The sequence below is a fragment of the Triticum aestivum genome, chromosome 4B, assembly GCF_018294505.1.
Source record: "Triticum aestivum cultivar Chinese Spring chromosome 4B, IWGSC CS RefSeq v2.1, whole genome shotgun sequence".
Classification (NCBI taxonomy): domain Eukaryota; kingdom Viridiplantae; phylum Streptophyta; class Magnoliopsida; order Poales; family Poaceae; genus Triticum; species Triticum aestivum.
In genome coordinates, this window is record NC_057804.1 from 365,195,669 (window position 1) to 365,339,847 (window position 144,179).

Genomic DNA, 144,179 nt, shown 5'->3' on the forward strand with positions numbered 1-144,179 from the left:
TACATCAATGGGCACTCGTAGAAAATTAGGGATCTATGTGAGGAATAACAATTTATCCGTCAATCAAAATTATTCATAGCCCGTATGCTGATTGCATCAGCAATAAGGATATTTTCCGGCATTAGGGGGAGATAAATACCACAAATAATACCGACAAATAAATTAGAAATGTTATTGACATTCAATCCTTATATCCACGTACTCAAAGAATTTGAACTAGAAGTTTAGAGAATCATATATTTGCAACACATTGCAAATTTGCCACATACATTTACTGATGACAAGGTGACACTAAATTCTATATTCCTGCAGTAAGTGTCAGAAAGAGTGGAGGTACCTGATAAACCATCCCCAAATGAGAGCAAGGGGGGAGAGAAAATCTGACAAAATGAGATATAACTTCTCATATGCTTCCGCGGAAATAGAGGAAATCAAATCCTCAACTAGTAAATGTAATTCAACATCAAGTTGAGAGACACCTCACTGGATGCTCATCATCCAAAGCCCGGCATAAATGTGCACAAATGTTTTGGTGCCGAGACATCAAGACACCTTGACTCCATTTGTTGTAGGAAATCACAAGGAGTTAAAAAGGAATGAATATATTATCCGCAAACTTCAGTGATTCTATTAGAATCATATAAACTAAAGACTACATTTTTCGACATATATTTCTTCTCAAATTGCTAAAACCTTTTGGGCCCTGAACCAAAATCCATGGTAGAGTGCCTCTTGCACTCATATTGGTTCACATAAAAGGAAGCAAGTAACGAAGAATAGCACTCGCTCTGCAAACAAGTGGTATTTACCGCAGTAATACCTACTCCTCATAAGTATCTTCCCTATGAAATACTAAAAACTTCTCATTCATGAACAAAGTCAATGAGGTGGTGAGAAAGCGAGGCTTGTAGCAAAAGGGTTCACGCAGAGACCAGACATCGAATATGAACATAGCTGCTTGGTATGAGTGGAATTATGTTTCGATACTAAATATCATTGGCAATAAAAATAATAATATTATCCATGCAGTTGATGGATGAAGTGGTTACATACTCATATGAGTCACTCATTTCAGAAATCTCTATTCAAGTCACTGAAGGGCTTATACTTCCGAATCCAAAAGAAAATCGCAACAAGTTTTGTGTAAAACTTCATAAGTCACTCTATGACATGAAATTGTCGGAAATCATATGGTACTACTGACTAAAGGATTTCCTTATTCAAAAGGATTAATCGATTAAAGATGATTCTACATGTTTAATAAAGGAATCCCAAATTTGATTCCCTTACATCACCTAGTGTATAATGATGATTTCGTCATCAATGTCTATACAATACATAAACATACACAAAATCATCTCAAAACGGAAAATTTGGATTCAACCAAATTTAGCTTAAGATTACAACTTGAGCATTCTCTCAAGAATACATATCAGTCTACATATATCCAAAACATATACAAGAAGTTCAATGTGGATATATCATGCCAATAAAAGACATGTAATATGGTCATACTACCCCTGATAGATTACAAATCCATTCTTACCTAGGGGTGATAATTAAGTGATATTAGGACCTAAAGTTCTACATCTCACTAACACTAAAGCACTCATATAATTGCAAGCTATGCCAGGCCTGATACTATGCTTGCTATCTTTGTTTAGAGTGCAACCCCCCAACAAAGGTATATGGTCGATATAAGAAATATCAACTTATATCTCAAGCTCACAATAAATCTTGGACAATTCCATTAGGAAAATCAAGATATGACCATGATATATGAAATGATATTGGCTCTTTATTTGATCCCAACAATGCCATATCAATGACTGAATTCACTGGAATAGCCTTCTTATGGAAGTCATCTAAATAGAATTTAACGGCTACTTCCACTTATCATTCTGATATAATTGCTTTATCTAAAGGCATTGAAAATATGCTTGACTTAGCAGAATGATTAACCACACTCAAAACCATATGCTTGAGATTCATCAGAATAACATAACTTGATTTATCAAGATGTTACCACTTGTATTACTCAATACATACAGGTTATATGAAGAGCAATATCACAAAGCACATTGCTCGAGATCACTTATCCTCATGGATTATACAAAAGTACGGAAACAATTTGCAAATAAAATATTGGAAAAACGAACATATTATTCATAATGTCATGATCATTGATACGAGACATTCTCTAGATTTGCAAAGTTCAGGGGGAGTAACCTCCCAAAGTATAACCTATTAACAATCATCAGGTTACATATATTGTACTCTTTTTCCCTTCATGAGTTTTCCCCTAATGGTTTCTCATAAAAGGTTTTTAACGAGACAATATAGATACAATTGTTCACATATGTCATATCATTTTCTCCTTATATTTTTCCCATTGGGCTTTAAAGAAGTTTTCAATGGCATATATAATCGCACTCTTTTCCCTTATGAGTTTTCTCTCAAAGTTTGTCATAACGGTTTTTAATGAGGCAATATCTTCTCAAAGATCACATGTCATACTTTCTATTTTCCCTATCGTTTTTTAAAAGGAAGTACTCACGACATATTTGTTGTTCTCTAAACTCTCTAATGAGTTTTATCCTTCTTCAAAGGTTTTTCTCATATAGGCTATCAAGAGATAATAATCATTATATGTTGCATCATTTTCTCCTTTTTTCCCACTAGGTTTAAAGGATTTTTAGCAACATATCAAATACCATTCTCCTCATATTTTTTTCCACAGGGTTTTTGGATGAGTCTTTCTCAAAATGAAGACGATGAACATTCTCAAGGAAAATACATATTCAGAGGAGTCTTTATCAAGATGATGCGTATTAGACTAGCATAGATTAGGGGGAGTGTTAAGGATTAATTTAATCCTAATAATAAATGCTTAGGTCGGTTGTTAAGTCGGTTTAGTTACCGACATTGTAATCCTAACTGCCTTGTAAAGTGGATATAAATACCCAGTCTTCAATCAATGAGAAACACTGTTCATTCCATTCCTTTCTCTCTCTCTCTCTTTTTCTCTTTATAGACGCCAAGTACCTCTACCATGACCCTGGATGTCTATGAGTCGTGTACCTCTACAGCCGGTGTGCATTTCGGCAAGTCCGACTACGACATAAACGACTACGCGGATTCGCCAAGTACACCTTCGTCAAGACCGATGCCCGAACAAACACCGTTTGCGTGGATTGCGTCAAGTACCTCTATCAATGACCCCAAACATCTATGGATTGTGTATGATTGTGAAACGTGAACCACTACTTCCACTACTGTCGCCTTGTACCACTATGACCGTCCCGAGAACGTCTACTTCTCCTACACCGCTTCGAACCCGATCTGCTTTGAAAACGCACGCTTCGAAGGTATAACCCCGAGACAACCGCCCGTGAACGAATGCATGAGTGATGTATGAGATGCCCGTGTTTGCACCATGTCCGAGTTGTCGCTTGCACGTTCCTCCTTGTTTGCCATGCCGTCGACCCGTGGGAACCCGGTAACCAGGATCACCCACCATCTCTAGCATGTTTCGCACCTCTGCACACTTGCTCTTTTGCACCGGTATCTCAATGAGTTGTCGGATCATTGGAATGTTTCCGTGGCACCATTTCGTTGTCGTTGCTGTGGCACCCCTTTCGTTTCCGCCATGATGACAAATGCTTCATAACATGCTCATGTCGACATTTTCTTAAAAATTGCATATAACTTGCATATGTCATCCGCATCATGATAACAACATTTAAAATGTTTAAAATTGTTGTTGGCTTTAAATTTCTAAATAACGTATGGGGATTTTCCAGAATTGTTGTTTGTTGTTCCACCTCTTTTAAACTTGCCTAAATAGTTAGTTTACTTATGTTTTACCTCTTGCCATGTTTAACAACATTTAATATTGTTGTGTACCTAAACGAGAGCGAACTAAATAACTCGAATGTGGTGTTTCGTCAATATGCAACTCATTGCATATTGAGCTCCACTTAACTTGTAGTATTGTTTGTGCACTTTGCCATGCCATGCCTCATTAAATGGACATGCATCATACTTGATTGTGCATCATGCCATGTTTATGCTTGTTGGTTTACCATGTCGTTTGTTTCTTTCCAGTGTTGCTTCTTCTTGATAGTTCCGGTAACATTGCGATTGTGAGGATTCGTTCGACTATGTTGGTTCGTCTACTTTATGGACTCGTTCTTCTTCCTATCAGGATTTCAGGCAAGATGACCATTACCCTCGATATCACTGCTATCTTTGCTTGCTAGTTGTTCGTTCTATCGCTATGTTGCGCTTCCTACCACATGTTTATGATGCCTGCCATATTGCAATGTCAAGCCTCTAACCCACCTTCCTAGCAAACCATTGTTTGGCTATGTTACCGCTTTTGCTCAGCCCCCTCTTATAGCGTTGTTAGTTGCAGGTGAAGTTGAAGATTGCTCCATGTTGGAACATGAACATGTTTGGATTATGCCTGGTGTTTTGTTCCACTCTTGCATTGTTTTTGCGTTATGTTCCACTCTTGCCTTGATCTTCCTAAAAATAAGAGATATTGTTATGTCCCTTGATTTTGTGTTCCTTACGCGGTTGGGGTTATGGGACCCCCTTGACAGTTCGCCTTGAATAAAACTCCTCCAGCAAGGCCCAACCTTGGTTTTACATTTGCCTAACAACCTATAACTTTTCCCTTGGGTTCTGCGGACTCAAGGGTCATCTTTATTTTAACCCCCCCCCCCGAGCCAGTGCTCCTCTGAGTGTTGGTCCGAACCGAGTAGACTGCGGGGCCACCTCGGTGAATCTTGAGGGTTGGTTTTACTCGTAGGATGTATCATCCGGTGTGCCCTGAGAACGAGATATGTGCAGCTCCTATTGGGATTTGTTGGCACAGTCGGGCGGTCTTGCTGGTCTTGTTTTACCATTGCCAAAATGTCTTGTAACCGGGATTCCGAGTCTGATCGGGTGATTCTGGGAGAAGGAATATCCTTCGTTGATCATGAGAGCTTGTAATGGGCTAAGTTGGGACACCTCTGCAGGGTATAAACTTTCGAGAGCTGTGCCCGCGGTTATTTGGCAGATGGGAATTTGTTAATATCCGGTTGTAGAGAACTCGACACTTGACTTAATTAAAATGCATCAACCGCGTGTGTAGCCGTGATGGTCTCTTTTCGGCGGAGTCCGGGAAGTGAACACGGTTTGGGTTATGTTTGAACGTAAGTAGTTTCAGGATCACTTCTTGATCACTTCTAGCTTCACGACCGTTGCGTAGCTTCTTATCTTACTCTTATTTGCATATGTTAGTGACCATATTTGCTTAGCGCTTGCTGCAACTCCACCTCATCACCTTATCCTACCCATAAGATTATATAGTCTTGATCTCGCGGGTTTTGAGATTGCTGAGTCCTCGTGACTCACTGATACTACCAAAATAGTTGCAGGTGCCGATGATAGCAGTGCAGATGATGCTAGCGAACTCAAGTGGGAGTTCAACGAGGACCTTGGTTGTTACTATGTTTCGTTTCTGGATGATCAGTAGTGGAGCCCAGTTGGGATGATCGGGGATCTAGGGCACTTTTGAGGAAGCCCATCATTGGAATATACAAGCCAAGTTCTATAATGAAAAATTCCCACTAGTATATGAAAGTGACAACATAGGAGACTCCCTATCATGAAGATCATGGTGCTACTTTGAAGCACAAGTGTGGAAAAAGGATAGTAGCATTGCCCCTTCTCTCTTTTTCTCTCATCATTATTTATTTATTTATTTTTTATTTGGGACTTTTCTCTTTTTTTATCGCCTCTTTTTTCTCTTTTTTTTCGTCCGGAGTCTCATCCCGACTTGTGGGGGAATCATAGTCTCCATCATCCTTTCCTCACTTGGACAAAGCTCTAATAATGAAGATCATCACACTTTTATTTACTTACAACTCAAGAATTACAACTCGATACTTAGAACAAAATATGACTCTATGTGAATGCCTCCGGCGGTGTACCAGGATGTGCAATGATTCAAAAGTGACATGTATGAAAAATTATAAACGGTGGCTTTGCCACAAAGACGGTGTCAACTACATGATCATGCAAAGCAATATGACAATGATGGAGTGTGCCATAACAAACAGAACGGTGGAAAGTTGCATGGCAATATATCTCAGAATGGCTATGGAAATTCCATAATAGGTAGGTATGGTGGCGGTTTTGAGGAAGGTATATGGTGGGGTACCAATGAAAGTTGCGTGGTACTAGAGAGGCTAGCAATGGTGGAAGGGTGAGAGTGTGTATAATCCATGGACTCAACATTAGTCAGAAAGAACTCACATACTTATTGCAAAAATCTATTAGTTATCAAAACAAAGTACTACGCACATGCTCCTAGGGGGATAGATTGGTAGGAAAAAACCATCGCTCGTCGCCGACCGCCACTCATAAGGAAGACAATCAATAAATAAATCATGCTCCAACTTCATCACATAACGGTTCACCATACGTGCATGCTACGGGAATCACAAACTTTAACACAAGTATCTCTCAAATTCACAAATACTCTATTAGCATGACTCTAATATCACCATCTTCATATTTCAAAACAATCATAAAGAATCAAACTTCTCATAATATTCAATGCACTTTATATGAAAGTTTTTATTATACCCATCTTGGATGCCCATCATATTAGGACTAGTTTTATAACCAAAGAAAATGACCATGGTGTTCTAAAGGACTCTCAAAATAATATAAGTGAAGCATGAGAGATCAACAATTTCTATAAAATAAAACCACCGCTGTGCTCTAAAAAGATATAAGTGAAGCACTAGAGCAATATTGTCTAGCTCAAAAGATATAAGTGAAGCACATAAAGTATTCTAATAAATCACGATTCATGCGTGTCTCTCCCAAAAGGTGTGTACAGAAAGGATGATTGTTGTAAACTTAAAAGCAAAGACTCAAATCATACAAGATGCTCCAAGCAAAACACATATCATGTGGTGAATAAAAATATAGCCTCAAGTAAAGTTACCGATAGACGAAAACGAAAGAGGGGATGCCTTCTGGGGCATCCCCAAGCTTAGGCTATTGTTTGTCCATTAATTTTACCTTGGGGTGCCTTGGGCATCCCCAAGGTTAGGCTCTTGCCACTCCTTATTCCAAAATCCATCAAATCTTTACCCAAAACTTGAAAACTTCACAACACAAAACTTCAACAGAAAATCTCATGAGCTCCGTTAGTATAAGAAAATAAACCACCACTTTAAGGTACTGTAATGAACTCATTCTTTATTTATATGGTTAAACCTACTGTATTCCAACTTCTCTATGGTTCATACCCCCCGATACTACTCATAGATTCATCAAAATAAACAAACAACACACGAAAAACAGAATAGTCTGTAGCAATCTGTAACTTTCGAATACTTCTGTAACTCCAAAAAATCTGAAATAAATTTCTGGACGTGAGGAATTTGTCTATTAATCTTCTGCAAAAAGAATCAACCTAAAAGCACTCTTCTGTAAAATACTGACAGCTATTCTCGTGAGCGCAAAATTCCTGTTTTTTACAGCAAGATCGCAAAGACTTCAGCCAAGTCTTCCCAAAGGTTCTACTTGGCACACACACTAATTAAAACATAACCACATCTAACCAGAGGCTAGGTGAATTATTTATTACTAAAAAGGAGCAAAAAGCAAAGAACAAAGATAAAATTGGGTTGCCTCCCAACAAGCAAATCGTTTAACGCCCCTAGCTAGGCATTGAGATTTTGATGATGTTCACAAGAAAGACAAGAATTGAAGTGCAAAGAGAGCATCATGAAACAAGTGAAAAACACATCTAAGTTTAACATAATTCCTTTGCATAGTCATCTTATAGGCAAACAAATTATCATAGCAAGCAAAAACTAGCATGCAAGGAAGCGGAAAGAAACAATAGTAATCTCAACATAACGAGACGTAATTTAGTAACATGAAAATTTCTACTACCATATTTTCCTGTCTCATAATAATTACATGTGGGATCATAAGCAAATTCAACAAAATAGCTATCATATAAAATATTTTCAACACTATCCACATGCATGCGAAGTTGATAGTCTTCCAAAATAGTGGGATTAACATTAACTAAAGTCATGACCTCTCCAAACCCACTTTTATCAAAAATTTCATAAGATTGAACATTCTCCAAATACGTGGGATCTAACTTTGACACTCTTCCAAACCCACTTTAAATAATATTGCAAACACTATTATTAATCTCATATTCATCATGGAGCTTAAATAAATTTTCAAGATCAAAAGAAGAATCACCCCAATCATGATCATTGCAACAAATAGTAGTCATAGAAAAACTAGCATCCCCAAGCTTGAGGTTTTGCATATCATTAACACAATTCACATTAAGAGAATTTATAATAACATCATTGCAATCATGCTTTTCATCGGAGGAACTATCAAGTATGGGTGCAATAGCAATGATCTCATGTTTAACATAAGGAACTATAGTAAATTCATCTTTATAAATATTGGCATCATGGCCACAAGAATAGCAAGCATCATGTTCATCAAGGGATATTTCAATAAAATCATCAGAATCATCATTATCTATAGATTCATGCATATTATTATTTTCTTCCAAAGCAACGGTCATTCTCTCAATAAATTCTTTGGCATAGACATTATGAGTATAGTTTTCATAGCAATATTTAAGTATGTCAAAATTTTAAGATTCATAGAGAGTAATATCATACTTTTCAATCAAAGAAGCAACTTCATAAGCACCCTTAAAAGCAACAAATTCTTCAATTTGTTCGGTATCATAGTAACTATAAACACCCTTTACATAGGTAGGGAAGGTGTTTTTTAGGGTTCTTAGAGCAACAAGTAAAATCATAAATTTCACAAAGATTCCAAGGATAACACATCAATCTGTTTATTTGATCCCATAAGAGTCTCCCTTTTTCAGACAAACGGTGACGCACAAAATGAGCATGCACATCTAAAGATTTCCCATCAACTAGGCTAGTTGGGGTTTCAGCACGAGTGCCTAAGGATCGAAGATGATCCAAGTGGATCCATATCAATAGATTTTTAGCAAGCAAAGATGCAAGCAAATAGAAGGCACGTGAAACACAAACAAAAAGACATACGGGAAGATGGCGAAGAAAAGGCAAAGGTTTTAGAAAATCGTATTTGAAGTGGGGGAGAGGAAAACGAGAGGTGAATAGAGAATAATGTAATGCAAGGGAGAAGAGTTTATGATGGGTACTTGGTATGGCTTGACTTGATGAAGATCTCCCCGGCAACGGTGCCAGAAATCCTTCTTGCTACCTCTTGAGCTTGCATTGGTTTTCCCTTGAAAAGGAAAGGTTGATGCAGCAAAGTAGCGTAAGTATTTCCCTCAGTTTTGAGAACCAAGGTATCAGTCCAGTAGGAGACGACGCACAAGTCACCGAATACCTGCACAAACAATCAAGAACTTACAAACAACGCGATAAAGGGGTTGCCAATCCCTTCATGGTCACTCGCAAAAGTGAAATCTAATAGAGATAATAAAGTAAATATTTTTGGTATTTTTGATATATAGATTGGAAAGTAAAGATTGCAAAATAGTAAACGAGATTCAATAATATGGAAAATAGATGCAATATAATGGAAAAGAGACCCAGGGGCCATAGGTTTTGCTAGTGGCTTCTCTCGAGATAGCATGTATTATGGTGGGTGAACAAATTACTACCGAGCAATTGATAGAAATGCGCATAATTATGATGACATCTAAGGCAATGATAATGAACATAGGCATCACGTCCGTGTCAAGTAGACCGACTCCTGCCTGCATCTACTACTAGTACTCCACACATCGACCACTATCCAGCATGCATCTAGAGTATTAAGTTCATAAGAACGGAGTAACACATTAATCAAGATGACATGATGTAGAGGGATAAACTCAAGCAATGTGATATAGACCCCATCTTTTTATCCTCGATGGCAACAATACAATACGTGCCTTGCTGCCCCTACTGTCACTGGGAAAGGACACTGCAAGATTGAACCCAAAGCTAAGCACTTCTCCTATGGCAAGAAAGATCAATCTAGTAGGCCAAACTAAACCGATAATTCGAAGAGACTTGCAAAGATATCAAATCATGCATATAAGAATTCAGAGAAGAACTAAATAATATTCAAAGATAATCTTGATCATAAATCCACAATTCATCGGATCTCAGCAAACACACCGCAAAAGAGTATTACATCGAATAGATCTCCAAGAACATCGGGGAGAACTTTGTATGGAGAATCAAAGAGAGAGAAGAAGCCATCTAGCTAATAACTATGGACCCGAAGGTCTGTGGTAAACTACTCACGCTTCAGCGGAGAGGTAATGGTGTTGATGTAGCAGCCCTCCGTGATTTATTCCCCCTCCGGTAGATCGCCGGAAAAGGCCCCAAGATGGGATCTCACGGGTATAGAAGGTTGCGGCGGTGGAAAAGTGGTTTCGTGGCTCCCCCAGATGTTTTTAGGGTATAAGAGTATATATAGGTGAAAGAACTACGTCGGTGGAGCTATGAGGGGGCCATGAGGGTGAGGGGCGCGCCCTCCTTCCTCGTGGCCTCCTTGTTACGTCTCCGGCTTCATCTCCAAGTCTTCTAGTTTGCTTTTGGTCCAAGAAACATGATCGCGAAGGTTTCATTCTGTTTGGACTCCGTTTGGTATTCCTTTTCTGCAAAACTCTAAAATAGGCAAAAAAACAGAAACTGGCACTAGGCCTTCGGTTAATAGGTTAGTCCCAAGTATAATATAAAAGAGCATATTAAAGCCCATTAAACATCCAAAATAGATAATATAATAGCTTGGAACAATAAATAATTATAGATACGTTGGAGATGTATCATTAACCCACGTACTCCCCTCCGCATGGGCATCCACTGCTGTATCTTCCTCGACTCCGCGTCGTTCCCTACCTAGGCCTCGCCGTCGTCCACCGCCTTGGTGTTCTCTGTGCGGCATGGTCTATATGGTCAACGAAGGACAACCATCGAAAGAGGACATTAGGCGGTGAGGCTGACAGCTGGACCCACCAGCTACATCTTCGAACACAAGGAAATGTCTCCTTATTACTAGCAAAATAAAAACGATTCCTCCCCCTGATAGCTGGGACCGACCAGCTATATCTTCGCACGCAAGGAAGTGCGTCCTTATCCTCTATCACCATTGGGACCCACCCGGTCAAAGCGTATGTAGCGTTGTCTGTCTGGTCGCGAACGTGTACATACATACTGGTCGATTGCTCTCTCTGCAAGTATTAACCATGGCCGAGTAAGTAGCGGCAGATGTCATTGTAGAGCACCCGACATAGCAGTTCACGCAGTCACGTCTAAGTCATGTACACGCACGTACAACCACATGGCAAAAAATACAGCCACGTACGTATATAGATGGGGTCTCGAGCGCGTACTCGCGCATATATACGGACGGCCAGGGCTTGTGTACATGGATAGGCAACGGACGGCAGCAACGACGTACTATTCATCGGGTAGCGAACTGGCTGGGTCGGAATGGAGAAACAACGTCCTGTAAATCGGGAGGCAACCGACTGGGTCGGAATGCGTCCTGTTCTACAAGAGCTAACCGTCTTGTATGGAACAGCCAAAACGGGGTCTGGGTACCACAGAATGGAGGAAATGACGTTCTGTTCGACCAGCCACAGTCGAAACGGGATCCTATTCATCGGGAGGGGTCTGGCGTACCACAAAACAGAGGAAACGGACTTGTGTTCGAGTGCCTACGACCGAAAGGGGATCCTGTTGACCGGGAGGGGTGTGGCGTACCGCAAACGAAGGAAATGGACTTGTGTTGGAGCGCCTACAATCGAAACGGGGTCTTTTTCATCCATCGTCTACTGCCTCGCTCCAGCCTCCACGGGCTACTGTTCATCCACCATCGACCTCCTCGAGCCTCCACGAGCTACTGTTCATCCACGTATACTGTTCATCCAGCCTCCACCGGCTACTGTTCATCCAGCCCTCCACGGGGTCCTATTCATCCACCCCCAATCGGCTGGGGTGCGACGGCCTCCTCGGGGTCCTGTTCATCCAGCGGCAACGGCCTACTACCACGGGGTCCTGTTCATCCAACCCCCACCGGGAACTATTATTCCACAGCCAACCAACCGACTGGACTCATCACGTCTTGAATCGTTCTACATACCACACACACATTAGCAATGGTCACTGTTCATTGAGCGGCAACCCAACACCGGCTAGCCATGTCTTGCACGGGGGCTCAATCGGCTTAAGTAAGCAGCAGCAGTGATCGATCGCTCGGGTTCAGTTAGCAGTAGCAGCGAAGGAATTGCTCGGGTTCAGTCAGCCGCGAGTGAATCGCTCGGGTTCAGTTAATAGCCAAGGGATCGATCGCTTAGGTTTAGTAACATGCGATCGCTCTGGGTTCAGTTAGCCAACGCCTCGCACACATGCGCGTACACGAGAGAAACGCGCAAACCACAGTGCATCGCTCGGCCCTGACCACCCACCGTAACCGGGAACTCCGCGATATTTCCTCTCCCTGGTTTCTACCATGATTTTTTTCATCATGGACGGCCAAAAGAACACCAGGTAGCTACGTCTCTGGCCCGCCAGGACGAAAAGCCCATTTTCTGTCATGATTTTTTGTCATAGAAGTAGGAGCCCACCACATCTATGATGATACCAGGTTTTCTCACAATTGTCTTCATAGAAGTGTCATAAGCATGACAAAAACAATCGTTCGGCCCAAAATGTCACGGAAGTGTCTTTTTTAGTGTGACCCCCTGACAGCTGGGACCCACCAGGTTGAAGCAAAGCTAGCGTTATCTGTCCGACCGCGAACGTGTACGTACATAGTGGTCGATCCGTGTCTCTGCAGCGACGTATCGTGGCCGAGTAAGGAGCGACACGTCTTGAAGTAGAGGCCCCGACATAGCATGTCACGCAGTCACGTCTTATATCGTGTACATGTACGTAAGACCACACTACAAGATAGTAAATACGACTACGTACGTACATATGGGCGGGGTCTCTAACGAGTACATCCATTAATCATGTTCATCAGAAGCCAACCGGCTAGGTTGGAATGGAGAAACTACATCGTGTTCACGGGGAGGCAACGGAATACGTCATGTTCATCGGGAGGCAACGGAATATGTCGTGTTCATCGGGAGCCAACCGGCTTGGACGGAACAGCCAAAACGAGGTCTGGCGTACCGCAGAATGGAGGAAACGGGCCTTCTGTTTGACCGCGTATGGTCAAAACAAGGAAGCGGACTTGTGTTCGACCACGTATGGTCGAAACGGGGTCCTGTTGATCGGGAGGGGTGTGGCGTACGCAAAACGGAGGAAACAGACTTGTGTTGGAGTGCCTACGGTCGAAACGAGGTCTTGTTCATCAGGAGGGGCGTGGCGTACCGCAAAACGGGACTCCACGGACTACTATTCATCCACCGTCGACTTCCTACAGCCTCCACCAGCTACTGTTCATCCACGGGGTCCTGTTCATCTAGCCTCCACCGGCTACTGTTCATCCAACCCTCCACGGGGTCCTGTTCATCCATCCTTCATCGGCTCTTGTTCAACCAGCCCTCTACAGGGTCCCTCCACCGGCTACTATTCATCCACCCCCACCTCCTCGATCGGGGTCCTGTTCATCGAGCGGCAACAGCCTCTACTACCATGGGATCTTGTTCATCCAGCCCCCACCAAGAACTGTTCATCAAGAGGCAGCTTCGATCGACTTTAGTTAGCAGCAGTAGCGAAGGAATCACTCGGGTTCAGTTAACAGAAAGGGATTGATCGGGTTTTAGTACTGTAGCTAGTGCAATCCCTCAGGTTTAGTTAGATCCCAATGTCTCGCTCGGGTTTAGTAAGAGCGCAACGCCTCGCATACACGCACGTACATGTACGATAGAAACGCGCAAACCTCCATGCATCACTTGGCCCTGACCACCCACCTCAACCGAGAAGTCTCCGATATTTTCCTCGCCCTCGCTTCTACCATGATTTTTTGCGTCATGGACGGCCCAAAGAATGTCATGTAGGTGCATCTTCGACCCGCCCAGGACGAAAAGCCTATTTTCTGTCATGATTTTTTGTCATAGAAGTAGGAGCCCACCACATCTATGATGATACCGGGTTTTGTCACAATTATCATCATAGAAGTGTCATAAGCATGACAGGAAAAAAAATACGTTCGGCCCAAAATGTCACGGATGTGTTTTTTTGTAGTGGGGCTCTCCACTCATCCATCTGATCGGCTGCCGGCAGAAATCTCAACAGCAACTGGGCCCGCGCCAGGGCCTCCGAAGCGGTGCTTGGCATAGATGACGATGTAGATCGTAATGTCGCCCAACTCCTGGTGGTGCCAGCAGTGGCTGTGCCATGTTCTCATCGTTGTGAGCCAGCCGCCAGGACGGCATGGTGACTAGGTGGTGGCGCTTGGGGACTAGTGGCTCCGTCTGGTGCATTGGCTGGGTCGGCTTGCTCCAGGGGTGCTGCATGCCCTACGGTCGCACCCGTGGTGGGAGCGGCCAGAGAGTTGCCATTCTCCCCAGAACAAGTGCCGCCACTGTGTCTGTGCCCTTCGGTCGAGCGAGAAGGTGCAGACAGAATGATATCTCCACCCGTACCTCATGGAGCATGGTCGCTGGGATGTTGTCGGTGCCGTCCTTCTCCGATGCCTCCTCCTCCTACTCCAGCCGCAGGGGGAGGTGGTGACGACGCTGCTAGTGCGGACCACATCCCCCATAGCATCCACATCCCGGCGAGTCCTAATAGCACCTGTGGCGTTGGTGGCCATGTGCAATGCGGCCTTCGAGGTAGACGGGTGAGCTGCTCACTGATACATCTCCAACGTATCTATAATTTTTGATTGTTCCATGCTATTATATTACCCGTTTTGGATGTTTATGGGCTTTACTAAGCCCTTTTATATTATTTTTGGGACTAACCTATTAACTGGAGGCCCTCCCAAATTGTTGTTTTTTTGCCTATTTCAGTGTTTCACAGAAAAGGAATATCAAACGGAGTCCAAACGGAATGAAACCTTTGGGAGAGTTATTTTTGGAACGAACGTAATCCAGGAGACTTGGAGTGGACGTCAAGAAGCAAAAGAGGAAGCCACAAGGCAGGGAGGCGTGCCCCAGGGGGGTGGACACACCCCCACCCTCGTGGGCCCCTCGTGGCTCCCCTGACCGACTTCCTTCGCCTATATACATCATACATCTACATACCCTAAAAACATCCAGGAGCACCATGAAACCCTATTTCTACCGCCGCAACCTTCTGTACCCATGAGATCCCATCTTGGGTCCTTTTCCGGTGCTCCTCCGAAGGGGGAATAGATCACGGAGGGCTTCTACATCAACACCATAGCCTCTCCGATGAAGTGTGAGTAGTTTACAACAGACCTTCGAGTCCATAGTTATTAGCTAGATGGCTTCTGCTCTCTCTTTGATTCTCAATACAAAGTTCTCCTTGATCTTCTTGGAGATCTATTCGATGTAACTATTTTTGTGGTGTGTTTGTCGAGATTCGATGAATTGTGGGTTTATGATCAAGATTATCTATGAACAATATATGAATCTCCTCTGAATTATTTTATGTATGATTTGTTATCTTTGCAAGTCTCTTCGAATTATCATTTTGGTTTGGTCTACTAGATTGATCTTTCTTGCAATGGGAGAAGTGCTTAGCTTTGGGTTCAATCTTGCGGTGTCCTTTCCCAGTGACAGCAGGGGCAGCAAGGCACGTACTGTATTGTTGCCATCGAGGATAAAAAGATGAGGTTTATATGATATTGCTTGAGTTTATCCCCCTACAGCGAGTCATCTTGCTTAATGCGTTACTCTGTTCTTATGAACCTAATACTCTAGATGCATGCTGGATAGCGGTCAATGTGTGGAGTAATAGTAGTAGATGCAGAATCGTTTCGATCTACTTGTCGCGGACGTGATGCCTATATACTGATCATGCCTAGATATTCTCATAACTATGCACTTTTTTATCAATTTCTCAACAGTAATTTGTCACCCACCGTAATACTTATGTTATCTTGAGAGAAGCCACTAGTGAAACTTATGGCCCCCGGGTCTATTTTCCATCATATAAGTTTCCGATCTATTTTATTTTGAAATCTTTACTTTCCAATCTACATCATAAAAATACCAAAAATATTTATCTTATTATTATCTCTATCAGATCTCACTTTTGCAAGTGGCCGTGAAGGGATTGACAACCCCTTTATCGTCTTGGTTGCGAGGTTCTTGTTTGTGTAGGTGCGAGGGATTTGCGTGTAGCCTCCTACTGGATTGATACCTTGGTTCTCAAAAACTGAGGGAAATACTTACGCTACTTTGCTGCAACACCCTTTCCTCTTCAAGGAAAAACCAACGCAGTGCTTAAGAGGTAGCAAGAAGGATTTTTGGCGCCGTTGCCGGTGAGGTCTACGCACAATTCTAGACATACCAAGTACCCATCACAAACTCTTCTCCCTCACATTACATTATTTGCCATTTTCCTCTCGTTTTCCTCTCCCCCAGCTCACCCTTGTTGTTTTATTCGCCCTCTCTTTCCTGTTCGCCTCTTTCTCACTTGCTTCTTGTGTCGTCGTTCGTCGTCATGGCTAGCCCTTCTATCATTGTTAGTACTCCCGATCATGAAGTTCTTAATTTTAAACAAAGGGAGGGAGAAAATCTAAAAGATGCTTGGCATAGAATTTGCAATGCTAAAAATAGATCTACTAGGAAGCAATCTACTTCTATTCTTCTTTGCAATTTTTATGCAGGCATTACTCGGAATAGATTTATACTTGATACCATTACCGAAGGGAATTTCATGGGTAGCCATACTTTTGATTCTTATAATGCTATGATAGATTTGTTTGGTCCACCACCCCTCTTGGTTAATGGAACTGTTTTAACTTTGGAACATGTGATGCAAAGGCTTGAAATTATTGAAAATAAAGTTGCCACTATAGAGTTAATTAAAAATTTGGATAAAAAGATCCGCAACCAAATTACCCAATATGGATCTAAGGTTGGAGTTACTCTGATTTTATTTTAAAGAAAAGGAACCTATAGTTAATGGAAGAATAGATCAAGATTCTACAAGAATCGGTAAACTTGAGGATATTATTACCAACTTAGGGTTTGCCTTTTCATCCCTGAAAAATACTCCAACTCCTCCTTCTACCAAAGTTGCCAAATTAATGTATGTTCCTAAAAATAAGGGTGAATCTTCTAGTAAGGAAAATGCGGATCTCAAATCAATTAGTGTTCACCCCAATTTCTTCGCTATCATTAAGGAACCTTTTGCTACAAATGAATTTCTTGATTTCTTTCCTAGGAGTTTAATCATTAATATTAAGGAAACTCCTAAGGGTTATAAGTGTTCTATTGAAGAATTGAATACCAAAGATGGCAATACTTAGATCTATTCTCGCTTTTATGCCTAGCTAGGGGCGTTAAACGATAGCGCTTGTTGGGAGGCAACCCGATTTTATTTTTGTTCTTAGTGTTTGTGCCAAGTAGAACCTATAGGATAACCTTTGGTGAAAGTTCATTTGATCTTGCTGAAAAATAGAAACTTTTGCACGCACGAGAATAATTTTAATAAATCACAGAAACGTGATTTTTAGTTGATTCGTTTCGAAGAATATTAATAGAAAAATTTTCGAGGAGTTCCTATTTTGGTAGGATTTTGGGGGTTCCAGAAGTATTCGAAAGTTACAGATTACTATAGACTGTTCTGTTTTTTGACAGATTCTGTTTTTCGTGTGTTGTTTGCTTATTTTGATGAATCAATGGCTAGTATCGGGGGGTATGAGCCATAGAGAAGTTGGAATACAGTAGGTTTAACACCAATATAAATAAATAATGAGTTAATTATAGTACCTTAAAGTGGTGGTTTGCTTTCTTGCACTAACGGAGCTTACGAGTTTTCTGTTGAGTTTTGTGTTGTGAAGTTTTGAAATTTTTGGTAAAGATTTGACGAATTATGGAATAAGGAGTGGCAAGAGCCTAAGATTGGTGATGCCCAAGGCACCCAAGGTAAATTTCAAGGACAACCAAAAGCCTAAGCTTGGGGATGCCCCGGAAGGCATCCCCTCTTTCGTCTTCGTCTATCGGTAACTTTACTTTAGGCTATATTTTTATTCACCACATGATATGTCTTTTGCTTGGAGAGTCTTGTATGACATGAGTCTTTGCTTTTTAGTTTACCAAAATCATCCTTTCCGTACACACCTTTTGGGAGAGACACACATGAATCGGAATTTATTAGAATACTCTATGTGCTTCACTTATATCTTTTGAGCAAGACAGTTTTGCTCTAGTGCTTCCCTTATATCTTTTTAGAGCATGGAGGTGGTTTTATTTTGTAGAAATTATTAATCTCTCATAATTCACTTATATTATTTTGAGAGTCTTTTAGAACAGCATGGTATTTGCTTTGGTTATAAAATTAGTCCTAATAATGATGGGCATCCAAGTTGGGTATAATAAAAACTATCATATAGAGTGCATTGAATACCGTGAGAAGTCTGATACTTCATAATTGTTTTGAGATATAAAGGTGGTAATGTTAGAGTCATGCTAGTTGGGTAATTATGAAATTTATAAATACTTGTGTTAAAGTTGGCAAGTCCCGTAGCATGCATGCATGGTAAACGTTGTGTGACAAATTTGTTGCATGGGGTGTTCTTTGATTGACTTCCTTATGAGTGGAGGTCGGGATCGCGCGATGGTTAACTCCTACCAACCCTTCCCCTTGGAGCATGTGTAGTAGTACTTTGCTTTGAGGGCTAATAAACTTTTGCAAGAAGTATATGAGTTCTTTATGACTAATGTGAGTCCATGGATTATACGCACTCTTATCCTTCCATCACTTCTAGCCTCTATGGTACCGTGCATTGCCCTTTCTCACCTTGAGAGTTGGTGCAAAATTCGCCGGTGCATCCAAACCCCGGGATACAATACGCTCTATCACACATAAACCTCCTTATATCTTCCTCAAAACAGCCACCATACCTACCTATTATGGCATTTCCATAGTCATTCCGAGATATACTTCCATGCAACTTTCCACCATTCCATTTATTATGACACGCTCCATCATTGTCATATTGATTTTTCATGATCATGTAGTTGACATTGTATTTGTGGCCAAGCCACCTTTATAATTATTTCATACATGTCTCTCTTGATTCATTGCATATCCTGGTACACCGCCGGAGGCATTCACATAGAGTCGTATTCTGTTCTAAGTATTGAGTTGTAATTCTTGAGTTGTAAGTAAATAAAAGTGTGATGATCTTAATTATTAGAGCATTGTCCCATGTGAGGAAAGGATGATGGAGACTATGATTCCCCCACAAGTCGGGATGAGACTCCAAACTTTATGAAAAATAAAAGAGGCCAAAGAAGCTCAAATAATAAAAAAAAAGGCCAAAGAAGCCCACCAAAATAAAAAAATAAAAAAAAGAAGAAAAAAGAAAAAAAATGAGAGAAAAACAGAGAAGGGACAATGTTACTATCCTTTTTCCACACTTCTGCTTCAAAGTAGCACCATGATCTTCATGATAGAGAGCCTTCTATGTTTTTTTTGAAGTTAAAGACAGTAGGAAAGGCTCGTACTGCATATATATTTAGAGGAACTATAGAACTATTACATGGTGATAATTACAAAAGGAGGGGGTGGGTGGTTAGAGCTATCAATGTACAACTACGAAGAGTCATGTTGTAAATTTTGCAACATAGAAGAGAGCACATGTCTCTTATGTTCAAGCAATCAATATTGGATGTTACTAAAGGTAGATCTGAACCGATCCCACCATGAGGCAACCGAAGGCGCAATATGTCTAAAGTGGTTATTGTTACGCTCCTTCCATAGACTCGAAGCAGCAACAAGGAAGATTTCCATGACCATTTTGCGAGTATGTCGTGCCTTTAGTTGCCCCACAAGATCTAGCCTGTTGGCAACATCGGCCCAGGTGATGTCCAAGCGTCGCCAGCACACCTTGCTAAAGGAGCAGTGGAAGAACAGATGTTCCACCATTTCTTCTATGTGTAGACCACAGAGCAAGCAGTCGAGGTTGGAACCAATGTTGTAATGCCTCCTTTTTAGCATGTTTCGTGTATTGAGGCGATCCGATAACAAGAACCAACCAAAGACCTTGATTTTTGGGGTGCACTTGGTGCGCCAAAGCGATCGGAAGGCCATATGAGCGACCACATCTCGAAAGAAGAATTTATAGTATGTTGTAGTTTTGAACACGGTCGCAGCCCAGCAGTACGACCAAACATCATCATGGTCGTCAAAATTCACAGTCGTGACATCCAGTTGCAGCAGTTTGAGCTCCTCATGGGCTTGCATGGAAAGCGGAAGTTGGAAGGTTTCATGCAGTGTGGTGGTAGTCAAAAAGTCACGGACAGGCAAATCTTCATTAGTGGCGTACGAGAACGCTCTCGGGTATTTATCAGCGTAGATAGCATTATTTCAGTTATCCTTCCAAAAAAGGGCAGATGTACCCTACTTTATTTGGACATGAGTGATCCCGCGGTATATTGGCATTAAAAGAACAAGATCGCACCACCAAAAGGAACCACGTGTATCAGTAGCATGGGGGATCGAATCAACATAGTATGTATCACAAACCAACTGCACCCAAGGGATGTCCATTCTGTTGTAAAACTTATGAAGGAACTTTAGAAGCAAACCGTCATTTTGAACTTTTAAATCAAGAATCTCGAGGCCACCACTAGATTTAGGTCGACATACCATGGGCCAGGTAGCTAATGAGTTATGCTTGACTCCATCCGCGGTTTTTTTGTTCCAGAGGCAATGTCTTCAGATTTTGTCCAGTTGCGCAAGGATTTTTGGCGGTAGTCTCATGGCGCCCATCGGATAGATAGCGAGCAATGTAATGAGCGAGTTGAGTAAGTCCAACCTTCCAGCATGCGACATAAGTGACATGGCCGCAGTGATTTTTCTTTCAGCTTTGCACACAAAAGGTGTCATATCAAGGACCGAAGGGCGAGTGGTTCCTAAGGGCAAACCCAGGTAAGTAAATGACATGTTTGCTTGAGCGCAACCAAAAAGAGTGGCCAGATCATTGCATGTGCCCACCCGTGTGTTAATAGGCACGAGAGTGGATTTATGAAAGTTGATCTTAAGTCCGATGGAGGTGGCGTAGTCTTCAAGAATTTGTTTCATCTTAGCCGCTTGGAGAAGACATGCGGGCAATACAATGATAGTATCGTCCACATATTGGATCACAGTGTACTTGGCATTGCCCTTGGGAGGGATGGGGTGGCTTAGTAGACCTTGATCCAGCGCATCATTAATGGCAGATTGCAAGAGATCGGCTGCAATTACAAAAATGAGGGGAGACATGGGATCCCCTTGGCGCACTCCACACTTGGAGTGAAATTGCTGACTAGGTACACCATTCAAGAGCACAAAAGACTTGCCGGAAGAGAAGATACTTTCCATCCAAGTGAGCCATTTAGGTGGGAAGCCCATTTTTCTCATGATTAGGAGCATAGCAGAATGTTCAATTGTATCGAAGGCTTTGGCAAAGTCTAATTTCAGGAGGACAATTTCCTTCTTTGAAGCTTGACATTGATGTATGTATTTGAAGGCCTAGGCCAAGCAGTCGTGAATGGATCGTCCACGAAGGAAGCCATATTGATTTTGATGCACCGGTTTGAGGATAATGTTCTGGAGGCGATGGCCAGGATTTTAGTGATCAGCTTCAGGCAGCAGTTCAGGAGAGTGATGGGCTAAAAATCATTGACAGTGCCAGGTGAGTTGGTCTTTGGGATCAGTGTGATATAGCCAGCATTGATGCTTTCCAAATTTAGGCCACCCCGAGGAACTCCTCACATAAAACATAGAAATCCTCTTTGAGGATGGGCCAACCAGCTTTCAAGAACTCCCCATTGAAACCGTCAGGGCCGGGGGCACGGTCAGGTGGCATAGCTGCCACCATGTCATCAATCTCTTTATATGTGAAAGGAACCACAAGGTTGGCGAAGATCTCATCATCTTTGAGCAGATTGTCTAAGTTGAATTTCATGGACAATGGGTTAGCTTGTCCCATCCTAGCCTTAAAGGCCTCAAAAAGTACAGATTCCTTACCAACATGATCCTCCACAATCCCTCCGTCGGTAGTTTTAAGAGAACTAATGCAATTCCTCCGGTAATGTTCAGTAGCGATAGTCTGAATTTTTTTTGAGTTCTCATCTCCAAACTGAATCCATCGGATGGTGCATCATTTTCTCCAGTAATCTTTTTGGTACTGAAGGAGTCTCAGAAGGTGTTTTTTGAGAATATGGCGGAAGTTTCTTTCTGGAGTAGTCAGATGTCGGCGGTCTTCGAAGTTATCCAGTTCCAGGAGGGCTTTGTTAGTGTTTTCAATGGCAACAGTGAGGCGGGAGATCTTCTTACTCCAGTGTTTGAGTGCATATATCTCACAGCCTTGAGTTTTTGCCCAATTTGCACAGCATGGTTGGAACGTTTGTTGTGTTTAATGGGTTTGTTCCAAGCCTGTTCCACCACCTCCATGAAACCAGGGTGAGCGATCCAATATGTTTCAAACCTAAAAAGTTTACTTTTGGGGATCGTTGTTTGAATGATCAGAGAGCAAGGAGTATGATCAGAGACGGGTTTTGCTAGCGGGTTTACCATTGTATTAGGAAAAGAAAGAGTCCAGTGGAGCGTGGTGAAAAACCAATTGAGCTGTTCAAGTAGTGGTTGATGTTGCATATTGGACCAAGTATACGCTCTCCACTTGATTGGCAATTCAGTAAGATTTGGCTCACGAATGAATTCATTAAAGGTGAACATATCCTGAACACTGCCACCCGGCTTGTTGCGTTTGTCAGGCGATTGGATGTAGTTAAAGTCGCCAAGAATAAGCCAGTCTTCGGAACTAGGGATATTCAAATCAAATAACCAGTTGGTAAAATAAACTCGAGGCTCACCTTGGCAAGGGCCATATACATTGACGAGCTTCCAACAGTGATTGGATTGCGTGGAAGTGAACTCTACTCCTAACACAGAATTCTCAGACAAAAAGACCCTGCCCATGAAAATGCTGCTATTCCAACTCGTAATGATGCCGCCGGAAGTGCCATGTGAAGGAACAAACGCAAACTGATCAAAACGTCGGGGACATAAAGATTTTAAGGTAGCAGAATCAAAGTAGGGCATTTTGGACTACTGTAAGCAAATCACAAAACATCCACTAGTCCGGATCGCATTACCAAGCACCAAATGTTTCTCAGGCGCATTAAGACCGCGAACATTCTAGCAAAGTACATTCCAGTCGTGCAAAATCATCAAGGAAATGAAGGTTCAGATAACTGTAGAAACGCTAGTAAATAAAAACCCGCCCACTCTTCGCACAGAGCCGAAGTAGTAAGCTCTTCAGCAGGCACAGCACATAGATCAATACCAATGGCCTACAGAGTGGCAATGGGTGTTGGAGGAGGCAAAGCTGTAGTTGCATCATCATTGCTTGAGGCCGCAGGTGTAGGTGCAGTAGGGTTGGCATCTTCAAAGATCTCTAGAGCAGCAGGTATAACACGCGGTTTGACCTTGGACTTGACAGGGCGCGCTTCAGAAGTAGCAGATACCCGGAAGCCATCACATCTGTTGGTTTTGTTGCTATGACGCAGGGTAGCAGTATCAATCGGGGCAAGCACCTTACCTTTGCGCTGTTTCAGAGCTTGTGCAGTGGTAGGCAAAGAGCTTGATCCGTCCTTAGTTAGAAGAAGAGGAGCTTCAACAGATAGGGGCAGGGAAGCCTCAACAGGCAGTGTCAGAGAAGTCTCAACAGGCAGCGACATAGCTGGCCTCATGGATTCAGACACAGTAGTCTCCAGTGGGGCAGCAGTCTCCAGAGGGGCAGAAAGTGGGAGTGCAACAGTAAGGTTCCCATCATTTGAGCTAGTGAATTCCTCCAAGTGTGCAGATGATTCTGTAGGGAGTGAAGTAGCCGCAGACTGCAAAATCATTGGCAGGGGAGTTTGTGCAGCACTCAGACTTGCCTGAGCAGTAGAGGTCACCACTTGAGCCTGAGAAAACTGAATGTTTCCACCTGAAAGGGCCACTTGTATTTCCACCTGAACAGATTCCTGTCTGAAGCCAAGACCCGAGGCCCATGGTCAAAAGCAGCCACTAGCGGGCGCAGAGCAGAGAACAGAGCCATATTAAGTTGTTGCCGAGGGACTAGGTTATTCAGCAAAAGAGACATGAGCATATCCCCTTGCGTAGACAGACCAAAGCGCAGACCCTAATTGTGGACTTCAACAGAAACGGTGATCACATCATCATGAGGCTGAGGAACATCCAGTGCGTTGATCAAAATCATATCCACCGAATGCACTGAGTCAGAATCATCAGAGCTCGTGATCGAGTCATGTTAAGCTTGCATCGCATTATCTGTGACATTGTTGTCAGGTACAATGCCATCCTGCACTTGCAGGCCCTGAGTCACAAGCCAAGCTTGAAAGTTCATGAGAAAAGGCGGCAGTTGAGGCAATGGTGGTGCTGGAGGCGCTGGCCATTCTCCCCATCCTCCATTATCTTGATTGTTCTGAGCTACAGGTCCATTCGGTGCGCCATTGGGAGGGGCTGCGTTCTGCATGAACCAGGTATGCACCTATTGCTGATACAGTTGCCCCGCTGTCAGATGGGGACCAAAGTGAGGATGTGGGTTTCCGTCAGGTGGCGGCGGTTCCTCGCCGGCCGACAGCACCTCAGGAAGGAGCCCATTCCAGTCGTTGCTCCTGAGGATCATAATCCAGACGGTCTAGCAATCTCTCACACCGCCAAGCTGCCAAACAACAAAAATTTTGGGCACAAGACGCAGATTCAGAACTCTGGCCTTAATCAGCATGAAACGACAATCTTGACGGGGATTGTACCAGGAGACCAGAGCACCAAAACTGCCAAGAGACTTTTTGATGTAATAATCAGTTTGGTAATCATAAGGAAATCCAAAATACATCAACCAAATCTCCGGTCCTATAGTGGTAGTATGGCGATTGAGTGCTTCATGGTGAGGTATGAAAGCGATAAGCAGATCATCACCCTCAAGTTCTAACGACATGGCAACAGCAGTATCACGGATGAAGGAGTCCACAAATCCAAAAATTCTGATTCCAAAGGGGTGGTCACTTACTTCAATGGTTAATAGCTAAGCCTCGTGGAGCAGACCTTGGATTGCCTGACAGATAGCAGCACGGTGATGGAGAGGGATGTACTCACTGGTCTCCGCAATGGCCAAAAAGTCATGGTTGAGCGGCGGGATGGGGCCAACCACCATCCCGCTGCGGTCGACATGATCGGCCGGCCCCGGTTCGACGGCGAAGCCCGGCGGCAGGAATGGCACATGGTTGAGGGGATAGTTTTCCATGGTGGAGGAGTAGAGGGAGAGCATCTTGGGTGGCGGGTGTGACAGAGGTGGCGAATGGCAGGCGCGGAGCGGTGACGATTGAGGAAACCGAGCAGAAGCGGAAGCGTGAGGGGTATATTTGGTATTAGGTTGATTTTGGGGGATCCATTTCCATCTCTCGAGCCACCGCTTCCATCTACAGGGTTGCGCCACGTGGCCATAGTGCCCACAAGCCTCACACCGAACATTAGATTTATTTTTGTGTTTCCTTTGGGACAACACAGCGGCTGAAGGAAAGTTGCAGGAATTGATAATGGGAGGGTTCGCTGCCTTATTTGGTCCAAGATGTGCTATAGGAATCCGGGCCGGGCAATTTCTTGCCTTGTGATCAGGAGTGGAGCAGTGAATACAAATCACCCGAGCGGGAAATGGATATTCTTATGCCCCCACTGAAGGCAACGTGAACATAAAACTGCCCAATTTGTGTCAATCAGATCAATATCTTCCTCGGTATATCTAGCCTGGGCCCAATCCATCTTATAATGGGCCGATAGGCAAGGCGGGCAATGAGAATGGGCTAGGGCATACTTTTTTTGATAGAAAGACTGTAAGGAACCCCCTACAGTATAATTGGTGCAACAAACCCAAATTGCAAGTACCGTGCCCTGAACCTGGGTGGGTGGCAAGGCATCAACCCCTTCCCACCACTAGGCTATGCCTTAGTCTGCGGCTAGGGCATAATTGAAGGCCAATTTTAGAAAACACTATGGCGGGTGAGGATAGGACCCATTAATGGGGCAATTAAAGCTGCCCAAACAGAGAAACTCTGTATCTCTCACATCCTCCAATTGCGCTTGACGGGCATATTTCTCCATTAAGGATAATGAAGATGATTCCTCAATAAACGGGGCAATTTGTCCGTTGCCAAAAAAGAACCGAATTGAATTTGAATTCCATGATTTTGTTCTGGAGCAGAGGATGATGAAGCCTCATGAGCATGAGAATTGGAAAAAACCATATGATCAATTGGCTTCAAAGAAAATTTGCTTAGCTCGATCATAGAAGAGGCAGATACCGAAGAACCCGATTTCAGAAAACCCAAATTTGATTTAATAGCCAAAGGACGTCGGGCAGTTAACTCCGGTAAGACTTCATCCGCATGCCAACTTAAAGAAGACGAGGGAACACGGTTGAAATGGCCATTGAACATATGAAAGTGGCAAATGAAATCTGGCCAAATGCGGTCCTTGAGGCCGTAGATAAAATGTCCCACCTTATTGTTGGCCACCGAGAAATGAAAAGCTCGGGAATTAATCTTATGCACTTTGAAGCCCATGCTAAAACCCCCAATGCAACATTGGAGAGCAAGACCCACAGATTCTTCTGTGAGTGGGAAGGAGGCCGACGAGAATGTAACCACAAGAAAGAACTCCTTGGGGTCTCGAGAGGGGGAGAAATGCACCATGGAACCGAATTTTCTTCTCACCTGTTCCGCCAGGGCTAAGCTAGGGGTAAAGTCCCAATGCAAGAGGTCTTCCATCATGAATCAGATTAGAGATCGCCATGATTGTTGGTGGAGCGGGTGGAGGGTGGGAGGGAGAGGAGAGGAGAGGTGGGAGACGCCATCTCCACCCACAAGATTTTAGAGCCTCTTATGTTGTCACTTTCATATAATAGTGGGATTTTTCATTATAGAACTTGGCTTGTTGGGTGGTAGGTGCGACATATGCCAACGGGTGGCTTATCATTGTGGGAGCCAGTAAGACATCACTAGTGCCTGGAAGTGAGATAAGGCGAAGACATGCACGCCAACAAATCTTACCCAGGTTCGGGGCTCTCCTAGGAGATAACACCCCTAGTCCTGCTCTGCGGGGTCTCTGCATGATCACTAGATCAAAACAAGTAGCTACAAGAGGCTCCTTGAGCTGTTTAGCTAGAGGAAGAAGAAGGGCCAGGCTAGGTCTCCTCTTCTCTCTATGTGGTGTCTAAAACTCCAAGAGATCAACCCTTTGCATGGGTGTCCTCGGGGGTTTATATAGGCCTACCCCCAGGGGTACAATGGTAATCTGGCTGGATGTGGGTCCAGGCTGTCAATGTCTGTAGTCGCCGGCTTCTCCGCCGGCCGCCGAGGCCCGGCGACTAGTGGGTCCCACTGGCTGCCGGCCTCTTGGCCAACAGGCTGGGCCCACCGCCTAGGGGTCTTGTCGGCTACTGGTTACTGTAGCCCTGCTCTTGGTGACGATGGCTTTGCTGGGGTAAGCATGGCTATAGTGCCGCCGCCTGGCGGGCTTTCACTGTAGCCTTACCCCATCTTATCTGCTTAATGGTGCACAAACTTCCTGGGTGGGGGCGGGCCGACTGCTAGGAGCCGGCCTCCCCTCAGGCCGACTGGTCAAGCTCGGCCGCCTTCTGGTATCTCTCTGGCAGGAGGGGCCCGCCTCCTGCGGGCCCTACTGACGGCCTATCATGGGCGATGTCATGGTCAATGTGGCAACAGTGCCACGTCGGATGAGGAGTGGCCGCCCCGTATGGCGCACTGTGGCCACGCTTGCTCCGGGATTCGGGGGTGGCAAGCTTCACTGTAGCCACGCCCCGTCTTATCGCTGTTATGTGGGTGCAAACTTTGAGGGTGTGAGTCAGGCCGCCTGCTAGGAGCCGGCCCTCTGGTGGCCGGCTGCTAGGAGTCGGCCCTCTTCGAGAGAGCTCTTAGAGCCTTGCCGCCTTCCAGCAGCCGACTGGTGGGACAGCCGTCCTGGAGAAGGCGACCCTGCTTCTTGGATGTTTAAGGGCTCAGTCGGCCCGATATTATTTTGAAGAGCCAGGGGGAGCCGGATGGGGTACCCGTGGTCATTTACTCCGACAGTTGTCCCCGAAGCTGGTCAGGCTTTGTGGCTGTAAGGGGGACAAGAAGCCCGAGTAGCTTCCTATCTTGAAGAGCCGACAGCTAGGAGCTGGCCTCGATCAGTCGTGCCATCCAGAAAGATTTGGAGTCCGAAGGCGGGAACCAGCTGGCACGCGCGCCGGGCGTCGGGCCGGCCACCCGTCGTCCACGCGCCACGTGACCCCTTTTGGCTGGACCAGCCTACCAACCCACATGCGTGACGGGACGTCGCTAGAGGCTGGGGCCCGCCACCACCACGCCTCGGCCCACGCGTGGATCCTCTGCGGCCGAGGCGGACGGTTTGCATTCCAGCAGCAGTTACCACACCCCTTTAAGGCGTAATAATCGTGGGTCATGGGGGAGTGGGTGCAGTTAATCCCACGTCCCCCACGTCCCGACCCCTCGGCTTCGTCGCATCACGGCTATAAGTAGGGGGAGGAGGGGGAGTGGCAGACGCACGCGCGCTCGCCTCCCACTCCACCATTTTCTTCTTCGTCTTCTTCTCTATCGCCGCTGCTGTTCGCCGCCACGCCGCTCCTCTGGCCACCTTGCTACGCTGCAGCTTTACCACTGCGGGGTTGCGCTCTCGCTATCGCCGTGCCTTCTCTGTCGACCTTTCGCCATCATGGCGCGCGCCGGAGCCTGGGACGACTACAACGTCCACGAAGATCACATCGATTTCCTCCGCAAGACGCGGAGGCTGCCCGACGAGGACTACGAGGGTCCGCCTCTCGCTGGAGCGGGAGATCTCGCCGGCGCCGGAGGAGGGTGAGCGGGTCATCTTCCGCTCGCACTGCCTACGCGGCCTTGGCCTGCCGGCGAGCGGCTTCTTCCGGGCCTTCCTCGAGTTCTACAACCTCCAGCCGCACCACCTCACCCCGAATACGGTGGTGCTGTTGTCCACCTTCGTCACTCTATGTGAAGGCTTCCTCGGCGTCCTCCCCACCATTGAGCTTTGGTGGGAGTTCTTCTACTCCAAGCTCGGCACCATCGTCAAGAGCATGCCGGCTGAATGCGGCGCCTTCGTTGCGGTGCGGAGGTTGGCGGCCGACAACCCATTTCCTCCCATCGTGCTGATCCAGTCGGTGAAGATGTGGCAACAGTCATACTTCTACATTCAGAGCATCTTCGCGGGGGGTGACTAGGTCAACCTGCCGGCTTACGTAGCCGGCCCGCCGATTGGGAAGTGGCCCAGCTGGTCCTATCGGGCCAGGTCGCTGTCGCCTTCTAGAGCCGCCGCCATCGCGCGGATCCGGGTGTTGATCAGGTCGGAGGGCCTAACCGGTCCCGACTTGCTGACCGCCTTCGTGGCGCGCCGGGTGCTCCCACTCCAGGGCCACCCTCACATGATCTGTCAGATGAGCGGGCATCGAGACCCAAGCCGGCTGTGCACCAAGGAGATGCCTCATGCAGAGGTAACTCACATGGTGAACTACCTTGCGAACTCCAAGCTCATGGAGGAATGGCGGTTCGGCAAGGAGGCGTATTCACATGCCGACACCCCGCCTATGGTAAGTTTCCTTTTCTTCTCTTTTTTCTTCTGTTACTGAGTTCTTCTTGGCCGACTTGACCAATCGGCTTATGGAACAGAGCCCCCTCCTCCAGCCGGTAGCTGGCGCCGCGGGGCTGGAGCAACAATTTCTCCCCGACCGGGTGGAGAGCGATGTGGACGACCCTGACTTGGGGATGGCCGCCCTGGACGACGACGTCGTGGGAGGAGGCGGCGAGGCAGGTGGCTCAGGACTTGGAGCCGCCCTCGAGGACTGGCCAGACGACGATGAGGGAGAAGTCTCCCCATGCCGCCAGCCAACGTACGACCAGCAGGGTGCGAGCTCGTCTGCCGCGCCGGCTGCCCGAGGCGGCGCGTAGAAGCGCCGGGCCGCGCCGATCCTGTTCGGCAGCTGGCCAAAGAAGCCCAACGGCTTGGTTGCAGCGACCAATCGGGACGAAGCGGCCGCGAAGGCCACCCGCTTCCGCAAGGTGGTGACGGAGCCGCAGATGGTTTCTGCGTAAGTGCCGACTCCCTCACGTATTCTTTCTTCCTTCTTGTCAATATTCTTCTGATATTTCTTTGTCTTGTATTACACAGAGCTCCGCTCTCTCTTGAGCGATCCGTCGCTGCCTCCGTGGTTGGGGTGGCGGGAGGCTCCACCAGCGCCCACCACATGGACCCTCGCGCCGAGCTTCAGTCGGTGACGGAGCGGAACGCGCGGGAGGCGCGTGAGGAGCGGGAGGCGAAGTAGTAGAGGGCGGCTGCCGCCAAGGCAGCACAGGAGGCGGTGGAGGAGACGGCAAGGGCGCAGGCCGATGCGGTGGCCAAGGCCCAGGCGGATGATGCAACCGTAGTCCAAGCGAAGGAAGCCTTGCGCAACCAGCCTCCGCAGCTCACCATCCCACTTTGCTCTATGGTGCCTGAGATCCCGATGGTGCCGCCGGAGGGAGCCGGTGGCGACCGGCCGGTGATGGAGAGGGAGGAGTGCGACATCATCGCCCCGGAGAAGGAGGCGGCTCCGCCAGCACCGACTGCGGAGGACCAAGGCGGCCAACCCGGCGCACCGCCCGTGCCACCGGCTAGAGGCGAGCCGGCTGCAGGGGCGGACCTTGTGGTCTGATCTCCGGCACTCCAGCACGCAGGGAAGGCGACCTCGGCACCGAACCCGCAGAAAGCCGCGGGCTCAAGCTCGTTGGCCCAGGAGATGGAGACGGCGAGCATCAGCTCGCCGGGGTGGACGTCGGGTGGTGGGACGGCTGTGCTGAACACGGCAGTGCAAGACGTCCGGACCCGGCTTCAGTCTCAGGCCGCTGCCCTCAAGAACTACAACCAAGAGTTCCTAGCGACGCGGTCATCCATTCGGTAAGCTTCTCGCTCTTTGCTTCTTGCTCTTGAATTCATTCGTGGGGGCACATCAGCGCACCCACTGGGTGTAGTCCCTGAGTTCCGAGTCGGCTGCTGAGCAGGCGGCTTGGAACTTCTTAGTAAACTCGGGTGCTAACTTGTTTTTATTTGTTCGTCTGTCCCTTTCGCAGGACTATCATAACCTCCATGCGGCTGCCTTCAACTCCCATGCCCGGGAGCTGACTCAAAAGACCGCCGACTTGTCTGAGAGCCGGAGTAAGTGTTCCATCTTCTATCTCTCGTGGGGACGCGTCAGCGCACCCACTGGGTGTAGTCCCCGAGATTCGGGCCGACTGCTGAGTAGTCGGGCCGGATCTTTGCTGGCGACTTCTTTCTCATTGTTTTTTCTTCTTTGTCATCTCTGTGGAGGCCAATGTCGACCTGCAACAGCAACTGGGTGAGGCCCAGACCGCCCTGCGCGTCAAGGAGGCCGAGTGCAGCACCATGTCTCAGGAGCTCGACCGCCTGGCCAAGAAGTTGGCCGACCAGGAGGAGAGCTACTAGGCGGCCCTGAAGGCGGTGAAGGACAGCGAGGCCGCCCTCCAAGATGAGTACGAGACCGAAGCGGCAAACTGGGCTGAGTCGAGGTAGGCACTGAATGATGGCTACGACCATATTGAAGACATGGTTGACGGTAAGCCTTCTTCCTCTTTGTCCCTTTGTTTGCCGCCTGTTTCTTGGTCCGACTTCTAACTTTGCATTTTTTATTTTCTTCTTCATGCAGAGTACTTCCCCGGCTACTTTGTTGCCGCCAGCCAAGTCATCGAGGCCCACCGCAACATGCAGAGGCAGGCTGGTGCTGAGATTGCGCCGGACGCTCGAGGAGCAACTCTTGGCCATCCAAGCCCGTCTCTAGCCGGCTCACCGCATGCTCCGCCGCCTTCAGTGCGCTGGAGCCCAGGTGCTGTCTGCCGTCTGGCCTGGCGAAGTGATTCCCCGCACCCCTAGTCAGACTGTCGACTGGCTGGAGGTGGCGGCTGGCCGCTTCGAGGCTTGGAAGGCTTCTGCAGCTCGGGCAGGCGCCAGGCGAGTGCTGGAGTTCGTCTGAGCGTGGTATCCCGGGCTGGCCTTGACCGAGCTGGCCACGTTTCAGCAGGAGGCCAATGAGGAGCTGGAGGCGGTGCCGCCGGCTATCATCCAACGCGCTTCGGCGATCGCTGAGTACACCGACACCAGCGCCTTCGTCCCCGAGCTGAACGACGACAGTGTTGCTTTGCTGGAGGAATGGTTTGGGCTGAACCCGACAGATGGAGAAGACTCGTCGGAGGAGATCGACTCCAGCGACGAGGGTGAAGAGGAGGAGGAAGAGGACGGTGAAGACGCCACACCGGATGGTGGAGCTGCCGACCAGCCTCAGCTTGACCGTGCCTCCAGCAACGAGGCACACGCGAGCACGCTGCCTGCCGCTGGTGATGACCAAGCCGAGACTCACCAGCCGGCCACTCCTCCAGCCAGCACTGCCTTCTCCATACATCTACCCAGCTCGCCCGTTGCGCCCTTGGCATGAGCAGCCATGTTTATCTTTGTCTTCCTGACTGTTAGTCTTTGAACAATATTTGTTAAATTCGCGCAGTTCCACCCACTTGGGGTGTATTCAGACTAAGTTGAATGCTAGCCCTTCAAAGGCCTTTTGTGTAAATATAATCTTGCATGTGTTTGACTTCCGACTGTGCTTGCTTTTCATCCTTTTCAGTTGTTTCCTTTGCCGCTCTCCCTTGGTCGCCGCCTTCCCAGCCGGACAGCTGCTCTGCAGTCTGTGGCTGGGAAACTACTTGGCCGTGTGGGAGGGCAAGTACTTTAGCTTTGTTAGATTGTAGCAAGGTGAGTGGGAAGCCGGCCAGCCGGCTGCTTAGCAGCCGGTTGGTAGGGTGGGGAGTCGGCTTGTGTTATGTAAGCCCATTGGTCCTTAGCCGTTTTTCGTGTGGGCATCTTTTCCTGCCTTTAGCTCTTGCCAGTCGAACATTCGATTCTGCGAGCTGCGACTTCTGGCAAGAGAGGGCTTAGGTGCCGGCACACTACTTGTCTGACTGCAGGTGGTACTTAACATAATTCAAGGCGGCAAGTCCCCCGGGCCGACTGGTCGAACACGGTGCCGGACAGAAGAGCAAATGTAGTGACACATTCATAGGCATGATACTCATCATATAGATAAAAGAAGGTAGTCCCCGAGTGCTCCTCGGGGGGCCCGATGTCTTGTACTTAATACAAAAGATAGCATGGTACATACTGCATTTAATTGTAAAAGCTTCGAAGGAGATTGGCGTTCCATGGTCGTTCCGACTCCTTGCCGGAATCATCTCTCTTGCACGCCTTGGGCTTCTGCGCATCGATCAGGTAGTAGGAGTCGTTGCCCAAGGCCATGCTGATGACGAAGGGGCCTTCCCAAGGGGCCGAGAGCTTGTGCTGGCCGGCTGTTCGCTGGATCAGCCAGAGATCGCCCTCTTGGAAGGATCTCGGCTTGACCTTCCGGTTGTGGTAACGGCACAAACCCTGCTGGTAGATGGCGGACCGGCTGAGTGCTAACAGTCGGCCCTCTTCCAGTAGGTCAACACCATCTTCTCGCGCTTCCTTGGCCTCCGCTTCCATGTACATGGTGACCCGAGGTGAGTCGAACTCGATGTCAGTTGGGATGAAAGCCTCGGCACCATATACAAGGAAGAAAGGAGTGAAGCCTGTTAACTTGTTCGGGGTGGTACGCAAGCTCCAGAGGACGTCCGACAACTCCTCGAGCCAGCAGCCGGCTGAGCGCTCTAGTGGTTCGACCAGTCGGGGCTTAATGCCGGACAGGATGAGGCCGTTTGCTCGCTTGACTTGCCCATTTGACTGCAGATCGGCAACGGACGCTAAGTCCAGTCTTATGCCCTATGTCGCACAGAAACATGCCAATGCTCCTTTGGCAAAATTCGTGCCGTTGTCAATGATGATGCTGTGTGGTATGCCATACCGGGTGGTGATGTCTGCGATGAATGTCACACCAGTCGACCCATTCAACTTCTTTATTGGCTTCGCTTCAATCCACTTGGTGAACTTGTCTACGGGGACAAGCAGGAGTGTCATGCCGCCGCGTGCTGTCTTGAATGGCCCCACCATATCCAGCCCCTAGTCGGCAAAAGGCCAGGTGAGGGGGATTGTCTTGAGTGCGGAAGCCGGCAAGTGTTGCTTGGAGCTGAAAACTTGGCACCCTTTGCAGTGTTTGACCAGTTCTTTGGCGTCTTCCAAAGCAGTCGGCCAGAAGGACCCATGGCGGAAAGCTTTGGCGATGAGTGATCCTGAGGCCGAGTGGTCGCCGCACTCGCCTTGGTGGATGTCCTTGAGGATCGCAATGCCCTTCTCTGGCTCGACGCAGCCCTGGAAGACTCCAGTGACACTGCGCTTAACGAGTTCTCTGTTCACTATTGTGTATGCTCCGACTTGGTGTTGAACTTATCTTGCCGAGATCTAGTCAGCCGGCAGCTCTCTGTTCACCAGAAAGTTGAGGATGGCCTGGGCCCATGATGGAGCTGCGACTTCTTCTATTGCCAATACGGCTACTCCGACCAGGGCGGGTGGGTTGGGTGGTGAAGAGTTGGAGTCGGCCACCGCCTGCTGCGTCGTCGTAGTCCCCGGGCTAACTGATGCAGTCCCCGGGCCGACTGATGCAGTCCCCGAGCTGACTGCTGCAGTCCCCGGGCCGGGTTCTGAAGTCCCTGAGCCTGGTGCGACTACAGCAGTCCCCGAGCCGCCTGCCGAAGCCCCCGAGCCGCCTGCTGGGTTCCCTATGTTGGATTCGACTGCATCAGGGTCAGGCGGCACCAAGATGGAGTCTGATTCTAGAGACGTCTTGACAGACGGCTTGAGGAGGCGTTGGAGGGAGACGCCGGTTGGTATAGCTTATCGGGTGGAGCCGATTCGTGCCAGGGCATTTGCTTGCTCGTTGTCGGCCCGTGGCACATGGAGAAACACGCACCCTTCAAAGCATCCACTGAGTTGCTGAACGAGGAAGCGGTAGCTCGCCATGTTTGCGTCCTTGGCGTCCCAATCGCCAGATGATTGTTGGGTCACCAAGTCCGAGTCGCCATAGCATAGGATCCGGTGGATGCCGAGTTCTTTGGCCAGCCGAAGCCCATGTATGAGTGCCTCGTACTCGGCCCCGTTGTTGGAGGCGGCAAAATGAATTTGCAACGCGTATCTGAGCGTGTCACCCTTGGGAGAGGTGAGGATGATGCCGGCTCCCAAACCAGTGTGCATCTTGGATCCATCAAAGTGCATCCGCCAATGAGGGGAGTCGGGTGCTGGTGGCAGGTACTGGGTTTCGACCCAGTCGACAAGGAAGTTGGCCAGCACTTGGGACTTCATGGCGGTGCAAGGCTGGTAGAAGATGGTGTAAGGAGACAGCGCAATGGCCCACTTGGCCACCTGGCCAGATGCATCCCGACTGCCTATGATCTCGGCAAGCGGGGCAGTGCAAACGACCGTGATGGGGTGCTCTTGAAAGTAGGGCTTGAGCTTCTTGGCGGCAAAGTACACGCCATAGCTCATCTTCTGGTAGTGGGGGTAATTCTACTTTGAGGTTGACAGTACTTCGCTCAAGTAATACACCAGCCTCTGGACCAGTTGAGCTCTGCCTTCTTCTCAGCGCTGAACCACGATGACAGTGCTGACCACCCGGCTAGTTGCGGCAATGTAAAGGAGCATGGGCTCTTTCTCAATTGGTGCCGCCAGGACAGGCGGCGTGGTCAACATCTTCTTCAACTTGTGAAAAGCTTCGTTCGCCTGGTCGTTCCACTCCAAATAAGTGGATTTCCTCATGAGCTGGTACATGGGGAGAGCCTTCTCCCCTAGCCGACTAATGAAGAGGTTAAGGGAGGCCAGGCACCTGGTGAACTTTTGGACATCTCGAAGCCGGGTGGGAATCTCCATCCTCTCTATGGCCTTGATTTTCACTGGGTTGCACTCGATGCCGCGTTCAGAGACCAGGAAGCCTAGAAGCTGGTCGGCTGGTACTTCGAACACGCACTTCTCAGGGTTGAGCTTGATCTGAAATTGGCGCAAGTTGTCAAATGTTTCCTTGAGATCTTCCAGCAGGGTGCTGCGCTTCTCCGTCTTCACCACAATATCGTCTACGTAGACGTGGGCATTTCTACCGAGTTGCTTGAGGAGGCATTTCTGCATGCAATGCTAAAAAGTGGCACTGGCATTTCTCAAGCCAAATGTCATAGTCAGGTAGCAGAAAGCTCTGAATGGTGTGATGAAGGCAGTCTTCAGGCAGTCGGCTGGATCCAATTTGATCTGATGGTAACCTGAGTAGGCATCCAAGAAACTCAATAGCTCGCATCCGGCTTGTGGAGTCTATCACTTGATCAATCTGGGGCAAAGCAAACGGATCTTTGGGGCAAGCTTTGTTGAGGATAGTATAATCTATACACATGCGCCATTTCTTGTACTTCTTCAGTACAAGGACCGGGTTGGCAAGCCATTCTGGAAAGAACACCTCCATAATGAAGCCGTATGCCAGAAACCGGGCTATCTCTTCACTAACAATTCTTCTTTTCTCCTCTGACAGTCGGCGGAGGGGCTGCCTGACTGGTTTTGCATCTTCTCGGACATGTAGCTTGTTCTCGGCGAAATCCATTGGAACACCCGACATGTCCTTGGGGGACCATGCAAAGATATCCCAATTCGCACGGAGGAAATCGACGAGCTCGCTTTCCTATTTGATGTCCAGGTTTGCTCCTAGAACAGCAAACCTCTCCGGGTGCTCTAGGTCCAGAGGTATCTTCTTTGTTTCCTTCGCCGGCTGGAAGGAGCCCTGGGCTTCCGACTCCTTGGGGCCAGGCAATAGGTCCGGCTGCTTGCCGGCCATGGCCACAACCCGGTCAAGGATCTTCTTCTTAGCAGCAATCACGAGGGACTTGGCCAGCCGGCTGCTGGCTGCAGCACATGCAGAGTATTTCTTGTAGTCTCCGACTATGGTGATGATGCCCTTAGAACTTGGCATCTTCATTTTGAAGTAAGCATAGTGGGGTACAACCATGAACTTGGCCAAGGCAGGTCGGCCAAGTAAAGCGTGGTAAGGGCTCTCTAGATCCACCACTTCCACTACAATAAAAATACACTTCCGTGATGATATGTGATTGTCACAGTAGGTCGTGTTTTTTGTCATGCATGTACATCCATGATGATTTTATGACAGAATCAAGATAGTCATACCCGTGTTGTCGTAGAAGTGTTCCATGACATTACCAAAATTATCATCACAGAAGTGTCCACTTCCATGACGATAAATCTCACGTCACAGAAGTGCTTTTGTCAAGGGTGACCATCATGTGGAATCCACTATAACGGAACGCCGTTAGGCTATCGGGTCAGGTTTTGGATCCAATAACCCGTTAACAGCCCTAACCAATGGGAATTTTCCACATGTAAAATTCTTATTGGCAGGACGAAACACGTGTCAGCTCGTCAGTGGGTTAGATAGGCGCATATGATATGTCGACATGTGCCACAGCCCACCACTGGCCCATTTAGCTTACAAAGCCGGCCCATTTGACTTGGTCAAAAGTTAACGGGCTGGCCCATGAAAAGCCTATTAACAGACTCTTGACAAATAGCCCATTTTACGGCCCGGTAACTCACGACTCATTAGGCCATAAAGGAAATCGGCCCAACAACGTCATGTGGGCCGTCGAATATAACACCAGCCCATTTCACTTTTGGCCCATGTATGGCCCACGACGTCTTTCGGCCCATATGAGGCCTTCGTATCTTTCGGCCCTTTACAGGCCCACGGGGACTCTAGCCCATAATGAACAGTAATTTTCTTTGTACCCGTCAACGGCCCGTGATTTAACTGGGCCGTTTCCAGCCCGTGTTAGCTTTCGGCCTATTGACCGCCCATACGTTCTTGGGCTCCTTTTCGGCCCTCGATTACTTCCGACCCGTTACTAGCCTGTTCCCCTAATGGGCCAAATTCAGCCCATGGCAAGAGTCGGCCCGTTACTGGCCTGTTCCCCTAATGGGCCAAATTCGGCCCATGGCAAGAGTCGGCCCGTTTCTATCCTGTTAACCTTTTGTGCCGTTTCCCGCACGTCCTATATTCTGGCCAATTAACGACTCGTTATGCCTATGATAGAAGTAAGCCTTTGCAATCTTACGGCCTGTTAACGACCCGTTACCGTGCTGGGCCGATACCAATTACGCCCGTTTACGATCCATGTAGACCCATTTATCCGATGGCCTGAGGCCCACCGACTCTATGACCTTGTTGGAGGCCCATTTATCGACGGCCCGTAGGAGACCCATGGTTGTTGCGGCCACGAGCAAACCGGGGAAAAAGAAGACTAGGAAATAAATAAGGCTGAAACTAACGCTAGGCTATTAAGGCGATTGCACAGATTACATCCACTCGACATCAAAGATCACCACCAGTGCAAATATAGGGAACACCCTACACTATACAAAAATGGCTTGCTGTTTTCTTCAGCCGGTGGCTGCACGTTAAGAATAAATTTTGTATTGCACCAAAACAAATTACAACTATATAACAAAATGAAGGTTGGCATAAAACTTAACAGTCTAGCAGATAAATGCACCACCAGAAGTTCAGAAGCTCAGTTCATTTGACCTGACTGTTATGTTTTCATGTTGTATTGTCCGATGGAGCACCATAACCCTCGCCTTCATTTCCCCTAGGCTCCTGAACAACATAGCAAATGTCTGATAGTCTGGTTTTAAAACCATGCATACCTTGACGACATCGAACAATGTCTCTGCTTGTTTCACAAAGGGTCTCTGTTAGGGATTGTACTTGTGTCTGGAGCGCAGATACAACATTGCTTTGAGCTTGCATATCTTGATCATGAGTCAGTTTGGATGATATTGGCTTAACAACCAACCCAGTATTACGCAGGAACGTGCTTTTGGCACTGTTAGTGGACAGGTACTCACCCACTGTAGCAAGAGCTGACATTGCGGTTATAGTTGCCTCGCCACCTTTAGAAGGTGGCGGTTCCACCATTTTTTCCATAGCTCACTGAAAAGTTGTTTTACATTAGTAGTACCAGAATAGAAGATATTAAGGAAGCAGCAAAACCAAACAAAATAGCTTTGGTTTATATACAGAACTTATTCTGGTGAACCCATGTAAAATATTAGTTGTATTTTATTGCAAAGTACATAATAAAACCATGTTCCAAACATATGACCATGTACCATCGCTACTGTATTGTCTATTTCTTCACATTGTATTGAGGGCTAAGGATAAAGAGACGAAGTTTATAATACAGTAAGCACATTATGACATCATTCATATCACCAAACAACTGAGAACAGATAAACAGGCAATTGTAACATTGTGTGGGCAAGTCCAGCACGGAACTAGATTACGGGTAAAGATCAAAGGAACATCACTCCTCTCTTTTAAACCTTGTAAGGTGCAATGATACACTAAGACAATTGTGTATAAAATTGAAAAGAGTAATAGACATTCGCTGCAAACCATGCAGTTCATAGCACAAGTCAGAGTAAGTAGTAGTAAAAAGGCATGAGGATTAATGACTTACAACAGCGGCTTTGACTGGTGTAGTCATGCCCTTCTTCTTGTTGGTGTGACAGTCCTTGAAGATTTCCACATCATTTGGTTCAGGTACTTTTTGGTCCTTGCGAGCTTTCCTCTGCATTTCGAACAAGTCAATATAGATCTGATAATATGTTACAGCAAAAAGAGTGAAACAGTAGCTAATTACAAGAGCCTCACAGTGTGCAATATAGCTACAAGATCCTATCGTCTGTTGGAATTTCACTTTCGTACGGTTGGCCTTGTTCTTTGAACAGTTCACCTACAAGAAGATACATTTGTGTGGCACATGCATAAATAGGACTTCAACATGTGATCTGATCACATATATAATGTACCTGATACTTCGGATCAGACCAGTGTTTAACAAGGCCCCTCCAGTCTTCATCCGATATATTTTCCACTGGAGATGTTTGGGAAAGTTCACTGTTAGCCTTTTCTTCAAAGTGAGTTTTCCTCAAGTTATACCGATACTGTCGCAGAGCAGACTTGAAAACATGGGTGCAAGCTTGTTTGGTTGCATCATCTTGGCTATCCAACTTGAACCTCATCTGTTGAAAATTATGGGAGTCTCATTATTAGCAACCTAGAAAGTATGGGACAGAGCAAGACGATATTACTAGTTTCCATACATAACCATACTTACAGATAAATGGTCGAGGAAGGTGTTGAACTGGGTTTCGTCTTTGTCATTCCTGTACCGAATCCATGTTGGGAGGATACGTACATGACACCTAACGGCAACCCTGCCTCTGATACTAACTTGGCTGACTCTGTAGCATCACGTGGCCTTTTTAAACCTGCCTCAAAATGGATCTACATTCTTCCTCCTCTAGATTTAGTTAACCTATCGAGCAATATCCCTGATGTTTGTTTCCTCTTGCGCCTAGGTGCTAGTCCAACAACGAACATAGGAAGTGTTAGTGTACATCAAACTGTAAGACTACATATAAAGAAGCATGCAACCGTAACTTGACTCCAGCAACTACCTTCTTGCCGCTGAAGCTCACAAGGTTCATCTGATATTGCCAACTCGTCTTGTGTCAAGAGTGCTTGGGAAGTAGTGTCAGGTGGCAAGGGAGTTGGGATCGTGCTGCTAGCTCAGTTAACGCACGAGTAACTCGTGCAGCTGGTAGTACTGTGGTAGGTGTTGCAAGAACTAGGGCTGTCTTTGCTTGTTTGGTGGCAGCTATTTGTTTCTGTTTGGCTTTTTTTGTAGCTCATGTAGCATGGGATGTCATGTTTGTAGAATTTTCCGTTGGACTTTGACCTTCTATTGCACCATAGGTACCAGCAGAATCTGCAGGATTCATCCGCTTCTCATTCCCTGCCATTCTGTGTTTCTTGCTCTTTCTCTGTGCCATGTTAAGTCAAGCCGACAAGAAAAACGAATAACAATTTAGTTCTTCAGAACACATTGATGCGTGATGCAGACGAACTGAATTTTGATGTTAGACAACCACATGATAGGAGGATGTAATATGTATGAAAAACATGACGGAAGAGATAACCATAACTATGATGTGTAAACTAAGAAGAAGACATTTCACCAAACTAGAAGCAATGCAATGGAAGGTAGACACCATATGAAAGATGCTACAAATATCGCTCTGCCAAGTTAACAGTGTCCCATCATAAATGGCGTTTAAACAAATGTGAAGCAGTAGAAGAAATAAATCATATGGAAGATGCAAACAACATCACACTGACATGTTAGAGGTCTCTCGTCATTAGTGCCATTGCATATTCACAGCATTGCATATGCACAGCTTATGATGTGTAAACTAAGGAGAAGGCATTTCAACAAATTAGAAGCAATGAAAGCTAGACACCATATGAAAGATGCAACGAATATCACTCTACCAAGTTAAAACTGTCTCGTCATAAGTGGCATTTCAACAAATTAGTAGTACAAGCTAGAAAAGAATGCAAGATGTAACCTATATCACACTCCGAAGTCAAACGTGTCTTATGATAAGTGATTATTGCAGGTTACACAACAGTAGTAATTTGATGTAAGAACATGGTGTGATAAACATATACTGTATGTTCTAGAAACAGGAACACGTGTCGTATTCAAGTATAATGTGTAAAGTAAGCAGATGGAATTCAAACAAATTAGAAGCAATACAAGCTAGACATCACACATAACATGCAACCACATATAATAGTGCCAAGTTAGAGGGAGCACCGGTGATGGTGCACTAGGGGAGACGTGCTCATCATAAACACAACTTTGTTGAGTGTCTATGCATGTGTTGTCTTGGAAATCATCTTGGGGGTGTGGAGGAGTAGAAACTGTAGAGGCCCTCCGTTCGGAAGGACCACCTTTATCCGCTGCCTTGCTAACTTCCTTGCGCTTTATTGATTTTGAATTGTCAAGTAAAACCGACAATAAAAAGCAATAGAATTCTCTCTTCAGAACTCATTCATGCATGATACTGACAATCACTACTTTGATGTAAGGCAAACACATGATACCAGGATGGAATATGTATGAAAAACAGGACGACATGGCATGTTCACAACTGTTTGTGTAAACTAAGCAAAAACCATTCCAACAAATAAGAAGCAATGCAAGCTAGACACCACATGAAAGTTGCAACCAATATGACTCTGCCAAGTTAAAAGCGTCCCATCATAAATGGAATTTCAACAAATTAGAAGAAGCGCATGCTATAGATCGTATGAAAGATGCAACTAATATCGCACTGCATATACTAAAGGTGTCTCGTCATATTGATTGATGCGGGATACAAAAAAAGAATAGTTTTATGCAAGGACATGCTTAATATACAGATGTACTATGTACTAAATACAGGAAGGCATGTCACATTAACAGGTATAATGTATAAGCTAAGCAGACTAGCACATGCAGTTTAACCAGATTGGAAGAATTCCAATCTAGACACCATATGCAACATGCATACACATATCATGCTGCCAAATTAGAGCAAGCACTGATGTCTACTACACAACCTTCTTCTTGTAGACGTTGTTGGGCCTGCAAGTGCACAGGTTTGTCGGATAGTAGCAAATTTCCCTCAAGTGGATGACCTAAGGTTTATCAATCCGTAGGAGGCGTAGGATGAACATGGTCTCTCTCAAACAACCCTGCAACCAAATAATAAAGAGTCTCTTGTGTCCCCAACACACCCAATACAATGGTAAATTGTATAGGTGCACTAGTTCGGCGAAGAGATGGTGATACAAGTGCAAAATGGATGGTAGATATAGGTTTTTGTAATCTGAAATAATAAAAACAGCAAGGTAACTAAAGATAAAAGTGAGCATAAATGGTATTGCAATGATAGGAAACAAGGCCTAGGGTTCATACTTTCACTAGTGCAAGTTCTCTCAACAATAATAACATATATAGATCATATAAAAATCCCTCAACATGCAACAAAGAGTCACTCTAGAGCCACTAATAGCAGAGAACAAATGTAGAGATTATGGTAGGGTACGAAACCACCACAAAGTTATTCTTTCGGATCAATCTATAAAAGAGTTCGTACTAGAATAACACCTTAAGACACAAATCAACCAAAACCCTAATGTCACCTAGATACTCCATTGTCACCTCAAGTATCCGTGGGCATGATTGTACGATATGCATCACACAATCTCAGATACATCCAACCAACACAAAGTACTTCAAAGAGTGCCCCAAAGTTTCTATCGGAGAGTCAAGAACGTGCGCCAACCCCTATGCATAGGTTCCCAATGTCACGAAACCCGCAAGTTGATCACCAAAACATACATCAAGTGGCACATGATATCCCATTGTCACCACAGATAATCACGGCAAGACATACATCAAGTGTTCTCATAAAAGACTCAATCTGATAAGATAACTTCAAAGGGGAAACTCAATTCATCACAAGAGAGTAGAGGGGGAGAAACATCATAAGATCCAACTACAATAGAAAAGCTCGGGATACATCAAGATCGTGCCATAGAGGAACACGAGAGAGAACGCAAGAGAGAGAGATCAAACACAAAGCTATTGGTACATACCCTCAGCCCCGAGGGTGAACTACTCCCTCCTCATCATGGAGAGCACCGGGATGATGAAGATGGCCACCGATGATGGGTTCCCCCTCCGGCAGGGTGCCGGAACGGGCTCCCGAGAGGTTTTTGGTGGCTACAGAGGCTTGCAGCGGCGGAACTCCCGATCTATCTTCTGTTTTGGAAGTTTTACGATACGTAGGTATATATGGGTGCAGGTGGTACGTCGGTGGACCGAAGAGGGGGGGCACGAGGCAGGGGGGTGGGCGCGCCTCCCACCCTGATGAGCACCTCCCTTCTTTCCTGACGTGCACTCCAAGTCCATCGGGTGGCTTTCCTTCCAAAAATAACTTCTCCAGTTGATTTCGTTCCGTTTTGACTCCGTCTGATATTTGTTTCCTCGAAACACTCAAATAGGCATAAAACAGCAAATCTGGGCTGGGCCTCTCGTTAATAGGTTAGTCCCAAAAATAATATAAAAGTGGATAATAAAGCCCAATATTGCCCAAAACAGTAGATAATATAGCATGGAGCAATCAAAAATTATAGATATGTTGGAGACGTATCAAGCATCCCCAAGCTTAATTCCTGCTCGTCCTCGAGTAGGTAAATGATAAAAAAGAATTTTTGATGCGGAGTGATACTTTGGCATAATTTCAATGTAAATCTTCTTAAGTGTGGCATGAATATTTAGATCCGAAAGATTCAAGACAAAAGTTCATATTGACATAAAAATAATAATACTTCAAGCATACTAATCAAAGCAATCATGTCTTCTCAAAATAGCATGGCAAAAGAAAGTTCATCCCTACAAAATCATATAGTTAGGCTATGCTTCATTTTTGTCACACAAAGATGTTCCCAACTTCTATACCCCCGATGACAAGCCAAGCAATTGTTTCATACTTAAATAATCTCAAACTTTTTCAACCTTCACGCAATACATGAGCGTGAGCCATGGATATAGCACTATGGGTGGAATAGAATATGATGATGGGGATTGTGTGGAGAAGACAAAAAAGGAGAAAGTCTCACATTGACGAGGATAATCAATGGGCTATGGAGATGCCCATCAATTGATGTCAACATGAGGAGTAGGGATTGCCATGCAACGGATGCACTAGAGCTATGAATGCTCAACAAAAGAAAACTAGTGGGTGTGCATCCAACTCGCTTGCTCATGAAGACCTAGGGAATTTGAGGAAGCCCAACGTAGGAATATACAAGCCAAGTTCTATAATGAAAAATTCCCACTAGTATAAAAAGACAACTTATGAGACTCACTACATGAAGAACAAGGTGCTACTTTGAAGCACAATATATGAGACTCACTACATGAAGAACAAGGTGCTACTTTGAAGCACAAGTGTGGAAAAAGAGATAGTAGCATTGCCCTTTTTATTTATTTTCTCTTTTTTTGGGCCTTTTTTTTTCTTTTGGGCTTTTTTTTGGGCAATGCTCTAATAATGATGATCATCACACTTCTATTGATTACAACATAAGGATTACAACTCGAAACTTAGAACAAGATATGACTCTATATGAATGCATCCAGCGGTGTACCAGGATGGTGCAATGAATCAAGAGTGACATGTATGAAAAATAATGCATGGTGGCTTTGCCACAAATACGATGTCAACTACATGATCATGCAATGGCAATATGACAAAAGTAATGTATGTCGTGAATACGATGATGGAAGTTGAATGGCAATATATCTCGGAATGGCTATGGAAATGCCATGATAGGTAGGTATGGTGGCTGTTTTGAGGAAGATATAAGGAGGTTTATGTGTGATAGAGCATATCGTATCACGGGGTTTGGATGCACCGGCGAAGTTTGCAACAACTCTCAAGGTGAGAAAGGGCAATGCACGGTACCGAAGAGGCTAGCAATGGCGGAAAGGTAAAAAGTGTGTATAATCCATGGACTCAACATTAGTCAAAAGAACTCATATACTTATTGCAAAAATTTATAAGTCATCAAAAATCAAGTACTACGCGCATGCTCCTAGGGTGGTGGATTGGTAGGAAAAGACCATCGCTCATCCCCGACCGCCACTTATAAGGATGCACAAGCCAGGTACACTTCATGTTTCAAATTTGTTACACAACTTGAACCATAAGTGCATGCTATGGGACTTGCAAACTTCAACACAAGCATTTCTCAAATTCACAATTACTCAACTAGCACGACTTTGATATTATCACCTCCATATCTCAAAACAATTATCAATCATCAAACTTATCTTAGTATTCAACGCACTCAAAAGAAAGTTTCACATATCTTGAAAACCAAGTATATTAATATTAAGAAAATTACCATGCTATTAAAGACTCTCAAAATAATCTAAGTGAAGCATGAGAGTTCATCTATTTCTTCAAAATAAAACTACCACCATGCTCTAAAAGGTATAAGTGATGCACTAGAGCAAATGACAAACTACTCCGAAAGATATAAGTGAAGGTCAATGAGTAGCTAAATAATTATGCAACTATGCTAAGACTCTCTCTCATTTAATAATTTCAGATATTCATACTTTATTCAAACAGCAAGCAGATCTAAAGAAAACTACAATGCAAGGATAGCACAACTCATGTGAAGAAGCAAAAACTTAGGCTCAACCGATACTAACCGATAGTTGTTGAAGAAGAAAGGTGGGATGCCTACCGGGGCATCCCCAAGCTTAGATGCTCGAGACTTCTTGAAATATTATCTTGGGGTGCCTTGGGCATCCCCAAGCTTGAACTTTTGCATCTCCTTAATTCCTCTCATACCATGGTTTCTTCTTTTTATCAAAAGCTTCATTCACAACAAACTCAACCAGAACTCGTGAGATAGGTTACTATAAACCAATGCAAAACCTTATCATTTTCTACTGTAACAAATCACTTAAATAATTATTCAACATTGCATACGAAATTCCTCTGCATATTTAATACTCCTAACCTCAAATAGAATCATTAAACAAGCAAACATATGCAGACAATGCAAACATAACAGCAATCTGCCAAAACAGTACAGTCTGTGAAGAATGCAAGACTATCAATACTTCCCTGACTCCAAAAATTATGAAATAAAATTCCCACTGTAATAAATTTATCAGAGCTCAATATGCAAAAAGATTCAACATTATACCGCTCTCTGACTTTTCTAGGTAATTTTTGCAACAGCGGTAAACTTTCTGTTTTTCAAACAGCAACATGTATACTAGCAAAATAAGCATGGCAAAGACTATCCTTGACTTCTTTATTGAAACTAAAGATGCAAAACATTATTCTAAATAACATCAAGCTAAAACTAACAAAAGGAAATGACGCTCCAAGCAAAACACATATCATGTGGTGAATAGAAATATAGCTCTAAGTAAAGTTACCGATGAACAAAGACGAAAGAGGGGATGCCTTCCGGGACATACCCAAGCTTAGGCTCTTGGTTGTCCTTGAATATTAACTTGGGGTGCCTTGGGCATCCCCAAGCTTAGGCTCTTGCCACTCCTTATTCCGTAGTCCATCGAATCTTTACCCAAAACTTGGAAACTTCACAACACAAAACTCAACAGGAAATCTTATAAGCTCCGTTAGTGAAAGAAAACAAAACCACCACATTGGTACTGTAATTAACTCATTATAAATCCATATTGGTGTAATATCTACTTTATTCCAACTTATCTATGCTTCATACCCTCCGATACTACTCATAGATTCATCAAAATAAGCAAACAACACATAGAAAACAGAATCTGTCAAAAACAGAACGGTTTGTAGTAATCTGTATCAAACGTATACTTATGGAACTCCAAAACTCCTACCAAATTAGGAAATCCTAAGCAATACGTGTACCAATCCAGAGCAAAAAGAATCAGATCAGAATCACGTTTCTGTGAATTAACAAAACTAATTTACTGGGTGCAAAAGTTTCTGATTTTCAGCAGGATCAACACAACTATCACCGTAAGCCATCCTAAAGGTCTTACTTGGCACTTTATTGAAACAAAAGCTATAAAACATGATTACTACAGTAGCATAATCATGTGAACACATAAAAACAGTAAGTATAAGTATTGGGTTGTCTCCCAACAAGCACTTTTCTTTAATGCCTTTCTAGCTAGGCATGATGATGACAATGATGCTCACATAAAAGATAAGAATTGAAACATAATGGGAGCATCATGAAGCATATGACTAGAACTTTTAAGTCTAAACCACTTCCTATGCATATGGATTTTGTGAGCAAATAACTTATGGGAACAATAATCAACTAGCATAGGAAGGTAAAACAAGCATAGCTTCAAAACTTGAAGCACATAGAGAGGAAACTTGATATTATTGCAATTCCTACAAGCATATGTTCCTCCCTCATAATAATTTTCAGTAGCATCATGAATGAATTCAACAATATAACCAGCACCTAAAGCATTCTTTTCATGATCTACATGCATATAAAATTCACTACTCTCCACATAAGCAAAATTCTTCTCATGAATAATAGTGGGAGTATCATAAGAGACTTGAACACTAAAAATTGTTTCCACATTAAAAGAGTAATGTTCAGAAAAAGGGTAATCATAATCATGACAAGATTTGTAAATATAATCATCACTACTTTTTATAGCATAAGTTTCATCACAATAATCATCATAAGTAGCAACTTCGTTCTCATCATAATCGATTGAAACCTCTCCCAAGATAGTGGAATCACTAAATAAAGTTGACACTCTTCCAAATCGACTTTTGTATTCATCACAATAAAATTTAACATCCTCCAAAATAGTGGGATCACTACTTCCTAAAGTTGACTCTCTTCCGAACCCACTTTCATCAATATAATCATCATAGGTAGGAGGCATGCTATCATTATAACAACTTTGCATATCAAAACTTGGGATGCTAAAAATATCATCTTCATTAAACATAGCATCCCCAAGCTTGGGACAAACATTAATTCCAGCAAATATATTCTCAAATATTTCATCCCAATCAAACATAGCTTCCCCAAGCTTGGGCCTTTCATATCATAAGCATAATCACTCTCATCATTAAAAATATTGATAGCACCAATAGTATAGCAATTATCATTATCACAATGAGTAGTAGGAGCAACATTATTTGGGAGGGATACATTTCTACCTTTGTTGCTCCTTCTTTTTTTATTCTCTTCACATTATGTGTGGGTTCAACCTTCCTCTTTGAGCTCCTTATTGATGAAATTGGTTGAATAGAAGGCTCCTCCTCGTTACCTGATTCATCATAAGAAATAATAGGAGGAGATTGGGAAGTCTCTTCCCTTTCATTAGTATTCTCTTCATCTTCTATTTTCTTTCTTTTCTTTATGTAATTGGCAATATAAGGATTTTCAATGGAATTATCCGCACAATACATATAAATCTTCTTTAGATCAAAGTCAAGAAATTTATCAAGATTAAATTTTGGAATATCCTCAGTTATACGTTTCATTTCTTCATAACCCAAAAGAAGACTAAGCTCTTTATGATGCTCAAGGGTAATCAAGTTATCCCAATATTTGGACACGACTTGATCATGAAACAAATAGCATTGGAGTTTTAAATGACCATGTTCATTGCAAAGTTCACAAGGAGCACGAAAAATATTGAATCTTTCAGCACATTCATATAGCTCTTCTTGCAACAATTTGGTTTATAAGTACTTATGCCTCTTGCAATAAATATCTTCTCTATTTGGTGTGTTCATGCAAACATGCACTCCACAAAAGTTGACATGCTCATAAGAGATATTTTCATCATAACTAGTGCAATCATCATTAGCATTATGGATATTCAAAGAATTCGTACTAACAACATTGAAATCATGCTCATCATTCAAAGATTTAGTGCCAAACAATTTAATGCATTCTTCTTCTAACACTTTGGCACAATTTTCCTTTCCATCATACTCACGAAAGACATTAAAAAGATGAAGCATATGAGGCATCCTTACTTCCATTTTTTTGTAGTTTTCTTTTATAAATTAAACTAGTGATAAAACATGAAACAAAAAGATTTGATTGCAAGATCTAAAGATATACCTTCAAGCGCTAACCTCCCCGGCAACGGCGCTAGAAAAGAGCTTGATGTCTACTACACAACCTTCTTCTTGTAGACGTTGTTGGGCCTGCAAGTGCACATGTTTGTAGGACAGTAGCAAATTTCCCTCAAGTGGATGACCTAAGGTTTATCAATCCATAGGAGGCACAGGATGAAGATGGTCTCTCTCAAACAACCCTGCAACCAAATAACAAAGAGTCTCTTGTGTCCCCAACACACCCAATACAATGGTAAAATATAGGCGCACTAGTTCGGCGAAGAGATGTTGATACAAGTGCAAAATGGATGGTAGATATAGGTTTTTGTAATATGAAATAATAAAAACAGCAAGGTAACTAAAGATAAAAGTGAGTGTAAACGGTATTGCAATGATAGGAAACAAGGCCTACGGTTCATACTTTCACTAGTGAAAGTTCTCTCAACAATAATAACATAGATAGATCATATAATAATCCATCAGCATGCAACAAAGAGTCACTCCAAAGCCACTAATAGCAGAGAACAAATGTAGAGATTATGGTAGGGTACGAAACCACCTCAAAGTTATTCTTTCGGATCAATCTATAAAAGAGTTCGTACTAGAATAACACCTTAAGACACAAATCAACCAAAACCCTAATGTCACCTAGATACTCCATTGTCACCTCAAGTATCCGTGGGCATGATTGTACGATATGCATCACACAATCTTAGATACATCCAACCAACACAAAGTACTTCAAAGAGTGCCCCAAAGTTTCTATCGGAGAGTCAAGAACGTGCGCCAACCCCTATGCATAGGTTCCCAATGTCACGAAACCCGCAAGTTGATCACCAAAACATACATCAAGTGGCACATGATATCCCATTGTCACCACAGATAATCACGGCAAGACATACATCAAGTGTTCTCATAAAAGACTCAATCTGATAAGATAACTTCAAAGGGGAAACTCAATTCATCACAAGAGAGTAGAGGGGGAGAAACATCATAAGATCCAACTACAATAGAAAAGCTCGGGATACATCAAGATCGTGCCATAGAGGAACATGAGAGAGAACACGAGAGAGAGAGATCAAACACATAGCTACTGGTACATACCCTCAGCCCTAAGGGTGAACTACTCCCTCCTCGTCATGGAGAGCGCCGGGATGATGAAGATGGCCACCGGTGATGGGTTCCCCCTCCGGCAGGGTGCCGGAACGGGCGCTTGAGAGGTTTTTGCTGGCTACAGAGGCTTGCGGTGGCGGAACTCCCGATCTATCTTCTGTTTTGGAAGTTTTACGATACGTAGGTATATATGGGTGCAGGGGGTACGTCGGTGGACCGAAGGGGGGGGGGCACGAGGCAAGGGGGCGCGCCCCAGGGGGGTGGGTGCGCCCCCCACCCTCGTGAGCACCTCCCTTCTTTCCCGACGTGCGCTCCATGTCCATTGGGTGGCTTTCCTTCCAGAAATAACTTCTCCAGTTGATTTCGTTCCGTTTTGACTCCGTCTGATATTCCTTTTCCTAGAAACACTGAAATAGGCATAAAACAACAAATCTAGGCTGGGCCTCCGGTTAATAGGTTAGTCCCAAAAATAATATAAAAGTGGATAATAAAGCCCAATATTGCCCAAAACAGTAGATAATATAGCATGGAGCAATCAAAAATTATAGATGCGTTGGAGACGTATCAAGCACCTGTGATGCTAGTGTAGGGGAAATGCTGTAATCAACTACAGAGATACGTTCACTATCTTCATATAGCATTTCTATTTCTTGAGAATCATGTCGGGAGGCTGACGCTGCATTCTTTAAATGAGGTGTAGTCCCCTTGCCCGCCTGCCTCATCATAAGTGATTGATGAGGGATACACAAGAACATTAGTTTGATGTAAGAACATGGTTAATACACAGATGTACTAGTATGTACCAAAAATAGAAAGGCATGTCATATTCAAAGGTATAATGTGTAAGCTAAGAAGATGCAATATAACCAAATTGGAAGCAATACAAGCTAGACATCCGGCTGGAGTGGTGATCATGATCATCTAGGACCTGAGAGCCTAGTGGAAGGCGGGCTGCTTCGCCACCATCGCAACTTTTTAGTTGACTTCCACGTGATGCCTATCTTTGCTGGGCTTGTCCCTGGCTCGGCTAGTGCCCTGACTAGCTATTTGTCTTCTGGTGCTCATGGGATGGTGGTTCATGTAAAAAAATATCTTTCATTATCTTAATAAAGGGGTTGTTTGGTTTGTGACTAACTTTTCCAAATGTTGCCACACCTAAAGCTGGGCAAGTTTGACTAACTTAGGTGAGTGTTTGGTTCAAGCCTCACCTTAGGCAAGCCATACATGGACCCCACATGGCATACACACAAAAAATGTGGCAAGATTCCCTTAGGCTTGCCAACTTGTGGCTTTCATTTTGATGAACTAACCTTACGCAAGCTTGGCAAAAATATGTGGCAAAGTGTGGCAATGCTAGGCCTAGAACCCAACAGCCCCAAAGACCGACTTCGGCCTTTCGAATACAAGCTAGACACCATATGGAACATGCAACCACATATGACACCGCGAAGTTAAAGCAAGCACCTGGGATGGTGGTTCATTGCGAGCGAGGTCATCAACTCCAGAGCTACGTTTACCGTCTCCATCTGCTGACACTGCACCCTTTATAGTGCTGTAACGTGTCGTGCCTAACCGCGAAGAAACCTGGGTCAACTTCTCTCTTATCTTTTTTGCTTCTCTCGAGGCAGACTCTGAAATACCCTTGCATAAAAACACAATAGTGAGAGTATGGGTGAAGTGTGTGCAGAACTAGTGCACTGTAAAAGTAGCAGATAGCAGGTGGCTAAAAAATAAATGACAGGAGACATATGATAGCTCTACAACATTGCATGGCAAACAAAATTAGATTCTACTCCGTATGATTTTGTAATATATGAGAACAGGAAATGCAGGTACTCCTCCAACACACCACCACATGTGGTCATATCTAAGATAATAGTCGACTGCAAATAAATAGGTCAGTCGATTTTTTAATGAACCGTCCGATCTATAAGGAACGGGCAGATGGCCTTCGTCTACCTCCCGCCAGTCACTGTTGATGATCTTTCTCGAACCGCCAGTGACCACCGGCCCAGACCCCTGCCTCCGCCGCCCCGCCCTCCCCTCGACCTCACACCACCGCCGTGCTTGGCAGTGCCCCCAGGCCATCCCTTTAATCCCGGCCGACCTCCAGATTGGGCGCCAGTAGCTCTAGGCCGCACATGCCCCTTAGATAAACACCAAGGCGCTACTTCCCCGGCGTAATAGGCGTACTAGCGCATGTTACGCTAGGGAATGCTTCCGTTAATTGGGAATCAACTGGCCAGAAATTGAAATTCAGGGGGCGACAGACCTCTAGCTAAGGTGAAATAGTATACGAGGAGAAACCTTGTGCACCGCGAGTTACTAGGAACATCTAGTATGAAGAAGAAGCGGTCAACTAGTATCTTCTGTGGGATGAATACCGTGCAAGAAGACACGTAAGATTTGCACGAATAAGGGAAGAGGAGTACCGTTATCGGTTGCCAGTGTGGTGTCGATATGTCGCGACGATCTTCTTGTTTTTGTCGGGGGAACCGGTGTTTTGGAGAGCCGTGGATCCTTGGACAAACCCATGGACAAATTCTTGACTGTGTTTCCGTGGCCATATATCAGCGGAGGGGAAGCAGATCCGAGATGGCGAAGGACGACGTAGCAGCAACAGCTCCCGTGCGGTGGACGGTGGCGAAGTTGGAGCGGCAACGGTGAGGCGCAAGATGGCATGGTTGAACTGGCTTGGGTACGGACGGCTCGGCCTCCGCTTCAACTAATAGCCGTGGAGGGTGTTGCGGTTGAGGTTGCGGTGGACGATGATGTCGGGGTATCGGCTCCGACGTGATGGAGGAGGGCGGCGGTTGATGGGTGGGATGGGGTGGCGGACGGAGGACGCCGGGGTTTCGCGGCTGGTGGAGAGGTAGTTTTGGCGCCCATGGATTATGAATGGGGAATCGGACGGGTGGGGTGAACCATGTTTCGGTCTGGGACGTGCTTGTTTTTGGCTTTTTTGAACAGAAGATGGGACGTGCTTGTTTGAAATTTGGGGAAAGTACAAACTTTGCCCCCCTCTTAAATTTCGGACCTACTATGGATCGGGGGTAGGATGGTAATCCCAGGTGTCCCAAATAGTGGGCGGGAGCGATTTCGGCCGTGCGCATGTGTGCTTAGGCGACCATTGTGTATGAATGTTTTTCGGAGGCGGTTGTGTGGCGTCTAGATGAAGCTACAAACCTACCCCGGTTTAGACCTTTGGACATCGGGCTGGTAGGTTTCACGGGCTGGAGTTATTAGAAAAGTAATTTCCTTGTACTACCAAACATTGGTCTCACGCAGTTTCGGGCAAGTAGAGGGTCTTTTGGCGCTTCGTTCGAAATTTTGAAACACAAGCATTCACGTTTAGAGTACTCTAGAACTATGTGGATTGACCTAAATAGACAACATTATATTTGACCTTGTATGTTTGAAAACCTCATAAAATTATCCGCTTCTTTTTGAAATTTTGACACTTGAAAATCCTATAACTACGATTATTTTGGAATGGAGGAGCTAAATTTGAATATATTTTGTACATGACTACATATGCTATTATGTACAAAATAAGAGAAAAGATTGGTGCCCCCATAATTTAGGTATGATTTACAAATGCCATGATATCAAATTCAAATAATTGAATGTACTTCATGTTGAATTCGATTTTTTTAAACCACCTTAAGTTGAATTCAAATGTATGCTAGTTCATAGGTAGCTATTTATAATGTTCATTGTGTAACTTTCGTATGTATAATGTGCTTTACACAAACAACATGAACTATACTCACGTTTATATTCGATTGCTAAAGCGATGCATTGTATAGAGTTCAAAATAGTAACTATGTGGATCAATTGTGTCGAATAATAACATAGACCACTTCGAATTCTGAGGATGATTACTTGTTAGTATGCTCTGAATAGTCAAGAAATAATAATAATAACATAGACATGCTCAAATTCGATAGAATCTAGATGTCTGATGGATCAATGACTGCTCCTTACGCGAATTGCAAATATCATGATCCCATCCTAATATTTGGATACAATTTATATCTTTAATCAATGTGTACAACAGTCTCTTACGTGTAGTTTCACTCTCCATCGGTGGTCTCTCACACATGCTCACATACTCTCTCCCGAGGTGTCTTTCTCGCACACATGCTCGGGATATAACCCTCCCTCCCTCTCGTAACCATTTACAACTGTTTTCACTAACCTTTATCACAAGCACTCTTCCTCTCGCAAGCATACACACGCACAATCCCCATCGACCCTTTCTATATACATGGACCTGCCTACGTGTCTCATGTACGCACATTATCTTTTGGCCTGTCTCTCACGCATTGTCTCAGACCTCTCTTCCTAATCGACGAGTATGATTCTAGCAGAGCATTCTGTAGGATGCCCCTTAAAGTTAGGTTGGATGAATAGTAATATCGTAGATAAATGGGTTACCTTAGTCCGAGAACCTAGGGTTACAAATCCAAGCCAACATTGTCAGTGGACACAGAGTCCTTCACAATTCTACTATCTTTGTCTTGTACGACTAGTCATCCATGGGTCTTCCTAAATGCATCACGGGCCGACCAATGTGGCGCAGGACGGAACCGAACGAAGGGCCTCACCTCGACACACCGGACCTCACGCGGTGACACACCCTCTTCCCCCACGTCTCATTATCTTCTCACACCCACACATACCAACACAAACACCACACACAATTTTTTTCTCTTGGTGCCTCTATTCCCCCTGCATATACACACTCAAGGGAATGGAATCTCTCATCATGACGTCATATTCGTCTCTCTCTCTAGACCACTCCCATTTCTCGTGCTATCTCTCCCACGCCCCCCGTCGGCCCTCTATCCATGCCTCTCTCGAATACGTAATACACACACATACATCTCTAGGCCCCACCAAATGCATCAACTACACATTCACACATGTTACATCACGTACCCCATTGATCGAAAAAGCCCTCTCTTCACGTTTATTTTGCATACAACATTCCTTTTGAATAAAGTGTGGCCAAAAAATTATTTTAGAGTTTCTACATATATACAACAGTACAAAGTTATATGGAGGAGTACGAACGCTAATTTGCATTGCATGGTGCCCACATTGATATTTATTCTGCACTGTGAATTTGTATATTTTTATACTATATACAAAGTTTGTCATAATAAAGAGAAACGAACGCATCTCTCTCTCGATAGCATACCCCCCTGTATGCCCCTTTAACGTATGCACACAAAACTATCTCCAGGTCCTCTAAAAGTAAGCCCCCAGAAAATTCACACATGTTTCATCTTTCTCTCGCGATATATGCAATGACGATCATTGTATTTGAAGCGAAAGCACGATATGTACATTGGACTTCAGAATCCACTCGTTACGGTCACCATTTACGTTTAGTGGTTATTATATAGTCACGAGCTCACCGTACAACTCTGTATTTGCTCATGACATGACTAGTTGACCAGTTAAACGCTCCATGTGGCACCTCTAGTGTTGCATCACATTATCTCACTACCATCGTGCCCACTTGTCGGCTTGTATCTACTCTACATCTACACTCTTATAAAATACATAAAATACACTCTTATAAAAAACAGAGTTGGTGATGATGGTGTGCCTGCCATCCTGCAGTATAGGCCGTCCGATTTATATCTGATGGATAGGAAAGAAACTATGACAATTTTGCAAAAAGGTACCCACACACCTCTCCACATTTGCAAATAAGGCCTTCCCTCATTCATCCTTTTCTCTCACAAGATAAACTAGTCATACAAATGCATCTTGATGTTACGTGCAACGCACGGGCATCTTGCTAGTAAGAATGAAAACAAACGACAAAAATATATTTGGACGGTGGTTCGAAGTCATGACCGCGGGCACAACGGACAAGGTGGCCTTGTATTGGTATGCTAAGCCGTCTGTTTTAACACACAAGAGCTGGTGTGGTGATTATACACACATGAACGCATGCGCACGAACTGCATGCACGGAACACTCACACAAACACATGCACCCACGCACACACGCAACACTCACACGTACACACGCAGCCAGACACGCACGCAACACTCACATGCACAGACGCACGCATGCATGCACACACCAGTCCACCACACGACCAACACACACTCTCACGCTCAAGTGCTCAACCAACATGTTCATGCGCACACATCAGGTCCTAACAGACACATACACAACCAGGTGATTCCCGCACACGGGTTGGAGTCTTGTCGCGCCTGCGTAAATTTGTGTTTATCTGACCTTTTCCCTATGCGAACTGACAGGTGGGACCCACAAGGAATGTGGTCAATTTAACTAGTCAACATGGCGCCACACAGACTATTTGGCCGGTCAACAGAGTGCAATCCGATGCTGAACCGTGAGCAAGTGACCGTATAATCACCGCAAAACGTATATAGTGACCGTAATCAGCTTATTCTGAAGTTCGGTGACCGTATTACGCTTTTCTCTCTATAGGCCCTCCAAACTAACATCTCTACATCTTCTCGCATATTACATCTAATAACTATGCAATACAGCACTACTACAACACTCTAACACAATAAATCATATGTGTTTTTAGTTTTACCAGATATCATATTGTTACTTAGACCTCTCCCAATGCATTGGTGCTAAAGTGGGGTCCTAAGTGCATTAAAATGCTTAGCAACTATTGTCCCCAATGCATCGGTGCTTAGGTTTTGTAGCTAAGCCTTCTCTATTTAATTTTTTAGTAATAATACTCCTCATGTATTGGTTGGTAGTCTTTTTGTCTAGGTTCACGTGCTTAGCATTGGTTCTTGTTGGGGTCACCATAATCCTCTCTCTCCTCTTTAATTGCTTTGCCACATCATTTTTCTGCCTATGTGGCATCCTTAGCACCTGTACACCATGGAGCACTGGGAAAGGCCTTAATTATTCAGTTTGCATACATTAAAATTGCCTTTGAAATGTATGGCTAGTATCATCTACCGCGCAGGAAAAATCCTGCCCTTTCCTGTTTAATTGGGTTTGTATCGATGGATCGTGCGAAACAGCAAAATTATAGTACTATATAGTACAAGTGACAGTTCACTGGGCCGTCGTGTCGTGTACTCCTTCGTCGTAAGAGTGGAGTGCTCAATTTCATAAATCTTCTAGTCCCTTTCGCCGAAATGTGGGACATCAAGCTACGGGGTCCACGTGCCATACTGGAATACAGTGCAGAGCAGCCGGGGTGAAGCACCCCAGTCATGGCGTCGGCGTAGTAATGAGCAATGAGGCATCAAATCACAAAGTTGCACCTTTCCCGCAGTTAAGTTGGAGGGACAAAGTAATAATGCTAAAAAAAGAAGTTGGAGGGACGAAGCAACCATCATTTCACTCGTTGTTGAATCCGCTTCTCCCTCATCTTCTTCAACTTAACCATGTGTTGCTTCCGCCGTTGTTCTGCCTCATGTGGGACGCGGATTGGCTTGGTAAAGCACTGACACGTGGGAGCGCATGTTAGCAAACTGCCAGCACAACGTCCTCTGAAAATAAGAAACCTCCCCCGCCATCCGCGCGACAAAATCACCTCCTTTTTACTAATCTTGATTCTATAATTTTTAGATCAATATAACTGAGATTTGTATAGATAGCACACAGGAGCAAAACCAAGAGGTGCGGTTAAGGGCATCCACAATGTGTAGCCAAATGTGAAAATAGCTTTTGGCATTGTGGGAACCATTGTGGACGGTGTTGCCAAAGCCAAAAAGCTGGAACCAAAGCTCCCTGATTGATTGATTGAAGGAATAGAAAAATGCAACGTCTCTCCTCTTCTCCCATGCTTGGACGCGTGTAGTACAGTATAGAGAACAAAGTCTACTCCCCTGTCCCTTCTATCACAAATCACAAAGCAGTGAGGCATCAAATCACAAAAGCACGGATGAAGCAACCATCATTTCACTCTTCGCTGACTCTGCTTCTCCACTCTCTTCTTCGAGAAACCATCTCACTGCACTAAGCTGGACGGACGATGCTATTATGTACTCCTAGTAGTACAAGTCCTTTGGTTCAATGGACTTCCTGGATGCAAATAAGGCGGTTGTCTCGACTTGCAGACGGCACTTGCGAATGACTTACCGTGGTCTGCCTCAATGGTGTTCTCCGTCGAACGCACTTCGCCAAACCACAAAAAAAAGATATGGTCGATGTCACCGCAATGGGGAAGGAAGTCAAATATAGTTACTACCTCCATTTTTTTGTACACAAGGCTAGTATATCAAAATTACAATTTGCAAAAGGAAACTAACACTAATCAAGGTAAAATTGATGGGGTTTGCCTCGTACTAGCAACCAAGGACATTAATATCCCCTTCATGCATGCGGAAGTGAGAAGGTTGGTTTGCATGGCGCTGCATTAATGAAGCGATGAGGAGTGAGATGGTTAGCTCTTTGGTATTTGGAGAAAAAATACGCATTAATTGACACGTGAAACGAGGATTTGTATCGGTTAAATCCCGCGAAGGAAAACCCCGCCTTTCTTTTTTAACACTAGTACTCCTAGTATGTACGTACTTATCCTGTCTGGGTCTAGACCTTGCATTGCCAAACTTCGCCACACATTTTTGCCAAGCTTGCCTAAAGTTTTCAAAATGAGAAGGAGGTACACTTGCGCATGGTTGTCGCGGTCGCACCGCACCCTCACACGGTCTCTCATGCACGCCGTGGTCGCACCGCACCCTCACACAGTCGCTCCTGCACGCCGCAAACCCAACCAAGGGAACGCACCCTCATTGACACGTGCTGTCGCATGTGAACAAACCAAACTCAGCCATCCTATCGCTGAGACATAATTTTCGTTCATAGAGTATGTTTATCCAACCGCATGTTGGGGAGTATCCGTACGGCCCGTGCAGTGGTCTGTTGGGGAAGAAGAAGAGGTGAGGAAGAAGGAAAGAAGGGTTAGGAGACGTAGGATATTCATCCAACTGCCTGAAATGGTAGACTGACCCAAGTCAGGCGACTTGCATAATAAATATATGTTTTTATACAGAAAAAGATCCATAAAAACAACAACATAAAGAAAAACTATCACTGCTAGCGGAACGAAATGGCCTCGTCATCTTTGGCTGCCGGCGCGAACTATCCGTAGCTGCCGACGTGTGTCTCCGAACCGTGGTTGTCCTCGGCCTCCAGCTACTCATTCATGCGGAGCGTGCGGGCGCTCTGCACGTATGAGAGCACAGCCCGGTTGAAGTCGAGGACGTCCGGTTCCGCCTGCAAGAGGGCGTCGATGCCAGCGGCATCTGCACGCTCCGCGTCGAGTCGAGCCTCCGCCACCCGGTTCAAGTCCAGGACGTCCGGTTCCACCTGTAGGAGGGCGTCGATGAGAGCGGCATCCGTGCGCTCTGCGTCGAGTCGAGCCTCTGCCGCCCGGTTCAAGTCCAGGACGTCCGGTTCCGCCTGCAGGAGGGCCTCGATGGCAGCGACATCCGCGTGCTTCGCCTCAAGTTGAGCCTCGACCACTTGGTTCACATCCACGACATCTGGTTCCTCCTGCAGGAGAGCCTCGATGCTAGCGACATGCACGCGCTCCGCGTCGAGTTGAGCCTCTGCCTCCCGGTCCTCCTTTAGTATCTCCATGTTGAACCGCTGGCCCGCCTGCACCATGGGGGACTCAGACGCCGGCACAAAGTCGACATCAATCGTCTCATACCTATCGGGGCCCTTCTGCTCCACAACCTCCGCCATGAAAATTGGACAGGCTTCCACCTCCTCGTAGCTTGGATCCAGAGAACTCGGGGATTGGCCCGCCGCAAAGCGAGCTTGGGAACGGAGGTCTATGGCGCCGACCGCCACTGTGATTTTTGCGCGGCACTCCGACGTCAGCATCTTGTAGTAAGTGATCTTGCAGCGCACCATGGCATTCCGGCGAACTAGGGGACACTTGATGCGGGCTAGGGGATCGAAAGGTAGGGGAATGGGCTGGAGATTAGGTGTTGTTTTAGGGCAGTGGCTGGCGTAGGCTGAGCAGCGAAGGTTCTGGTGTGAATAGTGGTTCCGGTGACGACCAGTCAATCGGTATGACTGTACATCGCTCTTGTCGCGTTCGCGTTTCAGCCTAGCACGCTGGACCCTCCATGTCGGTCACCGAATGGAACGCACGTCGTCTTGCGTCTTCGCTCGCTTGTGGGACCGCGGTTGAGAGCAAACCGACGTCCCTCCCCCTCCCCTGCCCGCGTCATTTATTATACTACCACTCCCTCCGTTTTATGCGGAGTAAATAAAAACAGAGGAAGTATACTACAGATGAGGATCCCCTGACATGGCCGAACCCATTGAGTAACTGACATGCAGGGCCTAGCAAGCATGGGGTCCGCCAGTAGGTGACCGAAAGGGAGGGTAAGGCAGGGATACCTACGTCAGAGGATCCACTTCCACTACTACTCCCTCCTTCCATTTACTATACAGGTCCTAATGTGTTTTTCAAGGCTAACTTTGACCAAATGTTAGAGTAATAATATATGACATGCAACTTACACAAAGCATACGGTCAAATTCGTATGTGAAAGGAGTTTCCAATGATATAATTTTCACATTATACATCTCATGTACTATTAATCTTGTCATTAGTCAAATGCGGTTTTAAAAACGCATTAGAGCATGGTTAATAATATAGCCAGTCGATGGCTATGAGGGACTGCCATGTCATCTATAGCCATCATCTATTATATGCACTCATACGGTAGTGTGGGCTATAAGGTTGGCTATTTCCCGCAAAAAAATATAAGGTTGGCTATTGTATTAGTACTTTTTTCCATCTCCTCTCTATCTCTTTCTTCATATTTATTGTACTATTTAACAAGGAATGCGTTTATAGCTAAGGCTCTTGCATGAGAGCTCACTCCCCTTACTTTTTCACATCTCTCACCTCCACATAGGCCCTATATAAATGAACGGAGGGAGTACAGATGTTGTCAGTACTCCACATGTACTATTGGACAGGGAGCTTTAAAAAGTTACTATTGGACTGGCTATACGTGGTGAATTCCTAGTAGGAAGAGCATGCGCGAGAACAAGCATATTCACGTGGTTGAAAACAAATTGGAAACCATCTCAAGTACAAATCTAGGAGTACGTACGAATCTAACAATATTTATTGGGCATTGTTGAATGTTGATACCTTTTTGATCAAAGTAGAGATACATTGACTACACATAAAACTTATATGTAAACTTGAAAGGATAGGAGGGACTATATTGTACGTTCAAAAACGAAATGAACATTGAATACCCTTTATATATGATTTGTGGATGCTATGATCACCAGTTCAAAATTTTGAATCCACCTTAGGTATCACGTGCCCCCACTCGTTCTCTCTCAATTTCATCTCGGAGTCAAGAGATCGATTGAGAGAGGACTAGGGTGGGTACATGCGGATGATACTCGGCGGAAATTTCAAATGAGGCATGCGGGAGGATGGACTCGACCGGAGGGCGACATGATCGATGGAGAAGAGGGTTGGAGAGGAATGAGAAATAAGCAAATGCCACATGATTATACTTGAACGAATCAAATAAACAATAAGTTGTCTCGCTTGGCCTACATAGTGAAAGGCATAATGCGCAACGCGGAGCACTAATGCTCGAATATGGCCGGGAAAATAGGGAAACCGACATGTGGGGCACACCCGTCAAGACAATGTAGAGCAGACTAGTCCAATGGAGGAGCTGGCCCACGACCTCCTCGCCACCGACAACCGTTCATGTGGGTCGTTGGGGCCAACAACGTGCCGCAGCTCCAACACCGCCTCTGGACACGGCGACCGCGGTGAGTGACATCCTCATATCATCGCTAGACACGGTCGGTTTCAGTGTGCCGAGGGTGGCGTTAGTTCTGTGGCACGACCAACAATATGTTTGGTTTGTGCCAAAGGTTGCCCCATCAAAGCATTGGGTAGCCAAAATTTTGGTTGAGGTATTGGCTACCCATTATTTGGCTGACATTGGCAAGAAAAATTAACTAGAGTTGGCTAGAGTTCATTGGCATGCCAAAAAAATGACAACCATCCAAACAAAGACCAATCTTTGGGTCATGATCAAAATTTTGGTAAGGTGCACTTTGGCCACAATCCAAACACACCCCAACACCCGGCTCATCGAGGATGCATAGGGCGCCGTGATGCATTTGCGGAGTGGTGTAGCATGGCCAACGGCATCCTTAGGACCTGTGACCATGCCGGGTCGTCTTGCTTTTTCAATGACATGTGGGGATCGCATGTGAGCAACGGGAATCTCCAATGTTGCCACGACCGCAGCTGACTACCCTGGCACACCAAAACCCTTGTCCCTCACGCCGTCGTGCGGTGCGTTCCCAGCCGGTGCCAGCTGCCCGCATTCATGCCGTCCGTTCGTATGCCGTCGTTAGGAGGCTCGGTGCCCGAGGAACCAACTCCGGCGACTTAATGACGCACCTGGACACTTGGCCTCACCGGAATGCGCTACTTAAAGAGGCAACGCCCAGCTAACCTCCACACCATAGCGCATCGTCCTCCTACCTGGCACCACATCCGCCATGAACGCAAGTGCGAATGCTCTGCAGGAGAGCTTGTCTTCGGGGATGAAGCTCGAGGTCGCCGCCCTCGCTCAAGTCGCCTCTCGCGACGCAATAGCGGCGTAGCCGGACGCGGAGGCGGCCGCACAAGCGGTGGCCATGCTGGTAGCCGACGACGGGAGCACCGTCAGCCACGTGTCCTACTTGCCACTGTCCAACGTCCGGCACCGCCGAGGTCGGGGACTCCTCCGAGGATGAGTAGGGCATGGTAGGCGGCAGGGCATGGTGTGCCAACTGGCCGGTCTGTATCCCGTGTTCTACTCTTCCTTGCCGGAGACCGCACCTTCACTTCACGGGTCTTGAACCCCGCCCCCGTACATAGAGATCGCAGATGGAGGACGTCGGTCGCTGCCATAGAATAGGTTTAGGGTCGGGTTTCTTTTATTTTTCTGTCCTATAAAAGTTCGAAATGTAATGAAAATCTGTCGTGTTTGCATTAATCTCGGCCGGTGTATATGAACTTTCACAATAATATAGTATATTGTAGGAGTACTAGCAAGATGCCTGTGCGTTGCACGGAAGATCAAGATCTTGTGGGAGAAAAGGATGAACGAGGGAAAGCCTTATCTGCAAATGTGGAGAGGAGTGCGGGTAAATTGTCATAGTTTCCTTCCTATCCGTTAGATATAGATCGGACGGCCTATATTGCAAGATGAGAGGCACACCATCATCACCAACTCTGCTTTTTATTGAACCGAGACAAATCTAACATGCGAAGTAAAATAAACACATAGGGTCTATACATACACAATTTATCTTAAGCACTCCAATAGTACGTCCACTACACATTCACGCATTTCACATCTTTCTACACTATGGGAACCTACGAAAGGGTTAACGTAAATTGTCTCTCTCTCTCCTCCCTAGATTTTCATGGTAGTGGGCCCCTCCCTCCCCCCAATCTACAATCAACAGCTCACACGTTTCACATTACATTAATTACATAACTGGGATTATGTAGGTGTAGCGTTACTCATCCTAAAAAACCCAACTAAGCCAACCTCCCAGCATATCGCGCGGGAAAAGACCCGGCCGCGCCGTTTTAGTCGGGATTACCGGATTACTAGTAGTAGTATCGATGGATCGCGTGAAGCAACAATTTTTTTTGAGGGGGCGAAGCACCTATTTTAAAAGGAAAAAAGGCAGTACACTCACAGCACTCCTGTCGCGGTCGCATTGCACCCCACACACGTTCGCTCCTGCACACGGCTCACGCAAATGGAACGCGCTTCGGCTTGCCTCTTCACTGACGCGTGGGACTGCACTTGGTGAAACTAACCATGCGCCAAACTCCCCCCGCCCACCGCGCGAAAATACTCCCCCCACCCAAAAATTCCCCCCAAATCCGATTCAACCGCCCTTCGGCCAACTAGCAAATAATATTCCCGAAACCCCCTCCCCTGCCCCCCTCCACTCCATTCGCTCCGCCAAAGACGCCCTCCCCGCTGCGCCGATACACCGGCGCCGCGGTTCATCGAGGGGACGCACGGCGATCCTCTCGCTCCCACACTACGCTCTCGTAGACTGCCGTCCTCTAGCCACGCCGCCACCGCTGGCTACGTTCTTGTGGAGGCGCACGACGGTCAGCGCCGCCACCGCTGACGATGTTCATGTGGAGACGCACGGCGGTTAGCTTCTCCCACGGTACACGCATTCTAGACCGAGGCCCCATTCAAGTCGGTGTAGCGCTGAATGTTAGCTGATAGACGTTGTTAATCTCACTGTTTGCCGAAGTAATTTACAGTCAATATGCTCTGCTTAAGAAGCTTCCTTGCCCTGTTCTGCACTCAATCTGCTTAGCTGAGATGGCATGCCAAGGCTGATTAGTTGCTAAAATATCCTACCATATATTTATTGTGACGTAGATTGCCATGGTCTAGTAGCCAATCTGTTAGGTGAAATAGCTCTACACCATTTTATACTCTATCTTTGTTGCTGCGATGGCCTTCGATAGTTTGATGGCTATGTGCTCGACCTCATTGACTACTAAAACAGCCTACCATAATTTAATTAGCACTCAAATCTGTTTGCTGAATTAGCTTTACATATATTTCGTTACTTAGATCTGCTCGTCCAAATATCTTGCCATAGCTTTAGACATCGACCTAGGTGTTTTTTTCTAGACTTCACAAAAAAGCATATATGTTTTTCCTGTAATATCTAGTAGAAGAACTAATTTGTATGTCTAACAGATGGACAGGACTTGGATAACTTCTGCTTGAAGATTCTCCGCTGCATATGTCGAGGGTGTTGAAAACTTCATGAACTTTATCAGAGCTGAGTATGGTGGTCCGAAATCAGATGTGCTCTGCCCGAGTAGGAGTTGTATGAATTCAGGTACAAGACCCCAGTCAACTATGCAAAATCATCTACACTTGTATGGGATGTCAGTCACATATACTAGGTGGGTTCATCATGGTGAAACTGTGAACGTCAATGTTATTGACTACATGGAAGCAGCAGATCACCATCTTGATCTGCTTGATGCTCAGGTGGAAGAGGAGGAGGAGGAGGTGGTGGCGGAGCCAGTGAGTTTAACCAACATTGAAACACTGCTACGAAATGCTCGTGCATTCCGTGAACTTTCACCTGCAGAAGAAAAATGGTGGGCCCGCATGTTGGAACAATGCAACGTGGCTGTCACCCCAGGAAATAAGCTATCAGTATTCTCAGCTATTATCACCTTTCTTCAGGTGAAGACAGCTGAGCGGATGACCAAAAACTAATTCGATGCGATGTTGGCTGCTTTTCGCAAATCTTTCCCAGATGCGTCTGAGATGCCACACACCTACAGTAAAATGAAGAATTTCCTTCGTGCAGTTGGAATTGGATATGATATGATCCATGTTTGTAAGAATAATTGTGTTCTGTTCCGGAAGGATTATGCCAACTTAAGTGAATGCCCGAAATGCAAATCATCAAGACGGAAAGATGGCGATGCTGTGAAGAGGATTCCTCATAATGTTCTGAGACATTTTCCACTTTCACCAAGATTGCAGAGGTTGTTTCATGATGCTAAAACAAGAGAGGATGTACTGTGGCATTCTAGGAACCAGGAGTCCAGAGATCAGAATGTAATGAGCCATCCATCTCATGGTAGTGAGTGGAAAAGCTTCAATGATAAACACAAAAAGTTTGCTGCTAACCCGAGAAACATTAGACTTGGCTTAGCTTCAGATGGATCTAACCCATTTGGCCACCAGAGCGCCACATATAGCATGTGGCCAGTGCTTGTTATCCCTTACAACATGCCTCCAAATATCTGCACCAAAGAATCAAACTACATGATGGCCTTGCTCATCCCATGACCAAAAAGTCCTGGAAAGGATTTTGATTTGTTCATGGAGCCTCTTGTGGAGGAACTTCAACAGCTATGGAGGGGTGTTCTCACTCGAGACCTATATAGCAGCCCACTAGCTGATTTCTTTCTGCATGCTGTTATAATTTGGTGCATCCATGATTATCTGGCTTTGGGCACTATGTCAGGGCGAACGACGCATGGTTACAATGCATGTGTTCACTGTGACAGGAATCCGCTATCATACGCAATACTTAGCAAGATATGTTACATTGGACACCGCCGTTTCCTTGCCAAGGACAAGTCGCATCCTAGAAAATACCGAAGACATGTGTTCAATGCAAAGCATGAAAACTGTGATGCGCCAAAGAGGCTCACCGCCGATGAGTTGCAAGTGGAATTAGAGAAGGTCAGGCATATTACACCAGGAAACCATCGCGGTAATGGTAGCGGGAAAAGGAAGCGTGACAGGGCAGAAGAGAGATTGTTGTTTACCCGCAGGTCCACTTTGTGGGACTTGGAGTATTGGAAAGATTTGGATCTGCATCATAATCTTGATGTGATGCACATCGAGAAAAATATATGTGATAGCATTATCGGCACACTTCTTAATATTGAAGGCAAGATGAAAGATACCTTAAAATCTAGGATTGATTTGACACACCTGGGTATCAGAAAGGATTTGTAGGTGCAAGATGAAGGTAAACCAAGGGATATGGCACCAGCTGTGTACGTCTTGGACAAGGTAAAAAGAAAAGAATTCTGCGAGGTCCTGTCACGTGTGAGATTCCCACATGGATTTGCTTCCAACCCTGAAAGGAGAGTCAGTGCAGATGGAAACAAGGTACAAGGGTTGAATACTCATGACTGCCACATCCTACTTCAAAGGGTTTTACCTGTTATCCTTAGAGGATTGGGCTGTGCTGACTTATACAGAGCAGTTGCAGAGTTGGGACAATTCTTTAGGGAACTCTGCAGTAGAAATATAAGGATAGATGCTTTGGAGCGTCTTAGAGACAAGATACCAACTATCATATGCGACCTTGAGAAGATATATCCTCCAGCCTTCTTTGATGTGATGGTGCATTTGGCTATTCATCTACCTGATGAGGCACTACTTAGAGGTCCAGTACAGTATGGATGGATGTACCCTATTGAAACAGAGCTAGACCCGAGGGTTCCATTGCAGAGGCCTACATTGCTACAGAAGCGTTGACATTCTACTCAAAATACATTGAAACAGCTGATCAGCTTAGCAAAGAGGTGCGTGAAGACAATCCCGGGCTCAATGTTTTTGATTATTCTATTCGAGTTACAGGGAAGAGTCGACAAGAGGAGAAACCTAAAGATTTGGACAAAATGGTTTGGTATGTGTTGAATGACTGTCCTGAGATACTACCTTATATTAAGTAAGTGCAGTACTGCAGATTACACATCATAATCTACTAAACTTGTAGCACATTCTTATATATTTAGATGTTTGATGCGATCACTATGTTGTGCAGCATCTACAAAATGGAGTTACTGCCGCAAAATCCAAGAAACATTGACAAACTGGTTATGTCAGGATTTGCGAAATGGTTCAAGAGCCATGTAAGTTTTTGAATTGCACTATCAGTTTTTTTAGTATATTGAGTACATAATATGATCATCTTGTCTATTTTCTAACCATAGGTTAAGAAGATGCGGGAGGATGGGTAGTCAGTTTTTGATGCCCTTTACTCACTAGCAATGGGTCCTGATACTCGGGTAAGACATTATGAATCTTGCGTTGTTGGAGATGTGTTCTACAACACCCTTGCACGAGATGAAGGCAGGAAGACACAAAACAGTGCCATCATGAGCATGGATACGTATGACAAAGAGACAACTGAAATGTATGCTAACATAACAGACATTGTTTAGTTGCAGTATATCTCCAGTTTCGAGGATCATCATGTGTGGTTCTGTTGTGCTGTCGTTGGTATACCTGTTTTCCAGGATCGCAAAACCCAGAGCTGATGATTATTTCAAATCCATCAATGTCAAGGTGGCGTACCAGACCAACGAGCCTTTTATTTTGGCAAATCAAGCAACACATATATTTTTCTTGGAAGACACATTTGCATGTAGCGATGACTGGAGAGTATTGCAAAGGTTTGAGCAGAGGAATTCATTTAATGAAGTTGCACAACAAGATGATGCTTACTGCTCCCGATGTACAAGATAACACAGGTGTTCCTAATATCTTTGAGAACCATCACGTCAATGACGCCGGCAAAAAGATTGCCTGTCGTGCTGTGGACATACAAGAGTTGATCAAGAAGAAGCCAATGTTCGAGGACGTTGAGGATGAAGAAGAAGATGAAACCATGGGGAATTACGATTCAGACTGATACACATGGCGAAGATGTTGACGCTGCTGCTGCGGATGATGATTACATTGCTTTTGTCGTATTTGCCTGTCAGAAGACGTTTTCTATCTACTATGTGAAATTGTGTACAACTGAAACCTGATGAACATGTTGTTTAGTATTTTGCTGTGAGAACATCACTTGTTATGTATGCTGATTTGTGTTTGGTGATTGTATGACAACTAAAACATGATGACATTGTTGTTTAGTTGTACTCATATTTGGCTGTGAAACTTGAATTTGTGACATAGTTTGTTGTTGGACTGCAATTTGCTCGACGTCTTCGAATGAGAACAAAGCTGACCCGACAAGGCCTCTGCTATTTATTTATTTATGTGCAAAAGGGGATACCCCCTAATTTTCGTTAATAGAAATCATTAGATGTCACAACACTACGCCCAGCCTGCTACACAGTTTTCACTCATTACTAGTTTCAGCAAAGTGCTCATGTCATAGCTACTGAATACATCACGAGTGCTACATACACTGCAAATAAAGAGACAATCATCCTACAAAGGACATCAATTTTTCCCATTATCTTCACAAGCTCTTTCATCTCCTCATTGCTGTCAAGGCCGTTCAGCAGCTGTTGCTTGGTCATGATCAGAGGAACTACATCTTTAACCTTCTGCTCTGCATCTTCCTCTTCTGCCGTTCCTTTAGTTACTTGTCCAACACCCCAACCTGCTGGTATTGGGATTCCTTGGCTAACCAAATAATCAGCGTAGTTGCATTCCCCCACATCAACAACTTCCCAGAAATACAAATCACATGAATCTTCCCTTTTCTGCATGAATCAAATTGGAAGATCATCAACCAAACTATTAAAAAAATCAGCAACCGAAAGCAGCAGAACAACACTTAAACATATTATTACCCCATGATTCGGGCATTTGTAGAAGACTCTGCCAGGGTTGAGGGTTGTTGTTGAGACGCGACGGATGACTCTGCGTGATTTGTAGCAGTGGCACCACATCAACGACAGCAGGTTGCAATGAGCAATCGGCTGCGATACGCGTGGCGGCGGGCGTGTGATGAGACCCACAGGCGATGGTACGGGTGGCGACTTGGCGCATATCTGGTTGTTGCCTGCTGAAGAGTGGGTGGACGAGCAGCCATCGGACATGGTTGCTGCGGCCAGAGCTTCTGATGCTAGGCAGAGTAAGTAGAGAAGAGGAGAAGCGAACATTGGATATGTCAGTTTCATTACTTGCAGAGTAGCATAGCACCATATATAGTCATAGTCTAGGTTTGGATTCGAACCAGCTACAAGAGCAAGTCTCTCTTTTTCTAAAACTTGGAAACGTCTCTTTACTGGTACAATAGCTTGTTCTGTACGCCTTCCCAAGTCTTTGATTTTCTTTCCCTTTTTTTTGCGAGGAAGGAAGGAGGACAAATTGAGAGTTCCTGGGACTCGAACCCAAGACCTCTCGGTTGAAAACCAAGGGTGCTAGTCACTTATGGGGCGAACGTTCCCTGTGAGGAGGAAGGCAGAGGAACACATTTTCCTCGCAGTTTTAGTTGCGACACAAGATCGAACGGTTGCAGTTTCGGGAAAGTTATCAGGCCAACAAGCCCAGTTTTTCTTTTCTTCCTATATATATAAAAAAGTATGCTACTTGGTGTCCGCTTAGTCAACAAACGATTGTGCCAACCTTGACCGTTGGATTGACATTCAACGTCTATCGTGTTTCTTCAGTCTCTTCTTCCTCGAGCCGCCAAAGCCAAACCAGCGCCAGCGGGACCGCTTGCTCCCGCCTCGCACGGCTGGTTGTGTTGCCGCACACGCATCATGGACACATCGCACCCTAAAACTCTGCGCATCTATCCCGGATCCTGTTCGTTCCCGTCCGAGGCCTCACCATCATCCTCCGCCTTGGTTCGCTCGCCGCGGCGCCGCCCTCCGGTGTTGTTAACATGGTCAACAACCGAGAGGAATAAGGAGATGACTATACATGGTGAGGATGACAGTCGGGACCCAGCAGCGCACGCAGTAATTTTGTTTTTTCGGGACGAAGAAGGGTATCAACTGGATTGTGCGGGACCCGTAGCCCTTCTAGTCCAGGCTTTTATTTCATATGTTTAGCACATGACCAGCCAGTTTTTTTCCTTTCTAAAAATGGCTAGCCATCTATTTTGTTTTTTGAAGAATAACCAACGTAGGCCTACTTGCTTTTCTACGCCCTGCTGGGCCGGAAATCTTTCAAGACCAGGAGGGATGCATTTTGCCCAGAAAATGGGCTATAAGTAATAAGAAATGGGCTATAAGTAATAATAAATGGGCTGTAAAATGAAAAAATACAGCAAACTAGAAATTAGTTTGAAAATACTGTTTTCTTTCCAATTTTGATATTTTAAATTTCATTGTTTTTTGTGCGGGTAAATTTTTATTGAATTTAAATTAAGGCATATTTAGATATAAAATTAATTTAAATCTGGCTAGAAATTTCGGGCTGTAGGCGGTCGATCCGATGGCGGGCATCATTCTTGATGATTCCTTCGTGGCGGCCCAGTCGTCCGCTGAGCGTCGGATGCGTGACAGGCGGTGGGGTAGGATATCTCTCCCCGTGAGGCGGAGGAGGAGGCGGGTTGCCTCGTCGCTCCAAGGCTCGGGGCGGCCTTCTGCGTCATGCTCGATGGTGAGGTGAGTCCGACTGCGGCTAGCAGTCGGCTCCTTATCTTTTCGCTCACGGGCGCCGCCTGCAGTCGGCGTCCGGGATGTCGCACCGTTCTCTCGGCGTGGGGGGGGGGGACTCTTAGTGCAGGCGCTGGCTTCGTGCCGCTCTGTGGCCGCGTCGATCAGCTGCTGGACGCGTCTGGTCATGCAGTGAAGCTCGTCGCCCTCTAGCCCGTCCAGCTCGTCTACGGCCGCCTGGCGGCGTGCAGGTTCTCGAGCGGCATGGCGTAGACTGGGCGGTCAGCACCCAACATGCTGGCGATGGTTGCGCCGCACATCTTGATAGCGCCAATCCGACTGGGTCTGCCAGCAGGTAGCATGCCAGAGGCAGCACGATCAACCTCGCGCTGGTAAGCCTCGGTGAGGCGTCTCATGGAGGCTATCTTCTTGCCGTTCTCTATGAGGGCAAGGTGGTGGGCCTCCAGCGTGTCGGCGTCGGCCGGGATGGGGGCGGACAGGTCGTGCAGCGCCATCTGCAAGGTGTAGTGGACGTTTCCATAGGACGCGGCGCCGTGACTGATGACCACCACCTCAGTGACGGTACTGTTGCTGCTGCCGGCTCGAGTAAGAGGCTCGTCGATGACCACCACGTTGATGGGGGCGGACAGGTCGTGCAGCGCCATCTGCAAGGTGTAGTGGACGTTTCCATAGGACGCGGCGCCGTGACTGATGACCACCACCTCAGTGACGGTACTGTTGCTGCTGCCGGCTCGAGTAAGAGGCTCGTCGATGACCACCACGTTGGTGGGGAAGGCGTCAAGCGATGCCGTGTCAGAGTCGACAAGCATCCCGTCGGTGGAGCCGATCGACTCCAGGTCAGAGGTGCGTTCCTTGGCGATGTCAAGCTTGCCAAGGAAATCGACGAGGCAGCTCTCGGAGCTGGTGGCACCCACGCCTGGCGCGGGCTCGTCGGAGAGGCAGACCTCGCCGAGAAGGTCGGCGAGGCAGCTCACTGCATAGGCATCGTCGATGCCATGCAGCACATTGGGGCAATTGCCATCAGGCTTGCTTGGCTGTCTACGCTCGCTGGGGAGCAAGAGGGTTCCCGTCCAGAGCAGGTCTCCGGACGATGGTGCACCTGGCCCCACGGTACGTTGAAATGGGATAAGGCGAAGACATGCATGCCGGCGAATCTTACCCAGGTTCAGGGCTCTCCTAGGAGATAACACCCCTAGTCCTGCTCTTCGGGGTCTTCGCATGATCACTAGATCAAAAAAGTAGCTACAAGAGGCTCCTTGAGCTGTTTAGCTAGACAAAGAAGAAGGGCAAGGCTAGCTCTCCTCTTCTCTCTATGTGGTGTCTAAAACTCCAAGAGATCAACCCTTTGCATGGGTGTCCTAGGGGGTTTATATAGGCCTACACCCCCAGGGGTACAATGATAATCCGACTGGATGTGGGTCCAGGCCATCAGTGTCTGTAGTCGCCGGCTTCTCCGCCGACTGCCGGCCTCTTGGCCGACAGGCTGGGCCCACCGCCTGGGGGTCTTGTCGGCTGCTGCTTACTATAGCCCTGCTCTTGGTGACGATGGCTTTGTCGGGGTAAGCATGGCTACAGTGCCGCCACCTGGCGGGATTTCACTGTAGCCTTACCCCATCTTATCTTCTTAATGGCACACAAACTTCCAGGGTGGGGGCGGGCCAACTGCTGGGAGCCGGCCTCCCCTCAGGCCGACTGGTCAAGCTCGACCGCCTTGTGGTATCTCTCTGGCAGGAGGGGCCCACCTCCTGCGGGCCGTACTGACGACCTGTCGTGGGTGATGTCTTGGTCAATGTGGCAACAGTACTGCGCCGGTCAAGGATTGGTCGCCCCGTACGGCACACTGTGGTCATGCTTGCTTCAGGATTTAGGGATGGCAGGCTTCACTGTAGCCACGCCCCGTCTTATCGTTGTTATGTGGGTGCAAACTTTGAGGGTGAGCAGGCCCTCTGGTGGCCGGCTGCTAGGAGTCGGCCCTCTTCGAGAGAGCTCTTAGAGCCTTGCCGCTTTCCAGCGGCCGGCCGGTGGGACAGCCGGCCAGGGGAAGGTGGCCCCGCATCTTGGATGTTTCAGGGCTCAGTCGGCCATATATTTTTTGGAAGAGCCAGGGGAGCCAGATGGGCTACCCGTGGTCATTTACTCCGACATGGCTTGTATATTCCAATGATGGGCTTCCTAAAAATTCCCTAGGTCTTCGTGAGAAAGCAAGTTGGATGCACACCCACTTAGTTTCTTTTTTGTTGACGTTTCACACATTTATAGCTCTAGTGCATCCGTTGCATGGCAATCCCTACTCCTCACATTGATATCTATTAATGGGAATCTCCATAGCCCGTTGATACGCCTAGTTGATGTGAGACTATCTTCTCCTTTTTTGTCTTCTCCACATAACCCCTATCATCATACTCTACTCCACCCGTAGTGCTATACCCATGGCTTACGCTCATGTATTGCGTGAGAGTTGAAAAAGCTGAAGCGCGTTAAAAAGTATGAACCAATTGCTTAGCTGAAACCGGGATTGTGCATGATGGGAGCATTTTGTGTGACTAAAATGAAGCATGGCCTAACTATATGATTTTGTAGGGATAAGCTTTCTTTGGCTATGTTATTTTGATAAGACATGATTACTTGTTAGTATGCTTGAAGTATTACTGTTTTTATGTCAATATTAAACTTTTATCTTGAATAATTTGGATCTGAACATTCATGCCACAATACAGAAAATTACATTCAGAAATATGCTAGGTAGCATTCCACATCAACAATTCTTTTTTTATCATTTACCTACTCGAGGACTAGCAGGAATTAAGCTTGGGGATGCTTGATACGTCTCCAACGTATCTATAATTTTTGATTGTTCCATGCTATTATATTACCCGTTTTGGATGTTTATGGGCTTTATTATACACTTTTATATTATTTTTGGAACTAACCTATTAACCGGAGGCCCAACACATATTGTTTTTTTTGCCTATTTTAGTGTTTCGTAGAAAAGGAATATCAAACGGAGTCCAAACAGAATGAAACCTTCGGGAGAGTTATTTTTGGAATGGAAGCAATCCAGGAGACTTGGAGTATACGTCAGGGAAGCAACGAGGAAGCCACAAGGCAGGGAGGCGCGCCCCAGGGGGTGGGCGCGCCCCCACCCTCGTGGTCCCCACATGGTTCCCCTGATCAACTTCCTTCGCCTATATATATCCACATACCCTAAAAACATCCAGGAGCACCACGAAACCCTATTTCCACCGCCGCAACATTCTGTACCCATGAGATCCCATCTTGGTGCCTTTTCCGACGCTCCGCCGGAGGGGAAATCGATCACGGAGGGCTTCTACATAAACACCATAGCCTCTCCGATGAAGTGTGAGTAGTTTACCACAGACCTTCGGGTCCATAGTTATTAGCTAGATGACTTCTTCTCTCTCTTTGATTCTCAATACAATGTTCTCCTCGATCTTCTTGGAGATATATTCGATTAACTCTTTTTGCAGTGTGTTTGTCGAGATCCGATGAATTGTGGGTTTATGATCAAGATTGTCTATGAACAATATTTGAATCTCCTCTAAATTCTTTTATGTATGATTTGTTATCTTTGCAAGTCTCTTCGAATTATAAGTTTGGTTTGGCCTACTAGATTGATCTTTCTTGCAATGGGAGAAGTGCTTAGCTTTGGGTTCAATCTTGCATTGTCCTTTCCCACTGACAGCAGGGGCAGCAAGGCACACATTGTATTGTTGCCATCGAGGATAAAAAGATGGGGTTTATATCATATTGCTTGAGTTTATCCCTCTACATCATGTCATCTTGCCTAATGCTTTACTCTGTTCTTATGAACTTAATACTCTAGATGCATGCTGGATAGCGGTCGATGTGTGGAGTAATAGTAGTAGATGCAGAATCGTTTTGATCTATTTGTCACGGACGTGATGCCTATATACATGATTATGCCTAGATATTCTCATAACTATGCACTTTTTTATCAATTGCTCAACAGTAATTTGTTCACCCACCGTAATACTTATGTTATCTTGAGAGAACCCACTAGTGAAACCTATGGCCCCTGGGTCTATTTTCCATCATATAAGTTTCCGATCTATTTTATTTTGCAATCTTTACTTTCCAATCTACATCATAAAAATAACAAAAATATTTATCTTATTATTATCTCTATCAGATCTCACTTTTGCAAGTGGCCGTGAAGGGATTGACAACCCCTTTATCACGTTGGTTGCGAGGTTCTTGTTTGTTTGTGTAGGTACGAGGTATTTGCGTGTAGCCTCCTACTGGGTTGATACCGTGGTTCTCAAAAACTGAGGGAAATACTTACGCTACTTTGCTGCAACACCCTTTCCTCTTCAAGGGAAAGCCAATGCAGTGCTCTAGAGGTAGCAATCACCGGGCTTCTTCTTGGGTGCCATTGGTGATGGAGTCGTTGAGGAAGATATTGACGATCAAGATGAAGCGCTGTGTATGATCCTTGGGTTCACGCAAGCGCTTCCCCCTACTTGGCACGCCGAAGATGTCGTGGGAAACCGCGGCCACCTACGGCACCATGACCCCTTGTGATTCGGTAGTGGGATGAGCACATTGCACAAAGAGCGGAAAAGCATAGCGTGGCACGACAGAGATCACACGTGCAGTTTTACCTAGGTTCAGGCCGCCGCGAGGCATAAAACCCTACTCTTGCTTTGGTGCATTGATGGTGGATCTTTGTGGAAATGCAATGCTCTTGCCCGACAGGGTTGGCTCGGGGCGAGAGGAGCTACGCGTGTATGAGTATACAAGGGTCCGAATCCTTTCTATGGTTGCCACTACCCTCCTTTTATAGATCAAGGGGTCTACACAGTGGCAAATCGGTCATTTTGTACTGATTAGATAGCAAATAGTGCTATCATACCTAACTCTGCAGGCAGGACTGAGCGCATTAAATGTGTCGCATAGTGTCTCATCACAGTGTGCCCGACAAGCCTAACCGGGCTGCTTTGCCAGCTTCTCACCTGCCTGCATGACACATCTCTGGACGGGTGTCATTTGGAGAGGATTTCTGTAAGAAGTGGCTGCCATGTGGCAAGAAACATCCACTTAGTTTCTTGGGGGCTTGACACTGCACCGATAGATGACTTGCCTCGCTGTGAGGTGGAGCGATGGAGCCTTGGCGAGGTACTTTGCCTTCGTAGTGCCCGGCAAGCCTGCCGGGGCTGTCTAGAGACCTGTCTTTGGGGCAACCTCGACCTCGCCAGGCTCGCCTACCCGGCAAGGGATGTTTTCCCATAGCTCTGTGCTTCCTTTGGATTGACTTGGTCTTCTTGATCCGCCCTATGACTCTTCAAAGAGATACCTCTTGTGCTTGGTCTGGTCTTGGATGTTGCAATCTTGCTCCTTTAAGCCGGTGCACAGTCTGGCAGACCCAGGGTTTGTTGCACCGACACATGAGTAGAAAATGATTCATAAAAGGAGGCTACTATCTCAGAGTCAAGTCCATATTTAGTGTTAAACTTTTGAAAAGCATCGGTATTTAATACAATCATACTTAAGCTTAATAAGTGACTCTTTACCTTTGTCGAGTTCCCAATCTTTAGAGTTGTGTTTAATTCTTTCTAAAAGATCCCACCTGAATTCAATAGTCTTTTTCATAAAGGAACAAGTACAAGAAGTGTCAAGCATGGATTGATCATCACGAGAAAGCCGAGCATAAAAATTCTGAATAATAATTTCTCTTGAGAGCTCATGATTGGGGCATGAATATAATATTGACTTAAGCCTCCCCCAAGATAGAGCGATACTTTCTCCTTCACGAGGGCAAAAATTATATATGTAATACCGATCACGATGAACTAGATGCATAGGATAATTTTTTTGGTGAAATTCAAATTTCAAACGATTCCAATTCCATGATCCAATAACATCGCATAGCCTATACCATGCCAATGATTTTACCTTCAAAGATAAAGGGAAAAACATCTTCTTGGCTTTATCTCTGGGTAAACCTGCAAGCTTGAATAATCCACAAATTTCATCCACATATATCAAGTGCATATCAGGATGTTAGGCTCCATCTCCTTCATAGGGATTAGCTAGCAGTTGTTCTACCATACACGAAGGAATTTCATAAACAATATTTTCAGTAGGTGCAGTAGGTTGAGGGGTAACTAATTGTGGTTCCGGTCAAGGTGAGATACCCCGAACAAACCTCTCAAAGTATTGTTCTCCATAGTTACAAGTGATAATAAATTTCAGCACGTAGTAATAATTTTTCCTTATCGATTTCCACTTAACAAGAGTACTTCACTCCCCGGAAATGGCGCCAGAAAAGAGCCTTGATGACCCACAAGTATAGGGGATCAATCCTAGTCCTTCCGATAAGTATGAGTGTCGAACCCAACGAGGTGTAGAAGGAAATGACAAGTAGTTTTCAGCAAGGTATTCTCTGCATGCAGTGAAATTATAAGTAACGAGTAGTTTGATAGCAAGATAATTTGTAGCGAGCAATTAACGATAACTGTAAAAAAAGTGCAGAAAGGTAGCCCAATCCTTTTGAGGGAAAGGACAGGCCAAAACGGTCTCTTATGATAAGCAAAACATTCTTGAGGGTACATGGGAATTTCATCTAGTCACTTTCATCATGTTTGTTTGATTGATGTTCGGTACTTCGATAATTTGATATGTGGGCGGATCGGTGCTTAGGTGATGTTCTTACTTGAACAAACCTCCTAATTATGATTAACCCCCTCGCAAACATCGGCAACTACGAGAAAAGTATTAAGATAAAATCTAACCATAACTTTAAACTTTTGGATCCAAATCAGTCCCTTACGAAGTAGCGCATAAACTAGGGTTTAAGCTTCTATCACTCTTGCAACCCATCATATAATAACTACTCCACAATGCACCCCCTTATGCCCTAATAAGGTGAAGTGCCATGTAGTCGACGTTCACATGACACCACTAAGGGAATCACAACATACATACCATCAAAATATCGAACACATATAAAGTTCACATGATTACTTGCAACAAGATTTCTCCGGTGACCTCAAGAACAAAAGTAACTACTCAAAAATGATAATCATGCTGAAGATCAGAGGGGTATTAAATAGCATAATGGATCTGAACATGTAATATTCCACCGAATAAACCATATAGTAATGAACTAGAAGATGTAATCAACACTACTAGTCACCCACAAGCACCAATTTAAGGTTTCGGTACAAATATTGAACACAAGAGATGAACTAGGGTTTGAGAGGAGATGGTGATGTTGAAGATGTTGGTGATGAAGATGACGCTGACTTCCCCTCCGGGAGGGAAGTTACCCCGGTAGAATCTCTCCGCCAGAGGACAAAAGTGCTCCTGCTCAAGTTCCGCCTCGAGACGGCGATGCTTCATCCCGAAAGTGCTCTCCTTATTTATTTCTAGGTCAAAATGACTTATATACCAGAAGAGGTGCACCGGAGGTGGGCCGAGGAGGGTACAACCCACCAGGGCGTGCCTGGGCTTCCTGGCACGCCCAGGTGGGTTGTGCCCACCTAGTGGGCCCCCTTTGGTAGTTATTTGCTCCAATAATTGTTATATATTCTATAAAAATTCTCTGTGAAGTTTCAGCTCATTTGTAGTTGTGCGGAATAGGTGGCTTAACGTAGCTTTTTCAGGTCCAAAATTACAACTGCCGGTATTCTCCCTCCTTGTGTAAACCTTGCATGTAATGAGAGAAAAGGCATTAGAATTACTCCAAAAAACATTATTATGCATAAAAACATTACAAATAACAGTATGAAAACATGATGCAAAATGGATGTATCAGGGACTTGCTTGTACCTCCAACTGGATTGATACCTTGGTTCTCTAACTGAGGGAAATACTTATCTCTACTTTGCTGCATCACCCTTTCCTCTTCAAGGGAAAAACCAACGTAAGCTCAAGAAGTAGCAGCTTGCCGGGGGTGCCGGGGACGAATCACCCCACCAAGGCACCACCGCTCCACCTCATAGCGATGCAAGTCACTTATCAGTGCGGTGTCGAGCTCCTTGGTGATTAGGTGGCTGTTATTGGGCACGTGGTTGCAATTTCTAAAGGAGATCACCTCAAATGACAACCTTCAGGAGCGTGTCATGCAGGCAGGCGAGAAGGTGGATAAATTGCACGGGAAGGCTTGCCGGGCTACCCCCACGACGTGACACTAAGCAGTTCTTTTAATGCACCTTGTCCTGTCTGCAAAGTTAGGTATGATAGCACTGTGGCTATCTAATCACTGGAGAATGACTATTTTGCCATTGTGGTAACCCCTTGACTTATAAAAGGAGGGTCGTGGCTACCTTAGAGAGGATTCCGACCCTTGTACACTCATACGGGCGTAGCTGCTCTAGTCCAGAGCCGACCTTGTGGGGCTAGAGCGTTGCGTATCGACCACGGTCCTTTCATCAATCCACCAATGTTGGAGTAGGGTTTTACACCTCGCGGTGGCACGAACCTAGGTAAAAACTGCCTGTGCCATCACTACTGTGCTGCTCTACGCTCTCCACTCTTTGTGCAATGTGCTCTTCCCCCTTGCCGAACCACAAGGGGCCAGTGGCCCCATAGGTGGCCGTGTTATACCACGTCATCTTTGGAGCACCAGGTAGGGGAAGCTCTTGCGCGAACCCTAGGGTGGAAGCAGCGTGTCATCTCCATCATTGTTTTCTTCATCAACAGTTTTATCATCCATGACGCCAAGAAAGAACACGGCACAGTGGATCACGAAGGAAGCGAACTCGTTCCTTTGCCCGCCTTGTCCAGTTCCCGTCATCGTTCTCCGTTGTGATTGCAATGGCGGCGGGAGCAAGGAATGACGGCGGCATGACATCCCCAAATGGTTTAGGCAGCATGGTCACCATGCGCGCCCCATGCAGAAGAAGGGGGTGAGGTGATATGGTACATGGTTCCTCTCTCCGCCACTTTCACTTGTCGATGATTGAGCTACACTAGGTTTAGCATCGTCAACATCGATGAGCCCGTGCGAAAATTGGTCTAGTATTTGCCCTACTAAGGGAAATCCTGGGTAGAACGCCGGTGCGAATCTGTTGATTGATTCCCCAGAAAGCATGCTCCGGCAAGGCCGTCCGCGCCAGCATGACTTTTGTGCCAGTAGCCTAGGATTGTTGAAAGTGTAAAGAGGACGAGAGAGGAACCGGTCCTGCCTTGCATCACGTTCTATGGTTCACAAGGTATATATGATTCCTTCCGGCACTTTCTGGGAGACGGAAAGCAACATGCATAATGCCATCCTCCAAAGGCACACGGACGTGACGAGCGACTGCGGTTGGAAGAGGGAACGAAGCACCGATGGAAGCTAAGTCCATGTGCTCTTTGCTTCTTTATAGATCCAGAATCTGCATTGCTTATCCCTCAGATACCATGGGGGTTTCGTATGAAGAAATCTTTTTGTGTGATATCACCTTGATGGATCATCTGCGCCCCCGCTCTATTCCGAGCCTGCTCACGGAGCAGGTGGCTGCATCCAAGACTACTGAGGGAAAAACTTGTTGGGGCATGTCCTCAATGGCTCCATTGGCAGTCTCAAGGATCTGGCTCTTGGAGGAGAGCTACGATTGCAGCTCCTTCAGAAGGATCTCTACTTTCTATCATGACTTCCTTGGCACTCCCGGCAAGTTCTTTTGTCATTTTGGACACCTATTGGTCAAGATCCTCCTTGACAATGGACTCCATAGCGAGATCATCAATAGCCTTTTTCAGCTGGGTAGCAGATTTAGTGGAGAGCGCATCGAGGGCTGCCTTGTGCTTGTTCTCCAGCTCTTTGGTGCGTTGCTGGACAAGGGCCTCCAGTTCCTCATCCTTGCCGCGAAGGGTAGCCTCGAGTTTCTCTTCTCGGAAAGAGTTATCCTTCTCATTGGCATTCAAGAGAGCTACACGCTCTGCCAGGCGGGCTTCTCGAGCAATGACATCCTCCTTTTCCATGGAGATCGTCTCTTGCTCCCGCATAAGGACTTGGAACTGCTTGTCGTGCCACTTGCGTAGCTTGCTGCCCTTGTCCCTCTGCTTCTGGTCTACACTATTCGTGGAACTATGCTGCTCCTGGAGTGCCTAGGAATTCTGGCCATACCAGTTCTGCATTTCCTTGATACCCGCCGCCACGGACTCCAGGAAGGACAGGTCCAAGACTGCATGGACAGAGCCATCGGTCTCTCCATTTGCTGAGATAGGGGTGCCATGATACACTGAATCTCTTTGTCTAGTTCTGCGCTCACTGCTGCTGAAGAACCAGGGGCTCCGAGACCAGGTTGGGACAACACTAATGCCATTTGGCTTGAGGTTGGATGCGGGATCACAACTGAGGTGCCAAATGATAGAGGGGGCTCATGGTTTGAACGAGGATTTTCTCCTCAATCAACACCCCTGATCCTGACATATTGCAAGGGGCTTCCTCTGCTCCCTTCGGAGGCTCTTGAGCACCCCCGACAACGTGTTCCTGCCCCTCCGTGGCAGAAATTTTGGTGGCTTCCTCAGCGGCATCTTTTCCAATGCTGGCCACCTCCTCCAATAACTCGGGCTCCTCGGCCAATGGTACTGCACGAGAAGGCAAATAAGCAATCATGAAGAGGAAGAAACATTGAAGGACCGAGAACTTGGAGCAAGATTATGAAGGAAAAACAAATAAGTTACCGGGAGTTGTCTGCTATGAAGGGTCTTCATTTTCCCCGACAACATCAATTGCCGGGACATGGGAACCACCCCCTTCTCCGATAACTATGGTGTAAACCTGGGTAGAGCCTTCCATGGGAATCTCTGCCAGGGTCCCCACAGCTTGATCAACAGGCGGAGTGGGCCCCTCCTGGATGGCCCAATCCCGGACAGACCCCCTCTTCTATGTTTGGAGATGGGGGGTGCTCTTCTGCATCGTCTTTGGTGGGGGAAATCAGTCTAGTGTCTTTGCGTCGAGGGGTGGGCCGGGGGCTTGCCACTGGATAATTTGTGCTGCTCCTCGCATGGCCCATGCCTCCAGGAGACCTCGGGGCTCCGCATGCCTGAGCCACTTGGCTCGATGGATGAGGGTCTCCTCCTCCTCCTCTCCCTTATCAAAGGAAGGAAGCAAGAATAAATTAGCAAATCAACAAATATGCTAGACTCGGGTGAGAATGGAGAATATTGTTCTTATTCTGAATCCATGAGCAAGGAGCCCAGCTCAAACTCCATGGGTGGTGGAGACGCTTTACCTCTCTTCAGGACCGGGGGAGCAGTACTCCCCGGTAACTTCAAGTCCTACTTGAGCGGAAGGATCTCCGACGAAGATGAGCTGCTTGAAGAGCTCGAATCTGACTGGGAGCTGGAGTCGCCCCCAGTGACTACCCATCGCTTAGCGGGAGGGTTCTTGGCCTCAGAAAGCGAGAAGAATGCCAGCGCTCCACCTCTGCCCCGCCACCTTTGGAGACGATCTTCTTCACCTTCTTGGCAGGCCCGAGGGCTGGAGCAGTTGCCCCCTTTACGGACCACCTACGAGGACGGGGTTCAAGAACTGGTTGTAGGTCCTGGGGACCCACGACTGTCGGTGCAACAAAACCTGGGTCTGTTGCCTAGACTGTGCACATCCACGGGAATAGGATTGAGGCGCCAACCCGAGTGAGAGTGCAAGAGACCAAGATCTTTGAAGGAGCAGCATACAGACCAAGAGGACCAATGCCAAGCTAGAGAAACAAGATACCATCAGGAGGAGAGCCTCCCTTGCCAGGCAGATGAGCTCGACAGGGGCGAGATCGCCCCTGGAAGAAGATGCCCTACACATCCCGGCAGGGCTTGCCGGGACCCATGAGGGAAAAACCCACCTCACCCAAGTACTCCACCATGACCCGCGTCGTCAATCAGTGCACTGTCAAGCCACAAAGTGGCTAAGTGCCAGCCATTTGGCACATGGCAGCCTCTCTCTATAGAAGATGCCTGATGACCCGCAAGTATACGGGATAATTGTAGCCTATTTCGATAAGTAAGAGTGTCGAACCCAACGAGGAGCTAAAGTTAGAACAAATACTCTCTCAAGCCCTATCTTCCACTGATACGACTCTACAGATGCTTAGTTTTCGCTTTACCTAGAACAAGTATGAAACTAGAAGTACTTTGTAGGTGTGATAGGATAGGTTTGCAAGATAATAAAGAACACATAAATAAAAAGTAGGGGCTGTTTATATAAATATGCAATAAAGTAAATATAGCAAGTGTGGAAAAGTGGTGGTAGGAGTTGTGAAATTGTCCCTAAGCAATTGACTATGTTACTAGACCGGTAATCACTATTGCAATTCTATTTAAGGGAGAGGCATAAGCTTCCATACTTTCTCTATTTGGATCATATGCACTTATGATTGGAACTCTAGCAAGCATCCGCAACTACTAAAGATTCATTAAGGTAAAACCCAACCATAGCATTAAAGTATTAAGTCCTCTTTATCCCATACGCAACAATCCCCTTACTCGGGTTTGTGTTTCAGTCACTCACGCAACCCACTATAAGCGGATCATGAATGCATTGCAACACCCTACAGTGGGAATCCCTCACGCTTGCGCGACATGGAGGGCACCATAGGACAACACCAATAATAAAACATGCAACTCAAACCAATCATAGCAATTCATCAATCACCGATAGGACAACGAAAATCTACTCAGACATCATAGGATGGCAACACATCATTGGATAATAATATGAAGCATAAAGCACCACGTTCAAGCAGAGGGTACAGCGGGTTGCGGGAGAGTGGACTGCTGAACATAGTTGGGGTAAGGTGATGGAGATGTTGGTGAAGATGTCGGAGGTGTTGGTGAAGATCGTGGTGATGATGATGGCCCCCAGCGGTGTTCCGGCGCCACCGGAAGCAAGGGGGAGAGAGCCCCCATTCTTCTTATTCTTCCTTGAGCTCCTCCCTAGATGGGAGAAGGGTTTCCCCTCTAGTCCTTGGATCCCATGGCTTGGGAGGGGCGAGAGCCCCTCCGAGATTGGATCTATCTCTTTGTTTCTGTGTTCTGGAATTCTGCCCTGGCACCGTTTCCTTTATATCTGGAGATCCGTAACTCCGAATGGATTGAAACCTTTGCCCAGATCGTTTTCAAAAAATTAGCTTTCTTGCGGCCAAAGAAGGGCATCAACCGCCTTTACGAGTGGCCCACGAGGGTGGGGGGCACGCCCACTTTAAGTGGGTGTGGGCCCCTGTGTCATGGCCACCTCGGGCATCGTCTCACATTGATTCTTCCTCCCAAAAATCACAAATATTCCAAAATAATTCTCCGTCCGTTTTTATCCTGTTTGAACTCCGTTTGATATGGGGTTTCTGCGAGACATAAAACATGCAACAGACTGGAACTGGCACTGGACACTAGATCAATATGTTAGTCCCAAAAAATAGTATAAAAAATTGCCAAAAGTATATGAAAGTTGAATAATATTGGCATGGAACAATAAAAAATTATAGATACGACGGAGATGTATCAGCATCCCCAAGCTTAATTCCTACTCGTCCTCGAGTAGGTAAATGATAAAAAAGATAATTTTTGATGTGGAATGCTACCTAGCATAATCTTGATCATATATCTAATCATGGCATGAATATTAATACACGAGTGATTCAAAGCAATAGTCTATCATTTGACATAAAAACAATAATACTTAGGGCATTCCAACAAACAATCATGTCTTTCAAAATATCAATGCTTCAGAAAGTTATCCCTACAAAGTCATATAGTCTTGTATGCTCCATTTTCTTAACACAAGGTACCCCTCATGCCTATCCCGGTGTCAGCCAAGCAATTGTTTCATACTTTAGTATTCTCAAACTTTTTCAACCTTCACGCAATACATGAGCATGAGCCATGGATATAGCACTATGGGTGGAATAGAATATGATAGTAGAGGTTATGTGGAGAAGACAAAAAGGGAGAACGTCTCACATCGACGCGGCTAATCAACGGGCTATGGAGATGCCCATCAATTGATATCAATGCGAGGAGTAGGGATTGCCATGCAATGGATGCACTAAGAGCTATAAGTGTATGAAAGCTCAACAATAGAAACTAAGTGGGTATGCATCCAACTTTCTTGCTCATGAAGACCTAGGGCATTTGAAGAAGCCCATCGTTGGAATATACAAGCCAAGTTCTATAATGAAAATTTCCACTAGTATATGAAAGTGACAACATAAGAGACTCTCTATATGAAGAACATGGTGCTACTTTGAAGCACAAGTGTGGAAAAGGGATAGTAACGTTGCCCCTTCTCTCTTTTCCTCTCATTTTTTTATTTTCTTTTTTTCCTTTTTTCCTTTTTTTGGTGGGCTTCTTTGGCGTCTTTTTTTATTTGGGCTTCTTTGGCCTCTTTTATTTTTCATAAAGTTCCAGAGTCTCATCCCGACTTGTGGGGGAATCATAGTATCCATCATCCTTTCCTCACTAGGGCAATGCTCTAATAATGATGATCATCACACTTTTATTTACTTACAACTCAATATCTAGAACAAAGATATGACTCTATATGAATGCCTCCGGCGGTGTACCGGGATGTGCAATGATCTGGCATAGCAATGACATCAAAAAAACGGACAAGCCATGAAAACATCATGCTAGCTATCTTACGATCATGCAAGGCAATATGACAATGAATGCTCAAGTCAGGTATATGGTGATGATGGAAGTTGCATGGCAATATATCTCGGAATGGCTATGGAAGTTGCATGGCACCGGAGAAGTTTGCACCAACTTTCGAGGTGAGAAAGGGCAATGCACGGTACTGAAGAGGCTAGCAATGATGGAAGGGTGAGAGTGCTTATAATCCATGGACTCAACATTAGTCATAAAGAACTCATATACTTATTGCAAAAATCTACAAGCCATTGAAAACAAAGTACTACACGCATGCTCCTAGGGGGATATATTGGTAGGAAAAGACCATTGCTCGTCCCCGACTGCCACTCATAAGGACAACAATCAATAGATAAAATTGTTCTCCAACTTCATCACAAAGCGGTTCACCATACATGCATGCTTCGGGAATCACAAACCTCAACACAAGTATTTCTACTAATCCACAATCACCCACTAGCATGACTCTAATATCACCATCTTTATATCGCAAAACTATTGCAAGGAATCAAACATACCATATTCAGTGATCCACAAGTTTATGTAGGATTTTATGACTAACCATGTGATTGACCAATTCCTGTCATCTCACTAAATAGATATAAGTGAAGCAAGAGAGTTTAATTCTTTCTACAAAAGATATGCCCACGCTCTAACAAGTATAAGTCAAGCAAAAGAGCATTCTACAAATGGCGGTTTTCTATGTGAAGAGAAACAGGCAATCCAAACTTCAAATGATATAAGTGAAGCACATGAAGCATTCTATAAAGCCATACTCAAAAGATTTAAGTGAAGTGCAATGAGAATTCTATAAATCAACCAAGGACTATCTCGTACCAGCATGGTGCATAAAAGAAAAGTGAAAACTAAATGCAAAAGACGCTCCAAGACTTGCACATAATGCATGAACGAAACGAATCCGAAAACATACTGATACTTGTTGAAGAAAGAGGGGATGCCTTCCGGGGCATCCCCAAGCTTAGACGCTTGAGTCTCCTTGAATATTTACTTGGGGTGCCTTGGTAATCACCAAGCTTGAGCTCTTGCCTCTATTCCTTTTCCTCATATCGAGACATCCTCGCTTAGACACTTCATCCACACAAAACTTCAACAGAAAACTCGGTAAGATCCGTTAGTATAATAAAGAAAATCACCACTCTAAGTACTGTTGCAAACCAAATCATATTTTGTTTTTGCATTGTGTCTACTGTAATATAACTTTTCCATGGCTTAATCCACTAATATAAATTTATAGATTCATCAAAACAAGTAAACTATGCATCAAAAACAGAATCTGTCAAAAACAGAACAGTATGTAGCAATCTGAACATTCACCATACTTATGGTACCCAAAAAATTCTACCAAAATTAGGAAAAATAAACAACTTGTATAGAAAGACAGTTCAAAAATAATCAAAACCATTTGACGTCCTAGTTAAAAATTTAAAATCGCGCACTACAGCCAAAGTTACTGTCCAGCACCGTACAAACCAACAAGCATTGTAAACACCCTAAAGGCAAACTTTGGCACATTATTTTTGTAAAACAATGGAAATATACAAGGGGATAATTATTTTTGTTGAAAAGTTTCTGTAATCAAGATTCACAAAGTTTCCGTGAGCATGAACAAAGTTCAAGGCTAGCTCCCACTTCAACAATGCTTGTCTTTGTCACTTTCACTTTCCTTTTTGAAAAGTTTTTGAGTTCCCCTCTTTATTTGTTTTTTTTAGAATCTATGAAAGCACTCAACAGAAATAAATGACTCTCTAAAACTTCCGGGTTGTCTCCCTGGCAGCGCTTTCTTTAAAGCTATTAAGCTAGGCATTTAGTGTTCAAGTAATGAATCCACCCGGATCCCAAGGTATATCAAAGCCAATTTTAATTAACAACGATTTGTAATTTAGTAGTGAGCACAAAGCAACATATATCAAGCAATGACGAAGTCTAACTCTCTTCCTATGCATCAGCATGTCATAAAAGAACAATTCATGCACACCAAGTAAAGGCCAATGCATAGTATAAGTAGTTTCTTGCAATTCTATCATGTTGGAAACATAAAGAGGCGGAGATGTAGTTCCTCTCTCGTAATAATTGCAAGTAGGAGCAGCAATCACATGCATATTACATTCATCAAAATCATCGTGTGCAATGGTAAAATACAACCCATCAATATAATCCTTAATAAGCGCAAACTTCTCCGATATAATGTAGTCGGGATAATTTAAAAAGATAATAGGACTATCATGCGTGGGTGCAATAGCAACAATTTCATGTTTAACATAAGGAACTATAGCAATTTCATCTCCATAAGCATAATTCATATTGGCATCTTGGCCACAAGCATAGCAAGCATCATCAAAAAGGGATATTTCAAGAGAATCAACGGGATCATAGCAATCATCATAGCAATCATCATTCGGTAAGCACGAAGGGGAATTAAACGATGTATGAGTTGAAGAGTTACTCTCATTACAAGGTGGGCACGGATGATCAATCCTCTCTTCCTCCTTTTGTTCTTCGCTCTCCTCATCATCTTTTTCATTCAATGAGCTCACAGTTTCATCAATTTCTTCTTCCATAGCTTCCTGCAAAATATTAGTCTCTTCTTGGACAGCGGAGACTTTCTTAATAAATGCATTAATATTGTAATTGTATTCATAATTTTCATGGCAATATCTAAGTATAGCAAGATTTTCAGGCCTATAAACACCATCATCATCAAAAGCTTCATACTTTTCAAACAAAGATTCAATTTCATAAGCAGCCTTAAAAGCAACAAATTCTTCAATTTGTTCAACATCATAGTAATCATAGATACCATTAGAATAAGAAGCTAAGGTTTCATTATCATTAAATTTGCATGAAAAGGGAAGGTGTGGAGCCTTCATCCTAGAGCAACAAGTAATATCATATCTCAAGCATAGATCCCTAGCATACCACTTCAACATTTGAATTTGATCCCATAATAGTTTCCCTTTTTGTGTCAAGCGATAATCCCTAAAGTATTCATGTTGATCCAACGTGTCTCCCATTATAAAGTTGAGTTGGGTTTTCTCAGGATTATCAAAGAAGTACATAATATTTCAAACATAATAAGCATCGAGGGTTTTAGGAGGTTCCCCATCTCCATGAGTAGCAAGTACACCTAATTTGTTTGGTATTTAGTGTTCCATATCAATAACTAAAGATAGAGAACAACTTAGAATAGCAAATAAAAATTACTTAGTGATAAAGCAAACAAGCACACACGAGAATATTCACCCCACGCTATGACTCCCCAGCAACGACACCAGAAAAAGGTCTTGATGAACTGCAAGTATACGGGATAATTGTAGCCTCTTTCAGTAAGTAACAGTGTCGAACCCAACGAGGATCTAAAGGTAGAACAAATACTCTCTCAAGCCCTATCTGCCACTGATACGACTCTACGCATGCTTAGTGTTTGCTTTACCTAGAACAAGTATGGAACTAGAAGTACTTTGTAGGTGTGATAGGATAGGTTTGCAAGATAATAAAGAACACGTAGATAAAAAGTAGGGGCTGTTTATATAAAGATGCAATAAAGTAAATATAGAGAGTGTGGAAAAGTGGTGGTAGGAGTTGTGAAATTGTCCCTAAGCAATTGACTACGTTACTAGACCGGTAATCACTATTGCAATTCTATTTGAGGGAGAGGCATAAGCTAAAATACTTTCTCTACTTGGATCATATGCACTTATGATTGGAACTCTAGCAAGCATCTGCAACTACTAAAGATTCATTAAGGTAAAACCCAACCATAGCATTAAAGTATTAAGTCCTGTTTATCCAATATGCAACAATCCCCTTACTCGGGTTTGTGTTTCAGTCACTCTCGCAACCCACTATAAGTGAAACATGAACGCATTGCAACACCCTACAATGGGAATCCCTCACGCTTGCACAACACGGAGGGCACCACAGGATAGCACCAATAATAATACATGCAACTCAAACCAATCATATCAATTCATCAATCACCAATAGGACAACGAAAATCTACTCAGACATCATAGGATGGCAACACATCATTGGATAATAATATGAAGCATAAAGCACCATGTTCAAGTAGAGGGTACAGCGGGTTGCGGGAGAGTGGACCGCTGAATATAGATGGGGGAAGGTGATGGAGATGTTGGTGAACATGGCGGAGGTGTTGGTGAAGATCGCGGTGATGATGATGGCCCCCAGCGGTGTTCCGGCGCCACCGGAAGCAAGGGGGAGAGAGCCCCCCTTCTTCTTATTCTTCCTTGACCTCCTCCCTAGATGGGAGAAGGGTTTACCCTCTGGTCCTTGGCTCCCATGGCTTGGGAGGGGCGAGAGCCCCTCCGAGATTGGATCTATCTCTCTGTTTCTGCGTTCTGGAATTCTGCCCGGGCACCGTTTCCTTTATATATGGAGATCCGTAACTCCGAATGGATTGAAACCTTCGCCCAGATTGTTTTCCAAAAATTAGCTTTCTCGCGGCCAAAGAAGGGCATCAACCGCCTTACGAGTGGCCCACGAGGGTGGGAGGCACGCCCACTTTAAGCGGGCGTGGGCCCCTGTCTCGTGGCCACCTCGGGCATCATCTCGCGTTGATTCTTCCTCCCAAAAATCACAAATATTCCAAAATAATTCTCCGTCCGTTTTTATCCCGTTTGGACTCCGTTTGATATGGGGTTTCTGCGAAACATAAAACATGCAACAGACAGGAACTGGCACTGGGCACTGGATCAATATGTTAGTCCCAAAAAATAGTCTAAAAAATTCCCAAAAGTATATGAAAGTTGAATAATATTGGCATGGAACAATCAAAAATTATAGATACGACGGAGAAGTATCAATGCCCAAGAACGACACCCGTCATGCTACGTGTCAAGCGAGCAGGTGTGAAGCTGGCAAAATAGCCCGGCAAGGCTTGCCGGGCAACCAACAACGTAGCGTTAAGCGATGCATTTAATGCACCCTGTCAGCCTGCAGAGTTAGGTATGATAGCACTGTTTGATATCTTATCAGTGCGTAATGACTACTTTGCCATTGTGGTATCCCCTTAATCTATAAAAGGAGGCCCATGGCAACCGTAGAAAGGGTGAGAAGGTAGGATAACACATATGCTATGCTCCACCACCACCCTTGCCAGGAAAGTATACTATGCTCCACCACCACTCTTCGACCATCAATCCACCAAAGCAGGAGTAGGGTTTTACGCCTCATGGCAGCCCAAACCTGCGTAAAATTGCCTGTGTGATCTTTGCCGTGCTATCCCATGCTTGTTTGCTCTTTGTGCAACGTGATGTAACCCTGCCGAACCAGCAAGGGGCCCTCTGGTCCTATAGGTGGTCGTGGTTTCCCATGACATCTTTGGCCCGCCAGGTAGGGGGATCACTTGCACGAACCTAAAGGCATGTGCAACGCGTCATCCTGCCACCATCTTCACCTTCGACGGTGCCATCGACCATGGCACCCAGGAAGAAATTTGGCGCTTCGGCTCATCCATCCACCTCGAAGGCTCCGTCTCCCATAGCCTCTAATGCTGCGGGGGACGCGGAGGCCCGCGAGGACGTGGATGCTGCTGGGGACGTGGTTGGAGCAGGTGGCACCGTCACCACTTCCCCGCGGCCGACACAGGAGTAGGAGACATTGGAGTAGAATAGCATCAGCAGCGCCCTGGTGGCCATGCTCCACAAGGTACGGGTGAGGGGGTTACTCCATCCATGCCCCCTCCTCTCACTGATGGGCACAGCCATAGCAACGGCGCTCGGTCGGGGGCGAATCGCCGCCCTCCGGCTGCCCCCACCACAGGAGAGATCTCAGTGCGTGCGCCTCCCCCGGGACGGGTCAACCAAGTCGTTTTGCCCGACAGAGCCGCTGGCCCTCGAGCGCCTTCGCCACACCACCTTGAGATCCAGGTGTCTGCTCTGCAACAGCGGGGGCGCGATGCTGCCGCCGGTGGCATTGTCAGGAGTCAAGCGACGGTGCGATCTACTTCATAATCACCCATGCCAAGTACAACGATGGAAGCCATGGTGCGGGCTTAGCTGCTGCTGAAGTTTCCGCCAGCGGCCAAGCAGATGGACAAATGGCATGTCACCATCCAAAGTCTGCTCGATTTCACTAAGGCTGGGGGCTCGCAGCGAGCTGGCCCACCAGGGCCTCCCCAAGCGACGACATCGCCTCGTGCTGCTAGCCGTACGGAAGGGGCATCCCCCATGGTGCAGTCCCCACCACGGCAGCCAGCGGGAGCACAGCAGAATCAAGAACCTGATGACGTCTCGATGGCCTTTTCTGACCCTCGAGCATGTCCAGGCGACGACGAGGCCCGAAGGATAGGTGAAGGGTAGACGCGCGCGTCGCCGTCGAGCGACGCCACGACGACCACTACCTGACCAATGGGCGCGATGGCCCTGACGTCGACGAGCCTGCGCTCGGTATTGGCAGGTGCCTACCTTTCGAGGTTGGGTGCCCCGCCTTTACTCGTGAGCTGCGGCATGTCTGGTGGCCGTCCGTTCGCACGTTCAAGCTATAGATACCCGAGAAGTACGATGGGAGGATGAACCCAGCAGAGGTTCTAAACATCTACACCTTCGCTGTTCAGGCTGTCGGGGGAATAGATGAGAAGGTGTTTGCCAACTACTTCCCTTTGGACCTCAAGTCCAATGTGAGGTCTTGGCTGATGCACCTGCCAGAGAATTCCATTTCATCATGGGCCGACCTGTGCAATGAGTTCATTGGCGCCTTCACCAGCAGCCATCACGAGCCAGGCCGACCCAACGACTTACAGCTTCTCCAATAGAAGGAAGGAGAGACCCTCTGTAAGTATTTATAGAGATTCAACAAGGTCCATAGGAACATCCCAAATATCCATATGATAGCTGTACTACCTGCCTTCCAGTCCAGTGTGCACAACTACCGGATCCTCTCCAAGATGAACATGTAGTTGCCCAAGACTGTGAAGGAGCCTTACACCTTGGTGGATAAGTGTGCTCGAATGGAGGAGGGAAGGAAGCTGCCCGGTGAAGAAGATTGCGCCAACGTCGATTCAGAGGACGATGATAAATCTACCAGTCAGAAGAAGTGCAAGAAGCGCAGTAAGAAGTGGAAAGATAAGGCAGTGATGACTATTGAAGGATCGTGTACACTTAGTACCAACAAGAAGGCCAAGGCTGAGGTCCCTGGCAAGGAAGCTGGCATGTGTGCTGATTGCCAGGAGGCCTCGGCTGCCAAGAAAGCTGGGAATGGTGATGGGACATATTGCAAGATTCATCGGACAAAAGGCCACGACCTTCAAGAGTTCTATCAGGTTGAGCAGCTCGTCAAGAGACAGAGAGCAGAATATGAGAAGCGTGACAAGGAAAAGGGTCGGAATGTCGCTGGCGGTAAGGTTCAAGGCGGTGAAATAAATCGCGCCGGCAAACCCTTTCGGAACCAAGGAAAACCCAACAGAGGTCGAGAGAAGGAAGCCTACGATGATGAGAGTGACAGAGGGGACGAAGAGGAAACCAGTGAGCAGGAGTTTTAGAAGGCCACTAACACCCTGTGCATTGAGGGGGGTGCATCTTTGCACACCTCTCACCACCAACTCAAGCAGTGGGAACGAGAAGTCAATGCCATGGAACCAGCGCCAGGGGCCCGAAAACCACTCAAATGGTCACGCACTCCCATCATCTTTGACGACGAAGATCATCCTGACCGTACCACTTTGGTAGGATGTTTTCCATTGTTGGTCTCTCCAACAATTCGCAACCTCAAGGTCACAAAAATGTTGGTGGGCGGCAGGGCCGGGTTGAGTCTGACTCCCCGGCAGTTATCAGGAAATTCCAGATAGCAGAGGAAGAGTTAAAGGTTACCGACACTTTCAAGGAGTTAATCCCGGCAGAGTCAGATAAGAATCATGATAGAAGTGAGCACGACAAGGAGAGCAACCCCAAGGACATGACAAGGAAGAAAGTGGTGCGGCGCCCTGTGTACTTAGTCAGCTCCTTACTACAGGGGGTTAGATCGAGGTACTCTGGCGTGCAAAAGTTGATCTTTGCTCTCATCATGGCCTCAAGGAAACTGCACCACTACTTCCAAGTGCATGAGATCACGGTTGTCACTCGTTTCCCATTGCAAAGGATACTCTAAAACCCTAAGGTTACGGCAGAATAGTGGAGTGGGCTTTGGAGTTATCCAGTTTTGGTTTGAAATTTGAGAGCACATCAACAATCCAGAGTATGGCATTAGCAAAGTTTATTGCAGAATGGACGCCAACCCTTGATGAGGAAGTGCCAGAGATAGTTATCCCCGGCAAGGAATTGCCCCAAGAATGGATTATGTATTTTGATGGTGCCTTTTCCCTGCAAGGTGCAGGAGCTGGCGTGCTTCTTGTCGCCCCCTCCGAGGAGCACTTGAAGTACATTGTCTAGATGCATTTTGCTCGGGACGAGGCAACCAACAATACAACAGAGTATAAAGGGCTCCTTGCTGGGCTTAGGATTGCTGCAAAATTGGGAATTAAGAAGCTGGTCATTCAAGGAGATTCACAGCTTGTGGTGAGACAAGTCAACAAGCATTACCAAAGCCCATTGATGGAGGCATACGTTGACGAAGTGAGGAGATTGGAGGAATGCTTTGATGGATTGCAAACAAAGCACATACCCCGTGCGGAAAACAACATAGCTGATCATCTGTCAAAGTGTGCTATGTAGAAGCTTCTTGTGGAACCAGTGACTTTTGTTCTCCATCTTACTCAGCCCTCCGTATCCGTAACTACAATGGCCAATAAAAGGAGAAAATTGGACTCCTGTTAGCCTCTCCCTGGCAGAGTCCCTGCCAGAAACAACTCCTAGCCACTTGCCGGACCCCGCCCTCCAGCCGGGCCCATGGTCCCTGCGAACAAGGAATGTTCCCCTGTAGTTGAGGAGGTGCCGCTAGTCCTCGTTGCCGAGCCCCAGGCTCCAACTTGGGCAAGGCACATAGTCCACTTCCTCTAAACTTGAGAGCTTCCTGGTGAGCAAGATGAAGTTGAAAGAGTAGCCCGGAGGGCGAGTATGTATCAATTTATAGATGACACTCTGTACAGAAGGAGGCCCAACGGTGTGAAATTGAAGTGTGTATGCCGGGAAGAAGGAAAGTAACTGCTGGCTGAGATACATAAAGGCATGAGAGGCTCCCACATTGTATCGAGGGCATTGGTTGGGAAAGCATTCCAGCAAGGATTCTATTGGCCCACAACCATCCAAGATGTGGTCGAGCTAGTCACCAAGTGTGAAGCCTGCCAGTTCCATTCCAAGAACATCCACCTGCATGCTCAAACTCTTCAGATAATCCCTTTATCATGGCCATTTTCAGTCTGGGGGCTCGCTATCCTCGGCCCTTTCCCCAGGTAATAGGGGGATTTGAATTCTTGTTTGTTGCCATCGACAAGTTTACAAAGTGGCCGGAGGTGACTGCCGTGAGAAATTGACTGCTCAGTCACCTATCAAACTTTTGAAAGAATTGATGTGCCATTTTGGAGTTCCGGCAAGGATCATTACCAACAATGGCACCCAGTTCACAAGCCGTGCCTTCATGCAATATGTTCATGCCCTAGGATGCAAGATCTCATATGCCTCTTGAGGGAGTCCTAGATTAGGGGGTCCTCGGACAGCCAGACTATGTACTGTTGTCGGACTGTTGGATGAAGACACAAGATAGAAGACTTCATCCTGTGTCCGGATGGGACTCTCCTTTGCGTGGAAGGCAAGCTTGGTGATTCGGATATGTAGATTCCTTTCTCTTTAACCGACTTTGCGTAACCCTATCCCCCTCCGATGTCTATATAAAACGAAGGGTTTAGTCCGTAGGACAACGATCATATCCTCATAGGCTAGACTTCTAGGGTTTAGCCATTACGATCTCGTGGTAGATCAACTCTTGTAATACCCATATTCATCAAGATCAATCAAGAAGGAAGTAGGGTATTACCTCCATAGAGAGGGCCCGAACCTAGGTAAACATTGTGTCCCCTGCCTCCTGTTACCATTAGCCTTAGATGCATAGTTCGGGACCCCCTACCCGAGATCCGCCGGTTTTGATACCGACATCAGTGCTTTCATTGAGAGTTCCACTGTGACATCGAAGATAGGCTTGATGGCTCACCTTGTCATCAAGGACAACATCACCTCCGGGGGAGCCCTGGCTTCAGGCCAAACCCTCCGGCTCGGCAGCTTTACCATGGCCGCCCGTTCGACCGTCGGGCCAACGATGACTTCTTGGGTCATTGAAAATTGCCTTCGCGTTAGCTCAGAATACTCCGAACAGATGGATCTGATGGAGTTATCCTCTTTAAACGAACTCCTGGATCGCATCGCCGCCTTGGGAGTCGCTATGGACTACAATCAGATTGGGCTTAAACCCGATCAGGGAGAAATTGAATCTCCACCGATCACCCATCAGATAGCAGTAGTGGAGGAGCAATGCGACGACTCTTCCCTGTGTTGAGGACGAACTATGTTCAGATCTCCGAGCTCACAGAGCCGGACACTCGCCCACGGGAAGAGACGCCACATATTCCGAGTTTGGAATTGGACCGTGGGCCGGAAAAATTGGTTGATATCCCGGAGTCTGAACCGTTAAGCTCGGAACATTCTCAAGCTCCGGATCCCAGATTGGGTCAGGGTTCACACTTAAATCCACCCACCCACCATTACAAAAAAATAAGACACATCCGTGACATTTTGGGCCAAACAATTTTTTTTCTGTCATACTTATGACACTTCTATGACGATAATTGTGACAAAACCCGGTATCATCATAGATGTGGTGGGCTCCCACTTCTATGACAAAAAATCATGACAGAAAATGGGCTTTTCGTCCTGGGCGGGCCGGAGACGCAGCTGCATGACATTCTTTGGGCCGTCCATGACGGAAAAAACCGTGGTATAAGCAAGGGTGAGGAAAATTTCAGGGAGTTCCCGTTTACGGTGGGTGGTCGGCGGCCGAGCGATGCGCGTTTCTCTCATACACGTACGTGCGTGCGTGCGAGGCATTGACTCTAACTGAACCCGAGCGAGGCGTTGGGCTCTAACTGAACACGAGCGATTTCACTGCAGTCTACGCGTTACTGAACCCGAGCGATCGATCGATGGCTATTAACTAAACCCGATCGAGCGATTCCTTCGCTACTACTGCTAACTGAAGCCGATCGATGCTGCCTCTCTGGATGAACAGTGAGCGTTGTAGGGGGGTTGGATGAACAGTGAGCAGCGGGAGTGGATGAACATGACCCCGTGGCGTTGCCTCGATCGAGCCGGTTGGGGCTAGATGAACAGGACCCCGTGGAGGGCTGGATGAATAGCATGACCCCGTGGAGGGCTGGATGAACAGTAGACGATGGAGGGGTGCCCGTGGAGGGGTGGTTGAACAGTAGCCGGTGGAGTAGCGCGCGGTGGAGGCTGGATGAACAGGAGCCCGTGGAGGCTGGAGGAGGTCGACGGTAGCCCGTGGAGGCTGGAGGAGGTTGACGGTGGAGATGAACAATATCTCGTGGAGTCCCGTTTTGCAGTACGCCACACCCCTCCCGATGAACAGGACCCCCCTTTCGACCGTAGCGCTCCAACACAAGTCCGTTTCATCCGTTTTGCGGTATGCCACCCCCTCCCGATCAATAGGACCCCCGTTTTGACCATAGGAGGTCTGTTTCTTCCGTTTTGCGGTACGCCAGACCCCTCCCAATGAACAGGATCCCGTTTCGAACGCGGCCGGTCGAACACAAGGCCGTTTCCTCCGTTCTGTGATACGCCAGGCCTCGTTTCCATCGCATGTTCCGTCCAAGCCGGTTGGCTCCCACGCATTCCGTTGCGTACTGATGAACACGACGCATTCCGTTGCCTCCCCATGAACATGACGCATTATGTTGCCTCCCCATGAACACGACGATGACGCGGTTCTCCGTTCCGATCCAGCCATGTACACGAGCCCTGGCCGTACGTATGCGTGAGTAGGCATTCGAGACCCTGCCCGTATGTACGTACATGGCCGTATTTTCTTTCTTGCACCCTGGCCGTTGTACGTACATGTACATGCTACGTGCGCGCCTCTACTACGACACGTGCATGCCTCTACTACGACATGTGCGCGCCTCTACATCGACCAGTATGTACGTACACATTCGCGACCAGAATGACAACGCTACGAACGCTTCGACCAGGTGGGTCCCGACTGCCAAGCAATTTCTTGCGTGCAAAGATGCACCTGGTGGGTCCCAATAGTCAGGGGGGCGAATCGTTTTTTTCCCGGACGCACTTCCTTGCGTGGGAAGATGTAGCTGGTGGGTCCCAGCAGTCAGGGGGCGAATCATTTTCTTTTGCCCGTAATATGGACGCACTTCCTTGCGTGCGAAGATGTAGCTGGTAGGTCCCAGCAGTTAGGGGGGAAACGTTTTTTTCACGAATTACAGTGGCCCGTCTGGTGGGTCCCTGCTGTCAGGTGGGGGGATAATTATTTTCCGTGTAATAAGGAGGCACTTCCTTGCGGCTGCCGTGGACCCAACTGTCAGCCTCTCCATGTACAATACTCTTCCGATGGAATTCGGTCGTTGACCACATTGACCACGCCGCACCGAGAGCAACACGGCGGTGGACAACGGTGAGGCCTATGAAGGGGACGACGCGGAGCCGGGGAAGACGCAACAGTGGATCCCCACGCGAAGATGTGGGGACCCCGACTCATAAGCCGAGATCATCGAATGCACGTGTACAGTGATCCCAGAGATCAATGCTCACTGAACACACAGAAGCTGAATAACAAGAGTCTTACATCCATACATACCGTCTTACACGAATTATGGCCATTATGGTCAAGTCTTACATTGATAAAGCCTTAAGGGCTGAACATCAAATGAAACACAAGCAGCGGAAATCTTCGTTGATAAGTCGAACCCATGCCATCTGCCTTAACCCTACAAGCATTCTGACTGGGAAGCATCCTAGTTCGCGTGTTCATCACCAAAGAACTCTTCCTTGAATTCCTGTTCTTCAATGCCTGGTCAATTAAATAACCAGTGGCAAGCCAATGAGTACTTTGAATGTACTCGCAAGCAACCCATGTTTTGGTTCAAGATACAACAATGCATGATATAGGTAAATTTTTGCAGAAAGCTTGTTTTTTTGTTATGTTATGACATGTTCAACAATTGGTGAATCATGCATCATACCATTTCAAGTAACCATAGGGTCTGGTTACAGATATCAACATAAATGGAGTGGGCATCAACCCAACTCAATCATGTCAAGTCCTTTGACTTGAGCCAAGTAGTTCTTCCCACTTATCCCAACACACACACTAGTTTGTAAACAAGTGGACGTAGCCCAAGAGTGGTTACCCAACTACCCTTGACCATGGACATGGATATTCGAAAAGTTTTACACTCTACAGAGGTTGCACACTTTACCCACAAGATCCGGGGAACTTTCGTGTCATCCACGACCCGCGGTACCTCAAGTACCCGGGGTAAGCACCCGATCACTATCTTTCCCTAGACGACACTAACATGGAGTCCACTCGGTTGGTAGTAACCCCCACGCCCAACATTTCACAACTTAAAATTTGTGGATCCTTGCTCCCATATTCATCACATACCACTGGCATGGGGTACCAACGATGTGTCTGGTGCCCCATAAAAATGTTCTTGGCCACCCTACCTGGCACGACCCTGTCCCGAGAGAGCGCAGCAACAACTCTCCCGTCACTAGTAATGCAGGCTCCAAGCTAGTATCGGCCTAGGTAATCAATAATGCCCTTTCCCATATAAGGGTAGAGTGGATGCACATGTAAGGTTGGAATAACGGTCCCAACTTAAACCAATCCATTTTGAAAATAACACACACACTTGCCTCGGTACACCACTTCATCATCAAGTGGTTACCCAAGTCATTATCTCCCTCGGGCATAAGTGGCACCCGATGGGGTGTTCAAAAAGTTTTTGAAAACAATCTTGCTTCCATCACCATGCATATACCCAACCCATTTGCGTAGCTGCTACTTAGCATCCTAACTACTCCCACCGGCATAACCCTTGTAAGAAGGTAGGATTATGCACAATGCAAGAATCAACGAGGAAGTAACAGAGGCAACCAACCAACGTGGTTTACCATCTCATCATGTTTCCAATGCACCAATAATAAAGTGCTATATGACATGCATAAAAAGGGTTTCATGGACATGGTCAAAGGGCTGCTTGCCTTGGTTGGCTTGGTCTTCAAAGTCTTCAGGCCCTTTTCCTTCTTCTTCTCCAACTACTTTGTCAAACACGGGATCTAATCGTTGTAAGAAAACAACGGAAAAAATAAGACAATAATAAAAACAGAAAAGTCAATGTGCTCAGAAAAATGTCAACTTATTTTTGTAAAATACTAGGAGGAAAACTAGGAAGGGGAAAATTCTTGGTTTTAGATTTGGAGTTAGGGGACAGAGTTGTGGATTTTCACACACAGATTTTATTGTCCAAATTTGAATTTAAATTTGAACAGTGCAGAAAAGTGTAATGGATGTGCATGAAATTTACATCAATAAATAGGTGGGATTATTCTGAGATTTTAGGAGTTCGAATTATTTCATTTGGATAAGTATGTTATCCTGTGGAATTTTTATAAAACAGATAGAAAAAGAAAAAGAAAAGTGGCACTGTGCCGCTGGGCCGGAAAGGCCACAGTGTAGCAGGCCCAGAGGGAAATCAGCCTGCGCGAGGCCGCCATGTCGAAGGCGTAAAGGCGAAGTTTGCCTTCAGCCGACGGGCGAACCGGTGCGGGCGCGCGTGCGTTTTTAAACCTGACGAGTGGGGCTCACCCGTCAGGGCGTGAGGCTGACGGATCGGGCCCACGACCGTCATCATCAACCTCCGTCCAGAGGCGACGGCGAGCTCGCCGGCAACGATATAGGGCACGGGAGGATGCATGGGTGGTACCGTTGGACTCAGGGGGATGTCGCCGTTCGGGTGGTGGTGGGGATGGTTGTCAGAGCGGCCTGGTTCGCCGGCGACGAGGTCACGCAGCAGAGGTGCTTCGGGCATCGATGGTTCCGGCCGTTCCAGGCTGCAAAAAGAGTGGGGAAAAGAGGGGAAATGGTCAGCGATGCCACACGGTTCCAGATCGAAAGAAGACAGGGGCGGAGGAGGCCTATACCACGCGAACGCCGACGAGCCGAGGCGGCGGAGCTCGAGCTCGATCTCGAGCTCGGGTGGCTCTGGAAACAAATGGGTGGTGCGGGAGGTGAATTAGGAGTGTGGGGGAGCGACAGGGAGTGAGAGAGGGGCTCGGGGTCACCGTTTATAGGCTGGCCAAGGTCCACCATAGGCGAGGCCTACGGGTGCCCGCGGGATCGACTCGGGTGGCCGTTAGAGAGGGAATGGAGGGCTCGGGGGTGTTTGTGGGGGTGGTATAGGGTGCTAGGGAGAGAGAGGAGGACCGGGAGGAGCTGCGGGCGGGCCATAGGAGCGGCGTGAGCATTGGCCGAGCGGGGCGGCGCTCTGGCACGAGCTGCGGGAGAGAGAGGAGGGCGCCGGAGCAAGTGGGCGGCCTGCTGGCATGGAGTGGATGTCGAGGGGCATCGACTGGCGCGCGGGGGAGACTCGAGGTGGTCGGGGGATGCGGAGTCAACTGTCGGGTGCCCTTCTAGGCGCTCCAGAGTGTGACTTTGGTCGGCATCCGCGGCTTTCCTGTGTCCGTGCGCGCGCACTTGTGTCTGGAGGCTGCAGGAGGTGTGGGGAAAAGTCCTGGGGAGCCTTGGATGCTCTGGAAAGCTGTGGGGAGAGAAGGAGACTGAGAGACAGGGAGGAATCCACTGTCCAAAGAAGAAAAATGGGGTTCCACCCCCCTTCATCATTGCTTCCTCGAGCAGAAAAGCATCTAGGTGATAGAGGGGGACAAGGTGGGTTGTGGTAGAAAGTAGAACTCATGGAGATTAGTGGAAGAGGACCAAACAGGGTTTTTGGTAAAGTGGCAGAAGGTGGTTGATGCTGGTTTGGGAAAGTAGATGATCTCCATTTGTCATGAGACTCCACAGGGTGAAATGGCACATATAATTAGGGCCTTCCACAAATCTTGAGCTCATTTGGGCAAAGTTGCCAATGCAACTTTTGTAGACCCTAGAAATTAGCAGAAATGAACTTGTGCAGATCCAGTTGAGTAAATCACTTCTCCTTGATGCACCACTTGGTGTGGTGGCCTCATTTGGTCATGTGATCATGCTCACAAAAGTTGGAATCAAGGAGAGAAAGTTGGCAGTACAAAGTTGTTCAAATTTGATTCTGGTCAGAGGGGGTTTTGGGGCATTTTGGTGAACCAAAATGACCTTAATTGAGATAAGGCTTTGCAAGGTGATCAAAATATGCATTTGTGACTTGCTGGATTTTCCTTGGATTCATTGGAAAATATTTCTTGTAGAAATATTTCAAATACTTGAAATGGACAGAAATGGTTTTGGAGGGTTTTGCCCAATATTTTGAACATGACCATGTGTTTAAACTCTTATATATGGAAAATATATGTCCACTGAGTTTCCCTGTTTTTTCTAAAATATTTTTGATGCTTTTAAATAATTTTAACCTATTAAAGACCATTTCTGGCCTAAAGAAAAAACCTTTAAATAAAATAGGAAAATTACTTTTAAAATTATATTTTTGTGGTTTATGGTAGTCCTATATCTAATAGGTTTCAAATATACTCTTTGAAATATTTTTCATACCCCAAATCAAGTACTTGTAGTGGAAACCTCAATTCAGGGGTTTTTGGAAAACTAATTTTCGAAAATACTATTTGGCCAAATTATTTTTGTAAGAAAATACTATATTGCACTATACACATGGCATGATCATTGGGCAGAAGTTTGGGGCAAGGAGATGAAGTATATAAGTTGGAGTTGTGCTGACTTTAAAGAGCACTTAAAAATCACAGAGAGAAAAACCAACTCCAAATAAATAGTCAAATGATGCAAAAGTTTTTGTTCGTCCAAATTTTCATGCTTTACTAATGCAAATGACATGTTACAAAAACAGGGTGTGACAGACATACCCCCCTTACAAGGATCTCGTCCCCGAGATTCCTAAACTAGGCTCTAAAAGAGATCGGGAAATTTCGATCTAAGGTAGTCTTCACGTTCCCAGGTGGCTTCTGCTTCAGTGTGGTTGCTCCACTGGACCTTGAAGTACTTGATGGTGCGGCTTCGAGTGCGTCGCTCAGCCTCATCCAAAATGCAGATGGGCCTCTCACGATAAGTCAAATCAGGCTGAAGGTCAATGGCTTGGTGATCGACGTCCTTGTAAAGCTCAAGCTTGTTTGGAACTTGGAGACACTTCCGGAGTTGTGACACGTGGAATACGTTGTGCACATCGGATAGTTCAAGTGGCAGTTCTAACTGGTAAGCAACTTCTCCTCGTCGGTCAATAATCTTGAAGGGGCCGATGTATCTTGGTGCTAGCTTTCCTTTGACATGGAAGCGCTGAGTTCCCTTGAGAGGTGTGACCCGTAGATAGACATGATCTCCAACTCGGAAGGTCATGTCTCGACGACATGAGTCAGCGTAGCTCTCTTGTCTTGATTTGGCAGTCTTCAAACGTTCTCTGACAAGTTGGACTTGCTCTTCTACTTCACGGAGGATATCGGGTCCAAAGACTAGTCCTTCTCCAGTCTCGTACCAATTGAGGGGAGTGTGGCACTTCCGTCCATATAGCACCTCAAACGGTGCCATCTAAAGACTGGACTGGTAGCTATTGTTGTAGGAAAACTCGACAAAGGGTACGCAATCTTCCCACTTAGCTCCACATGCTAAGACACAGGCTCGGAGCATGTCTTCGAGTATCTGATTCACTCGTTCCGTCTGACCTCCGGTCTATGGATGGAAAGCAGTGCTGAAGGACAACTTGGTCCCCATGGCCTCTTGGAACTTCTTCTAGAACCTTGAGGTAAATTGGGTTCCTCTATCTGACACAATCTCCTTGGGAACATCATGAAGTCTTACGATTCGGTTGATGTAGAGACTGGCTAACTGGTTCCCCTTGTAGGTCGTCTTGACAGGAATGAAGTGGGCCACCTTGGTCAAATGGTCAACAATGACCCATATGGAGTCATTTCCCTTGCTTGACCTAGGTAATCCGGTGATGAAGTCCATCCCGACATTGTCCCACTTCCATTCAGGCACCTTGATAGGTTGTAACAATCCAACGGGTTGCTAATGTTCAGCTTTGACTCTCTGGCATACGTCACACTTAGCGACAAAAGTGGCTATCTCTCTCTCTTCATGCCATGCCACCAGAATCTCTCCTTTAGGTCTTGATACATCTTGGTTCCCCCGGGGTTGATGGAATACGGGGTTTCATGAGCTTCTTGCAAGATCAAATTCTTGAGCTCAACCTTGTTGGGTATGCAAATGCAATTCCCAAACCACACAATCCCTTGCTCATCTTCTGAAAATCCCGGGGCCTTGCCTTGCTTCATCTTCTATTTGATGCCTTCGATGCTTACGTGTCCTTTCTGTGTTTCCTTAATATCATCCATCAAGGTAGGCCTGACTTCGAGGTTGGCCAAGAATCCTGGTACAACCAGTTCCAACCTGAAGCTTTCTAGTTCTTCATACAAGGCGGGTAGCCTTTTCCTAATCATAACATTCAAGGAACAAGCCTTTCTACCTAAGGCATCTGCTACCACATTAGCCTTCCCATGGTGGTATTGAACACTGAGGTCATAATCCTTAATCAACTCTAGTCATCTTCTCTGCCTGATGTTCAATTCTTTCTGAGTGAAAATATACTTCAGACTCTTGTGGTCTGTGTATATCTCACACCGCTTCCCTAGGAGGTAATGTCGCCATGTCTTCTGGGCATGAACCACTGTTGCTAACTCAAGATCATGAGTAGCATTGTTCTCTTCATGAGGACGTAGCTGTCTGGATAGATATGCAACGACTCTGCCTTCTTGCTTAAGAACACCTCCAAACCCGACTCTCGACGCATCACAATATATCACAAAATCCTTGTGTATATCTGGTGTGGCCAGAACTGGGGCAGAGGTCAATCTCTTCTTCAGTTCCTGGAAGCTTTCTTCGCACTTTAGCATCCATTCAAACTTTTTGTCCTTCTTCAAGAGCTGGGTCATGGGTCGGGCAATGCTCGATAATCCTTCAATGAACTTGCGGTAATATCCCGCGAGTCCGAGGAAGCTTCTGACTTCCTTCACATTTCTCGGGGTTTCCCATTCAGTCACGGCTTGGATCTTGGTGGGATCCACTGACAATCCTTCGGCAGACAATTTATGACCCAAGAATCCAACCTCATGCAGCCAAAATTCGCACTTGCGGAATTTGGCGTACAGTTGGTGCTCTCGAAGCTTGTCTAGGACCATCCTCAAGTATTGCTCGTGCTCTTCTTCTGTCTTCGAGAAGACAAGAATGTCATCAATGAATACGACAACAAAATTGTCCAACTATTCCATGAAGACCTTATTCATGAGATACATGAAGTAAGATGGGGCATTGGTCAATCCAAAGGACATGACCGTGCACTCATACAGGCCGTATCTGGTTACAAATGTCATCTTCGGAATATCTTGGGGTCTGATTTTCAGCTGGTAGTACCCAGATCTGAGGTCGATCTTGGAGAACACCTTGGCCCCATTGAGTTGATCAAATAGATCTTCAATCTTGGGAAGTGGATACTTGTTCTTGATTGTAACTTCATTGAGGGAACGATAGTCAATGCATAAGCGGATAGTACCGTCCTTCTTTGCCACGAACAAAACAGGTGATCCCCAAGGGGAGGCACTAGGGCGGATAAATCCCTTCCTCAACTGCTCTTCCAGTTGCTTCTTCAACTCTGCTAACTGTTCCGATCCCATTCTATAAGGCTTCTTATAGATGGGTCCAGCTTCGGGCATGAGCTCGATAATGAACTCAATGTCTCGGTCAGGAGGCATTCCCGGTAGCTCATCAGGAAATACATAGGGGTATTCGCATACTACCGGCACTTGCTCCAATCCATCTTCAGTCAGACAGTTGACTCGGGTGGCTTGAGAAGAGGAGGGGTTGGAGGCAAAGTTAACTTTGACTCCTTGCTCATTGGTTACAGTGACAGTCCGGTTGGCGCAATCTAACAAGCCTTGGTGCTTGATGAGCCAATTCATTCCTAAGATCACATCCAATCCTTGTGATCTTAAGATGATAAGGTCTGCTAGGAAATCCACCCCATTAATGACAATCCCGACTCCTTTACATCCTATCTTGGCTCTCATCTCTGCTCCGGGGGTTTGTACCACCATAGGGTTATTTAGGGGTGTAGGGGTCATGCCACTTTTTAATGCAAACTTTTGGGTGACAAATGAATGCGTGGCTCCAGAATCAAACAAAACTGTTGCAGGTGCTGAGTTGACAAGGAACATACCCAGCATGACGTCTGGGTCTTCCTGGGCTTCTTCTGCAGTGACATGGTTCACCCGACCCTTGACATTGTTGGGCGGGTTGCGGGGAGCTTGGTTCCTTGGTGGCATTCCACAGCCTTGCCCTGGGTTCTGCGCATTGGGGCGCGAGGCATCAGGCTTCTTGTTGGGGCAATACTTGGAGTAGTGTCCTACCTGACCACATCCAAAGCAAGTGACTTGGTTTGGGTTGTTGATCTTGTTGCCTCCACTATTATTGGGGTTGTTGAAAGCTGGTCTGGGGTTGGCATACTGCTGAGACTGAGAGTTGGTGCGAGGCGCAAGGGCTCTTGGCTGCTGATAGGTTGGCTTGACCGGGGCTGGCTGCCACGGGCGAGGCTTCTGGTTGCTGGAGTTACCCTTGTTGATCATCTTGCGCTTACGAGTATCGTCCAAAGCACGTCGCTTGTCCTCAAGAATGAGTGCCTTGTTCACCAGGTCAGGAAAGGTTGGGCAGTCACACACGACAAGCGAGTACTGCAGGGTCTGATTGAGGCCTTCCATGAAGCGCTCTCTTTTGGAAGCATCAGTGCTGACATCTTTAGGAGCATACCTTGACAGAACACTAAACTTCTGCATGTACTCCTTGACAGTGCTACTCCCTTGCTTCAGGGCCCAGAACTCACGCTTCTTAATGGCCATCCCAGAGGGAATGTGGGCCCTGCGGAATTCTGCCTTGAAGTCATTTCAAGTGATGTTTTGCCCCGCATGCATGACCTTGAATCCATCCCACCAAGCTCTGGTAGTTCCCCCGAGACAGTGGGCAGCATATGCCACCCTTTCACGGTCTTCAGTGCAGCCAACTAGTTCCAATAGGACCTCAATGGTGCGGACCCAGTCGTCTGCATCAAGGGGTTCAGCAGTCTCGATGAAGGTGGGTGGTGCATGCTTCTTGAACTCTGCCAACGTGGAACGCCCATTGCCATTCCCCGCCGGCTGGCGGTTTACAGCTTGAGCAATCATCTGGAGGGCTGCAGTGTTGGCTTGGTGTTCCTCCCGGAAGGCTTGGAGAAGCTGAGCCATGTCCATGTTTGGAGGTGGTGGCGGTGGTGGAGCTTGTCCTTGGGTTTGGTCCTGACTGGCTCCGGCTCCGGCTTCTTGCTGCTGGGTAGAGGTACCAGTACGTGTTACAACAGGCATCCTGCTGGAGCAGTCAAGGTCTCATGATTGGGAAAAATGAGGGAAAGCAATATAGATGGGATGCCTAGTAAGGGGTGGGCCAAACTCATGCATTAAAACCACATAGGTAATGTAGTTGTTTACAATTTCCCGAAAGGGAAAGTATAACTTCCATCAAAACAAGTCGAAAGCAAACACAACACACCATGGTTTCATTTGAACCATTACATGGACTCGATTTTGCATAAGCGGTACATGACCTATCCTACCTTAAGGGTTACGGACTGGCCTATTCTAGTCTGAACGGTGTCTAAGTGGTGGAATGCTCGGTCGGGTATTCTGGCTCCTCTGGGTCTTCCTCCTCATCTTCATCTGTCTCAGTCTCTTCGTCACTAGAGGGAGTGGGGGAGTGGAGGAGCTGAACACGGTGCTGCTTCGTTGGGGGCACTGTGAAGAGCTTGTGATAGTCCTTTGCCGTCATACGGCGTGGCTGAGATGACCCCTTGGCATGCGTGACCTGTGGGGGTCGCCCGCCTCGATAGGCTACAACAGGCTGTCCAGGGGGTGCACCATCCTTCTTGATCCTGTCCGCCTTCGTCTGAGCCAGACGGAGGAGTTCCTTGGTCTCGTGGAGTTCCTTCCGAAGCTCCACCGACTCCGAGGCCAAGTGTTGTGCCAGGCCGTCAGCACACAAGCTGAAGTAAGTATGGAAACGGAGGGAAAGTCCTTCATCCATGGTGTGCTGCTCTCGTCATCACCCTCCTTATGATAAGGCAGGTAACGACTGTCTAGCTCACTTGCCATCTCTGGGAGAAGATCTCGAAGGCGAGTCAACGCCTTGAGAGCAGCAGTCTCAACAGCGAGAAGCAGGGTCGCCATCTGGGGTCCCTCAAAGAACCAGCTCGTCAGGGAGTCGTTCGCCCTCACAACTACCTCCACATGATACTCCTTCTTTGTGTTGTTGATCCAGTGCTCGTGGTAGGAGAAGGTGGGGGCTCGAGTGAACTGGCACTTACTGAGGCTGTCCTCGAGAAGCACAGGAAATCCGATGGTCAGGAAGTCCTCGGGTATGACGGTCATCTACAAAAGTGGAAGGGGAAGGGTCAATAGGGGAAAGGTGACCTATGTTTGGGGTAATTTTAGAAAACGTAGGTATATAGGTAATTTCGTAGATAGTCTCACTCTAACTAACGTCCATGCTATCTAAGGCTTCCTACAGTCAGGATGGCTCTGATACCAGCTCTGTGGGGACCCCAACTCATAAGCCGAGATCACCGAATGCACGTGTACAGTGATCCCAGAGATCAATGCTCACTGAACACACAGAAGCTGAATAACAAGAGTCTTACATCCATACATACCGTTTTACACGAATTATGGCCATTATGGTCAAGTCTTACAATGATAAAGCCTTAAGGGCTGAACATCAAATGAAACACAAGTAGGAGAAATCTTCGTTGATAAGTTGAACCCATGCCATCTGCCTTAACCCTACAGGCATTCAGACTGGGAAGCATCCTAGTTCGCGTGTTCGTCACCAAAGAACTCTTCCTCGAACTCCTGTTCTTCCATTCCTTGTCAATTAAATAACCAGTGGCAAAGCAATGAGTACTTTGAATGTACTCGCAAGCAATCCATGTTTTGGTTCAAGATACAACAATGCATGATATAGGTAATTTTTTGCAGAAAGCTAGTTTTTTGTTGTTGTTCTATGACATGTTCAACAATTGGTGAATCATGCATCATACAATTTCCAGTAACCATAGGGTCTGGTTACAGATATCAACATAAATGGAGTGGGCATCAACCCAACTCAATCATATCAAGTCCTTTGACTTGACCCAAGTAGTTCTTCCCACTTATCCCAACACACACACTGGTTTGTAAACAAGTGGACGTAGCCCAAGAGCGGTTACCAATTGTCCTTGACCGTGGACACAGCTATTCGAATAGTTTTACACTCTGTAGAGGTTGCACACTTTACCCACAAGATCCAGGGAACTTTCATGTCATCCACGACCCGTGGTACCTCAAGTACCCGGGGTAAGCACCCGATCACTATCTTTCCCTAGACGACACTAACATGGAGTCCACTCGATTGGTAGTAACCCCCGTGCCCAACATTTCACAACCTAAAATTTCTTGAGCCTTGCTCCCATATTCATCACATACCACTGGCACAGGGTACCAACGATGTGTCCGGTGCCCCATAAAAATGTTCTTGGCCGCCCTACCTGGCACGACCCCATCCCAAGAGAGCGCAACAACAACTCTCCCGTCACTAGTAATGCGGGCTCCAGGATAGTATCGGCCTAGGTAATCAATAGTGCCCTTTCCCATATAAGGGTACAGTGGATGCGCATGTAAGGTTGGAATAACAGTCGCAACTTAAACAAATCCGTTTTGAAAACAACACAAACACTTGCCTCGGTACACCACTTCATCATCAAGTGGTTACCCAACTCATTATCTCCCTCAGGCATAAGTGGCACCCGTTGGGGTTTTCGAAAAGTTTTTGAAAACAATCTTGCTTCCGTCACCATGCATATACCCAACCCATTCGCGTAGCAGCTACTTAGCATCCTAACTACTCCCACCGGCATAACCCTCATAAGAAGGTAGGATCGTGCACAATGCAAGTATCAATGAGGAAGTAACAGAGGCAGCCAACCAACGTGGTTTACCATCTCATCATGTTTCTGATGCAGCAATAATGAAGTGCTATATGACATGCATAAAAAGGGTTTCATGGACATGGTCAAAGGACTGATTGCCTTGGTTGGCTTGGTCTTCAAAGTCTTCAGGCCCTTCTCCTTCTTCTTCTCCAACTACTTCGTCAAACACGGGATCTAATCATCGCAAGAAAACAACGTAAAAAATAAGACAATAATAAAAACAGAAAAGTTAAAGTGCTTAGAAAAATGTCAACTTATTTTTGTAAAATACTTGGAGGAAAACGAGGAAGGGGAAATTCTTGGTTTTGGATTTGGAGTTAGGGGGACAGAGTTGTGGATTTTCAAACAGAGATTTTATTGTTCAAATTTGAATTTAAATTTGAACAGTGCAGAAAAGTGTAATGGATGTGCATGAAAGTTACATAATAAATAGGTGGGATTATTCTGAGATTTTAGGAGTTGGAATTATTTCATTTAGATAAGTATTTTATCCTGTGGAATTTTTATAAAATAGATAGAAAAAGAAAAAGAAAAGTGGCACTGTGCCGTTGGGCCAGAAAGGCCACAGTGTAGCAGGCCCAGAGGGAAATCAGCCCCCGAGAGGCCGCCATGTCGAAGGAGTAAAGGTGAAGTACACCTTCAGCCGACGGGCGAACCGGTGCGTGCGCGTGCGTTTTTAAACCTGACGGGTGGGTCCCACCCGTCAGGGCTTGAGGCTGACGGACCGGGCCCATGGCATTCGTCGTCTACCTCCGTCCAAAGGCGACGGCGAGCTCGCCGGCGGCGGTATAGGGCACGGGAGGATGCGTGGGTGGTACCGTTGGACGCAGGGGATGCCGTCGTTCGAGTGGTGGTGGAGATGGTTGTCGGAGCAGCCTGGTTCACCGACGACGAGGTCACGCGGCGGAGGTGCTTCGAGCGTCGATGGTTCTGGCTGTTCCCGTCTGCAAAAAGAGTGGGGAAGAGAGGGGAAAGGGAAAGCGATGTCGCGCGGTTTCAGATCGAGAGAAGACAAGGGCGGAGGAGGCCTGTACTACGCGAATGCCGACGAGCCGAGGCGGCGGAGCTCGAGCTCGATCTGGAGCTCGGGCGGCTCTGGAGACAAATGGGTGGTGCAGGAGGTGGATTAGGAGTGTGGGGGAGCGACAGGAAGTGAGAGAGGGGCTCAGGGTTGCCTTTTATTGGCTGGCCGAGGTCCACCGTAGGCGCGCCCTACGGGTGCCGGCGGGATCGACTCGGGTAACCATTAGAGAGGGAATGGAGGGCTCGGGGGTGTTCGTGGGAGTGGTCTAGGGTGCTAGGGAGAGAGAGGAGGAGCGGGACGAGATGCGGGCGGGCCATAGGAGCAGCGCGAGCATTGGCCGAGCGGGGCGGGGCTCTAGCGCGAGCTGTAGGAGAGAAAGGAGGCCGCGGGAGCAAGTGGGCGGCCTGCCGGCGTCGAGCGGACGTCGAGGGCCATCGACTGGCGCGCGGGGGAGACTCGAGGTGGTCGGGGGACATGGCGTCAACGGTCGGGTGCCCTGCCAGGCGCTCCAGAGTGCGAATTTGGCCGGCATCCGTGTCTTTCCCGTGTCCGTGCACGCCCACTTGTGTCTGGAAGCTGCAGGAGGTGTGGGCAAAAGTCCTGGGGAGCCTTGGATGCTCTGGAAAGCTGAGGGGAGAGAAGGAGACTGAGAGAGTGGGAGGAATCCACTGTCCAGAGAAGAAAAATGGGGTTCCACCCCCCTTCATCATTGCTTCCTCGGGAAGAAAAGCATCCAGGTGGTAGAGGGGGACTAGGAGGGGTTGTGGTAGAAGGTAAAACTCATGGAGATTAGTGGAAGAGGACCAAACAGGGTTTTTGGTAAAGTGGCAGAAGGTGTTTGATGCTGGTTTGGGCAAGCAGATGATCTCCATTTGTCATGAGACTCCACAGGGTGAAAAGGCACATATAATTAGGGCCTTCCACAAATCTTGAGCTCATTTGGGCAAAGTTGCCAATGCAACTTTTGTAGACCCTAGAAATTAGGAGAAATGAACTTGTGCAGATCCAGTTGAGTAAATCACTTCTCCTTGATGCACCACTTGGTGTGGTGGCACCATTTGGTCATGTGATCATGCTCACAAAATTTGGGATCAAGGAGAGAAAGTTGGCAGTACAAAGTTGTTCAAATTTGATTCTGGTCAGAGGGGTTTTGGGGCATTTTGGTGAACCAAAATGACCTTAATTGAGATGAGGCTTTGCAAGGTGATCAAAATATGCATTTGTGACTTGCTGGATTTTCCTTGGATTTATTGAAAAATATTTCTTGTAGAAATATTTCAAATACTTGAAATGGACAGAAATGGTTTTGGAGGGTTTTTCCCAATATTTTGAACATGACCATGTGTTGGAACTCTTATATATGGAAAATATATGTCCACTGAGTTTCCCTGATTTTTCTAAAATATTTTTGAAGCTTTTAAATAATTTTAACCTATTAAAGACCATTTCTGGCCGAAAGAAAAAGCCTTTAAATAAAATAGGAAAAATACGTTTAAAATTATATTTTTGTGGTTTATGGGAGTCCTATATCTGTGAAATATACTCTTTTAAATATTTTTCATACCCCAAATCAAGTACTTGTAGTGCAAACCTCAATTCAGGGGGTTTTGGAAAACTAATTTTTGAAAAATACTATTTGGCCAAATTATTTTTGTAAGAAAATACTATATTGCACTATACACATGGCATGATCATTGGGCAGAAGTTTGGGGCAAGGAAATGAAGTATATAAGTTGGAATTGTGTTGACTTGAAAGAGCACTTGAAAATCACAGAGAGAAAAACCAACTCCAAATAAAAAACCAAATGATGCAAAAGTTTTTGTTGGTCCAAATTTTCATGCTTTATTAATGCAAATGACATGTTACAAAAATAGGGTGTGACAGAAGAGGAGTATGAGGGTTCACTGGTTCGGGTGCGGTGTGAGGCTGCTGTCGCCGCAGAATAACAGGGGGTGTGGGTGAGTAGAGGGATGGCCTGGACAGCGGTGGGAGTAGTAGGGGGCGGTGAGGCCTCCACGGCATCACAGTCGGCCAAGGGAGGCAGGAGCACGCGGCACGACCGGCGCTGGTTTGTGCGGCTGGAGCAAGAATACCAGAGGTTGAAGAAGCACTACGGCCGTTGGATAAACATCGTACGGTAACAGGAGCTAGAATCATTCATATTGACTAAGTTGACAAAGCCCTCCATCCCCGTCAACTTGGTAGGCCCACAAGTCAGCCTCCCACTATGTTGGGTCCAGCTGGCAGGGGGGTATTCATTTTTTTGTGCGTAATAAGGAGGCACTTCATTGCATGCAAAGATAGCTGGTGGGTCCGACCTATCAGCGGTGGGCACGTTTTTTTCGTGAAATACAGAGGACCTTTCCGGTGGGTCCTAGATGTCAGGTGGAGGAATCATTATTTTACGCGTAATAAGGAGGCATTTCTTTGTGTGCGGCCGTGGACCCATCTGTCAGCCTCTCCACACACAGTCTACTTCTGATGGTGTCTTTCATTCACCACGTTGACCACGCCACGCCGAGCGCATCCATGGTGGTGGAAGACGGCGAAGCCCGGGACAGCAACGAGCCGGAGAAGGGAAGATGCGGGAGTAGAGTCGCAGACAGAGAGGTGTACGAGGGTTAACTGGTTCTAGTGCGGTGTGGTTCGGCAGTTGGTGGAGAAGAACAGGAGGTGTGGAGGGGTGGAGGTATGGCCTGGCCAACGGTGGAGTAGCACTTTGTAGCGAAGCGTGCCAAGTAGAGCTGCTAGCAGCAGGAGGCGGGAGGTGGTCCCGGCGGCGCTGGATGAAGAAGACGAGAGATTGAAGATGGATGCCGGTCGTTGGATGTAAATCCAATGGCTAACATGTCAGAATCATTTGATGACAAAATTGACAAGGACTTGCGTTGGCTTCGACCTATTGGCCCACATTTCAGCTTCCAAAAATGTGACACATATTCAACCCATTTTTTTAGAATTTACAGTCTTTTTTGCGCAGTAGAATTTACAGTCAATTTGATCTTTTTTTTGAATTACAGCCATTAGCTGGGATGGGTGAACAAATAATGTAGCATCCATGTGGCCCATTTATTTTATTTCCTAAAAAATTACAGGCCATTTGCACTTTCTCGAAATACACGATTTTGCTGGGCTGATTCTAATTATAATGTTGGGTTGGGCCAACAATGTTATCAAAAAATAAAAAGGGGCTGAGCATTTTGTTATAAATATATTTAAATAATAAGTGATATTATTACATTTGTCCTTAAATCTTACCAAGCTTTTGTACACAATCACTAGGATTTTCGTGCCAAAACAATCCAGGATTTTATTGTTAAGAAATTATTTTTATAAGTTAATAAGATGTGGGATATTGTTTTCTTACATATGTAAGTATCTATTTAATATATGATGACAATAAAAATAATATATAATAACATATAAAATAATTTAAATATATATAATATAGGTAGAAGGGAAACATAAGTTGGACCTGGCGTTCCTATTCTTCTATAGAAAAATAGAACAGACCTCTGCGTTTTCTTCAAAAAATACATAAATTGGGTTGTCGATATTCAGGAAAAATAAAACCTCGGATGGGAGGACCATAGGCTGGTCGATACATGACGGCCCTCAAGAAAATACAAACAGGCCTATGGACCTCCCATCCGAGGTCATGGGCTGCGGATGTTAAAAATGAAAGCCTAGACGGGGCAGCCCAAAACCCAGCTGATACTTGCTGCCCCGGTGATAATAAATGATACCTGCCAGCTCCCCGGCTTCGTTGTGAATTTATCTCCTATAGTAACTACGTTGAAGCACCTAAATAATGTAACTATGTTGACAAACCCGTGGGCCCCAATGTCAGTATAGCATTAGGAGGAAGTATTTTTTCAATGAGGCACTTGCTTGCGTACGGCCATAGACCTGGTGGGTCCCGACTGTTCGCCTCTCCACGTATAGTCCTCTCCAGATTCCTCCCATTTGTTCAGCATGTTCACAATGGCAGACAGCGGCGTCGCAGCAAGCGCACAAAGGCACAGGAGGGGATCCGACCACCTGAGGAAGTGCCTTATTATTAACAAAACTACTGAACTAGCCTAGTGGCCAAGTGACACTACCCGATAGCTGTTCCGCCCGGGTTCGATTCCACCTGTGTAGGGAAAATATCTCCAATTTTTTTTCCTTTGCCTTTATTGACATGTGGGTCCCCATTGTCATCTACACACACCACATCCAACACTTGCCAAAACTTCGTCCCTCGTTTTCTTTGTGTTTCGCACACTCGACATTGTGTCGGCATTTTGAATGTGCATCATGATGAAACCATATACCTAGGGTAGGGTCATGGACCTGTCCAAGATACCCTCCCCAAGGACATCTCTAGAAGAGACTACCTGTCAGTCGACCTGGAAGGATTTCACTCGACGAACTTGAAGACACTCGACCATGAAGCCAACCACACAACTGCCAGGAGATCTAAAGTCAGTCTACTCGCAAACGGTCGGTCATTAAGTAGCTTTTATGGTCATCATAGCACTTTATGTGGGGCGTTACCAGTAACCCCCGATCTTAATGTACTTTAAACCCTACATAACTGAGGGCCGGAGGGGTCTGGCGAACTCTCTATAAGCCACCCCATCCTAAGTGTCAAGGGTTCGCACCCCTGTATCTTATACGCACATAATACAGTCGACCGCCTCCGGGCTCCGAGACATAGGGCTGTTACTTCCTCTGAGAAGGGCCTGAACTCGTAAACATCTTGCGTATACAACTACTCCATAGCTAGGATCTTGCCTCTCCATTCCTACCCCCTATTCTACTGTCAGACTTAGAACCACGACAGTTGGCGCCCACCGTGGGGCAGGTGTCTTAGTGACTTATTGGAGAAGTTGCGATTGTTCCGATCTCTTTCATCATGGTTTCAGGTGGAGTTTTAGTTGAGGGCCGCTAGATCCGTCTCGGCGCGCTCACGTTCATCGCCGACGACTCCGCTTGTCTTCAGGAGGCTCCACTCGACATCGACACACTACCCGTCCGCGAGGTGATGCACTTTCGCGCGTGCGTCCGCGGCGTCCTCCTGCGGCAACCGTCGACCTAGTATCGGTCGGCCCCTGTGTCGTCCTCCCTCCCTGTTTCCTGCCGATGCAAGTGCTCCGGTCGATCGAGGCTTCAGCGGTGGCCCGCCAGTCGGCCACCCCCCAAGTCACGGAGTTTGAGCCCGACGAATCTCTCTATGGCCTGTTCGACCTGTCGACTGACTCCGTAGAGACTGCATCCGAGTGCGATAGCAGTGATCCAGCGACGGAGGTGCTGATGGTCAATGGTCCATGCAGTCCTCCTGGCTTTCCCCGCGCCGACGGAGGCGACGGAGGAGGCGATCCGGCGTAGGCCCATGAAGAGTATCAACCCGAGCCCCTCACTTTGCTGCAGAGGGAAGATCTTCGCCGCCGGAACATGGATGCGCTACACACTCATAACGTCGGAGAAACCCCCGAGGCTCGTGCCTTAGAGGATGCGCGCCTGGCCAACTTGGCTGAGCGCACTCGACCGGAAAACCTCCAGCGAGCACTCGACGAGCGTGCGCAGCAAAGGGTTCCAGACTCCAGTCGACGTCAACTCTTTCCACCATCGACTTAGGTATATCGAACTCCGATTCAGAATCTAGCAGCTGCACCCCGTATAGCAGAGTCGATTCATCCTTCCCAGTCAGAGGCTGGCAGAGGCTTGCTACAGATCAGAGATTTGCTCCGGGCAGTAGGACATCAAAATTCAGTTGTATCACAGTCGCGGAATAGGATTCACAGCAGATCCGTCGCTGCAAATACAGTCCAGTCGGCCCATAGTCCAAGATTGCCGCCGAGGCGTGAGGAATGTGGAGGCCGGCGTGATGGTCAGTACAAGAACCTTGAGCAGTATGATCACCGATTTGATCATGATGATCGACGTCGAGTGCCCACCCCTCCCCCAAGGGGTGGATCGTATGCACCTCGACAACAGGATGACAGACGCCAGCACAGTGTTGGGCGAAGGATTCCAGTCGACCCCAGAGAACCAGGCTTTGATGCGAGATCCATTATCATTCAAGGTTTGGTCGACAGGAACAGAGCTCACTGAGAAGGTCATGACAGAGATATACCCACCAGCAGCAGAGTACACATCTCAGGACCAGAGTGTTTCAGTAGAGCCATTAGGGCTGCGGTGATTCCTCCCAACTTCAGGTTGGCGACTGGAGTCGGTAAGTTCACTGGTGAGTCCAAGCCTGACACTTTTCTTGAAGACTACCGAGTGGCTGTTCAGATTGGCGGCGGCAATGATGAGGTGGCCATGAAACATCTGCCCCTTATGTTGGAGAGGTCGGCCAGAGCATGGTTGAATTAGTTGGCACCCAGCAGCATTTACACTTGGGAAGATCTTGCCCGAGTGTTTGTCAGAACCTTTGAAGGAACTTGCAAGCGACCAGCAGGGTTGACAGAGCTGCAATCTTGTGTGCAAAACTCGAATGAAACTCTGAGGGATTACATCCAGAGGTGGATCACGTTGCATCACATGGTAGAGAATGTATCTGATCACTAGGCAGTCTGTGCCTTCAAGGAAGGTGTTACAAATAGAGAGCTAAGTTTAAAATTTGGTCGAACCGGAGACATGACCCTTAGTCGAATGATGGAGATTGCCACCAAGTATGCCAATGGTGAAGAAGAGGATCGGCTCCGGAGTGGCAAGTACAAGTCAGCCGCTCATGAAACCGGGGGAGGGAACTCCAGTCGGAAGCAGAAGCGGAAAGCCGAGCCAGCTGCTCCTGGAGAAGCTTTGGCAGTGACTCAAGGAAAATTTAAAGGGAAGCCCAAAGGGTCTTGGACCCCTAAGAAGGTAAAAGACAAGGAAGGGAATGACGTGATGGATTTGCCGTGCCACATCCACACGAAGAAAGATGAAGATGGTAAATTCATTTACCCGAAACATACCACTCGGTAGTGTCGGCTCCTGATCCAGCAATTCCAGGGGAAACAACCCAAAGATAAGGAGGAGTCGGACAAAGTTGAAGACAAAGAAGATAGTGATGATAGATATCCCCAGGTCAATTCCACCTTGATGATTTTTGCTGATGTAGAAAGCAAAAGTCGATTGAAAGTTATAAAATGAGAGGTGAATATGGTTTCTCCGGTGACGCCCAGTTATCTGAAATGGTCTCAGACTGCCATCACATTCGACCAGTCTGATCATCCGACTCACATAGCCACCCCTGGGAGGCAAGCTTTGGTGGTCGACCCAGTCGTCGAGGGATCTCGACTGACTAAAGTCTTGATGGATGGTGGCAGTGGCCTGAATATATTGTATGCAGAGACGCTGAAAGGGATGGGCATTTCGATGTCCAGACTCAGTACCAGCAACATGAGTTTCCATGGAGTCATTCCTGGAATGAAGACTGAGTCACTCGGCCAAATTGCTCTTGATGTGGTTTTTGGTGACTCCAAGAATTACTGCAAAGAAAAGTTGACGTTTGAAGTTGTGGATTTCCAGAGTGCTTATCACGCTATTTTTGGCAGGCCAGCTTATGCACGTTTCATGGCTCGACCATGTTATGTGTACCTCAAATTGAAAATGCCTGGTCCCAAAGGTGTGATCACCAATACTGGCAATCGGAAGAAGGCAAAAGAGTGCTTTTAGAAGGGCTCAAAGATCACCGACGCTCAGATGGCAGTGGTAGAGCTGCAGGAATACCAGAAAACTACAGATCCGAGTGACTTGTTGCGAGCCAAGAAGCCTGCTACGGAATCAGCGTTTCAGTCATCCAGTGAGACCAAGCCGATTCACATTCACTCGACCGATCCCAGTGCTGCTCCGACCCATATTTCTACAACACTCGACTCCAAATAGGAAGAAGCGCTCATCCAGTTCCTCCGTGAGAACTGGGACATCTTCGCATGGAAGCCTGCTAACATGCCGGGTGTTCCCAGGGGGCTGGCTGAGCATCATCTACGAGTCGACTCAAAGGTGAAACCTGTCAAGGAACATCTTCGACGGTCCGCCGTCCAGAAGAGAAAAGCCATTGGCGAGGAGGTGGCTCAGCTCTTAGCAGCAGAGTTTATCTGAGAGATTTACCACTCCGAGTGGCTCGCCAATGTTGTCATGGTCCCCAAGAAGGACAAGTCACTTCGCATGTGCATTGACTTCAAACATATCAATCAGTCCTACCCGAAAGATCATTTTCCTCTCCCCCAGCATCGACCAAATAGTCGAATCGACTGCGGGATGTGAGCGCTTGTCTTTTTTAGACGCCTATTCCGGTTACCATCAGATCCGTCTGTATGGACCCGACGAGATCAAAAAAGCTTTCATCACTCCATTCAGTTGCTTCTGCTATGTCACCATGCCATTCGGCCTCAAGAATGCCAGAGCCACATTCATGAGGGATGATTCAGAAGTGTTTGCTCACTCAAATCAGTCGGAATGTGGAAGCATACATGGATGATACTGTGGTCAAATCGTTGAAGGGTTCCGAACTGTTGACTGATCTTGCTGAAACATTTGCCAACCTCAGGAGGTATGATATCAAGCTTAATCCATCAAAGTGCACATTCAGAGTTCCCGGCAGAAAGTTACTCGGTTTTCTCGTTTCCGAACGAGGAATCGATGTCAACCCAGAAAAAGTTGGTACTATACTCCGAATGACATGCCCTGTGCGTGTGCACGATGTCCAGAAGCTTACTGGATGCTTGGCCGCTTTAAGTCGATTCATCTCTCGCCTCAGTGAAAAGGCATTGCCTCTTTACCGATTGATGAAGAAGTCAGACAAGTTCAAGTGGACTCAAGAAGCTCATGCAGCGTTTGCAGAGCTAAAAACCATGCTCTCCACCCAGCCGGTGCTTGCTGCCCCAATCAGCAAAGAGCCTTTGCTGCTCTACATTGCAGCCACAGGACAAGTCGTCAGTACAGTACTTACGGTTGAGCGGGAAGAAGGAAAAGCCTTCAAAGTTCAACGCCCAGTATATTATCTTTCTGAAATTTTGACCCCATCAAAGCAAAGATACCCTCATTATCAGAAGCTTGTATATGGGATCTATATGACCACAAAGAAGGTTGCTCACTACTTCTCTAACCATTCCATTACAGTCGTCAGCGACGCTCCATTGTCAGAGATTTTACACAACAGAGATGCAACTGGTCGAGTGGCAAAATGGGCGATTGAACTCCTTTCCTTGGATATCAAGTTTGAGGCAAAGAAAGCCATCAAGTCCCAAGCAATAGAAGACTTCATAGCCGAGTGGGTTGAGCAGCAACTGCCGACTCAAGTCCACTCGGAGCACTGGACCATGTTCTTTGATGGTTCTCAGATGCTGAATGGTTCCGGTGCTGGGGTAGTGCTGGTTTCCCCCCGAGGAGATAAGCTCAGATATGTGCTCCAGATCCACTTTGATTCCTCCAATAACGAAGCAGAATACGAAGAACTTTTGTATGGGTTGCGTATGGCCATTTCACTCGGCGTCCATCGCCTCATGGTCTATGGCGACTCAGATTTGGTGGTAAATCAGGTGATGAAGGATTGGGACATCAGAAGTCCAGCCATGACTGGTTACTGCAATGCGGTGAGAAGGCTAGAAAAGAGATTCGAGGGGTTAGAGCTTCATCATATACCCTGACTGAAAAAGCAAGCGGCCGATGATTTGGAAAAAATAGGTTCCAAGAGATAAGCCATTCCTAGTAATGTGTTTTTAGAACTCATCTACACACCATCAGTTCAAGAGGATCCTTTCACCGAAGAAGCCCCGCAGCCGAAAAGTGTTATAGATCCGACTGAAGTTGAGGTCCCAGCTGTGGTCGACCTGGTCATGGAAGTTTTGGTCATCACTCCCGACTAGACAGTGCCATACATCGCGTATATCCTAAGGAAAGAGCTCCCAGAGAATGAAGAAGAGGCTCGACAGATCGTCCGATGATCCAAGGCCTTTACTGTGATAAAGGGACAGTTATAAAGAAAAAGGGCTACTGGAGTCGGCTAGAAATGTATAACACCAGAAGAAGGACAGTAATTCTTGACGATATTCACTCGGGGACCTGTGGTCATCATGCGTCCTCTCGGACCATTGTGGCTAAAGCATACCGAGCGGGATTTTACTGTCCAAGAGCAAATGAGATGGCAAAAGAGATAGTCGACAAGTGTGAAGGATGTCAGTTTTATTCCAATATGTCACACAAGCCCGCCTCAGCCTTAAAGACCATTCCACTCATCTGGCCCTTCGCTGTGTGGGGACTAGATATGGTTGGACCACTGAGAACTGGCAGGAGCGGCTTCACCCATGTACTGGTGGCAGTCGACAAGTTCACTAAGTGGATTGAAGCTAAGCCTATCAAGAACCTCGATGCCGGCACTGCTATCAGCTTCATCAGAGAATTGATATTCAGATATGGAGTTCCGCATAGCATCTTCACTGATAATGGGTCAAACTTCGATTCCGATGAATTCAGAGCCTTTTGCGCCTCTCAAGGCACACGAGTCGACTACGCTTCAGTCGCTCACCCCCAGTCGAATGGACAAGCGGAACGAGCAAATGGTCTAATTCTCAAAGGACTGAAACCCCGGCTGATGCGTGATCTCAAGCATGCAGCAGTAGCGTGTGTCGACGAACTTCTATCAGTTCTTTGGGGATTGAGGACCACTCCTAATCGGTCGACTGGGCGAACTCCATTCTTTCCGTTCTATGGAGCTAAAGAAGTTCTGCCGAGTGACCTGCTTCACAATGCACCTCGAGTCGAGCTCTACACTGAAGATGAAGCAGAACAAGCCCGGCAGGATGTAGTCGACCTTCTAGAAGAAGAAAGAGAGATGGCCATGATTCGATTGACTATCTATCACCAGGACTTGTGTCGATTCCATGCTAGAAACATGAAGAGTCGAGCCTTCCAAGAACGAGATTTGGTTCTCCGAGTGGATCAGCAAAAGCCACACAAACTTGCTCCTACTTGGGAAGGCCCCTTCATCGTCACCAGAGTTCTCCACAATGGAGCGTACCGTCTTTACAATGTCGACCGCCAGATTGACGAGCCACGAGCTTGGAACGCGGAGCTGCTCCGCCCCTTTTATACTTAAGTACTCACTCGGATGAGATGTAATAAAAGTACCTCTGTAGTTTGTTTATCAAAGACAAGAATGTTATAATTTTCCCAGTGATTGTTATTACTTTTTGTTTACATGAGAAACCCCCCAGTGGGTGGCTTAGCTGCGAATCCTTTTCGCCTAAGTTTGTAAAAAAAATCCCTACTGAGTGGTGAGATAGCCTCCCACTCAGGAGCTTAGCTGCGAATCCGTTTCGCCTAAGTACTTGAAAATCCTACCGAGTGGTGAGCCAGCCTCGCACTCGGGGGCTTAGCTGCAGTCCAGTACTCACCTAAGTGTTTAAAATTCCACCGAGTGGAGAGCCAGCCTCCCGCTCGGAGGCTTAGCTGCAGTCCTAGTACTCGCCTAAGTATTTTAATATCCTACCGAGTGGAGAGCAATCCTCCCACTTGGGGCCTTAGCTGCAGTCCATTACTCACCTAAGTATTTGAAAATCCTACCGAGTGGAGAGCAATCCTCCCACTCGGGGGCTTAGCTGCAGTCCAGTACTGGCCTAAGTATTTGAAAATCCCACCGAGTGGAGAGCAATCCTCCCACTCGGGGGCTTAGCTGCAGTCCAGTACTCGCCTAAGTATTTGAAAATCCTACCGAGTGGAGAGCAATCCTCCCACTCGGGGGCTTAGCTGCAGTCTACTACTCGCCTAAGTACTTAATCCATTCCGATCCGCAAGGATGATGAGGTGCAGGTCGATTGCTACCTTCTCCTTCAAAGCTATGCCACAAATACAATGTGCGCTTTGCAAGGACGACGAGGTGCAGGTCGACTGCTGCCTTCTCCTTCGGTGCTACGCCACAAATACAATGTGCGCTCTGCAAGGATGACGAGGTGCAGGTCGACTGCTAGCTTCTCCTTCTGAGATACGCCACAAATACAATGTGTGTTCCATCCTGATCTGCAAGGACGTAGGTCAACTGCAATCTGTGCTCCATCCCTACCTGCAAGAGCGATGAAGTGGAGGTCGACTGGACTTTCCACCTCAGAGCTGCGTCTCAAGCATTAAAGTGTATTCCGTGTGAAGAACAAAGTTCGCTCGAAGGCAAATGCAAGCACATTCAACGATAAGCAAAGTTCAGATAACGGATTCAGAAGTGCTCAGGCGTCAAGCCTGTAAAAGTTTATCGGTTACAAAACCACTCGACATTCCGAGGCAAATTTAAGGTGAGGCATAAAAGTTTTTCATACTTCTCAGGTGGAGGACTGGAGGGCGCGACACACTGGTCCAGGTCGATTCCATCAGCAATCTGAGTGGCCGCAGCAATGAAGGTCTCCATGAAAGATTGGAAGTCATGCTTCTTAGTATTAGCCACTTTGATGGACGCGAGCTTGTCCTCTCGCACGTCCTTACAGTGAACACAGACCAGGGACAAAGCAACATTAGCACCACACCTGGCAGAAGACTTTTTCCATTCTTGCACTCGACCTGGAACATCATTCAGTCGAGTCATTAAAGACTTGAGGTCATTTTGAAGCATCTCTTTTGGCCAGAGTGTCGTGTCGATTCGCGACACCGCAACCTTCAGTCGAGTGAGATAGTCGACCACACCAGCAACACGAGACTCCAGTCGGAGCACGTTCATAGCGGCTTCATCCTTCACAGGAGAGTTAATGGGGTCCAGGCTTGTCTCCACTCGACTGGTTTCCTTCTCGAAGTTCTGGTAGAATTCTGTAAACACAATTCGAAGTTAAGCCAACAGTTTTATGATGAGTCAATAATAACAAGTCAGTCGTATAGAAGGGATGACCTTTAAGCATGAGGAATAACTTCTTGGCGAGCCCTCCGAGATAAGCCTCCAGATCGTTCTTCTTCCCCGCCAGTTCGCTAGCCTTGTCACTCAGATCTATCTTGTCATTCTTCAGTCGGCTGACCTCCTTGTTGGCCGCGTCGAGAGCAGCTTTCAGATTGGCGTTCTCTTATTCAAGTTTGCCGACTGAAGCCAACTTTTCTTCCGCGAGCTTCGTCTTGTCTGAAGCCGTTTTCTGCGCCTCAGCGAGGTCAAGGTCCTTCTTCTTAAGAGCCTCCTTCAGTTTATCTGCAAAGTGACAATGAGATCAGAATCAGGAATGGACAAAAAGATAAAGACAGTCGTCAAGATTCTCACCAAACATACCTTTTGCTTCATCCTTCGCCTTCGTAAAGTTCTCCTGAACGAGCTTCAAGTCAAGTTCGAGCTGGATATGTTTGTTCTCCCATTCAGTATAGCAAGCTGCAAGCTCGCAAGATTTCTGCGAAAGGTCAGTCGACAGACATCAAAGATAGGTCGCTTCCGAGTGACTAAGAGAAAAAATCGTAGCATTTCTAAGACTACAGCCAAATCAAAATATTCAACAGTAATCTCGGGGACTACACCCAGTGGGTGCACTCAGCGTGCCCCCACTAGTTCCACCGACTCGGTTCGATCATTCGACCGAAAGAGGCAAAAAGGTTATGATCCTAAACCATAGCTAACTGCCAGCAGTCAGCCACGGTATCATCATGATCTAAAAAAAGGGGTTCTTCAGACCTTAGTCGACTGCCAGCATTCGACCACGGTCTCGTGGACTACACCCAGTGGCTGCACTTAGCGTGCCCCCACTGGTTCCAAGATTCCATTCGACATTGTTCGACCAGACCGAGTGAAGAAGTTAGAAAAGAAATTCAAAGTATAAAGACTACAGTCGACTGCCAGCAGTCCACCATAGTCTTGGGGACTACGCCCAGTGGGTGCACTCAGCGTGCCCCCGGCAATCCAAAAATTCAATCGACACACCCAGTGGGTGTAGAGATACAAAGATCTTTAGAAAGAAGAGTTTTCAGGTACCATATCCTAACAGAACAAGCGGTGACCAACTAACCTGGACGTTGCTCTCAAGAGCTGAGCTTGCATCATAAGCCGCTTGGCTGGCGTCCCGGATCGCCTTCACCTGCTCCATCATGATCCCCGCCTCGCTTATGTCCTCCTTAGAAGCACCCGCTTGGTCCTCTGGGACGTGGTGTGTGGCGAAAAGGGAAGGCGGATCAGCAGTCGACGACGAAGGTCGAGCACTCATCAGCGGCACAACGAAGGACACGGAAGTCCGAGTGATGTTGCCACCCTCCTGAACTAGCTTCTCAGGTGCTGATGCAACCTGAGAAGTCTTGCCAGCAGGAGCCTTTTTATTCCTCCTCGGCCTCAGCGGCGCCTCATCGTCATCGTCAGGGAGATCAATGACATGAGGTGGAGCTACAGGAAAGATTCAAAGTTAAAAATGAGGATCCAATCGACCAAAAGCAAAACTACAGAGATCATACCAAGGTTGGAGGTGGAAGCATCTTCCATTTCTTGGTCTTCGTTCCTGGCTGAGGTCTCGGAGGTAGCAGCAGTGCAGATTTCAGAAATCAGTCGGTTAGCCAGCGAGTCGACCAAGAGTCTATCCATGCTAAATGAGAAAACACATGTTCTGCTGTTACCCGGAAATGGGGGGAATGGCCATCCTCATCTTGGGCAGGGCGTTCGTCGGCTTTGATGATGTCGCTCGGGGTTGCTTCTGCGCTTTTTCAGTTGGCGCCGGAGAGGTCGTCCGAGGGCGCTTCGTCGACTGCCCGACAGGCGTAATAGCCTTGCCACGCTCGACTGCGGGGTCGTGGGTGAGCTTGGATCGCCTTTCCGTTCGAGGATGGTCGACTTCTTCCTCCTCTTCCTCCTCCTCCTCTTCACCGGAGCCGTCATCATCTTCATCCTCCTCACCATCAGATTGCCACTCCTCCTGACTTTCACCTCCGCTCCCCTCCTCCTCCTCGACTTGTTCTTGCACCCCGTTGGGCATCGAGTACATCTCAGTAGTGGCCTGGAAGACAACAAACAAGACAAAAGTCAGTCGACTGATTTTAAGCAAACAGGATGGAGAAAGCAGGATCGCAATCAAATATGCAGGATGGGACCTTGTCTACTTCGTATGACTGGTCGAGTGGAGGAATCCTCCTGGCTCCTCGAGGGTTGTCCTTGTTTCCTGTGATGCTCGCCAGCCACCTTTCCAGAGTAGCATCCTCGACCTCCTATGGGTGGATCCGAGTGGTGTCATCAGTGCCAGAATACAACCACATCGGATGGTCTCGAGCTTGAAGCGGCTGGATGCATCGTCGGAGGAAGACCTCCAAGAGGTCCATGCCAGTCACTCCGTCATGAATAAGCTGGACCACACGTTCGACCAGGACCTTAACCTGTGCCTTCTCTTCCGGGATCACCTTCAAAGAGGAAGGCTTGCTCACTCGGTCCATGGAAAAAGGAGGGAGTCCAGTCGACTGCCCTGGCGTCGGCTGGTCCTTGCAGTAGAACCAAGTCGACTGCCATCCACGGACTGACTCGGGTAGGATCATTGCCGGAAAAGAACTTTTTCCCCTCATTTGAACCCCAAGACCCCCACACATCTGAATCACTTGAGTTCTCTCGTCACTCGGATTGGCCTTTTTCACCGTTTGGGAGCGACAGGTGAAAATGTGCTTGAAAAGACCCCAATGAGGCCGACAACCCAAGAAATTCTCGCACAAAGAAACAAAAGCAGCAAGGTACACAATGGAGTTGGGTGTGAAGTGGTGGAGTTGTGCCCCAAAGAAATTCAGAAATCCCCGAAAGAAAGGGTGAGGCGGCAAGGAAAACCCACGGTCGACATGGGTGGCCAAGAGAACACACTCACCCTCCTAAGGCTGCGGCTCCGACTCCTTCCCCGGGAGCCGCGCCGATCCATGGGGGATCAGTCCTTCATTGGCCAGGTCGTCAAGATCTTTCTGACGGATCATCGAGCGGATCCAATCGCCCTGGATCCAGCCCTGCGGCAGGCCGGCCCTTGATGAAGATCTGCCCTGACTGGTCACCCTTCCTTTCGCCTTCGCCATCGCTTTCTTCGCCCGCTCCAGGGCCGCCATCTTCTCCTTCACCATCGTTGCCAGCGAGACGCGCACGGAGCAGCGGCTCTGAGACGGAAGTGAACGTGGTGGATGAATCTGAGGATGAGGGGGGATGAGAGCATACTGTTCACAAACCCCCGTCCGGCGCCTTATATGAGGTTACTTCCGAGTGACTAACTTGTAGGCCCGGGCGATTTTGTCAAATCCTGCAACAGTCACGCGCGCGATACGTGGCGAAAAGGTGGCGCAGATATCGAGGCGTTCCTGCCTTATCCCGTCTGATTACCGCGGCCTCCCCCGCCCCGCACGCTTCCCGAAATTCGAATCCCGCTGAATCCGCAAGCTGCAGAGCAACATGTTAGATGGGAGATTTCCTCCACCCTGTCGTTCGGAGTTCTCCAAGTAAAGAAAATTCACTCGACGAATACAAAGAATGGATCAAGGCGACTGAAAAAGAAGTTGGTGCCGTCACCTAAGTTCATTGATCCAGAACCAGACATACTCATAGCATGAAAATGGGTCGGAAGTATGTTCAATTCCTTCCCCACTCAAACCTCGATTCAATCGGGGGCTAACGATGAAGCCATATACCTAGGGTAGGGTCATGGACCTGTCCAAGATACCCTCACCAAGGACATCTCTAGAAGAGACTACCTGTCAATCAACCTGGAAGGATTCCACTCGACGGACTTGAAGACACTCGACCATGAAGCCAACCACTCGACCGCCAGGAGATCTAAAGTCAGTCTGCTCGCAAACGGTCGGTCATTAAGTAGCTTATATGGTCATCATAGCACTTTATGTGGGGTGTTACCAGTAACCCCCGATCTTAATGTACTTTAAACCCTACATAACTGAGGGCCGGAGGGGTCTAGCAAACTCTATGTAAGCAACCCCCCTCCTCAGTGTCAAGGGTTCGCACCCCTATAACTTATACACACATAATACAATCGACCGCCTCCGGGCTCCAAGACGTAGGGCTGTTACTTCCTCTGAGAAGGGCCTGAACTCGTAAACATCTTGCGTATACAACTACTCCATAGCTAGGATCTTGCCTCTCCATTCCTACCCCCCTATTCTACTGTCAGACTTAGAACCACGACAGTTGGCGCGCACCATAGGGCAGGTGTCTTAGCGACTTATTCGAGAAGTTGCGATTGTTCCGATCTCCTTCATCATGGTTTCATATGAAGATGTGCTATGCATGAATGTTGATCAGCATGATGTTAACTGGCTGGTAGTTCCATTTTCGACCATGAATAAAACTTCCAACATGATGTTAACCCTGTTTGAAAAGGCCGTGTTACTATAAATGCTCTGCCTCTGAAAGTTGCAGTTTCTTATCTGAAACTGAACTTGCAGTTTCTTATCTGAAACTGAAACTTGCAGTTTCTTCTGTGAGAATCACATTGTCTGCACTTTTATACTCATATGAAACTACCTTTTTTTAAGTGCTAAAAATAGATCTCTAGAATTCATAAAATACTTCATATGCTCAATACTGCAAATCTGAAATTCAAAAGACATTCATATCTGAAAGTACTCTCAAAATACACAACACAAAACACAATTCACAACCTGCAAATACTGACAACCCTAAGCTCCTCCTGACAATTCACAACCTGCCTGACTATTGGGCTAGGGGGGGGCAGTCCCCTCCTATTCCTCGGCGGTAGACAGCTGTCCCGTGAGACGATGTGAATGGCGAGGGAGAGGATGGTGGGGAAGCATCGTCGGGCCAACTGCTTTTCTCCTCTTGCAGTTTGGTTCGGTAGACGAAGACTCCATCGGCTCGCTCTGGCAGGACACCCTCACAAATGGCACCCTGTAGTTGCTCGATCCTTCAATCTCTAGTGGATGCTCCATCTGGGATCGATACTCCCACCACCGCTCCCTCACGATCGGATTCGGTGAATCTGTTTGCTCCATGGCCCAGAGGAGTAGCTCTATGTACTCCGGCGCGACACCCTCCGGGAGTATCGCCGCCTTTTAGCTCTGTTGCAGATATTTGGCCATGGATGTCACCGTCACCGCTAGTTGGTCCTTGTTGTCAAACCAAGACCGTATCTCCAACATCCTATCTAGCTTCACAGGGTCGCCATCTGCGATACTCATGTATCAGTTGTACTCCTCCATCGATCTACTTCTCCACAACACCTTCACTCACTGGCGGTGGTTTTTGAATGGAAGAGGAGAGGAGCAGCGCTGGTTTCGGATTAGAATGGGAGAGGAGCGACGCTGGTTTTGGACTGGAACATGAGACGAGGGGCGGTGGTTTTGAAATGGAAGAGGAGAGGAGCGGCGCTGGATTTAGATTGGAACAGGAGAGGAGCGGCGGTGGTTTAAGAGGAGAAGAGCGGAAGAGGGGTCTTGGAAGTATTTTTTTGTTGTTTTGCGTATTTTGGGTCAAAGTTTGACCACGTACTGTATTTGACAAGCAAAATGTGAATGCATGTCACCAAAAATTGTATCGTTTGGTTCGTATCTGAATGTACTTTCAAATTATATTATTTTTGCAACGTATAACATATATTTTATGTGCGAAAATCATGGTCAATTATGACCCAGAATAAAAGGGAGACTAGTTAATGTGGGGTCGCTTTCTTAATTGAAGGGTAAATTGATTTTGATTTTGATCCAGTCACAGCGCGCTGGCCCTCTCGTCCAATCCTAAATCGTTGTCGCACGCTCCCCTCCCTCTTCTCCATTGCAAAACCACCTCCTCTCCTCTCCATCATCTCCATTCCAAAACCACCATCTCGCCTCTCCCTCTTCTGAACTTATCCATTGCAAAACCACCTCCTCTCCTCTCCATCATCTCCATTTCAAAACCACCGTCTCACCTCTCCTCTTCACTATTGCAAGACCGCTATCTCTCCTCCCATCTTCCAAAGCTAGCACCGGACCACTCAGAAGGACATCTATGGAGAGGATGTAGCAGCGAATCAGGCAGATCGCTGGCGGCGACCAGGCAAAGTTAGCCAGGTTGAAGGAGATCCTTACTTGGTTTGATAAGGAGTGGGAGATTTCTAGGATGGTGCGGGCCATGTGGCCATGTATGCGAAAGAGCGAGACGGCAGCGATGAGGGCGGCGATGTACATGTACTCCTCGGCGGCAGTCACGCCGTAGTCCTCCGACTTCATCGAGTATCTCCTCTGGGTGATGGAGCAGACAGATTCGCCCGAGGTGATAGTCAGGCGGAGGTAGTGGGCGTACAAGTCGCAGGTCGAGCACCTAGAGGATAAAGAATGGATCGAGTATGGTGTGCCGTTCGTGAGGGTGCAGAGCCAGTCAGAGCCACAGGAGTATTCGTTCTCCCACCACAAGAGGAGACCGGATGGCGCGACGTTGCTTCCCCGTCGTTCTCCACGGTTCCCTCGACGCTCGCCTCATTTCAATGGCGATGGTAGGGTTTGAGGTAAGCTTCACGCTAACCTAATATTCCACCTCCTCATGCTTACAATCAGTGTGACAGCTAATGAAAATCATGCTTACAATCAGTCTCCAAGTACTACGCCAGTCACCCTAAAATAGCTCTTGACCTTTGGGTCAAAGTTGTGACACAGTGTACAAATAAAGAAAAATAGATTGGTGCTTCTTTCAGAAAAGAGTACAACCTAGAAAACTGCCAATATAAGCTACTAGTATTTGGTTAGAGGATTTGCTGCCGAGAAAGATCCGTCCACAGAGAGCAGCACACATCCCAATGGTGGTGGTGGATTCCAATGTGTGCATGCAGCATGGTTGGTGTCGGTAATTTTTACTTGGCACACCTCGCACTCTGCATATATACCGGTTCCATATGTACATTTGTGCAGTTCCACCAAAATGCAGCTGAATAACCCTGTTGGCACATATAATGAAAAAGCGTGATTACATTATAGTGGCACTAGTTGATAAAACAAAAAAAATAGAATAAAATATTTTGATAGTATCATAGTATGCCATGCCGCGAGGGCGAGATGGGCCCTGCGACGCCTCATGCGGTACGCCTCATACTGGACATTGTCCCAAGTCTCCTAGATGAACATCAATGTACAGCGGTAGTACAAGGAGGCACCTTGAGACATTCAAATCTCTATTTTTGTACAGATCAACTAAAATTAAGCACCCCAGTTTGCAGAAACGCTTAAACATTAACAATGAGACTAGTTGATGAAACATACATTAATAAAGAGAAGCACTTTCTTTATCTACATTGGAAATGAAATGATAGAGAGGACACTCGCTCTATTTTAACTGTATTATTACTTCATTATCAGTGACACTAGGGTGGAGCAGGTGGCAAACGAGGTATACCGTGTGTCGCAAGGATGGAGGCCGGGGGTGCTTAGACTGGGATGCTGAAGCTGGCTCTTTCAGTCACCAACATGGATGATTCAAATCATGGGACCTTTTGGTGCAGTTCACCTAAAATGAAGCAATGTCCCGTGAGCTAGCAGCTTCTTCTTCAATTTTTTTAAGAAAAGGCCTCCAGCCCCGGTTCAATTTCCATCAGAAAATGAAACCCACAGAGCTTCTTCTTCATTAGTTGAAATAAAATTGAGCAACATCAAGGTTGGTTGTGAAGCTCCTGGAATGCTCAACTATAATCTGGATATCATTTGTGCAGTTCAACTAAGATCGAGCGTGAAATGTATATCTATGTTTGCACAAAAAAGGCGGAAAGGAGGGTGACTAACAAGTGATGAAACATGCATCAAATGAAAAGAAGCACGTTCCTTATCTGAATGGAAATCCTACAAGGATAGTACCAATTTCTAAAGCAGTGGCATTGCTAGATATTAGTGTGGGCATTAGGATTAACTATGACAACCGTTAAATACGACATTACTTTGGGCACGGCAAAGTAGGCGGACCAGGACAGTTGCATTTCTAACGAAAAGAACCAACTTATCTTAATGGGAAATTTAGCAGGACATGTAAAAAAGTGCCATTGATTCATATTACTGGAGGCATTACATTGAAAACAACATTGGTTTAACGTGTCCTTACTTTTAACAGTGCGACTGCTACATTTTACCAGTGGCATTACATAAGAGTGGCTCGGGGTAACAAACATTAGAACATGATATCTGGGTTGGTCCCATTTTTGTTCGGTATAGCCACCTTAGGGCATCTCCAACAGTTTGTATGTTAGCTTGTTGGTAAAATATGCCATGTAATCAACCAACACCTTAACATACAACAACTCCAATGGATTGTATCTAGCTTTCCCAATAGGATGTGAGATAATAAATATGGTGCTCTCTCATTCTACATTGGATCTGTTGCAAGGGGTGTTGGTTCATGTACATACAACCTTTCTCTCTTCCCTCATTTATTGTATGCCACATCATCAAAAGTCATATGTGGCAAAGTCTACCAACAACTATCTTATAACCATTGGAGATGCCCTTATACCGTGTGAGGCTAGCAAATCTAGTGCTGGCCTTACTCTATTGACTTGCCCCCCATTCCCCACTTTCTTTCCTTTTTCAACCAATAGATCGAGTTTTTATTGAGTTTGTACTGCGTTTCCCTTTATTTCCTTATTAGACCTAGAGACTAGTTGGATAGACAGTCTCTGGTACTTTTCGCCCCCATTATTTCCTCTTTCAACCAAGTCCTAGATTCAGGTAACAAATCCTCCCCCACCCTCCACCCACTTTCTTCCTTGTTTGAACCAAGTAGTACTAGATTCAAGTGCATGAACTAGTTTTACCTCTTAAACATAAAAAAATTAGGTGGTTTTCGAATAGCCGATTGATCCTATCTACGAGGGGGCCTGAGAAATAGTAAAAGATACAAATGCAGTGACGTCAGGAGCTCGGGAAGTAGAGCAAGGCCGGTTTCAAAGGAAGTTATACCTGATGGTCGCCGGGATGTCGCTAGGTGGGCGGCGGGAGGCCGGATCTGCCCACACTACGGCAGTGAGGAAGAAGGGGTCGGAGGTCCTCCCTCGCCAGCGGTGCTTGGGAGAGAATGGCAAGGCAGGCTAATCGGGACGTGCCAGCAGTGGGTAAGAGCCGTCGCCGAGGACGACCGCGTGAACATTGCACCTTCTCACCTTCCCCGGTGGAGAGGATCCGGCTGGATCTGTGACCACCGGTGAGCAGAGAGAGAGAGAGAGAGAGAGAGAGAGAGAGAGTGGCCACCGCTGTCGTGTTTAGATCTGGAAAGGCCAAGACAGTGTGAAGAGAGCAACACTAGCAAGCAAGCACGGAGGCTCCTGCCTATATAGTGGAGTAGTACTAGTTTTCTTTTGTCTACCGGAGCCGGCTTGACCTCGTCAATGACTGTCGAGAAGTCTTCATGCACGTGGCCCGGAGGCGCAGTTGTCGTCATTTTGATCTGAAGCGCCGGATTATAACATATAACACGAAAAAATGCCACATGACAAGAAACCATGACCTCATTGCCCAAAGGAGACAACATGAATCCCGACGGACAAACTAGACGAGGAAGAAAGCTCAAATTAAACATAAACTCGTAGAAAAGGGGTCCATCGATAGATGTCCTAATTAACATAGCCGGCTTGACCTAGATGACAGCCGAGTAGTCTTCGTGCATGGGCCCCCAATGACTAGCCCACCTCAGTTGTTGCTATTTAACCCTCGCAGTGATCCGAAGCACATGACACCTAATTCTGCGACATGACAAGAAACCTTTTTTTAGATTTCTCACCACAACTACATCCATGTACAACACAACCTGCACAATATTTAGACGATAGCCAATCAAGGCGTGTCTGCTGGAGTCTGGTCACATGCATGGACGAACTGATCTTCTGTGTCTAGCAGGGATCGTCCAGGCACCAACATAGTACAACACTTCTCTAATACTATCGCTCGTCTCCCTCTTCTATTAAGTCACCGACTTGCGGGGCCGGGGAGTGTGCCTATGGTCGGTTCTCAATTGCGGTCCCACATGTGTGTGCAAACGCAATATGACGCGCGTTCCATTCAGAGAGTAGCATGCCAGATCGACCGACCGTCTGGGGTGCGACGCGAATGCGACGGGCGTGCTATATACTCCGTACATGTGTACAACCGTTTTCTAGAGGCTTTGCTCCATGGAGCAATCCATGGATACAAAATTAATATATTATACTATGTAAAAGTCCAGGGTGGGGCTTTTCCTGCGCAGTAGGCGGGGCAGTTCCGCCTAGTCGGTTCGATAGAGACGCGAGAAGACGAGGGCGTAGGCTGCTGCAAACGTAGGGCTGTGTGATTTGACAGCGAGTTACTGCTGGACAGGTGGGGCCACGTGATTTGACTTGCCATTATCATTTTAACTGCAGCGCTACGACCGGCGTGAGTCTCCCGATTCCTGACCACCTCCATGCAGGTGCCTCTCCCAATGCTCCACCATGTAGTAGAGGCTGGCTCTTGCATGAGAGCCCACTTCTCCGTTTTTTCCTTTCCTCTCTTTCCTCCACATATGCAAAAATGCCATGTAAAGCACACTATTGTACTTAGGTTGGTCGTAATGGAGAGTATCATATACTAGTATCATGCATATGATACTTTTATATGATACTATCTCTGTAATGCATAGTATCATGTGTTGGTATCATAGGATAGTTTATTTATTGTCATGCATGACACATAGTAGCACATCATTTAATATGATACCACAGTATCATATTATGATACTCAACCCTCTCTTTTCTTCATTTAATTCGACGTCACCTCATCAAGATTGCATAGTTGGCATGCATGACACTACTCCCATTACAAGCAGCCTTACTTGCTCCTATAGGTGCTAAGCTTCCCACGTAGGCATCAAGTCTGATGTGGCAAGTTAATCAAGAAGAGAGAGACTAGTTTGGTGACCCAAGGAAGAAACGGTGCTAAGCGCGTGTACCTAGGTGAAAAGGCAATTTTGAGTCTATAGCTAATTAAATGAAGCAAACTTAGCAACAAAAAACTAATAAGGACACCATTTCATTGGAAGAGGTCACTCCTTGGCAAATGTAATAAATACTAGTACTCCCCGTGTCCCATAATATAATAACGTTTTTGGCACTACACGGAGTACGAAAAAAGAGATAGAGAGAAGTAAAAGAATCAATACACTTATAGCCAACCTTATAGCTAACCTTGTTGTAGTATGAGTGACTAAGTGATGATTATGTATGACATGCCAACATCAGATAGCCTAACGCACCGTGTTAAATCTCCAAGGGCGCGACCGCGCGAGTGACGCGATGGTCGTGGTAGGCGCGACCATGATACGGGCTGCTGGTAGCCCTTGGATCTGAGATCAAACGGTCGCATGCTAAGTTGCTGAAAATTTGCAGAATAACCCTCCAGGATAGGATATTCACCCATAGGTCTAGAATCACGCCATGCAACCGTTCGATGTCAGATCCAAGGGCCCTCGAAAGCCTGTATCATTGGAGAATGGAAAGCCACTACCCTGTCGTTCGCACGCTGGCAGTTCGCTCCTACTCGTCCCCGCACGTCCTTTAATACTACGGCGGTTCGCTCCTAGTCTTCTCGTCCTTTCACATTACGGCAGTTCCACTAATCCTAACCCTCCTCCCAAATCCATGGCGTCCCAAATCTCCACGATCGGTGGTGAGTACAAGGTTAGAACCATCACCGGTGATGAGTTCGATGTCATCTACACCCGTTCTTCCACGATGGTGAAAGGATGACTTTCTCGCTTTAGACGCATGTTCGAAAACTCAGATGATGAGTGGGTCACTGGGCTAGATGTTGAGTACACCACAGTCCTAGGACAAGAGAAGGATATAAAGGACGAAGAGAGGAAGAAGCCTGCCGTGATCCAGGTTTGCGTGCATGACTTATGCTTGGTCTACCACATATGCCATGCCGACGTTGAATGCCTGGATTTTAAGGACTTCCTCGAGAGCAACCTAGTAAAATTCGTTACTGTTGACTTTAGGAACGACAAAGAAGTCCTGGGTCGGATAGGCCTCGTTGTAGGCAACCCCTTCGACCTCCAGAAGAATCGGCTGCTGTCCTCTCATCAGCCTTCAATGCTGACCCTGGCAGGAGCCATGGTTCATCCTTCGTACCATAAACTGGAGAAACCTCCATTCACGTTTCATTGTTATGCAAGGCAGCGGAATGTACTAGATATAGACCACATCCACTACGCTGCAATGGATGGCTACCTTTGTTTCAATATCTACAAGGGTTGGATGAAGAGCAAGATCCAAGTGTGCGGTTCAAGCAAAGAAGTATCTGCCAAGAGGAAGAGGGACAAGGACGAAGTCGAGGATGTGGACAAGGACGAAGTCGAGGAAGTTGACGAGGACTCCGAGTAAGGTGGCAGTGTCTTTGCTCATGGTGGTTCTAATGCATTGTCTACCGGAATAGTTGCAAAGTTTAATTTCAGGTGTGCTTAATTTAATTTGATGGGTGTGTTGTGCCGAGCCCCTAGCAGAACTATGTTATGTTTCTTCTCGTTACTTTAACTCTTTAGTACGTACATGCTTCATCTTTTAGTTGGTATAGTACTACCACTCGTTTCTTCACATTATATACGTACAATACATATGGCCAACATCATATAGCTAGCAGTTTAGTTGTCAAAGAATTTCAGGGTGCTTAGTTTTGTCAAAGAATTCCAAGATGCTTAGTTTTATTTGAGGGGTGGGTTGTGCTGGACACCATTATTGTGACTAGCCTTTTTAATAGTACTATATGCATAATTTGGCGATGAGCGCTCTCTATATGTACCACCTTTTTTTTAATTTCAAGTTTTGCTCCATGGCGCAATCCATCGATACTACTACTGTACAAAAGTATACATTTTTTAAAAGGCTAGAGGGCGGGGCAGTCTAGCTTGGTCGGTTTCACGAGAGGCGAGGGCCTTTGTGATTTGACGGCTCATTACTGCTGGAAGGTGAGGCCTTGAGATTTGATTGCTCGTATAAATGCGCCGACGACCTGAGGAGGAGCAAAGAACTGTGCGGTCTACTCAAGTTTTCCACTGGAATAGTACTGCGATGGAGGAGCATGAAACATGGCAGCTTAGTGCCATATGGCGATAAAAAATGATCTAATTTTCTAGTCATCTCATTGTTAGCATTGTTCTATTCATTCCCTCAAAAAAAGCATTGTTCTATTCATGCCTCGCAGAGAACGTGACATGTGCGGCGAAACACCCGAAGCAAAAGATGAAACACAGGAGGAAAAGAAGAAGGAAGATTATCACCCCAAATGATCTAATTCGCCGCGGAGTCGTAACTGCTTCTTCATCACCTGCACGGCCTCCATCTCCTTGTGCGTCTCCTCCGCCATCTTCTTCATTCTGTCCATAACTCGGGATTTCTCGACACGAGCCTTCATCATCTGTTCCACGGCCGCATTACGTACCTTGACAGCAGTCGGGTTCTCGTTGCAGAGCTTCGTCAAGTCCTCCTTCTGTTCCATGACGAGGGCCTACAACATCTTCATCGAGGAACTACTATTCTCACACAACTTCTTCCAGCCGGCGTTCTTCTCCTTCAACTGGTTGATCTTGTGGCAGAGCTTCGCCTTGTCCTCCTGAAGTCGCGGGATTTCTCCGGTCGCCTTCTTCTCCGAGGCAATGCTCTTCTTCAGTAGCATCACCAAGCCGGCGGTCAACTCCTCCTGCTTACTGAGCTCAGCGGGCATGTTGTCGAGGCTCTCCTTAAGCAACTCCACCAAGCCTTGGATGAACTCCTTCTGCTTATTGAGGTGCTTATTGAGCTGATCAGGCATGCCGTCGAGGGATAACAACTCCAGTGCTGCCGGCTCGGCATGTCCGCCTCCACGGCTAGGGCGCTCCTGGGAGCCATCGCCTTCCCGTGAGAGATCTTTCGAGGTCTCTGCGTGGCGGCGAGCCCTCTTTTTTTCCGCAGCCTTGGTTGTCGCTCCCTTGTTACGAGTAGTTCTCGACTTAGAGCTCTGCTCACCGGCCATGGCAACGATGGACGAAGAAGAATCACTTATGAGGAGGAAAGGTAGAGTAATTTTCGGTTAGGTAGTTCCCCTTTTTATAACCTAAGTACTAGCACTAGTACTAATACCTGCATAGTGGGAACACGTTCAGGTTTGGTATGTACTAGTAGGTGTGAGCAGACTTTCGAATGTGATGGGAACAAGGTAAATATTAATTGATGGTTTTGGTTTCGAGGCCCGAAATGACTCCCGATGAGTTTAGCGGAACATAAATTTCAAGTACTACACTGCTCAAATGCGTAAATATTATGTTATTGTCAAAAATTGGCACAAAATACGAAGGAGACCAATGGAAGTACTACTAGCAACCCATGATTTAACTACTCGCATGCGCGCAGTGGAGTAATAATGTCTTTCTTCTGCCCTCACGTCCACTCAATTTGCATGCACTGTATTAATTGACCATCAATGAAGTGAACGACTTTACACATGTCAGATTATCACATGGGGTGGATCTTGGTACAAAATTGCGTCCGCCCGTGTAACTGCGTGTGCGTGCGAGGGAATGAGTGCGCGCATGGCGTGCGTGCACATCTTCGCTTCGTGCATGTACCTCCAGTATGGCTCAGGGAGGACGAGTACATTCTTCTGGAACCAGCAGCACGTCACTGTGATCAATTCATGCAAGGAGGTCGCGACAACGCCTCCACATGTGCCCCATTGCTTCATGAACTGTAAGAGAGACACTATGTAGCGTGCCATTGGAATTCTAATTTACGTGTCTTGCACAACTCGAAGTACTAGTAAGGTACACGTGCATTGCACGCATCAGATTTGGCAACCAACTTATGAATAAATACCACACTATAGCATGTAAGCTTTGAGTCATATATGCCTGATGTAGACCTTCGTTTAATTCTTATAGTTCATATCATTCAAAATCAATTAATTTTTATAAAAAATCTAAGAACGCGGGAATAGCAAAAACATGGGATTATAGTGGAATGTTGTCTTGAATCCTACAGGATTGTACGAGTGTTTGATTGTGCATAGAAAAAATGCAGAATTCTTTCAAAGTGGTTTGAGTGGATGGGATGTTTCCTATGAAATCTAGTGCAAATGAATCATATGAAAAGATTCCTATGGTTTACAATCCTACGAATCAAACAACCAAGATAGGAAAAATTCCTAATGATTAGACTCCTCCAAAATTCCTTTGAGAATCCTTTGAATCAAAGAAGCCCTTAATCTATTTATTGATTCATGGAATTGTGTGTTGTAAAGCATAAAGTAATAACAAATAATAGCAATTCAAATAGAAAAAAAGTTTGGGCAGTTATGATACGGAAGATTCTAGAACAAAAGAGAACCACTGTTGTTTTGAGGTTTGTGCATTATGCTTAAGTTCAACCATGGAGTCTGCTAGATTGTACATGTGGCAAAATCTGGTGGGGGCTAGAAGATGGTGCGAGGGGCCGAGTGGAGGGAGACTATGAACGAATGCACAAGTGCGAGATCGATATTTAGAGACAGGGGCGAGAACGTGCGCTGTTGCGCGCTGATATGTCTTGAGCTTGCGTTGGTTTTCCTTGAAGAGAAAAGGGTGATGCAGTAATAGTAGCGTAAGTATTTCCCTCAGTTTTTGAGAACCAAGGTATCAATCCAGTAGGAGGCTCCTCAAAAGTCCCACGCACCTACACAAACAAACAAAGAACTCGCAACCAACGCAATAAAGGGGTTGTCAATCCCTTCACGGCCACTTGCGAAAGTGAGATCTAATAAAGATAGCATGATAATATAAATATATTTTTGGTATTTTATAATATAGATGCAAAAGGTAAAGATGCAAATAAAAGTAAATTGGAAGCAAATATAATAAGAGATAGACCCGGGGGCCATAGGTTTCACTAGTGGCTTCTCTCAAGATAGCATAAGTATTACGGTGGGTGAACAAATTACTGTCGAGCAATTGATAGAAAAGTGAATAATTATGATATTATATAGGCATGATCATGTATATAGGCATCATGTCCGCAACAAGTAGACCGACTCCTGCCTGCATCTACTACTATTACTCCACACATCGACCGACTCATGTCTGCATCTAGAGTATTAAGTTCATAAGAACAGAGTAACGCATTAAGCAAGATGACATGATGTAGAGGGATAAACTCAAGCAATATGATGTAAACCCCATCTTGTTATCCTCGATGGCAACAATACAATACGTGCCTTGCAACCCTTTCTGTCATTTGGTAAGGACACCACAAGATTGAACCCAAAGCTAAGTACTTCTCCCATGGCAAGAAAGATCAATCTAGTAGGCCAAACCAAACTGATAATTCGAAGAGACTTGCAAAGATAACTCAATCATACATAAAGAATTCAGAGAAGATTCAAATATTATTCATAGATAAACTTGATCATAAATCCACAATTCATCGGATCTCGACAAACACACCGCAAAAAGAGTTTACATCGAATAGATCTCCACAAGAGAGGGGGAGAACATTGTATTGAGATCCAAAAAGAGAGAAGAAGCCACCTAGATAATAACTATGGACCCGTAGGTCTATGGTAAACTACTCATAACTCATCGGAGGGGCTATGGTGTTGATGTAGAAGCCCTCTGTGGTCGATTCCCCCTCCAACAGAACGCCGGAGAAGGATCCAAGATGGGATCTCACGGAGACAGAAGGTTACGGTGGTGGAAATTGTGTTTCAGTTGCTCCCTTGATGTTTTTGGGGTACATAGGCTTATATAGGAGGAAGAAGTACATCGGTGGACGCCCGAGGGGCCCACGAGACAGGGGGCATGCCCTATAGGGCGGGGGGGGGGGGGGCGCCCTCCTATCTCGTGGAGGGCTCGGCTTCTTCTTGACTTGCAATCCAAGTCCTCTGGATCATGTTCATTCCAAAAATCACGCTCCCGAAGGTTTCATTCCGTTTGGACTCCGTTTGATATTCCTTTTCTTCGAAATACTGAAATAGGCAAAAAAAACAGCAATATGGGCTGGGCCTCCGGTTAGTAGGTTAGTCCCAAAAATGATATAAATGTGTAAAATAAAGCCCATAAACATCCAAAAGGGGTAATATAATAGCATGGAACAATAAAAAATTATAGATACGTTGGAGACGTATCAAGCATCCCCAAGCTTAATTCCTGCTCATCCTCGAGTAGGTAAATGATAAAAAAGAAATTTTTGATGTGGAATGCTACCTAGCATAATTCTCAATGTAATTTTCTTTATTGTTGCATGAATGTTCAGATCCAAATGATAAAAAATAAAAGTTCATATTAACATGAAAATGGTGATACTTCAAGCATACTAATCAAAGTAATCATGTGTTCTCAAAATAACATGGCCAAAGAAAGTTATCCCTACAAAATCATATAGTCTGGCTGTTGCTCTATCTTCATCACACAAAGTATTTAATCATGCACAACCCCGATTGTTTCATACTTTAATAATCTCAAACTCTTTCAACTTTCATGCAATACATGAGTGTGAGCCATGTACATAGCACTATATGTGGAATAGAATGGTGGTCGTGGAGAAGACAAAAAAATAGAAGATAGTCTCACATCAACTAGGCGTATCAACGGGCTATGGAGATGCCCATTAATAGATATCAATGTGAGTGAGTAGGGATTGCCACGCAACGGATGCACTAGAGCTATAAATATATGAAAGCTCAACAAAAGAAACTAAGTGGGTGTGCATCCAACTTGCTTGCTCACGAAGACCTAGGGCATTTTGAGGAAGCTCATCATTGGAATATACAAGCCATGTTCTATAATGAAAAATTCCCACTAGTATATGAAAGTGACAACATATGAGACTCTTTATCATGAAGATCATGGTGCTATTTTGAAGCACAAGTGTGGAAAAAGAGATAGTAGCATTGTCCCTTCTCTCTTTTTCTATCATTTTATTTTATTTCTTTTTTTCTTTTCTTTCCCTTTTTTTCTTTTTCTTTTTTCTTTGGCCTTTCTTTTTTTCTTTTTGGCCTTTCTCTTTTTTTTTTCTTTTTTTTTCTTTTTTGTAAAGTCCGAAGTCTCATCCCGACTTGTGGGGGAATCATAGTCTTCATCATCTTTCCTCACTAGGACAATGCTGTAATAATGAAGATCATCACACTTTTATGGATTTACAACTCAAAGAATTACAACTCAAAGCTAGAACAAGATATGACTCTATATGAATGCCTCCGGCGGTGTACCGGGATATGCAATGAATCAAGAGCGACATGTATGAAAATTATGAAGGTGGCCTTGCCACAAATACGATGTCAACTACATGATCATGCAAAAAGCAATATGACAAAAGTAATGCGTGTCATATGAACGGTACGGTGGAAAGTTGCATGGCAATATATCTTGGAATGGCTATGGAAATGCCATAATAGGTAGGTATGGTGGCTGTTTTGAGGAAGGTATATGGTGGGTGTATGGTACTGGCGAAAGTTGCACGGCACAGAGAGGCTAGTAATAGTGGAAGGGTGAAAGGGTGCATATAATCCATGGACTCAACATTAGTCAAAAGAACTCATGTACTTGTTGCAAAAATCTAGAAGTCATCAAAAACCAAAGCACTATGCGCATGCTCCTAGGGGGATAGATTGGTAGGAAAAGACCATCGCTCGTCCCCGACCGCCACTCATAAGGAAGACAATCAATAAATAAAATTGTGCTCCAACTTCATCACAAAGCGCTTCCCCATACGTGCATGCTACAGGAATCACAACCCTTAACACAAGTATTTTTCATAATCACCTCAACTAGCATGACTCTAATATCACTACCTCCATATCTCAAAAACAATTATCAAGCATCATATTTATCATAGCATCCAATTCCTTTCTATGATAGTTTTTATTATACCCAACTTGGATGCTCATCATTCTAGGACCAACTTTGTAACCATAGAAAATACCATGTTGTTATAAAAGACTCTCAAAAAGATATAAGTGAAGCATGAGAGACTAACAATTTCTTCAAAATTAAGTCACCGCCACTAGTAGAAAAAGGGCCTACAGTCCCGGTTGGTGAGGGCCTTTAGTCCCGGTTCATGAACCGGGACTAAAGGTTCGGTACTAATGCCCTGACTCTTTAGTCCCGGTTCAATCCAGAACCGGGACAGATGGGCCTCCATGTGGCCTGTCGCTGAGCCCAGGCAGGAGGGCCTTTGGTCCCGGTTGGTGGTACCAACCGGGACCAATAGGCATCCACGCGTCAGCATTTCTGTGGCTGGGGTTTTTGTTTTTTTTTTGAAAATGGGGGGGGGTTTGGGGGGGTTTTGGGGGGTTCATTTAGGTGTTTCATATATTGTGCTATAGCTAGCTAATTAATAGAGAGAAGTGTCCTCTCTTTTGTCCGTGCTTGGTCGACGCTACATACCATACATACATACGTATAGAGAGGACTAGCTAGACACGCTAGCTAGCTAGTAAGCAAACAGAAGATCGTCATGAACATATATGCATACAGAGAGAAGTGATATCGACCACCTCTCCTTCTCCGAGAGATTGGTCGAACAAACAAGTTCTCGTATATCTATCCGACACTACCGGCTACATATATACAATAATTATCTTTTACAAATATATAATCTCCTAAAATACGGACGCGTTGTCCACATAGTATTCTC